This window comes from Symphalangus syndactylus, chromosome 13 (genome assembly GCF_028878055.3).
Source record: "Symphalangus syndactylus isolate Jambi chromosome 13, NHGRI_mSymSyn1-v2.1_pri, whole genome shotgun sequence".
Classification (NCBI taxonomy): domain Eukaryota; kingdom Metazoa; phylum Chordata; class Mammalia; order Primates; family Hylobatidae; genus Symphalangus; species Symphalangus syndactylus.
The window spans coordinates 34232842-34372271 of NC_072435.2; the positions used below are offsets into that span (position 1 = coordinate 34232842).

Genomic DNA, 139430 nt, shown 5'->3' on the forward strand with positions numbered 1-139430 from the left:
CTCAAACTCCTGCAAGCAATCTACTCACCTCAGGCTTCCAAAGTGCTGGGATTACAGGTGTGAGCCACCAAGCCCGGTCATATATTATTAATACAAACAAATGCCATGCTCTGAGCACCCTGGAGTGTGCGACGTGTGATATTCAATAACTCCCTAGTCACAACAACTGAGAAAAGTTGCTTTATTATCTTTCTCTTCCAGGTGTGCAAACAAGCTCTTGGAGGGAAAGACAGGAGAAAATAAACATGTGAATATGGTGGGGGTGGGGTAGAGCAGGCAATGGAGGAAGGAGGAGGGGACTGAGGGCTCAGGGAGAAGGATGTATGCTTTTGAAAAGGTAAAGAGGCTGGGGCACAGCGGCTCTTGCCTGTAATCCCAGCACCTTGGAAAGCAGAGGCTGAAGGATCACTTGAGCCTAAGCGTTCCAGACCAGCCTGGGCAACAGAGCAAGACCCCACCTCTACCAAAGTTGGTTTTTATTCTTATTTATTATTATTTTTTAATTGAGACAGAGTCTTGCTCTGTCACCCAGGCTGGAGTGCAGCAGCATGATTTTGACTCACTGCAACCTCCGCCTCCTGGGTTCAAGCGATTCTCCTGCCTCAGATCTCGAGTAGCTGGGACTACAGGTGCACAACACCATGCCCAGCTAACTTTGGTATTTTTAGTAGAGATGGGGTTTCGCCATGTTGACCAGGCTGGTCTCGAACTCCTGACCTCAGGTGATCCACCTGCCTCGGCCTCCCAAATTGCTGGGATTACAGGCATGAGCCACCACACCCTGCCTACCAAAGATTTTTTTATTTAAAACAAAAAAAAAATTAGCCAGGCATGGTAGCAGGCATCTATAGTCCTAGCTACTCTGGAGGCTGAGGTGAGAGGACTGCTTGAGCCCTGGAGTCCCAGGCTTCAATGAGCTAGGATCATGACATTCCATTCCAGCCTGGGCAACAGAGTAAGACTCCCATCTTTAATGAAATTTTTTTTGAGACAGGGTCTCACTCTGTTGCCCAGGCTGGAGTACAGTGGCACGATCTCCGCTCACTGCAACCTCTGCCTCCAGGGTTCATGCAGTTCTACTCCAGGCTAATTTTTGTGTTTTTAGTAGAGATGGGATTTCACCACGTTGGCCAGGCTGGTCTCGAACTCCTGACCTCAGGTGATCCACGCGCCTCAGCCTCCCAAAGTGCTGGGATTACAGGCATGAGCCACCGCACCCAGCCTCTAACAGATTTTTTTTTTTTTTAGAGAAAAGAGAAGGCCGGGCATGCTGGCTCACGCCTGTAATCCCAGCACTTTGGGAAGCCAAGGCTGGCGGATCACCAGGTCAGGAGTTTGAGACCAGTCTGGCCACCATAGTGAAACCCTCGTCTCTCCAAAAAAAAAATATATATATATATAATTAGCCGGGTGTGGTGGGCGCCTGTAATCCCAGCTACTCGGGAGGCTGAGGCAGGAGAATAGAATGAACCCAGGATGCAGAGGTTGCAGTGAGCCGAGATCGCGCCATTGCACTCCAGCCGGGGCCACAATGCAAGACTCTTGTCTCAAAAAAGAAAGAAGAAAGGAAGAAAGAAAAGAAAAGAGAAACAGTGTAGCAGAGGGAAGGCCAAGTGCAAACGCCAGGAGTCTGAACTTGGAGGGACAGGTTCTTCCACACTTGCAACAGAGGTCTCCTACCTCCCTGACCGCCCCGCACCCCCCCACCCCACGCGCCTCTGTCTGTGCGAGGAAATCAAATCTCAGCTTGCCTAGGGCCCTATGGCAGGGAGGCCCCAACTTCACCCCATGGGTCTTGGATCTGCTGAGCTGAGTCAGAGAAAGGTTTATTATCCCCATTTTACAGAGGCTTATTGTCCAAAGGTGAAGCCACTTGTCCAGGGTACATGCGGTGGGCCAGCGACTATGAAACCCCCTGGGGCTGTCCTCTGTTCAGGGATCGCCCAGGCTGCCGGCCCCTGCGCGCTGCTGAGACCGGGTCATTTTCGGTTCTACCAGGCAAGCGGGGGACCCAGCCCCCACTGCTGCTGCCCTCAGCCAAAACCAGGGCTGCGCCACAACCCACCCGGCCTATCTCCCATCTTATCTTCCCAGCTCTGTCGCCTGACCCCTGCACCCCACCAAATCGCAGCCTTTGCCGGGTACCCTCACCGCCTCGGTTGGCCCCCGCGTGCGCCTCGGGCGAACCCCTGGACTGGCCCTCCAACAGGGCCCCAGACTCGGGGTACCCAGGGTGGCCGCTGAGGCCTGGAAAAGTCTGGGCCTCCCCTGTGCACCACCTAACTATACGCCCCAGAGGCCCAGGGCGCCCCGGGAGTGTGAGGGTGTGGACAGATGAGCGGAGCCAGAGCATCTCGGGCAGAAGAGGGGACCCAGGAGGGGGCCAGGGAGACAGACAGAGAACAGGGGTGAAGCCGGGGCCGGACGGAGCGCGCAGCGGACAATGCTGGGTTCAAAGGGGAGAGATAAGGCGCAGGCTAGAAACGCTAGGCTGGACCCGGGCCAGGCGCGCCGCGGGGCAGAGATGGGCGGAGCAGGAACGGGGGCGGGAGCGAGAATGGGGGGCGGGAACGGGGGGCGGGGATGGGGTGCGGGTGAGGGGTCGGGGACCAGGGAGAGGCCTAGTTGCGCCGGGGGGGCAAGCGCCTAGAGCACCCGGCGCCCGCTCCAGGCCCGGGCCCTCCAAGTCCCCCGCCCCGAGCCAGGCCCCGCCTCTCCAGGGCCCCAGCCCAGCGCCAGGCCTCACCGTTCCGGGGCGCCTGCCCCGCCCAGGCCCCGCCCCTACGGCCCCGCCCCGGGCTCCCCCCGTCAAGCCTTTTTTCCCCTGCTGGGGGCCGAGGCCCGGCCGGGAGCAGAGTCCGGCTGCCTGGAGCGGGCGGCGCGTGTCTGCAGCTGCTCCGGATACCCCGTTAGGCGCGCAGTCCCCAGCCCCGCCGCCGGCCCTCGGTGCGCCCGGCCGCCTGCGCCCCCAGGTAAGCGAGCGCCCCGCGCCGCGAACACCACCCCGAACGCCACCCTCACTGCGGGCCCCGGCCCCGCCTCCGCGGCCATGGCGCGGCCATGGCCTGGCCCCCACTCGCAGCTGGGCTCCAGCCCCCAACACCCCGCCAGGGACTGTTCCCCTCGGGGCTCCCCATCTGGGCCGTCTCCCCGAGCTATCCGCGCTCCCCCACGAAGGCCGGGGCGCAGCGGGTGCCCGAGGACGCGGCTGCGAAACGGGCGGGAGCGAGTAGGGGCGATCCTGGCCTCGTGACGCGGGGGAATCCGGATGTGTGAGCCGGCGGAGCGCCCCGTGCCCCCGACGTGCCAGGGCTGGGGACGCAGCTGGGGCCCTGGTCTCGGAGCCCGCAGCCCGGCCGCGTAGACGGCTTCTGAGAACCGCTTAAACACGTCCTTCCAAGCCCGAGCTAACCCATCAGGCGGCCGGGGTGAGGTGGAGGTGCCCAGTGGGGGATAATGTCATTTGGCCTGGTTGGACCAGCCAGCGAGGGCTTTTTAGGCCCAGGAAACAGCAAGATTGTGTGGCAGGGCCCAGCCGGGAGTGTGTGCCAGCAGAAAAGAGGCCAGCGTGGCTGAAACGCGGAGAGGGAGGGTCTGAGGTGGAGAGAGGTTGGCCGGGGCCTGGGAAGCGGCGAGGAGAGTGTGGAACCCGTTCTCAGGGCGGTGGGGACCAGGGAGGCTTGGAACAGCAGGTGCATGGCGTGATCGGATTGTGTCTTAAGAACATCCCGTAGCCGCTGTGGGTAGGAGAGACGGAGATACTTGGAAGGGGGCTGCTGGCTTGACGTGGCTGGAAGGTGTGATAGGAAGTGGGTGAACTGAAAATTCGCTTTGGCAGAGGAGCATCGTCTAATTCTGCCTGTTTGCAAGTGGGGCGTGAGGGACCGATGTTTCTCCTGGGTAGTTAGGAGTATATAGGTTTTCATTGCTGGGATGGGAGACTTGAGGAGAAGCCGCTCTGGTGGACACAGGGAGGCGGGCAGCGGGAGAGGCTGTTGTGGTTTGTAAAACCTATGAGATGGGGGAATGCTCCCATCGACTCCAGTCTGAGCTCAGGCAAGGTCTCGGGCATCTGAGCGCAGAGGCCAGGGTGACCCCACTGGGGCGACCTGGGTCTGTTATATGGGGATAGGGTTCCTGGACTGTGGAATTGTCTTTGAAACCCTAGGCCTCCCCAGCCTCAAATGGGTCTGCCTTCCAGGAGCAGCTGCTGTGAATAAACACAGAAGTGGAGCTGGGGGGCTGATTAGAAGCCTCATTCAGTGCACCTGGGCCCCAGTAGGCCCAGCCAGGCGTGGAGGAAGAGGCATTGAGGACTTTCCTTACCTGTTTTTCCAGCTCACCCACTGCCAGCAGAGGTACTTTGAGCCTGGGGTGTGGGGGGTGGGGGCGGCCTTGGTCATTGAACTGGCCGTTGGGCCCCCAGGGAAAGGTTTCTGAGCTTCAGTTTACCCATCTGTAAAATGGGTCAGTAGTATCCGAGCCTGGGAGTGTCCATGGATCAATGAAAGCCGAGGCTAGGCAGATCTCGGTGGCAGCCACACCCCTAAGGAACCATGGAGGGCTCTAACGCCCGGTGGCAGTTCGGGGGAATGTGTGGGCTTCCATTTTCTCCTCTGAGAAATTCACAACAGTGTCCACCTCCTGACCCAGGGCTGTCTGCAGGTTGAATAAAGTGGTTGGCCCAGTGCCTGGCACAGAATGTCTTGGCTCAGGAGCCACTGGGATGCCTGTAGTTGGCAGCAGAAGTGGGCCCAGGTCCCCTCCTCCCACCCATGGGATGGCACAGAAAGGCAGGTGCCTTGGGAGCTCGCTGCCCTGCCCCCTTCTCTGAGCACCACAAGCTTCTCCCTTTCCGACTGGCTGGGCTTGAGCCTGACTCCCCCCAGCCCTGTCCTGCCACTTTGAGTTGAGGGCCTCCGGGCTACTGACTTCACCACCTCCTGCTTCAGTTTCTCCACCTGTAAAATGGGATAATAGCAGTCATGACCTATAGGTAAAGAGCTGAACACAGTGCCTGGCTAGTGGTGAATACTGGCTAAACAGGCTATTAAAATATCACGAGAATATTACAGAGCTGGAGGCTATTAAAATATCACAGAGGGGCCGGGTGTGGTGGCTAACACCTGTAATCCCAGCACTTTGGGAAGCTGAGTCAGGCAGATCACCTAAGGTCGGGAGTTCGAGAGCAGCCTGGCCAACATGGTGAAACCCCGTCTCTACTAGAAATACAGAAATTAGCCAGGCGTGGTGGCATGTACCTGTAATCTCAGCTACATGGGAGGCTGAGGCAGGAGAATCTCTTGAACCTGGGAGGCAGAATTTGTGGTGAGCCGAGATCACGCCACTGCACTCCAGCCTGGGTGACAAAGTGAGACTGTCTCCAAAAAAAAAAAAAAAAAATCACAGTCATGCCTGGGGTCAGGGGGAGTCCAGAGGAGTCAGGGAAGGCCTCCTGGAGGAGGTGACAGTTGGCTGGGTCGCTAAGGGTGAGGAGGAGTTAACCAGGCCAAGAAACCAGTGGGCAAATTGCAGAGGAGAGAAACTGCCAGGGTGCTTGGATGAAAGAACCACAAAGCCAGGGTTGTAAGATCCAGAAGAGGGGAGAGGAGGAAGGGCAGAGCCAGCCTGCCAGCCTTGAACAAACATTTGGCATTATTTAGAGCTCAGGGAACAGACTGCAGGGGTCGAAGGCAGGAGCCTGGAGACCAGAATGGAAGGGACTGCGCCAGGCCAGGGGAGTAATGATGGGGCTGGACCAGGTGAAGGTGTGGACGGGTGAGACTTGGGTGGATCTTGGAGAGGTATGGAGAGGCTGGGGGAGGGAGCAGCTTCTCATGGGCAAGCAGCTTTAGGTGCAAGTCAGCAATCTGTTCTCAGCATCTGGAAATTGCAATGCCACTAGACACCCAGGTGGTATGGCGCAGGATGGGCTTCGAAGCAAGCTGGGAGCTTGGGAGACAGCAGAAAGAGGGCAGAAGGAAAACCAGGAGTATGTGGCAAGCTGGGAGCCAAGGGAGCTGGTGCTTTCATAGGAGGAAAGGGTCTTGAAACCCCTGTTTGATAATTCAGTAGCAGGCATCGTACTGTTTTTTTGGAATGGAGTTTCGTTCTTGTCGCCCAAGCTGGAGTGCAATGGTGCAATCTCGGCCTACTGCAATCTCCACCTCCCAGGTTCAAGCAATTCTCCTGTGTCAGCCTCCTGAGTAGCTGGGATTACAGGTGCCTGCCACCACACCTGGCTTATTTTTGTATTATTAGTAGAGATGGAAGTTTCACCACATTGGCCAGGCTGGTCTCGAACTCCTGACCTCAGGTGATCCACCTGCCTCGGCCTCCCAGAGTGCTGGGATTACAGGCGTGAGCCACCGCGCCCAGCCCGTCTCACTCTTTTGTGGCTCCTCTTTACCAACCCTATTCTCTTCCCCACGCCTTTCAGTACAAGCTCTTTTCTTTCTTGTTTTTGTTTTGTTTTTTCAAGACAAGTTCTGGCTCTATTGCCCAGGCTGGGGTGCAGTGACTCGATCATGGCCCACTGCAACCTCCACCTCCCAAGTTTAAGCAATCAGCCTGGGACTACAAGCACGAGTCACCACACCTGGCTAATTTTTGCATTTTTTTTTTTTTTTTTTTTTTTTTTGAGATGGAGTCTCGCTCTGTCGCCCAGGCTGGAGTGCAGTGGCGCAATCTTGGCTCACTGCAAGCTCCGCCTCCTGGGTTCACGCCATTCTCCTGCCTCAGCCTCTCTGAGTAGCTGGGACTACAGGCGCCCGCCACCACGCCCGGCTAATTTTTTTGTATTTTTAGTAGAGACGGGGTTTCACCATGGTCTCGATCTCCTGACCTCGTGATCCGCCCGCCTCAGCCTCCCAAAGTGCTGGGATTACAAGCGTGAGCCACCGCGCCCGGCAATTTTTGCATTTTTTGTAGTGATTTTGTAGAGTTTCACCAGTTGCCCAGGCTGGTCTCAAACTATTGATCTCAAAACCTCAGCCTCCCAAAGTGCTGGGATTACAGGCATGAGCCATTGCACTCTGCCTCTTTCTTTCTTTCAAAGGCAGAGTCTTGCTCTGTCGCTCAGGCTGGAGTGCAGTGGCATGATCATAACTCACTGCAGCCTCAACCTCCTGAGAGCTGGGACCACAGGCAGGTACCACCATGCCTAGCTAATCGTTAAAAAAGAATTTTGTACAGACGGACAGGGGTCTTACTATGTTGCCTGGGCTGGTCTTGAACTCCTGGCCTCAAGCAAGCCTCCAGTCTCAACCTCCCAAAGCACTAGGATTATAGGCATGAGCCACCGCGCCTGGTCAAGCACAGGTTTTTCTTTGCCATCCTTGAATAGGCCCCTCAGACCCATCATGGCTCTGACCAGAGTAACATAGAGAGGCCCGGGGCGGTGGCTCACGCCTGTAATCCCAGCACTTTGAGAGGCCGAGGCGGGCAGATCACCTGAGGTCAGGAGTTCGAGACCAGCCTGGCCAACATAGTGAAACCCCGTCTCTACTAAAAATATAAAAATTAACCCTGTGTGGTGACATGCTCCAGTAATCCCAGCTACTTGGGAGGTTGAGACAGGAGAATTGCTTGAACCCAGGAGGCAGAGGTTGCAGTGAGCCAAGATCACACTACTGCACTCCAGCCTGGGTGACAGAGCAAGACACTGTTTCAAACACAAACAACAAACAAAAAACAGAGTAGCATAGAAGAGACCTTCCCCTCCCTGAGTCTGGACTCTATATCTTTGTTAATAGGATGCTGTCACACACACACATACACACACTGAACCGCCTGGAGCTCAGCTCAGCTTTCCTTCCCTACCCCCTCCTGGACTCCTAGAGACAGATTTTAATCCAGGGTCCCACGGCACTGTGTCTGAAAAGTGATCATTTCCTACTAGCCATGCCCTGGGGACCCCTTCTGCCCTGTGCCTGGCCCCACTTTCCTCCCACCCCTGTCTGTCTGTCTGTCTGTCATTTGTTCATTCAACACAGACTTAGGAAGTGTCTGCAGTGGGAGGCACTGGGGACAGACAGTGAGCCACAGGAAGCCTTACGGAGCTGATGTCCCTGCAGGGAGAAGGTGATGGGGACAAGGATGAGGCTGGAAGGAGCAGCTAGACATCTGGAGGAAAAGTGCTCCGGGCAGAAGGCCCAGCAGGTGCAAAGGCCCTGAGGCTGGAACAGGCATGGTGTGTTGGAGGAACGCAATGAGGCTGGGGTGGCTGGAGCAAACTAAGCAAGGAGTCGTAGAATAGAGAGAGGAGCAGATGAAGAGACTGGAGATCCTTGGGGACCCCCAGTCCAACCACAGCAGACCCTGGAGAGTCCTTGCTTAAGGGGACTTGAGGAGTGAAAGGTTTTGGGACCCTACTGCTTTTGCACGGTTACTTTGTTGTCCTGTATGTGCAGTGGTCACCTGCGCTGGGGTGCTCGAACCTTGAAGCCTGAGGAAGCTGGCAGGAGGAAGGAGAGGAGGACCACTCAGTGGCCAAGGCTTCTCCTCCTCCCCTCCACACAATGGGGCTCAGCTGAACCGAGAGAGGGAAGTAGCCAGGGAAGGGTACTGATGAGCGTATGGAAGCAGAGGAGATGAAGGGCAGTGGGGAGGAGGTGGGGGAGGAGGAGGAGAGGGAGGAGAAGGAGGAGAGGGAGAAGGAGGAAGAGGAGGAGGAGGAGAGGGAGGAGGAGGAAGAGGAGGGGGAGGAGGAGGAGGAATAGGAGGGGGAGGAGGAGGAGGAAGCGAGGGCAGCAGCCAGTGGGCAAGCAGCCAGAGCTGGATGCAGGAGCCAGGACGTTCTCAGATAGGTGATGGGAGCCCTAGGGATGCAGGGATGGTAGCCTCGATCAGGGGACTAGAGGACAAACAGCAAAAGCCAAGCAGCAGGGCCAGGTGCGGTGGCTGACACCTGTGATCCCAGCACTTTGGGAGGCCGACATGGGTGGATCACCTGAGGTCAAGAGTTTGAGACCAGCGTGGCCAACATGGCGAAACCCTGTCTCTACTGAAAATACAAAAATTAGCCAGGTGCAGCGGTGTGTGCCTGTAGTCCCAGCTACTCAGGAGGCTGAGGCAGGAGAATTGCTTGAACCAGGGGGGCGGAGGTTGCAGTGAGCAGAGATCACACCACTGCACTCCAGCCTGTGCAACACAGCAAGACTCTGTCTCGAAAAAAAAAAAAAAAAAAAAAAAACAGCGGGTGTGTCTGGGGGATGGGCCAGCCTCTAGCCTGCAGTCACTCCCTTCCCAGGCAAAAGAGAGAGAACTCGGTCCCCTCTCCCTGTACCCCACAAGAGCCTGGGTACCCTCCCCACCCCCACCATGAACCTGGGCTTCACAGGGAGGGAATTTGGACACTTGGATGCTGGAGCCTAGATCCAAGGTTCTGTCGAGCCACGGCACTGTGACCCGGACTGTACCCTCCGTCCGCGTCCAAACTGGGAGGGGGAGTCCCTTGTCCCTGGCACTCCTCTGTGATCTGGCAGGTGTGATGAGCCACAGCAGGGGCAGGGGAATAGGGGCTGGGCTTTTTAGGGTGATGTCACCCAGACAGTGACAGGACGGGAGGGAGGTGGTCCTCTGGGTTTTGTTTCTCCATCTGGGATGTTGGTGAGGGCAGGCGTAAGCAGAAGGCTACAGGAGTTTGAGGCTGCTGTGACAGGGTCACGCCAGTACACTCCAGCCTGGAAGGCACAGTGAGACCCTGTCTTTAAAAATAAATGGAGGCCAGGCACAGTGGCTCACACCTGTATTCCCAGCACTTTGGGAGGCTGAGGCGGGCAGATCACCTGAGGTCAGGAGTTCAAGACCAGCCAGCCTGGCTAACATGGTGAAACCCCGTCTCTACTAAAAATACAAAAATTAACTAGGCATGGTGGCATGAGCCTGTAATCCCAGCTACTCGGGAGGCTGAGGCAAGAGAATTGCTTGAACCTGGGAGGTAGAGGTTGCAGTGAGCTGAGATCATGCCACTGCACCCCAGCCTGGGCAACAAGAGTGAAACTCCATCTCGAATGAATGAATCAATGAATGAATGAATGAAAGAAAGGCTGTCACCTCCCTGCCTTTACCTCTTCCCACACACTCCTCCGCTCCACCCATACAAGCCACCTCTCCGTGCCTTGAGTCCAGGAAGCCTGGCCCTGCCTCAGGGCCTTTGCACTGGCTCTTCCCCCTTTCTAGAATGTTCTATCACCAGGGCTTCCTCCCTCACCTCCCCACCTTCTCAGGGAGGGCTTCCTGACCTCCCTCTTTAAAATTGCAGCCCTGCAGGGCACCGTGGCTCACACCTGTAATCCCAGCATTTTGGGAGCCTGAGGTGGGCAGATCACCTGAGGCCAGGAGTTCGAGACCAGCCTAGCCAACATGGTGAAACCCCATCTCTACTAAAAATGCAAAGATTAGCCAGGCGTGGTGGCAGGCGCCTATAATCCCAGCTGCTTGGGAGGCTGAGGCAGGAGAATCACTTGAACCTGGGAGATGGAGGTTGCAGTGAGCCGAGATGGTGGCACTGCACTCTAGCCTGGGCGACAGAGCGAGACTTGGTCTCGGAAAAAAAAAAAAAAGAAAGAAAATTGCAGCCCCCACTGCCTGACTCCTCATTCCTTTTTCTGCCTTATTTTTCTCTCCACCTGACGATAACAAAACAAACAAATTATCAAAATGCAGGGCCAGATCAGGTGGCTCATGCCTGTAATCCCAGCACTTTGAGAGGCCAAGTTGGGCAGATCACTTGAGCCCAGGAGTTCAAGACCAGCCTGGGCAACATAGCAAGACCCCATTTCTAAAAAAAATAGAGAGAGAGAGTCTTTGCCACTCCCTCATCTCCACCATGTCTAGAATATTGGCTCCATGGAGTGAAAATTCTTGTCTACTCTGTTCTCTGCTGGGATCCCGGTGTGTAGTTGGTATGCAGTGGGCACCCAATAAATGTGAAGTGATGCCAGGCATCCCGGGTCCTTATGGCTACAGCCTGAGAGGTTGGACTTGGTGGGGGGGGCAGATGGCGTTGGGGGTAGGGTACCTTGGGTGGCAGGTAACAGGCAGGTTCTGGAGACAGGCAGGCTTGGGTCCAAGTCCCAGACTCTACTCCCTACTTTATGACTTTGTATGATTCCATGCCTCACTTTCCCCAGTTGCAAAGTACAGATGACAGAGGGACCTGGCACTTAACACATGTCAGCTTCCCGGGGACCTTGCTGGAGTCTGGAAGGATCTGGGGGCCAATCTGGGTTTGTCTGAGGCCTCCAGAGGGTCAGACTCTGAGACAGGACATTTATGACTTTCTCACCCACTCCTAGAATTTTCCAGAAACGTGACGAAGAGCAAGGAGACGTTACTTTATTTTGGGCAGTCAGGACCCCTCTGAAAAGGCGACATTAGGGCTGGGGCCTGAGTGGGAGTGAGTGATGGGCTGTGACAGGAATTGGACTTGTTTACTGCCCTCCCAGAGACCCCTCATTCAGCAAGGAGACAGACGTGTCCCTGGGCAGTTACAAGGCAGATTAACCAGGGTACAAGGAAAGCAATCAGAGACACTGAAGCCAAGGAGAGGATCCTTTTTTTTTTTTTTGAGAGTCTCGCTCTGTCGCTCAGGCTGGAGTGCAGTGGCACAATCTTGGTTCACTGCAGTCTCCGCCTCCCAGGTTCAAGCGGTTCTTCTGCGTCAGCTTCCTGAGTAGCTGGGATTACAGGTGTCCACTACCACACCTGGCTAATTTATTTATTTATTTATTTATTTTGAGATAGAGTCTCACTCTTTCACCCAGGCTGGAGTGCAGTGACTCCATCTCGGCTCACTGCAAGCTCCGCCTCCCAGGTTCATGTCATTCTCCTGTCTCAGCCTCCCGAGTAGCTGGGACTACAGGCGCCCGCCACCATGCCCAGCTAATTTTTTTGTATTTTTAGTAGAGATGGGGTTTCACCCTGTTAGCCAGGATGGTCTCGATCTCCTGACCTCGTGATCCGCCCGCCTCGGCCTCCCAAAGTGTTGGGGTTACAGGCGTGAGCCATCGCGCCTGGCTAATTTTTGTATTCTTTTGTAGAGATGGGGTTTTGCCATGCTGGCCAGGCTGGTCTTGAACTCCTGATCTCAAGTGATCTGCCCACCTCATCCTCCCAAAGTGCTGGGATCTGCATTTGGCCTTTCTTTTTTGTTTTTGCTTTTATTTTGAGGCAGAGTCTCACTCTGTCGCCCAGGTTGGAGTGCAGTGGTGCAATCTTGGCTCACTGCAACCTTTGCCTCCCAGGTTCAAGCGATTCTACTGCCTCCGCCTCCCAAGTAACTGGGATTACAGGCACGTGCCACCATACCCAGCTAATTTTTGTATTTTTAGTAGAGATGAGGTTTCACCATGTTGGCCAGGCTGGTCTTGAACTCCTGACCTCAGGTGATCTGCCCGCCTTGGCCTCCCAAAGCACTGGGATTACAGGCATGAGCCACTGCTCATGACCAAGGAGAGGCTCTTGACCCAGGCTGGGAGTCTTCAAGACTTCCTGGAGGCAGCCACAAGCAAGCTGCCCACTCGAAGTTTTAACCATGCCAGGCTACAGATAACGGAATGCTGAACAGTGACTTAGAGGGAGCGGCCCAGGCAAAGGCCTGGCATCCGGGAATGACATCGGAGCAACAGTCCTAAAATTGAAGCAGACTCTGGGAATCCGCCCGTGGAGACCCTAGGCTGAGAACCTCGGAGTCAGGGTGGCTGCGGGAGGGCAGACAGCGAGGCCAGGACAGGGCGGTGGGCTCGGCCAGGTCACAAAGACCTCGAATGCCAGGTCAGGAGCCACGGGGAGCCTCCCAGGAGATCTTGAGATGGGGAAGGGATAGGCTGGTACTCAGAGCCACTGCTGAGAGAGGGATGGACTCCATCCGTGCGTATCCCAGAGGAGGGGCGGTCCTGGACCGTCATCTGAGAGGAAGTGCTTTGCCTCCAGTTACACAAACACCTCCAGTCCTTAAAGGGACCGTAGGTAGCCTCTGCCTCCCCACTGGGGGCCCTTCTCTGTGCCAACCCATCCAACCCAGAGGGCTGACGGAAGACGTGTGCTCTGCAGGGGCTCTCTGTGGCTTCTTGCTTCACTAGATGGATGGGTATCAAGATGGTGACTTGAGGCCAGACACGGTGGCTAATGCCTGTAATCCCAGCACTTTAGGAGGCCAAGGCGGGAGGATCACTTGAGGCCAGGAGTTTGAGACCAGCCTGGCCAACATGGTAAAACCCCATCTCTTCTAAAAATACAAAAATTAGCTGGGCATGGTGGCGGGCACCGGTATTCCCAGCAACTTGGGAGGCTGAGACAGGAGAACCACTTGAACCCAGGAGGCGGAGGCTGCAGTGAGCCTAGATCGTGCCATTGTACTTCAGCCTGGGTGACAGAGTGAGACTTCATCTCCCACAAAAGAAGATGTGGTGACTTGATTTTACAGAGGACTCCAGCTGCCTGAGCCACCCCGCAGGATAGGAGCAGGCTCTGAGATCCACAGTTTGCTATTGTCTCAACCCACTGCCCCCAGCTCCTCTGAGACCCAGGCAGGACTGCAGGCCCATGTAGGTTCAGATGAATGCCTGGAGGCCGGACACAGTGGCTTGCACCTGTCATCCCAAAACTTTGAGAGGCTGAGACTCAAGGATGGCTTGAGGCCAGGAATTTGAGACCAGCCTGGGCAACATAGTGAGACCCTGTCTCTATAAAAAATATATTTTTTTAAATTAGCTGGATGAGGGCTGGGCACAGTGGCTTATGCCTGTAATCCCAGCACTTTGGGAGGCCAAGGCGGATGGATCACCTGAGGTCAGGAGTTTGAGACCAGCCTGACTAACATGGTGAAATCCTGTCTCTACTAAAAATACAAAAAAATTAGCCAGGTATGGTGGCGCATGCCTGTAACTCCAGCTACTCAGGAGGCTGAGGCAGAAAAATCACTTGAACCTGGGAGGTGGAGGTTGCAATGAGCTGAGATTGTGCCTCTGTACTCCAGCCTGGGCAACAAGAGCGAAACTCTGTTTCAAAAAAAATTAGCTGGGTATAGTTGCATGGGTGCCTGTAGTCTCAGCTATTCGGGAGGCTGAGGCAGGGGGATCATTTGAACCCAAGAGTTCGAGGCTGCAGTGAGCTATGATCACGCCACTGCACTCCAGCTTGGGCAACAGAGTGGAATCCTGTTGTCTCTGGAAAAAGAAAAAAAAAAAAGTTTGTTAAGTGGATGCCTGGGGACCCTGGAGCTCCACGGCTCCTGCCCTCACCCTGTTGTTTTCCTCCCTCTCGGATGGTGCCGTCTTAGAATTCCACACCTGGAATTTGCCCACTTGGCTCTCCTTGCCCCCTTCCACCCCTAGGCTGTGTGTCCCCATATTCCTGCCCAAGCAGGCAGTTCCCAGATCTACCCCAGATACTCATCCCAACCTGCCACCCCCACCCCTTGAAGACACCCTACCCAGACCTCAGCACCCCTCCCTCAGGCTCCTGTCTCTGCCACCTCCTCCACCATCAGCCTCCCTATCTCTTCTTTTTTGGAGACAGCGTCATGCTGTGTTACCCAGGCTGGAGTGCAGTGGTGCGATCTCGGCTCACTACAATGTCCGCCTTGCAGGTTCAAGCGATTCTCTTGCCTCAGCCTCCTGAGCAGCTGGGATTACAGGCATGCGCCACCATGCTCAGCTAATTTTTGTATTTTTAGTAGAGATGGGGTTTCACTATGTTGGCCAGGCTGACCTGGAACTCCTGGCCTCAGGTGATCTGCCTGCCTCGGCCTCCCAAAGTACTGGGAATACAGGCATGAGCACCGCATCCGGCTGAGCCTCCCTACCTGTTCTGACCCAGCTTCCCCACTCTGGCTGCTGTCACCTGCAAGAGGCCAGCCAGCCTCTGAGTGACCTCCAGGGACGGGACAGCCTCCAAGGGCAGCCCGCATTACCAGGAGAACTCCCAGAATTGCTCCCTCCCGAAATCTCTGCCACCCTCCCATGGCATCAAGGCTGAGGGCTTCTGTTACTACTGCTGTTTTGTGGGGTGTTTGTTTGTTTGTTTGTTTGAGACGGAGTCTCGCTCTGTCGCCCGGGCTGGAGTGCAGTGGTGCAACCTCGGCTCACTGCAAGCTCCGCCTCCTAGGTTCATGCTATTCTCCTGCCTCAGCCTCCCGAGTAGCTGGGACTATAGGTGCCCACCACCACGCCCGGCTAATTTTTTGTATTTTTAGTAGAGACGGGATTTAGTAGAGACAACGTCTCGGTTGCCCAGGCTGGAGTGCAGTGTCACAATCTCAGATCACTGCAACCTCGGCCTCCCAGGTTCAAACGATTCTCCTGCCTCAGCCTCCCGAGTAGCTGGGATTATAGGCACCTGCCATCATGCCCAGCTAATTTTTGTATTTTTTTGTAGAGACGGGGTTTCACCATGTTGGCCAGGCTGGTCTTGAACTCCTGACCTTAGGTGATTAGCCTGCCTCGGCCTCCCAAAGTGCTGGGATTACAGGCATGAGCCACTGCGCCCGGACTAAAATTTTATTTTTATAGATAGGATCTTGCTCTGCCACTCAGGCTGGAGTGCAGCGGTGCAATCATAGCTCACTGCAGCCTTGACCTCCTGGGCTCAAAGAGGTCTCCTGTGGAGCTGGGACTGCAGGCATGTACCACCACGCCCAACTAATTTTTACCTTTTTTGTGTGTGTGGAGACGGGGTCTCACTATGTTGTCTGGAACTCCTGTGCTCAAGTGATCCTCTTGCCTCAGCCTTCAAGAAGTACTGGGATTACAGGCATGAGTCACTGTGCCTGGCCAGCATGAGCCTTTTTTATTTATTTATTTTTTTGAGACAGAGATTCACTCTTGCTGCCTAGGCTGGAGTACAATGGCGCGATCTTGGCTCACGGCAACCTCCGCCTCCCAGGTTCAAGTGATTCTCCTGCTTCAGCCTCCCGAGTAGCTGGGATTACAGGCATGCGCCACCACACCCGGCTAATTTTGTATTTTTGGTAGAGATGGGGTTTCTCCATATTGGTCAGGCGGGTCTCAAACTCCTGACCTCAGATGATCCACCCGCCTCGGCCTCCCAAAACGCTGAGATTACAGGTGCGAGCCACTGTGCCTGGCCAGTATGAGCCTTTTGAAGGAGAGCAGTGAGTGCCTCACAGCACAGGTGGAAGAGGGACAGGTGGCCATGAGGGTGGTGGGAAAGCCTGAAACTGGAGCTTGGTTGTTCTCTGGGATCCTGGGTGCCCGGTCTCAGTTGAGCCTTTTACTCATTTGTGCAGTCGGCGGACAGTTTCCTGCTACCCGTCGTGTGTCAGGTGCTGGGAAAATGGAGAGGTCCCCATCACCAGGATATTGGGAAAGATAGTTGTCCCTGGCTGGGTGCAGTGGCTCACATCTATAGTCCCAGCACTTTGGAAGGCTGAGGTGAGAGGACCACTTGAGGCCAGGAGTTTGAGACCAGCCTGGGCAACATAGGGAAACCCTGTCTCTGCCAAAAAAAAAATTAGCTGGGCATGGTGGCATGTACCTGTAATCCCAGCACTTTGGGATCCTGCTGAGGCAGCAGGATCACTTGAACCCAGGAGTTTGAGGCCAGCCTGGGAAACATAGTGAGACCTCATCTCTACAAAAAAATTTTCTTTTTTAATTGGCCAGGCTGGGTGCGGTGGCTCATGCCTGTAATCCCAGCACTTTGGGAGGCTGGGGTGGGAGGATCACTTGAGCTCAGGAGTTCAGGACCAGCCTGACCAACATGGTGAAACCCTGTCTCTGCTAAAAAAAAAAACAAAAAAAAAAACACAAAATTAGCCGGGCATGGTGGCACACGTCTGTAATCCCAGCTACTTGGGAGACTGAGGCAGAAGAATCACTTGAACCTGGGAGGCGGAGGTTGCAGGGAGCTAAGATTGCACCATTGTGCTCCAGCCTAGGCAACCAGAGAGAAACTCTGTCTAAAAAAAACAAAGACAAAATTAGCCGGGCGTGGCAGTGCATGCCTATAATCCCAGCTTCTCAGAAAGCTGAGGTGGGAGAATCGCTTGAGCCTGGGAGGTCAAAACTGCAGTGAACCTTGATCATGCCACTGCACTCCAGCTGGGCAACAAAGCAAGACCCTGTCTCAAAAACAAAAACACAAAAAACAGTTGTCCATGGCTGGGTGCAGTGGCTCATGCCTGTAATCCCAGCACTTTGGGGGGCCGAGGCGGGCGGATCATTTGAAATCAGGAGTTTGAGACTAGCCTGACCAACATGGTGAAACCCTGTCTCTACTAAAAATACAAAAAAAATTAGCCAGGCATCATGGTGTGTGCCTGTAGTCCCAGATACTTGGGAGGCTGAGGCAGGAGAATCGCTTGAACCTGGGAGGTGGAGGGTGCAGTGAGCTGAGATCACACCACTGCACTCCATCTAGCCTGGGTGACAGCAAGACTCTGTCTTTAAAAGAAAAAAAAAAAAGGCGCCGGGCACAGTGGCTCACGCCTGTAATCCCAGCACTTTGGGAGGCCAAGGCGGACGGATCATGAGGTCAGGAGATCGAGACTATCCTGGCTGGCATGGTGAAACCCCGTCTCTACTAAAAATACAAAAAATTAGCTGGGCGTGGTGGCAGGCACCTGTAGTCCCAGCTACTCCGGAGGCTGAGGCAGGAGAATGGCGTGAACCCCGGGGGGCGGAGCCTGCCGTGAACCGAGATCGTGCCACTGCACTCCATCCTGGGTGACAGGGAGACTCTGTCTCAAACAAAAACAAAACAAAAAACAAAACAAAACAAAAAGGCCAGGCACCGTGGCTCATGCCTGTAATCCTAGCACTTTGGGAGGCCAAGGTGGGTGGATCACGAGGTCAGGAGTTCGAGACCAGCCTGACCAACATGGTGAAACCCTGTCTCTACTAAAAATACAATAATTAGCCAGGCATGGTGGCACGCACTTGTAATCCCAGCTACTCAGGAAGCTGAGGCAGGAGAATCGGTTGAACCCGGGAGGCGGAGATTGAGGTGAGCACAGATTGTGCCACTGCACTCCAGCCTGGGTGACAGAGTGAGACTCCATCGCAAAAAAAAAAAAAAAAAATTGTTGCCCCAAAAGTTCTGAGAAAGATGAGGTAGGAGAACCCAGGAGGGGAGTGTCCCCTCACCCAGCCCAGGGGCGATTGATAGGCCCTCCTAGAGGAAGTGTCTGTTGAACAGAGTCATGAAGAGCTGGGAGGAATTTGGCAGGCTGAAGGTAGGGGACGGCATTTGCCAAGGTCCATTTGCTGGGGAGCACAGTGCCAGGCCACTGGGAGCACTTGCAGGATTCGAAGCTGCGCGTCTGATTTGCAGGCACGAAGAAAGACCTGGGTGCTGAGTGGGGAGGCGGCCACCATGATTCAATCAAGAAATGGGAGCCATGGAAATCGGGCAGAGGAGGGACCGTCGCGGGAAAGACGGACGTAATCGCGGGGCTTAATGAGGAGCTGAGTGCCGAGAGGGTGTGAGATGGAGTCAGAGATGACTCTCAGAATTTTGTCCCTGAAGACTGGGTGGAGGGTGGGATCTTGGCCAAGAAGCCAGGGGAGGAGGAAAGAAGGCTCTGTGGGAGATGACTTCGCCCTGACGTGTCTGGACAGCGCGCAGATGGGAGGTATTGGGGCAGCAGGTTTGGCTTTGGCGGGATGGCGACCTGGGAGCAGCAGAAATCTGGAAACTGACAGCATGGACGTGCTGACCGAAGCTTCCAGGCAGGTGAATTCCCCAGGGAGAGTGGATGGTGTGAGGGGATCCAGGACTGGCATAATTTAGGGAGAAAAACCAGCATGAATTAGAGAAAACAGCGGAGAGGAGAGGAACCAGGAGGTCATAGTTCTGGGAAGGAGGGATGGACAAAGGAGGGAGATGCTACTAGAGGGTCCCAATTTCATGCTTAGAGGAATTGACCACTTGGGATTGGCCATGGGAAGCTGCGACTGATGGCCAAAAGCCAAAGGCTGGAGTAGTAGGTTGGGGACAGAGAGGTGGCAGTGGACAGTGAATAGAAGCATGAAGGCAAGTCCTGTTTTCCAATAATTCTTTTTTTTTTTTTTTTTTTTTTGAGACGAAGTCTCACGCTTGTCCCCTAGGCTGGAGTGTGCAATGGAGCGATCTCGGCTCACTGCAACCTCCGCCTCCCGGGTTCAAGCGATTCTCCTGCCTCAGCCTCTCGAGTAGCTGGGATTACAGGTGCCCGCCACCAAGCCCAGCTAATTTTTATATTTTTAGTAGAGACGGGGTTTCTCCATGTTGGCCAGGCTGGTCTCAAACTCCTGACCTCAGGTGATCCGCCCACCTCGGCCTCCCAAAGTGCTGGGATTATAGGCGTGAGCCACCGCACCCAGCCGTGTTTTCCAATAATTCTGAGGCTACTGCTGATGAGCTGAGTGTCTCTGGGCCCATGTCTGTCTGGAATTCCCCGGTGCCACAGAGCTGGGGTCAAATTACTGCCTGGTCATTTGTCAGCTATGTGACCCTGTGTAGGTGATCCGGCATGTCTCCAAGACTCAGTTTGTTCATCTGTGAAATGAGAATGGTGACTGGGCAAGGTGAATCACGCCCGTAATCCCTTGGGAGGCCAAGGCAAGCGGATCATTTAAGTACAGGAGTTCGAGACCAGCCTGGCCAACATGGTGAAACTCCATCTCTACTAAAAAATGCAAAAAGTAGCCAGGTGTGGTGGCACATGTTTATAATCCCAGCTACTTGGGAGGCTGAGGCGGGAGAATCGCTTGAATCCAGGAGGCGGAGGTTGCAGTGAGCCGAAATCACAACGCACTCCACTGTAGCCTGAGTGACACAGCAAGACTCTGTCTTAAAAAAAAAAAAAGAATGGTAACAGTATCTTCCTCAGGGTGTGGCTGATATTTCCAATGCAGGGAGGTAAGGGCTTGTCCCTGGGTAAGCGTCTGATGGATAATACCTGGGATGGTACCAACGCTATTGGTCACTGGTGCCTTAGAATAATCCTGGTGTGGGTGTGGGCAAAAGCCTGCTCTCCCACAGAACAGTCTGGCTTTGCACCTGCTTGGCCCTATATGAATCTCTACCTCCATGTATGCTGTCACCAGGGAGCAGCACAGGGGCCCAGCCAACAGCTGGTGGGAGAAGGAGGGGCAGATGTTAGAGCAGGTTGAGTGAAGGAAGGATGCCATCAGAGCGTAACCCAGATTTCACAATTATCTCCACCCTGGAAGGTGGGCAGGGACATCACCAAAGGGGCTGATCTTGATGGAGAATTGGTTTCTTGGCCCCGTGTGGTGGCTCATGCCTGTACTCCCAGCACTTTGGAAGGCCGAGGTGGGCAGATTGCTTGAGCAAAAGAGTTCAAGACCAGACTGGGCGCAGTGGCTCACACCTGTAATCCTGGCACTTTGGAAGGCCGAGGCAGGCGGATTGCCTGAGGTCAAGAGTTCGAGACCAGCCTGGCCAACATGGTGAAACCCCATCTCTAATAAAAATACAAAAATTAGGCCGGGCGTGGTGGCTCAGGCCTGTAATCCCAGCACTTTGGGAGGCCGAGGCAGACGGATCACCTGAGGTCAGGAGTTTGAGACCAGCCTGACCAACATGGAGAAACCCTGTCTCTACTAAAAGTACAAAATTAACTGGACATGGTGGTGCATGCCTGTAGTCCCAGCTACTTGGGATGCTGAGGCAGGAGAATTGCTTAAACCTGGGAGGCTGAGGTTGCAGTGAGCCAATATCGTGCCATTGCACACCAGCCTGGGCAACAAGAGCGAAACTCTGTCTCAAAAAAAAAAGAGAATTGGTTTCTTAAGTAGTGAGGTGGGGGTAGTGGGCTCATTCCCTACCAAAAATGCCCCCTCTCCTGTATCAACCCTGTCTCCTGTATCAACCACACCTTCAGTGGAAATCTTTTCATTTTCCTGTACTATAATTTTCTATTTAAAATTCGCCTTTAATATATACACATACACTGGAATATGATTCAGCCTTTTTTTTTTTTTTTTTTTTTTTTTTTTTTTTTTTTTTTTCAGACGGAGTCTCACTCTGTCATCCAGGCTGGAGCGCAGTGGTGCGATCTCGGCTCACTGCAACCTCCGCCTTGATCTTGGCTCAAGCAATTCTCATGCCTCAGCCTTCCAAGTATCCGGGACTCACTTGGAAGTAGGCTGGCCACCACGCCCAGCTAATTTTTGCATTTTTAGTGGAGATGAGGTTTCACCATGTTGCCCAGGCTGGTCTCGAACTCCTGATCTCAAATGATCCACCTGTCTCAGCCTCCCAAATCCCTGTGCTGGGATTACAGGCGTGAGTCACTGTGCCCAGCCTGATTCAGCCTTAAAAGGGAAGGATGTAACATGTTGTCATGTGGGTGAACCTTGAGGACATTATGGTAAGTGAAATAAGCCAGTCACAAAAGGGCAAATACTGTGTGATTCCACTTATATGAGGCCCCTAGCGTCACCAGATTCACACAGAGAGAAAGTAGAATGGTGGGTGCCAGAGGAGAGGGAACAGGTAGTTATTGATTATTAGGCATGGATTTTCAGGTTTTTGTTGTTGTCGTTTTGAGATGGAGTCTTACTATGTTGCTGGGCTGGAGTGCAGTGGCGTGATCTTGGCTCACCGCAACCTCTGCCTCCCGGGTTCAAGCAGTTCTCCTGCCTCAGCCTCCCGAGTAGCTGGGATTACAGGCACCCGCCACCACGCCCAGCCAATTTTTGTATGTTTAGTAGAGACGGGGTTTCACCATGTTGGCCAGGATGGTCTCCATCTCTTGACCTCATGATCCATCCGCCTCGGCCTCCCAAAGTGCTGAGATGACAGGTGTGAGCCACCGCTCCCGGCCAGAGTTTCAGTTTTACAACATGAAAGAATTCTGGAGCTGGATGGTGGTTATGGTTCCACAACCATGTGAAATATTTAATGCCACTGAACTGTATAATTAAACACGGTTAATGGTAAATGTTATGAGTATTTTACCACAATTAAAAAAAAATTTTTACTATGCCAGCCAAGCACGGTGGCTCACACCTATAATCCCAGCACTTTGGGAGGCCTAGGCAGGCAGATCACTTGAGGCCAGTAGTTCAAGACCAGCCTGGCCAGCATGGCGAAACCCCATCTCTACTAAAAATACAAAAAATTAGCTGGGCGTGGTGTAGGTGCCTGTAATCCCAGCTACTCAGCAGGCTGAGGCAGGAGAATTGCTTGAATGAACCCGAGAGGCAGAGGTTGCAATGAGCTGAGATCCCGCCATTGCACTGCAGCCTGGGCAACAAGAGCAAAACTCCATCTCAAAAAAAAGTTGTTTTTTTTTTAAGAAGTCACCCTTAAACCCACTCCTTATAAAAAAAATCAGTGAAGGCCGATCATGGCGGCTCATGCCTTTAATCCCAGCACTTTGGGAAGCCAAGGTGGGAGGATCACTTGAGGTCAGGAGTTCAAGACCAGCTTGGCCAACATGGTGAAACCCTGTCTCTCCTAAAAATACAGAAATTAGCTGGGCATAGGGGCACATGCCTGTAATCCCTGCTAGTTGGGAGGCTGAGGCAGGAGAATCACTTGAACCCCTGGGGCGGAGGTTGCAATGAGCAGAGATTGCACCATTGCACACATCAGCCTGGGCAGGGTGAGACTTCATCTAAAAAAAAAAAAAATCCATGAATGCCAGGTGTGGTGGCTAATGCCTGTAATCCCAGTACTTTAGGAGGCTGAGGCAGGCGGATCGCCTGAGTCCAAGAGTTTGAGGCCAGCCTGGCAACATGGTGAAACCCCATCTCTACAAAAAATTAAAACAGTAGCTAGGCAAGGTGGTGCACACCTGTAATCCCAGCTACTTGGGGAGCTGAGCTGGGAGTATCACCTGAGCCTAGGAAGTGGAGGCTGCAGTGAGCTATGATCAGTAAAACACAAGACAGGTTCACTGGCTCCCATCCCAACCCTGACCAGCTCCCTAGTATAATAGCTCACATGAATGTGGACTATACCCTTATAGCCTTCTTCTTTCTTCTTCTTATGTTGCCCTGTCACCCAGGCTGGAGTTCAGTGCGATCCCAGCTCACTGCAATCTCCGTCTCCTGGGTTCAAGTGATTCTCCTGCCTCATCCTCTGGAGTAGCTGGGATGACAGGCGCCTGCCACCATGCCCAGCTATTTTTTTGTATTTTTAGTAAAGACAGGGTTTCACCATGTTGGCCAGGCTGGTCTCGAAATCCTGACCCTAGGTGATCTGCCTGCCTTGGCCTCCCAAAGTGCTAGGATTACAGGTGTGAGCCAACACGCCCAGCCTTTTTTTTTTTTTTTTGAGAAAGGGTCACACTCTGTCAGACAGGCTGGAATGCAGTGGCATGATCAGGACTCACTATAGCCTCAACCTCCCGAGCTCAAGTGGTCCTCCTGCCTCAGCCCCTAAAGTAGCTGGGACTACAGGCGTGTGCCAACACACCCAGCTAGTTGTTTTTTTTGTTGTTGTTGTTTTGTTTTGTTTTGTTTAATTTTAGTAGAGACAAGGTCTCACTGTGTTTCTCAGGCTGGCCTCGAACTCCTGAGCTTAAGTGATCTTCCCGCCTCAGCCTCCCAAAGTGCTGGGGTTACAGGTGTGAGCCACCGCATCTGGCCTTACAGCCTTCTTCTGTGTGTTTATGTGCACATATGTAGCCATAGGGAAAAAAAATCAAAATCCTTTGGTGTTCTTTCTTATTTTTTCAAATATTTCACCTGCCCCATTCTCTTTCGTTTCTCCTTCTACTACTCCCACTGCATGTACTGGCGACATAGTGAGACCCTGTCTCTACCAAAAAAAAGAAAAAGAAAAAGCTGGGTGAGGTGGTACATGCCTGTAGTCCTTTGCCTACGTGCCTGTTGTTGTAGTACAACAACAACAACAACAACAACAAAAACCTGAAAATCCATGCCTAATAATCAATAACTCCCTGTTCCCTCTCCTCTGGCACCCACCATTCTACTTTCTCTCTGTGTGAATCTGGTGACGCTAGGGGCCTCATATTAGTGGAATCACACAGTATTTGCCCTTTTGTGACTGGCTTATTTCACTTACCATAATGTCCTCAAGGTTCACCCACATGACAACATGTTACATCCTTCCCTTTTAAGGCTGAATCAGGCTGGGCACAGTGGCTCACGCCTGTAATCCCAGCACAGGGATTTGGGAGGCTGAGACAGGTGGATCATTTGAGATCAGGAGTTCGAGACCAGCCTGGGCAACATGGTGAAACCTCATCTCCACTAAAAATTTTCTTTTTGAGATGGAGTCTCGCCTGAGCTGGTGCGCAGTGGTGCGATCTCGGCTCACTCCAGCCTCTGCCTCCCAGGTTCACATGATTCTCCTGCCTCAGCCTCTCGAGTAGCTGGGATTACAGGCGTGTGCCACGACGCCTGGCTAATTTTTGTATTTTTGTTAGAGACAGGGTTTCACCATGTTGGCCAGGCTGGTCTTGAACTCCTGGGCTCAAGTGATCCGCCCAATTCAGCCTCCTAAAGTGCTGGGATTACAGGCGGGAGCCACCATGCCCAGTCATAAGTTAGATCTTTTGATATCATCCAGAAAATACCAAGGCTCTATACACTTTCTAAATTGAGGTAAAATATATGTAATATAAAATTAACCATTTTAACCATGTTTAAGTGTGCAACTTAGTAGTATTAAGTACATTCAGAGTGTTGTGCAACCACTACCACTATCCATTTTCACTTAAACTTTTTTCTTCTCTGTTCTTCAGTTTGGATATTTGCTATCAATCTGTCTTTAAATTTGTTAACATTTTCTTTTATCATCTCCAATCTGCTATCAAGCCCACACAGTGAATTTTTAAATTTCAGATTGTGTATATTTTTAAGTTTTAGAATTTCCATTTGTTTTTTGTTTTGTTTGTTTGTTTTTGAGACAGGGTCTCACTGTGTTGCCCAGGCTGGAATGCAGTGGTGCAGTCACAGCTCACTGCAGCCTCAACCTCTTGGGCTCAAGTGATCCTCCTGCCTCAGCCCCCCAAGTAGCTGGGACTACGGGCTTATACCACCACGCTCAGCTAATTTTTGTATTTTTTGTAGAGATGGTGTTTCACCATGTTGCCCAGCTGTTCTTGAACCCCTGAGCTCTAGTGATCCACCAACCTTGGCCTCTCAAAGTGCTGGGATTACAGACATAATAGCTGCCTCAAAGACCTTTTTGCTAATTCCAACATCTGGGTCACCTCTGGGCCAGTCTCCTTTAACTTCCTTCTTTCCTGAGCATGGGCCATGTTTTCCAATTTTGTGAGATGTTGAGAAATTTTGGATTGAGTTCTGGACATTGTGGAAGATATGTTGTAGATTCTCTGGATTCTGTTATGTTCCTTTGAAGAGCAATGATTTTTTAAAATGTAACTATTATTTTTATCAGGCAGTTAATCTGGCTGGATTCAGACTCCAAAGTCTGTTTCTCCTGTGGTGGTTAGCAGATGAAATATTGGCCTAGTTCTGTTAGCCTCAGCAGGGCTAGTTGGAGTATGTCCAATATCCATGGGCTAAGAGTCAGCAAGAGATGTACACAGACTTTTAATGTAGAATATGGGGCTTTCCATCTCTGGCTCTTTTCTTTTCTTTTTCTTTTTCTTTCTTTTTTTTTTTTTTTTTTTGAGACGGACTCTTGCTCTGTCGCCCAGGTTGGAGCACAGTGGCGCAATCTCGGCTCACTGCAAGCTCCGCCTCCCGGGTTCACGCCATTCTCCTGCCTCAGCCTCTCCGAGTAGCTGGGACTACAGGCGCCCGCCACCACGCCCGGCTAATTTTTTGTATTTTTAGTAGAGACGGGGTTTCACCATGGTCTTGATCTCCTGACCTCGTGATCTGCCTGCCTCGGCCTCCCAAAGTGCTGGGATTACAAGCATGAGCCACTGCGCCTGGCCTTTTTCTTTTTTTTTTTTTTTTTTTGAGACAGAGTCTCGCTCTGTCACTCAGGCTGGAGTGCAGTGGCGTGATCTCGGTTCACTGCAAGCTCTGCCTCCCAGGTTCACACTATTCTCCTGCCTCAGCCTCCCGAGTAGCTGGGATTACAGACGTCCGCCACCATGCCCGGCTAATTTTCTTTCTACATTTTTAGTAAAGACAGCGTTTCATTGTGTTAGCCAGGACAGTCTCGATCTCCTGACCTCGTGATCCGCCCACCTCGGCCTCCCAAAGTTCTGGGATTACAGGCGTGAGCCACTGTGCCTGGCCTTTTTTTTTTTTTTTTTTTTTTTTTTTTGAGACAGTCTCCCCAGGCTGGAGTGCAGTGGTGCAATCATAGCTTCTGGGCTCAAAGGATCCTCCCACCTCAGCCTCCTGAGTAGCTGGGACTACAGGCATGTACCACCTCACCCAGCTTTTTCTTTTTCTTTTTTTTTGGTAGAGACAGGGTCTCACTATGTTGCCAAAGCTGGTCTCAAACTCCTAGCCTCAAGTAATCCTCCCACCTCAACCTCCTGAAGCAGTGGAGTTATAGGCATGAGTTACCACACCGGGCCCTATCCTCTTAATCTTTAAGCCAATTTTTATCTCCATTGAATAGCAATAAAAATGAGAAATTCACCCAGTGCCATTTCTTTCTTCCATTTATAGATTCCCTTCCGACTGCCACTTGTTTTTCCTCTCTCGAGTGATACTGTCCAGTAGAATTTTATTTCTTTTTTCTTTTTTTTAGACAGAATCTTGCTCTGTCACCCAGGCTGGAGTACAGTGGCGCAATCTTGGCTCACTGCAACCTCCGCCTTCCAGGTTCAAGCGATTCTCCTGCCTCAGCCTCCCAAGTAGCTGAGATTACAGGCGCCTGCCACCATGCCCAGCTAATTTTTTGTATTTTTAGTAGAGACGGGGTTTCACCGTGTTAGCCGGATGGTCTCGATCTCCTGACCTCATGATCTGCCCACTTCAGCCTCCTAAAGTGCTGGGATTATAGGCATGAGCCACCACACCCAGCCTCCAGTAGAATTTTCTTTTTTTTTTTTTTTTTTTTGAGACGGAGTTTCCCTCTTGTTGCCCAGGCTGGAGTGCAATGGCACGATCTCGGTTCACCGCAACCTGCGCCTCCCAGGTTCAAGCAATTCTGCTGCCTCAGCCTCCCTAGTAGCTGGGATTACAGGCACGTGCCACCACACCCGGCAATTTTTTTGTATTTTTTTTTTTGAGACAGAGTCTCGCTGTCTCCCAGGCTGGAGTGCAATGGCACGATCTCAGCTCACGGCAGGCTCCGCCCCCCGGGGTTCACGCCATTCTCCTGCCTCAGCCTCCTGAGTAGCTGGGACTACAGGCGCCCGCCACCTCGCCTGGCTAATTTTTTGTATTTTTAGTTGAGATGGGGTTTCACTGTGTTAGCCAAGATGGTCTCGATCTCCTGACCTCGTGATCCGCCCGCCTCGGCCTCCCAAAGTGCTGGGATTACAGGCATGAGCCACTGCGCCTGGCCTGTTTTTTTGTATTTTTAGTAGAGACGGGGTTTCTCCATGTTGGTCAGGCTGATCTCGAACTCCCGACCTCAGGTGATCCGCCCACCTCGTTCTCCCAAAGTGCTCGGATTATAGGCATGAGCCATCGTGCCTGGCCTAGAATTTTTTACCGTGATAGAAATGTTCCATATCTGTACTTTGCAAAGTGGTAGCCATTGGCTACATGTGGCTATTGAGTATACAAATGTTGTTAGTGCAACATATTTATTAAAACCTTTTTATTTAAACCTTTTTTGTTTTTGAGACAGGGTCTCACTCTGTTGCCCAGGTTAGAGTGCTGGTGGTGTGATCCCAGTTCCCTGCAGCCTAGATCTCTTAGGCTTGTCATCCTTCCACCTCAGCCTCCTGAGTAGCCAGGACTACAGGGAGATGCCACCATGCCTCGCTGATTTTTTTTTTGAAGCAGAGGTGAGGTTTCACTATGTTGTCCAGGCTGGTCTTAAACTCCTAGGCTCGAGTGATCCTCCCACCTTGACTTCCCAAAGTGCTGGGGTTACAGACATGAGCCACTGCAGCCAGCCTGAATCTTTTTATTTTTTATTTTTAAGAGATGAGGGTCTCTCTATGTTGTCCAGCCTGGTCTCAAATTCCTGGCCTCAAGCAATCCTCCAACTTCAGCCTGGGATTACAGGCAAAAGCCACCACACTCGGCTAATTATTTTTTTGTTTGTTTGTTTGTTTTTGGCAGAGTCTTGCTCTGTCACCCAGGCTGGAGTGCAGTGGTGCGATCTCAGCTCAGTGTAACTTCTGCCTCCCAGGTTCAAGTGATTCTCCTGCCTCAGCCTCCCGAGTAGCTGGGATTACAGGCATGTGCCACCAAGCCCGGCTAATTTTGTATTTTTAGTAGAGACGGGGTTTCTCCATGTTGGCCAGGCTGGTCTCAAACTCCTGACCTCATGTGATCCACCTGCCTTGGCCTCCCAAAGTGCTGGGATTACAGGCATGAGCCACTGCACCCCGCATTTTTTTTTTTTTTTTTTTTTTTTTTTTTTTAAGAAATAGGCTGGATGTGGTGGCTCACACCTGTAATCCCAGCACTTTGGGAGGCCAAAGCAGGTGGATCGCTTGATTCCAAGAGTTTGAGACCAGCCTGGGTGACATGGCGAAACCCTGTCTCTACAAACAAACAAAAACACAAAAATTAGCTGGGCATGGTGGCACACACCTGTAGTCCCAGCTGCTCAGGAGGCTGAAGTGGGAGGACCACTTGAGCCTGGGTGGTGAAGGTTGCAGTTAGATAGCACCACTGCACTCCAGCCTGGGCAACAGAGACCTTGTCTCAAAATAAGAGAGTCGGCCGGGTGCATTGGCTCATGCCTGTAATTCCAGCACTTTGGGAGGCCGAGGCGGGTGGATCACAAGGTCAGGAGATCGAGACCATCCTGGCTAACACGGTGAAACCTTGTCTCTACTAAAAATACAAAAAATTAGCTGGGCGTGGTGGCGGGTGCCTGTAGTCCCAGCTACTCGGGAGGCTGAGGCAGGAGAATGGTGTGAATCCAGGAGGCGGAGCGTGCAGTGAGCCGAGATGGTGCCACTGCACTCCAGCCTGGACAACAGAGAGAGACTCCATCTCAAAAAAAATATAAATAAGTAAGAGTCTCCCTCTGTCTCCAAGGCTGGAGTACAGTAGTGCAATCATAGCTCACTGCAGCCTCCAACTCCTGGGCTCATGCAGTCCTCCTGAGTAGCTGGACCGCAGGCATGAGCCACAGCCCCCAGCTTCCAGAACCTTTTTGTTTTCCAAAACTGAAACTCTGTACTTTACCCATTCAACTTTAACTCCCCATTTCCCTTTCCCCTGGCACCCACCATTCTATTTTTTTTTTTTTTTTCGGAGACAGAGTCTTGCTCTATCCCCCAGGCAGGAGTGCAGTGGCTTGATCTAAACTCACTGCAACTTCTGCTTCCCAGGTTCAAGCAATTCTCCTACCTCAGCCTCTCAAGTAGCTAGGATTACAGGCACGCACCACTATGCCCAGCTAATTTTTTGTAGTTTTAGTAAAGATGGGGTTTCACCTTGTTGGCCAGGTTGGTCTTGAACTCCTGACCTCAGATGATCCACCTGCCTTGGCCTCTCATAGTGCTGGGATTACAGGCGTGAGCCACCGCCCCCGGCCCCATTCTACTTTCTGTCTCTAAGAATGGGACTACTCTAGAGACCTCGTATAAGTGGAATCATACAGGATTTGTCCTCTTGTGACTGGTTTATTTCATTCAGCATAACCTCCTCAAAGTTTGTCCATATTGTATCTTTCTTCTCTTTTTCTTTCTTTTTTTTTTTTTTTTTGAGACAGAGTTTCGCTCTTATTGCCCAGACTGGATTGCAGTGGCACGATCTTGGCTCACCACAACCTCCGCCTCCCAGGTTCAAGCGATTCTCCTGCCTCAGCCTCCAGAGTAGCTGGGATTACAGGCACACACCACCGTGCCTGGCTAATTTTTGTATTTTTAGTAGAAACAGGGTTTCACCATGTTGCCCAGGATGGTCTCAATCTCCTGACCTCGTGATCTGCCTCCCTCGGCCTCCCAAAGTGCTGGGATTATAGGCGTGAGCCACCGCACCTGGCCTAATAGAGACGAGGTTTCGCCATGTTGGTCAGGCTAGTCTCAAACTCCTGACCTCAGGTGATCCACCTGCCTTGGCCTCTCAATGTGCTGGGATTACAGGTGTGAGCCACTGCACCCAGCCGTCTTTTTGCTTTTTTTTCCCCATTTGCTATTTTAAAACTTCTAGTTCAGGCTGGCCATGGTGGCTAATGCCTATAATCCCAGCACTTTGGGAGGCCGAGGGAGGTGGATCTCCTGAGGTCAGGAGTTCGAGACCAGTCTGGCTATCATAGAGAAACCCTGTCAAAAAAAAATGAAAAATAAAACTTCTAGTTTCAGGCTGGGTGTGGTGGCTCAAGCCTATAATCCCAGCACTTTGGGATGCCGAGGCGGGAGGATTGCTTGAACCTAGGAGTTCGAGACTAGCCCAGGCAACATAGTGAGACCCTCCCCCCATTCTCTATAAAGAATTTTAAAATTAGGCAGGCTGGTGGCATGTGTCTGTGGTTCCAGCTACTCAGGAGGCTGAGGTGGGAGGATCACCTGAGCCCCAGGTGGGTTGAGGCTGCAATGAGCTGTGATCGTGCCACTGTAGTCCAGCCTGGGCAACAGAGCAAGACCCTATCCCAAAACAAAAAACAGGCTGGGCACAGTGGCTCACGCCTGTAATCCCAGCACTTTGGGAGGCCGAGGTGGGTGGATCACAAGGTCAGGAGATTGAAACCATCCTGGCTAACATGGTGAAACCCCGACTCTACTAAAAATACAAAAAAATTAGCCGGGCGTGGTGGCAGGCGCCTGTAGTCCCAGCTACTCGGGAGGCTGAGGCAGGAGAATGGCATGAACCCGGAAGGAGCTTGCAGTGAGCCGAGATCGTGCCACTGCACTCCAGCCTGGGCGACAGAGCGAGACTCCATCTCAAAAAAAAAAAAAAAGTATTGGATCTCACACTTTAAACACGTACAGCTTCTTGCCTGTTGATTATGCCTCCATAATGCTGTTTTTTATTTTTATTCTTTTTTTTTTTTTTTTTTTTTTTGAGACGGAGTTTCACTCTTGTTGCCCAGGCTGGAGTGCAATGGTGTGATCTCGGCTCACCACAACCTCTGCCTCCCGGGTTCAAGTGATTCTCCTGCCTCAGCCTCCCTAGTACCTGGGATTACAGGCATGCGCCACCACGCCCGGCTAATTTTGTATTTTTAGTAGAGACGGGGTTTCTCCATGTTGGTCAGGCTGGTCTCCAACTTCCAACCTCAGGTGATCCACCCGCCTCGGCCTCCCAAAGTGCTGGGATTACAGGCGTGAGCCACTGCTCCCGGCCTTATTTTTATTCTTTTACCATTAATAGCCCAAGTGGGACCCCCTCACATTCCCCTGTGTATACTTAATCCTGTCTCTGTGCAAGTAACAATCAGATGCTAATCCCCCCCCCCCCACCCCTGTCCCACTGCTCCACCTTTGGGGCTGGGGACTGCTCATTTTTTCCCTCCAACCCCCAGAGACCAGATCCGCTCTCCTCCCTCACGGACCTCCCCCACTTACTCTGGGATGCTGGGGGTCCCTGGAGATCTCACCCTGGCCTGACCATCACTAACTGGGAGAGACTTAGAGGCCGACTTGAGTACTCCAACCGCCAGGGAGCCAGGGCTGGCTCAGAAGAAAGGCCTAGGGGCAGGGAGGGGATTGGCTGGGGAGGGGGCTCTGCCTAGCATAGGAAGAGCAGGAGAGGCCTCCTGAGTAGGGATTTTAATCTGATCCAGGACTTGAAAGGCAAGTGGGAACTGGCCCAGGGAAGAGGGTAGAGGCATGTGGGAAAAAGGGCACTGATGCAGAGGCCTGGAGGCTTGGGGCTGGTCTTGGGAATCGTACCATCTGGAGGGCATGGGGTGCGGAGGTAACCAGAGCTTGAATAGAGCTGCGGAAGACAGAGATGATTCCAGAAGGGTAAGGAGGTGGAGGCCCCTCTTTACTTCCTTCCCGCAGCCAGCACCAGGCCAGAGTTGGGTGGGCACCTGCTGGGGGATCCTCATGGTCCAGTATTGGTTGCAGGTTTTGAGGGGGCTGACAGGAGAGGTGGTTGCCAGGGAATGGTTCCAAGAAGATGCAATAGGGGAGGAGGCTGGGGATACCCAGGGGACATGGCCCAGCTTACGGAGGCTCCTGAGCTTCCAGGGGCATAGATATTAAGAAATTGCACGCTGAGCCTGGGTGTGGTGGCTTGTGTCAGTAATCCTAGCACTTTGGGAAGTCATAGTGGGAGAATGGCTCAAGACCAGGAGTGCAAGCCCAGCCTGGGCAACATACCAAGACCCTATCTCTACAAAAAATAACAAAAATTAGCTGGGTGTGGTGGCATGCTCCTGTAGTCCCAGCTGCTTGGAAGGCTGAGGCGGGAGGATCACTTAAGTCCAAGAGTTCAAGGCTGCAGTGAGCTGCGATGGTGCCACTGCACTCCAGTCTGAGCAACAGAACGAGAACCCATCTCCTTAAGAAAGAAAAATCGTGGCCAAGTGTGGTGGCTCACACTTGTAATCCCAGCACTTTGGGAGGCTGAGGCAGGTGGATCACCTGAGGTCAGGAGTTCAAAACCAGCCTGGCCAGCATGGTGAAACTCTGTCTCTACTAAAAATATAAAAATTACCCAGGTGTGATGGCAAACGCTTGTAATCCTAGTTATTCGGGTGGCTGAGGCAAAAGAATCGCTTGAACCTGGGAGGCAGTGGTTGCAGTGAGCCGAGATTGCACCACTGTACTCCACCTGGGCAACAAAAGTGAAACTCCGTCTCAAAAAAAAAAAAAATTGCATGATTAGTTTCTAGTACCCTGAAAGCTTAGAGGGCAAGTAGAAGGAGGAGCTTGCTTTTTGGGGAAACTTTAATCAGCAGAGGTAGGCGTGGGGAGGCCTCCACAGGGTCCTGTGAACCCTGAGCCCACTGTGGGAGCAGAGCAGCCCCCTCCTCACCCAAGGGAGCTTCTAGCCTTGACTCTCCCCCTTGCTGACTGAGTGACCTGTGACCTGTCTCCAGTCACTTCTTGCTTTGAGCCTTGGGCTTCCCAGTTCCCACGTTTCCTTTATTTTTTATTTTTTTATTTTTTTGAGACGGGGTCTCGCTCTTTCGCCCAGCCCGGAGTGCAGTGGCGCAATCTCGTCTCACTGCAAGCTCCGCCTCCCGGGTTCACGCCATTCTCCTGCCTCAGCCCCCCGAGTAGCTGGGACTACAGGCGCCCGCCACTGCGCCCGGCTAATTTTGTGTATTTTTAGTAGAGACAGGGTTTCACCGTGTTAACCAGGATGGTCTCGATCTCCTGACCTCATGATCCGCCCGCCTCGGCCTCCCAAAGTGCTGGGATTACAGGCGTGAGCCACCGTGCCCGACCGTTTCCTTTATAGGAATGTTTATGGAGATCAAGCCAACCATGCCTGTTAAGGGTGGGTTATTTTTCTAGAGAGTCTGACTACCTGAGCTAACATCCTTGCACCTGCCCACCTGTCCATCTGTCTATTCTCATTCATCCATGTAGCAAACATTTATGTGGCATCTAATGTGTCCAGCCCTGTCTGAGGCTCTGAGGATACAGCAGTGACTCAAACAACATTCTTTGCTTTCATGAAACTTATGCCTTGGGGTGAAGAAGACACCCCAATGAAACAGATCAACTGAGACAAGAGGGTTGAAGGAACTACACAGGATCAGGAGACAAAATAATATTGTGGTCTCTTTGGTGGTAGTCTGAGAAGGCTTCTTGGAAGAGGTGACATTTGAGCTGAAATAAAAATGATGACACAGTCAGACATGTATGTGACTGGGGTGCAAACATGGTACAAGTGAGCTTGGTGAGTTGGAAGCCCAGCAAGCAGCAGTTGCTATGGATTAAGCTGGAGATGCAGAGGTGGGGAGGCAGCAGGGCCAGAATGTAGAGGGCAGGAATGTGTCCAGAAATAAGGGGCTCAAGTAAGGCAGAACCCTGGACTTGGGGTCCACCTTGGGGTCTTTGCGGGGAGTGGTACCTCAACTGGCAGCATCTCTGGTCACTAGCACCCTGTGGGACCCCTGCTCAGAGAGCCTCAGAATGGAAGAGACAGGTCCATCTGGAAGGGACAGCCAGGACCCAGTGCCGAGGCAGGCCGTGGTTATCTGCAAACAGCCCTCTTCCTTCCAGCACGTCACATGCTCCCGCCTGAGCCTCTGGCTACAGGAATCAGGTGACCCCAGGCAGCAGGCCAGGCTGCAGGGGCGGGTGAGTGAGTCAATGTATGCAAGTGTGTGCGTGTGTGTGTTTTCATCTCTGGGAGGCCCAGACATCTGGGGTCTGAATTAATTGCCTTTTTCCCAACCCTGGGCAAGTCCTGTATTTCCAGCTAGATTGAAAGCAAAACAAAACAAACCTATGTGCATAGCTCTGATCTGCTGAGCAGTGCCAGAGTCCTTGGGGGTTCAGGGAAGCCGTGGGGACCAGCCCTTCTCACTCAGACCCCTGGAGGGGGGCAGGGATCCTCTGCTCATCCCCCCCAACCCACCTCCTGTGTCAGTACAAAGCCCCATTCTCTCTCTTTCCCCCAATCCGGGGCTATTTTTAGCCACTAAGAAGGATTATCAGTTTGGTTCCCAGGTGGCAGGGGCCGAGCTGGGAGTGGGGCCAGGGAGGCTTCAAACAGCAGCCAGGCTTGGGGGCGGGTGGGGTGAGGGGAGAAGAGAGACTCGGGCTGGTCACACTGGCCCTGCCACCCACACGGTGGCTCTGCAGATGACCCTGAAGTTGCTGTTGTCCAGCCCAGCCCAAACACATCAGCTGCAGCTTTAAGGGAAGGTGGCAGAGGCGAGGAAAGCTTCCAGCAGCCTTAGGCACCTCAGATGCTGGAAACCATCCTAAGGGCTTGGAAGAACCATCTAGCAGCCTCCATAGGCCAGCACCCCTTCTTTCCAGACCACTCCCCATCCTGCCCCCGCCTCCTGTCTACTAGTAACCATCACAGTCTCTAAGTTTTTTTTTCCTGAAACAGGATCTGCCCTGTCACCCAGGCTGGAGTGCAGTTGTGTAATCACAGCTCACTGCAGCCTCAAACTCCTGGCCTCAACCAGTCCTCTCACCTCAGCCTCCTGAGTAGCTGGGATTACAGGTGTGCATCACTATGCCCACCTAATTTTTAAATTTTTTAAATCTCACTATGTTGCCCTGGCTGGTCTCGAACTCCTGATCTTAAGCAATCCTCCCACTTCGGCCTCTCAAAGTGCTGGGTGTGAGCCACTGCACTCAGTCCTCTAAATTTTACTAGGTGCTCACTCCACCTCAAGTGCCATTCCTAACCACTCCATGTGGAAGAGGGGCTATTGTTTGTTCCATTTTACAGATGAAACTGAGGCACAGATAGGCCACGTTCCGTGGCTGGTAAACAGGTGAGGCAGGAATCAGTAATCAGATCCATAGTGATATCAGCATGGAGTGTTTATAAACTGCCCGCCTGCCCTGAGCCTCACAATAGACTGGTAGAACAAGGAGGAAATCTAGCTGTACCCATTTTTCAGATGGGACAACTGAGGCCCAGGAAGACAGAGGATGACAGGGAACAAACAGAAGAACTGGATCCAAAAGAGAAAAGCTAGAAATTGAGGAACATACCCCTCAGCCTCATTTCCTCCCTTCCCTCAGGAAGAGAAGTTGAGCCTTGCTGGCCTGAGGTGCCTGGTTACAGCCATGCCTAAGCCCCTCCCGTATGCCAGACGCTGCCTCAATGCCCCAGGTGCAAGGTCTCTGAGCTGCTTAACCACCCTTCAGGGAGGGCCCCTGTCCCACCAACAGGTGACGAAATTGAGGTTCCCAGGGATTTGAAGCATTGCAGCTAGGACTCCAGCCAGTCTGCTGGGCTCCAGACCCTGTTCTTTTCTCAAACCACAGCATCTTTTATTTATGCTTTAAGAGGGAGAAGAGGGAAGGGAACAGACAGAGACAGGTTGGTGAGGTTAGTGAGAGAGTAGGACCTCTGGGGCCAGACCTCTGCAATCAGGGCATATCAGTCTGAAGCCTCCTTGGAGAGCTCCCTGGTTTAGAAAGTGCATCTGTTCCCCTTTCTGTTCCACTCAGGAAGGAATGGGCATGATTCAGCAGAGGAGAGTAGAGTTTAGAACTGGTTATGCTTCCTTCTCCAACCCTCCCTGCAAAAACACTGGCCAGCTCCTGACATCACAGTAAGACAGGGTTTGCAGGAGGGTGCTTTAACAGGATCCAAAGCAGGGCAGTCGGGCTGCTTTCAGGAGGAGGTGACAACTGAACTGGGTTGAAGGATGCATAGGAGTTTGCCAAACAGAGAAAGCGTTTAAGCCCTTTAGGGGCAGAGATGTTGCTTGTTTTCCCCCACCATTTTGTGTCTTCAGCACCCAAATACTAAATGAGTATTCTAGGCAGAGGCCAGTATTTGTAAAGGCTAGGATGTGTGAAACTATATGGTCTGGTGGGAGCAGAGTATCAGCCAGTAAACTGGTGGGCATTGAAGCTGGGCATATCAGCAGCGGCAAGGCTTGAGATTGTGAGAAGCCATTGCTCCTGTGGTTCTCCTTCATCCCCTACACTCATCATGACTTGAATGTACCAAGGTGTGCAAGGATGCATCCAAGACCCTTGGGTGAGGGGAAAACATGGAGCTGGGGGTCTGGATGCCTGGGCCTTCCTGGGACACCTAGCCCCCTTCCATCTGCACCTGGGTGTCTGTCAGAAAGGTAGCAGGGTCTCTGAGAAGGCTGCACCAGTGACTCAGAAGGCTGAGGTGGGAGGATGGCTTGAACCCAGGAGTTTGAGGCTGCAGTGAGCTATGATCAGGCCACTGCACTCCAGTCTGGGTGACAAAGTGAGACCCTGTCTCTAAGGGATTGCAGATACCCTGCAGTGGTCATGGCTCTGGCTGTGAGGCTGAGTACAGTTGGGACCAAGAATGCCAAGCTGGCCATGTGTCCTTGAGCCCCCATGGGCACACGGGATCAAGCCAACCTTGTCTGCTAGTGAAGATGGTTTCTTTTTCTTGAGAAATCAACCACCTGGGCTGAAGTCCCCACATCCACCCAGCTGTTCATGTGTCTACTCTGTCTGGGATGCCTGGGCCTCGTTGTAGGTCTAGACTAGCTGCTATCCCACACCCTTGACTGCTTGTTGGGTTACTGACTTCTAGTGCCCCTCCCCAACCAGAGTATCCAATGCTAGCAGCAGCTCCTAATACTTCACTGATGCCTAAATGTCAGGTGCCCCATAGCATGGTACTCAGCCTGCCCCTTCATGTGCACTCTCTTCCTTTTTTTTTTTTTTTTTCCCCAAAACAGGGTCTTGTTGACCCCTTGCTGATAGATAGAGGATTCCATCCATCTTCATGGATTTCAACAGCAGCCACTCACTGACAAGTCCTACCCAGGCCCCACCCACCCCAAGCCTGTGCCCCAAACCTGAGTAGCTCCTGCCTCCTCCACATGCCCACAGGAACATTTTAGCTGCCCACCCCCGCACCCACAATTTGTGTTGTCTGACACTTATCCTGACTCCCGTCCTGAAATGAACTCACCCATTCTGGTTTATCCAGTTCTTCAGACTGGAAGGCTGACAGCTTCAGTGGCCAAGTGGGGTGAGGCTGAAGATGGAATTAAGGTTGTTATCAGCTGAGCTTGAGATGGGAGATCATCTGGGTGAACCCAGTGTCATCACAAGGGTCTTAAAATGAAGAAGACGGAGGCAGGAGAGACATTGTCAGAATGACGAGGTGGGAGAAAGACCCAACTAGCCACTGCTGGCTCTCAAGATGGAGAAAGGGATCAGGAGCCGGAGGATGCAGGCAGCCTCTAAAGCCAGAAAAGGCAGGAAATGGCTGGGTGTGGTGGCTGGAGCGGATAGTCCCAGCTACTCAGGAGGCTGAGGCAGGAAGATGGCTTGAGCCCAGGAGATCGAGGCTGCAATGAGCTATGATTGCACCGCTGCATTCCAGCCTGGATGACAGAGTGAGGTTGCCTCCCCACAGAAAATATAGTCTCTTAGCAATTTTCCAGTATATACTATATTATTAACTAAAATCATCATGACGTACAGATCTCTAGGACTTACTACTCCTGCTAACTGAAATTTCATATCCTTTGACCAATCTCTTGCCAATTTCCTCTCCCAACCCTTCTCTTCTCTGGCTCCACTTTGGAAAGCATTTGGCTCTTGGGGGGCCCCACCTCTAAATGTCTCTGGAATCTATCCCCTTATCTCTACCTCATCTCAACTGGACATGCCAGAGCACCCTCTTCTGGCCTCTAAAATGCTACGCCCTGCATGGCAATCAATACTCTGAGGATCCGTGCATTATTCAGAATAGAACCAAGGGCAACGGAACCGCCACATTCCCCTGGTGGGAGTGTAAAATGGTGCAGTCTCACCCTGGAAAGCAGTTTGCCCACCTCGGCCTCCCAAAGTGCTGGGATTACAGGGGTAAGCCGCCACGCCCAGCTGCCCCCTAGGCTGGTCTTGAACTCTTGGCTTTGGCTGGGCGCAGTGGCTCACGCCTGTAATCCCAGCACTTTGGGAGGCCGAGGCGGGCGGATCACCTGAGGTCAGGAGATCAAGACCTTCCTGGCTAACACGGTGAAACCCCGTCTCTACTAAAAATACAAAAAATAAGACGGGTGTGTTGGCGGGCACCTGTAGTCCCAGCTACTTGGGAGGCTGAGGCAGGAGAATGGCGTGAACCCGGGAGGCAGAGCTTGAAGTGAGCCGAGATCGCACCACTGCACTCCAGCCTGGGTGACAGGGCGAGACTCTGTCTCAAAAAAAAAAAAAAACAAAACTCTTGGCTTCAAGCAATTCTCCTGCCTCAGTCTCCCAAAGTGCTGGAATTACAGGCATGACCCACTGCACCCAGGTCTATTTTTTATTTTATTTATATTTTTATTTTTTATTTACTCTGTTTTTGGAGGCAGGTATCACTCTGTCATTTAGGCTGGAGTGCGGTGGCATGATCACAGCTCATTGCAGCCCCGAGCTCCTGGGCTTAAGGAATCCTCCTGTTTCTGCCTCACGAGTAGCTGGGATTACGGCCACATGCCACCATGCCCGGCTAATTTTTGTATTTTGTGTAGAGACAGAGTTTCGCTATGTTGTCCAGACTGGTCTCAAACCCCTGGGCTCAAGCAATCCTCCTGCCTCAGCCTCCTAAACACTGGGGTTATGGTATTTTTATTTATTTTTATTTATTTTATTTATTTTTGAGATGGAGTCTCGCTTTGTCACCCAGGCTGGAGTGCAGTGGCACGATCTTGGCTCACTGCAGCCTCCGCCTCCCGGGTTCAAGCAATTCTCCTGCCTCAGCCTCCTGAGTAGCTGAGATTACAGGTACCCGCCACCATGCCCAGCTAATTTTTGTATTTTTAGTAGAAACGGGGTTTCACCGTGTTGGCCAGGCTGGACTCAAACTCCTGATCTCAAGTGATCCACCCACCTTGGCCTCCCAAACTGCTGGGATTACAGACTTGAGCCACCATGCCTGGCCTATTTTTATTTTGTAACATGGCAAGGTTATCATGAAGAACTGACAAAACTAAGCTATGATGACAAAAAAAATAAAAAAGGTGGTGGAGGGCAGGACAAGGTGGCTCACGCCTATAATCCCAGCAATTTGGGAGGCTGAGTGAGGAGGATCGCTTGAGCCCAGGAGGTCAAGTCTGCAGTGAGCTATGATTGCACCACTGCACTCCAGCCTGGGCCACAGAGTGAGACCCTGTCTAAAGAAACAAAAACAACTGGAATGGTTGTTACCTTTGGATGACAAGACAGGGGTGGAGGTTGACTGGGAAGAGGTATGAGGGAAGTTTCTAGAGGAAATATTTGTGATAGGAGACTGGATTAGCCAGGTACATAGTTTTGTCCAAACTCAGTGACTATGCCCTTAAAGATGTGTGCAGGCCAGGTGCCGTGGCTCATGCCTGTAATCCCAACACTTCGGGAGGCCAAGGCGGGAGGATCACTTGAGCCAGGAGTTTGAGACCAGCCTGGATAACATAGGGAGAACCTCTCTCTACGCAAAAATTTAAAAAATTAGCCAGTCATGGTGGTGTGTGCCTGTGGTCCTGGCTCTGCAGGGGCTGACATGAAAAGACCACCCGAGTCCTGGAGGTCAAGGCTTCAGGGAGCCATGATCTCTGCGCTCCAGCCTGGGTGACAGAGAGAGACCCTGTGTAAAAAAACAAAAAGTCTGCATTTCACTTGGGTAAATACTACCTTGAAAGGAAAAACCCATAAGCAAATATTGAACCCTAGTTAATGATCTGTGTGCTGACATGTGTAGGGGCGATGTGGCCTGAGGTCAGCTGCCTACTTTGAAATGCATCAGGAACAACCAGATAAACTGATGGTGGATGGAGGGATGGATGGGCAGATGCAGAGGCAGATGGGTGATGGAATAAACAGAATGGAATGCAAAGGGGAGAATCTAGTGGTGGGAATACAGGTATTCACTGTAAAATTCTTTCAACTTTTCTGTAGGTTTGAAATGTTTATTATAAAATGTTGGGGGAAGGCTGGGTGCGGTGGCTCATGCCTATAATCCCAGCACTTTGGGAGGCTGAGGTGGGCAGGGCAGATCACTTGAGGTCAGGAGTTTGAGACCAGCTTGGCCAACATAACAAAACCCCATCTCTACTAAAAATACAAAAATTAGCCAGGTATGGTGGCACACACCTGTAATCCCAGCTACTCGGTAGGCTGAGGCATGAGAATTGCTTGAACCTGCAAGGTGGAGGTTTTAGTGAGCTAAGATCACGCCACTGCACTCCAGGCTGGGCGGCAGAGTGAGACTCCATCTCAAAATGTTGGGGGAAATAATCCAGATTTTTCCCTGTGGCCCCCATGCCTTGCAGGCTCTATGCTGCCCCTCATCGCCTCCCTGCCCTCCCCTCTTCCCTCTCTCCCCCTTGTTCACTCTGCACCAGCCACACGGACCTCGTCACTGTTCCTCCAACATCCCAGGCATGGTCCTGCCTCAGAGCCCTTGCACCTGCTGCCTGTCTAGAAAGCCCCTCCCCCAGCCCCACCTTCTTGTGTGCAAACCCACAACCTTCTCATCTTTTTTTTTCTCAAACATAGGGTCTTGCTCTGTCCCCCAGGCTGGAGTACAGTGGTGTGATCATAGCTCCCTGCAGTCTTGAACTCCTGGGCTCAAGTCGTACTCCCACCTCAGCTTCCTGAATAGCTAGAACTACAGATACGTGCCACCACACCTGACTACTTTTTGAATTTTTTGTAGAGACAGGGTCTTGCTATGTTGCCCAGGCTGGTCTTGAACTCCTGAGCTCAAGTGATCGACCTGCCTCAGCCTCCCAAAGTGTTGGGATTACAGGCATGAGCCACTGCGCCTGGCCTGACCTCCGCATCTTTTTTTTTTTTTTTTTTTTTTTTTTTTAAGATGGAGTCTCGCTCTGTCACCCAGTCTGGAGTGCAGTGGCATGATCTCGACTCATTGCAACTTCTGCCTCCCAGGTTCAAGTGATTCTCCTGCCTCAGCCTCCCAAGTAGCTGGGGTTACAGGCATGTGCCACCACACCTGGCTGATTTTTGTATTTTTAGTAGAGATGAGGTTTCACCATGTGGACCAGGCTGGTCTTGAACTCCTGACCTCAGGTGATCCACCCGCTTCAGCCTCCCAAAGTGTTGGGATTACAGGCATGAGCCACCGCACCTGGCCTGACCTCCTCATCTTTAAGTCCCAGCTCAGATGGCACCCCCTTAGAGAGCCTCTCCTTGATCACATTTAAAATCACACCACTCTGTTTTCTACCCGGCCTGTTACACTTTGGCATCGCATTCATTTATGAATCTGTTTACTTGTTTATTGGCTGCCTTCTCTGTTGGTCTGTGAGCTGGGCAGGAATGTGTTGGCTTTATTCCCCTGCTGTGTTGCCAAGGCCCAGCCCTGACCTGACACGTACAAGTCAATTGGAGAACATCTCTTGCCTGGATGGATGGATGGACGGACAGACAGACGGATAGATGCAAGGACAAATGGATAAATGGATGGATGGAAGGGGGAAATGGATAGATGGAAAAATAGATGGACAGAAGGATGAGTGGGTGGAAGGACACACAGGTGAGTGATGGATGATGAGTGGACAGACAGATGTTTAGATGGGTGGACAGATAGATGGATGATGGATGGATGATAGATGGATGATGGGTAGATGGACAGATTTTTGGATCAGTGGAGATGTGTGGATGGATGATGGATGGGTGGACAGATCTTTGGATGGGTGGATGGATGATGGGTGGGTGGACAGATCTTTGGATGGGTGGACAGAGGGATGGATGAATGATGGGTAGATGGACGGTGGGTGGACAGATGTTTGGATGGGTGGACAGGTGGATGGATGATGAGTAGATGGGTGGACAGATGTTTGGATGGGTGGACAGGTGGATGGATGAGTAGATGGATGGACAGATGTTTTGATGGACGAACATATGGATGGGTGGATGGACAGATGTTTGGATGGGTGGATGGATGGATGATGGGTAGATGGATGAGTGGATAGGTGGATGATGAATAATGGGCAGATGGACAGATGTTTTGATGGACGAACAGATGGATGATGGGTGGATGGATGATGGGTGGGTGGACAGATGGATGATGGGTAGATGGATGGGTAGATGATGGATAATGGGTGGATGGACAGATGTTTTGATGGATTAACAGATGGATAATGGGTGGGTGGGCAGATGTTTGGATGGGTGGATGGATGATGGGTGGGTGGACAGAGGGATGGATAGGTAGATAGATGGACAGGGGGATGGGTGGACAGTCAAATGAATGAACAAACAAACTTTCTGAGTGGGAACCACTGTGGTAGGCTGGACCCTTGGCTCAAGATCTCAGGGAAGGGAGCAGCTGTTTGGCCTCCTCAAGCAGGCTGGGACATGCTGGCCGGAGCTGCCCCACCTCAACCGCCACTCCATTATCCGGCAAGCTCAGTTATGCAGTAGGCTCTCTTACCCTCTCACTTTGTGGGCTCTGGGATAGCAAGAGAGACTCCTGAAATTCTCACCTAGAGAGGAGTCTACCTTCCAAAGATGGCCAAGAAAGGGACTCTGGATTTTTTTTTTTTTTTTTTTGAGACAAGAGTCTTGCTCTGTCACCCAGGCTGGAGTGCAGTGGCGTGATCTCTGCTCACTGCAACCTCCGCCTCCTGGGTTCAAGCAATTCTCTGCCTCAGCCTCCCGAGTAGCTGGGATTACAGGCACATGCCACCATGCCTGGCTCATTTTTGTATTTAGTAGAGACAGGGTTTCACCATGTTGGCCAGGCTGGTCTTGAATTCCTGACCTCGTGATCCACCTGCCTTGGCCTCCCAAAGTGCTGGGATTACAGGCAGTGAGCCACTGCGCCCGGCCTCTGGATTTCTTTAAATCCTTCATCTTTGGGGGCTGCTTCAGAGGCAGCTTCCTGCAGTGGAAAGAAACCTTCCTGGACATTTGAGGACTCAAGTTTTTTTTTGAGACAGTTTTTCTGTATTGCCCAAGCTGGAGTGCAGTGGCATGATCTCGGCTCACTGCAAACTACTCCTCCCGGGTTCAAGCGATTCTCCTGCCTCAGCCTCCTGAGTAGCTGGGATTATAGGCGCCTGCCACCATGCCCGGTTAATTTTTGTATTTTTAGTAAAGATGGAGTTTTGCCACGTTGGCCAGGCTGGTCTCAAACTCCTGACCTGAAGTGATCTGCCCACCTCAGCCTCCCACAGTGTTGGGATTACCGGCATGAGCCATGGTGCCTGACCACGACTCAAGTTTCTGACCCCAAGCAGCCATTCCCTTGACTTCTGGCTACCATCTTGGCATCAGTTAAGTGCAGAGTGATAACTACCATTTTGGGCTGTGTTATTACTCTTGTTAAAGAGCAGTAGGCCAAGCATTTTAGGTTGAGAATCCTGGGTATTACTGTCTGTTTTTTTGTTTTGTTTTTGAGATGGAGTCTTGCTCTGTCACCCAGGCTGGAGTGCAGTGGCACGATCTCAGCTCACTGCAACCTCCGCCTCCCAGGTTCAAGTGATTCTCCTGCCTCAGCCTCCTGAGTAGCTGGGATTACAGGCATGTGCCACCATGCCTGGCTCATTTTTGTATTTTTAGTAGAGACAGGGTTTCACCACGTTGGTCGGGCTGGTCTTGAACTCCTGGCCTCATGATCCACCCACCTTGGCCTCCCAAAGTGCTGGGATTACAGGCGTGAGCAACTGCACCCGGCCTACTAATCTGTTTTACAGATGAACTTGAGGTTCAGAGAGGTCAAGTCATTTGCCTGAGGACACACAGCCCAACTCTGCCTTTAACACTGACCAGGCAATGGAGTGGGAGTGATGAGAATGAAGTGGTGGCTCTTCTGGGGCCAGAGGACAGTTCCAAAGTCCTAGGCAAGGGGAGTTCAATCTTCCAGTCCCGCCTCCTGGTTGTCAGCTGCGCTGATAGGGGCCCAAGTAGGAGTTCTGAGGCTCCAGCCTCTCAGGCCCCACTTGCCCCACCCATTCTGCTTGCAGACCTCCCAGCTAACTGGAACCTGTGTCCACAGAATGCTGTCCAGTTTCAACGAGTGGTTTTGGCAGGACAGGTTCTGGTTACCACCCAATGTCACATGGACAGAGCTGGAAGACCGGGATGGCCGTGTCTACCCCCACCCCCAGGACTTGCTGGCAGCCCTGCCCCTGGCGCTGGTCCTCCTGGCCATGCGCCTCGCCTTTGAGAGGTGAGTGTCTGCCCTGCCGCGACTCATTGCCCACGCAGTCGCTCCAGTATGTGCTCGTGCCCTGTGTGCAATTTGCCACTGCAGCATGTCCCGAGTGGAAGCTGGCTTTGCACCAAAGCACTTTCCCTGGCTCCAGCCTGCCCCCAGCCGCCACCACCCACACTTCTGGCCTCTGCTTGCTGGTTTATAGGAACACCGCCCGCAGCTCAGGGCTGGGTATGCCAGCATCTTCATAAAACAGGGATGGGAGGCCGGGCACGGTGGCTCACGCCTGTAATCCCAGCACTTTGAGAGGCTGAGGCAGGTGGATCACTTGAGGTCAGGAGTTCGAGACCAGCCTGGTCAACATGGTGAAACTCTATCTCTGCTAAAAATACAAAAATTAGCCAGGCGCACACCTGTAATCCCAACTACTCGGGAGGCTGAGGCAGGCGAATCACCTGAACCTGGGAAGTGGAGGTTGCAGTGAGCCAAGATCGTGCCACTGCACTCTAGCCTGGGCAACAGAGCAGGACTCCATCCAAAAAAAAAAAAACAAAAACACAAAAGACAAATGTGAGCTGGTGTGTTATCCCATCCCAAAGGCATCCCAGGGCCTCTTTGAAGGACAGTGGGGTGGGTGGAGGATTTTCCAGTTTCAAATGCAGGGGTTTTAGCCCTTTAAAAAAAAAAAAAAATTTTGAATCTAGGCCAGGCGTGGTAGCTGATGCCTGTAATGTCAGCAATTTGGGAGGCTGAGGTGGGTGGATCGCTTGAGTCCAGGAGTTCGAGATCAGACTGCACAACATGGTGAAACCTCGTCTCTATTAAAAAAAATACAAAAATTAGGCTGGGTGCAGTGGCTCACGCCTGTAATCCCAGCACTTTGGGAGGCCGAGGTGGGTGGATCATGAGGTCAGTTGTTCAAGACCAGCCCAACCAACATGGTGAAACCCTGTCTCTACTAAAAGTACAAAAAATTAGTTAGATGTGGTGGCACATGCATGTAGTCCCAGCTACTCAGAAGGCTGAGGCAGGAGAATTGCTTGAACCCAGGAGACAGAGGTTGCAGTGAGCCGAGATCATGCCACTGCACTCCAGCCTGGGTGACGAGCAAAACTCCATCTCAAAAAAAAAAAAAAAAAAAGAACAAAAGCCTCAGCCCCACCAGTAGCTGGGACTACAGGCATGCCACCACAACTGGCTAACTTTTTTTTGAGACAGAGGAGTCTTGCTGTCACCTTGGCTGGAGTGCAGTGGCACGATCTCAGTTCACTGCAACCTCTGCCTCCCAAGTTCAAGCGATTCTCCTACCTCAGCCTCACAAGTAACTGGGATTACAGGCATGTGCCACCACACCTGACTAATTTTTGTATTTTTAATAGAAACGGGGTTTTGCCATGTTGGCCAGGCTGGTCTCGAACTCCTGACATCAGGTGATCCACCCGCCTTGGCCTCCCAGAGTGCTGGGATTACAGGCAAGTGACACCACAACCCAGCTAAATTTTGTATTTTTAGTAGAGACAAGGTCTCACCATGTTGCCCAGGCTGGTCTTGAACTCCTGAGTTCAAGTGATCCTCCCGCCCTCCACTTCCAAAAGGAGACCCTGCCTCTTAAAAACAAAAACCAGAATCCTGAGTTCAAATTTGAGGTCTTTCGCCTGCTCACAGTGTCACCTTGGGCATGTCTCTGACCCTCTGAGCCTCAGTTTACCCATTAGAACACTAAGGACTGAGTTAGGGTTAGGCGAGCCATTGTATCACATGGACTTGGCCCCATGCTTAGCAGATAGTAAGCGCTTATTCTCTTAGCATCATGATTTAGTCTGCAGTGAGTTCCTTGCTAGGTAGCTCTGAGCCTTTCCCCAAATGAGGGATGATGTTGGGAGGGATGGTGGATATAAAATTCGGTCCCCACTTGTGGTGTTGGCGCGCCCTCTTGTGGGCAATGTGGTGATTGACCAGGGTCCCTGAACTCCAAGTCTCTACCCGGGAATGGGGGATGCTGGGAGGAGGGGCTTGGAGCGGGAAGAGCCCCTGCCCCTGCCCATGGGGAGCCCCTAGACTGGCAGGGGGTCAGACCAGGACCCAGGCCACAGTGAGACAGGCAGTGAAGAGACTCTTGTCCCTGGTTTGGGATTGGGCAAAGGTACCTGGGTATCCCAAGAGTTGGACTGCACACCCTCCCTCACCCTGCAGACAAATCAAAGGTACAGCTGCTTTTTTTTTTTTTCTTGAGACGGAGTCTCACTCTGTCGCCCAGGCTGGAGTGCAGTGATGCAATCCTGGCTCACTGCAACCTCCACCTCCAGGTTCAAGCAATTCTTCTGCCTCAGCCTCCTGAGTAGCTGGGATTACAGGTGCGCACCACCACACCCAGATGATTTTGTATTTTTATTTTTTTTATTTTTATTTTGAGACGGAGTCTGGCTCTGTCGCCCAGGCTGGAGTGCAGTGGCGCAATGTCGGCTCACTGCAAGCTCCGCCTCCCGGGTTCACGCCATTCTCCTGCCTCAGCCTCTCCGAGTAGCTGGGACTACAGGTGCCCGCCACCACGCCCTGCTAATTTTTTTTGTATTTTTAGTAGAGACGGGGTTTCACCGTGGTCTCGATCTCCTGACCTCGTGATTCGCCCTCCTCAGCCTCCCAAAGTGCTGGGATTACAAGCGTGAGCCACCGCGCCCGGCCTGATTTTGTATTTTTAGTAGAGACAGGGTTTCACCATATTGGTCAGGCTGGTCTCAAACTTCTGACCTCACGTGATCCGCCCACCTCAGCCTCCCAAAGTGCTGGGATAACAGGCGTGAACCAGCTGCCTTTCCTATGTTTGGTCTAACGCAGCAGCCAGGCTACCCCCTCCAGGGCCCCAGGGGATGAGGCCAGGAATAAGTGGAAAATCGAGTCCTGCCCCACGAGCCTTTCTAACTCTGGGCCTCCGAACCCTCTGATCAGATGGAGAAGAAAGACTCCAAGTCTTAGGCCGGGCGCGGTGGCTCACGCCTGTAATCCCAGCACTCTGGGAGGCCGAAGTGGGCAGATCAGGAGGTCAGGAGATCGAGACCATCCTGGCTAACACAGTGAAACTCCGTCTCGACTAAAAAATACAAAAAATTGGCCGGGCGTAGTGGCGGGTGCCTGTAGTCCCAGCTACTCGGGAGGCTGAGGCAGGAGAATGGCATAAACCTGAGAGGCAGAGCTTGCAGTGAGCCGAGATCGCGCCACTGCACTCCAGCACTCCAGCCTGGGCAACAGAGCAAGACTCTATCTCAAAAAAAAAAAAACAAAAAAACTCAGTCTTACACACCCTGCCATGTGCCAGCTGTGCTCTCTGAGCCTGTAACTTTGCCCTTCCGAGACTTGGTTTTCCCACCGATAGCATGTCTGCGCCCACACACAGGCAGTCCCGTCTCTTCACCTGGGCTGATAGGCTGTGTCTCCTTTGCACCCAGGTTCATTGGCCTGCCCCTGAGCCGGTGGCTGGGTGTGAGGGATCAGACCAGGAGGCAGGTGAAGCCCAACGCCACGCTGGAGAAACACTTCCTCACAGAAGGACACAGGCCCAAGGAGGTGAGAGCCCCCCCATGCCGTCCAACCAGCACTACTGCCCTGGGGGTGGGGCCTGCGGGTGGTGTGTGGCCCATTTGTTGGGGCAGGAGAAGCCAAGGTGGCTACAGGCACCCCTCCAATGCCCCTACTTTCCACTCTTCATCCCCAATTCCCTGGGAAATGGCCCTGTCCCCCAGCCTCCCTGGGAAACGAGGCCCCACCCCTCCCAGCCTCCCTGGGAGATGAGGACCTGCCCTTCCCAGCCTCCTTGGGAGATGGGGCCCCTCCCCTCCCAGCCTCCCTGGGCCTCAGTGGGCACAGTTGCACAATAGACAGATTCTAGGAGGGTGAGAGTAGTTGCTTGCTCTCCTATCCTGGGGAGGAGTGGAAGGTCTGAGCTGGTAGAGAATGGAGTAACAGAAGCAGCCCTGTGACCCTCCCTCCCTTCCTGTCTCTGGTGTAGCTGCCCTCTGGACAGGGTCTGTGCTGTGGAGGCGTGGCTGCGTCCTGAGTGGAATGGGGAATGGTGAAGACCACATACCCTAGGGGTGACAGGGCAGCTTCTGCAGAACTAGACGGGATTCCCCTTTTACTTGTCAATTTCCCTCTTCAGGTAGCACTTGAGGCTGGGGCAAGGTCTCAACTGCCTGCCTAGGTTGGAGGTGAGAACTGACCGTTCTGGAGGGACGCAGGGAAGCCTATCTGGGGGTAGGGGATGCTGCACGCCAGCATCTGTCTTAATCCCATCCCCATCAGCGACTTGCCTGCCCTATGAACAGGATTTGCTTCTCTTAGGGCCCAAGTGTGCTGCAGGGCCCCACGCTGGGACTCCCAACACTGCCTCTCCATATAGACATGGTCACCGTGTAGGCAAGACGTGGGGCTGCAGTGGAGGAGAGGGTAGAGCCAAGTCCTGTCTGGGGACATGGGGTAAGCCACCACAGGGCCTCTGTGACCCTTGTCCCCATCACCCCCTCCCCAGCCCCAGCTGTCCCTCCTGGCCGCCCAGTGTGGTCTCACGCTGCGGCAGACCCAACGATGGTTCCGGAGACGCCGGAACCAGGATCGACCCCAGCTGACCAAGAAGTTCTGTGAGGCCAGGTAAGCCCAGGATGGGGCTTCTGGGGTGCAGGGAAGCGCGGGGTGGGGGGTGTCTGCTGTTTTCACAGCTCCCTCCCCATCCACAGCTGGAGGTTTCTCTTCTACCTGTCCTCCTTTGTGGGCGGCCTCTCAGTCCTGTACCACGTGAGTGTACCCGAGTATAGCTGACTGCTCACCTGGCCTGGATCTGGCGGGAGGGGGTGTGTGGAGTGGTGCAGCCAGACAGAGGGGAAAACGTGCAGCTGAGGAGCGCGAGAGCTTGGCAAGATGGTGGTGAATGTTCACTCAACAGGCATTTGGATTTACCATGCACCAAAAGTTGGGGTTCTGCAGTGAATGAGCCCTCCAGTCCAGAGTGAGAGGCAGGAAAAAGCAGGGCTGGGTGAAGGTAGCATCTATCTGTGGAAAGAGCCCCAAAGAGGCTGCAGACCCAGGGTGGGAGGCTGGATTCTCACCTCCGAACAGCCTGACACCCGTTTCCCTGCAGGAATCATGGCTGTGGGCACCAGTAATGTGCTGGGACAATTACCCAAACCAGGTGAGTAGCAGAGAGTGTGAATGCTTGGAGGGTGAGGGCGATGATCACAGTTGCTGCAGCCATGGGCATGGGACCTGAACCCTGACACTACACCGTCATTCCCCACTGAGTCCCACACTCTTTCATTCCTCTGGGGAATAGAGAAGGGCCAGAAAACTCCAAGCAGGAGGTTCCACCAAACCACTGCCCTTGATTACCTCCAGGGATGGGGAGCTCACTCATTGGGATTCAAGTATCTTGGTTTTGAGGGAAGGGAGTGGGCCCCGAGCCATATCCCTGCCCGATTGGAGCCTTCGCTCCCCACAGCTAACCTTGTCCTGCCCTGCTGCAGACTCTGAAGCCATCCCTGTACTGGTGGTACCTCTTAGAGCTGGGTTTCTACCTCTCACTGCTAATCAGGCTGCCATTTGATGTCAAGCGCAAGGTGAGGCCAAACAAGAGTCTGGAAGACCCAGTCTCTGGACAGGGAGCTGGGGTGCTGGGATGCTGGGGTGCTGGGTGGTAGGGCTGCCTCACAATCACACCTTGAGCACTCCCTGGTACCTCCTGCAGGAGATATAGAGGCCATGGGCCCAGAGGCCACACAAACCCCCTGAAAGGACCCACTTCTTGGCCCATAGGGTGGGGGACCTTCCAGCATCAAGCCTCGTCCCCACTATGACCCACCGTCTACTGCAGGATTTCAAGGAGCAGGTGATACATCACTTCGTGGCGGTCATCCTGATGACCTTCTCCTACAGCGCCAACCTGCTACGCATTGGCTCTCTGGTGCTGCTGTTACACGATTCCGCCGACTACCTGCTGGAGGTGGGCCCGGCCCCTGCCTGACCCTTCCCAGCTGCTGTACCCAGCCCTCCCAGGTGCCCAGGAGATGAAGTCCCATTCCTCCCAACCTTCCTGGGAGATGGAGCCCTGCCCCTCCTGTCCTTCACGGGTGATGAGGCCCTGCCCCCTCTGTCTTCCTTGGGCAGAGGCCCCCCACCCCACCTTCTCAGCTTCCTTGGGAGATGAGGCCCCGCCCCCTCTTTCCTGGGAGATAAAACCTTGCCTCTCTCAGCCTCCCTCCTTGGGGGATAAAGCTACACACATGTATTCATTTTTTTTTTGAGATGGAGTCTCACTCTCTCGCCCAGGCTAGAGTGCAATGGCACACTCTGCTCACTGCAACCTCTGCCTCTCAGGTTCAAGTGAATCTCCTGCCTCAGGTTCCCAAGAAGCTGGGATTACAGGCACTCGCCACCATGCCAGCTAACTTTTGTAGTTTTAATAGAGATGGGGTTTCACCATGTTGGCCAGGGTGGTCTCGAACTCCTGACCTCAGGTGATCTGCCCGCCTCAGCCTCCCAAAGTGCTGGGATTACAGGTGTGAGCCACTGTACCCAGCCTATATTCACATTCTTTACATTTCCTGAAAAGGTAGGTAGTTCCTGGAAACAAGGCCCCACCCCAACTCACCTGGTCCCATCCCATGGCACCTTCTCCTTGAGACCAGGCCCCTGGTCCTGATCCCATTTCTCCCTGCTGCCCTTCTCAGGCCTGTAAGGTGGTCAACTACATACAGTATCAGCAAGTGTGCGACGCCCTCTTCCTCATCTTCTCCTTGGTCTTCTTCTACACCCGACTGGTCCTCTTTCCCACCCAGTGAGTCAGCCCTCCCATGGGGGTCAGGGAGGTGGGAGGGCATATCTGAGATTCCAGGACTGCCTCACCATTGGTACCCTGCCCCAAGGAGCTGGGGATCTTGGCTGGGAGAGTTCCAGGAGGAGGCAGGGAAGGGTGTGCCAGGCACAGGGCACAGCATATGCAAAGGCACAGAAGTGAGACAGAGAATTATAATTACTCAGCCTGCCTGGACCATGGAGTGGGAGGAGGGATCAGGGTTGCCAGCGCACCAAAGTCTGCCCAGTAAATATTTGTGGGTCCTCTCGAGTGTGCTGGGAACACAGCAGAGACCACAGTTCAAAGATCCCTGCCCTCGTGAGCAGACATTGCGTGGGTGGGAGTGGATGGTAAATGAGGCAGCCAGGTGAACTACACAGCATGCGAAGGAGAGATTTACTAACAAGAAAATAAATTCGAGGGGCCGGGCGTGGTAGTTCACTCCTGTAATCCCAGCACTTTGGGAGGCTGAGGCGGGCGGGTCACTTGAGGTCAGGAGTTCCAGACCAGCCTGGCCAATGTAGTGAAACCCCATCTCTACTAAAAATACAAAAGTTAGGCTGGCCACAGTGGCTCACCCCTATAATCCCAACACTTTGGGAGGCTGAAGCAGGCAGATCACAAGCTCAGGAGTTTGAGACCAGCCTGGCCAACATGGTGAAACCCTGTCTCTACTAAAAAATTAGCCGGACGTGATAGTGCATGCCTGTAATCCCAGCTACTCAGGAGGCTGAGGCAGGAGGATCACTTAAATCCAGAAGGCAGAGGCTACAGTGAATCAAGGTTGTACCACTGTACTCCAGCCTGGGTGACAGAGGGAGACTTCGTCTTAAATAAAATTGGCCAGGTGTGATGGCTCACGCCTGTCATCCCAGCACTTTCGGAGGCTGAGGTGGCTGGATCACCTGAGGTCAGGAGTTTGAGAGCACTCTGGCCAACACAGAGAAACCCTGTCTCTACTAAAAACACAATAATTAGCTGGGCTACACGCCCGTAATTCTAGCTACTCAGGAGGCTAAGGCAGGAGAATCACTTGAACCCAGAAGGCGGAGGTTGCAGTGAGCTGAGATCACACCACTGCACTCCAGCCTGGGCGACAGAGCAAGACTCCGTCTCTAAATAAAAAAAAAAAAGTCAGGAAGGGAGCAGGAAGTATGGGAGGGGTGGGTAGTTGGAATTAGAATGGCAGGGAATGCCTCACTGACAGCGTTTGTACAGAGAGATGGGAGGGAGGTGAGGGACAGAACCACGTTGATCAGAGGGGGGAGAGCGTTCCAGGAAGAGAGAATAGCATGTGCAAAGTCCCTGAGGCAAGTCCCTGGCATGTTTGTTAGGGGAAGAGCGAGGAGGCCTGTGTGGCTGGAGCAGAGTGGGTGAGGGGGAGTGTAGGGAGGGGATGGGGCAGGCCGTGCAGGTCCTTGAGGGCTGTGGGCAGGACTTTGGCTTTGACCCCGGGGGAGATGGGAGCCACGGAGGTTACAAGCAGAGGAGGGATTCAATCTGACCTAGGTGTTCTGGGTGCCCTCTGGCAGCTGCAGGGGAAACATCATGGGAAGTATGGGCAGGAGTGAGGGGACCCAGGATAGGTGAGAGAAGTGGCCAGACTCAAGGGGATGCCTCTGGGATCAGGAGATGGGAACAATCACAGAAGGAACTGCTCGAGGCAGCAGGAGCTAAGCCCTGCTGGGTTTGAGGGGTCTGTGGCCTCAGAGGAGACATGGAGAAGGCAGTGGGCATGCCAGTCTGGGCTTCTGGGGAGAGAGGTAATGTAGGAGTTGCCAGTCCATGGCTGGTATTTGCAGCCAGCAGCCTGGATGGCATCACCTAGGGAGCAGGTATGGACAGAGAGGCTCAGTCCTCGGGCTCCCTGATGTTTGCAGGTCGAGAGAGGAACAGGGCCCATGAAGTATGAGTCAGATTACATCCCTCCTCTGGCTACAACCCTCCATGGCTCCCACCTGTCTTGGTTTCAAGACCTGAGGAGATTAGGCAGAAGTGGCTGTGAGATGGGGAGATGGTGGGACGCGGGGAGCCAGAGAGGGAAGGGGCCCAGGGAGGAGGGAGGGCTGCTGGCAATCTGTTGTACCAGCTGGTGGGGGTACAGGGCTGAGCACTGTGGAGTGAGGAAGGCGAGGTTGCTGGTCACCCTACAGCTGATTGGGGGGTAGGAGAAACACAGCAGCTACAGCCCGTACTTTTTGAGATGGAGTCTTGCTCTGTCACCTAGACTGGAGTGCAATGGTGTGATCTCAGCCCACCACAACCTCCGCCTCCTGGGTTCAAGCAATTCTCCTGCCTCAGCCTCCTGAGTAGCTGGAATTATAGGCACGTACCACCACACCTTGCTAATTTTTGTATTTTTTTTTTAGTAGAGATGGGGGTTTCACCATGTTGCCCAGGCTGGACTCGAACTTCTGACCTTGTGATCCACCCGCCTCCACCTCTCAAAGTGCTGGGATTACAGGCGTGAGCCACTGCACCCAGCCCAGCCAGTACTTTCAAGGAATTCCAAGGAAAAAAAAAAAATAAGCCTACAGGGAAAAGAAATAAGTTGGTGGCCAGAGGGGCAGAGTAAAGAGTGAGCTTTTTGTTTTTTTCTTTCTTGTGTGAAATAACAGTGGGGTTGGCGTTGATGATAAAGAACCAGCAGGAAGGCCGGGTGCGGTGGCTCACGCCTGTAATCCCAGCACTTTGGGAGGCTGAGGCGGACAGATCACTTGAGGTCAGGAGTTCGAGACCAGCCTGGCCAACATGGCAAAAATCACCTCTCTACTAAAAATACAAAAATTAGCCAGGCGTGGTAGCAGGCGCCTATAATCCCAGCTACTTGGGAGGCTGAGGCAGGAGAATCGCTGGAACCCGGGAAGCGGAGGTTGCAGTGAGCGGAGATCGCGCCATTGCACTCCAGTCTGGGTGACAGAGCAAGACTCCGTCTCAAAACAAAACAAAAACAAAAACCAGAGTGGAGTTTGAGAAGAGGATGTGGTGGGAGCTGGGCTCCAGGACAGTGTCCCAGGCAACAAGCAAGGAGGAGTTTGAGGGGAGGAGCGGTGCTGGGGAACACTCTTTCCAACTGGCTTGGGTTGCACAGTAAAAATGAAGCCCCACCCCTCCCAGCCTCCCTGGGAGACAAAGCCCCGCCTCTGTCCGGCTACCTGGGAGATGAGGCCCCACCCCTTTTATACTCCTTGGGAGATGAGGCCCCGCCCCTCTTAAACTCTGGGAGATGGAGCCCTGCTCCCTCTCAATCTTCCTGGGAGAGGAGGCCCCACCGCCTGCCTTCCTGAGATATGAAGCCCCTCCCCTCTGAGGTGAGTAGGCAGTCGCCTGCTGATGACGGGGAGGTGATGGGGGTCTGAGGAGTAGAGAGAAGGTGTCAGAGTGCCACCCAGGAAAGCAGCTGGGATCATAAGTACCCGCTTGGGTGAGGTTCATAGTCATGAATGGCCAGTCAGGGAGCTTATGTGTGTGTTCTGCTCATTTAGTACAAGCAAGTGAGAGGGGGCCTCCCGTGCCCAGCTCAAGAGTGTAGGTATCATGGGGTGGGGGGGGGCACTAGGGAGCCATAGAAGGTTATGGAGCAGGGAAGGCCATGCCAGTTAGAAATTCTTAGGACTGGGGGCTACAGCGGCTGGTCAAGCCCCAGCCTCCTCCTCTCCCTCCGGCCGTAGGATCCTCTACACCACATACTACGAGTCCATCAGCAACAGGGGCCCCTTCTTCGGCTACTACTTCTTCAACGGGCTTCTGATGTTGCTGCAGCTGCTGCACGTGTTCTGGTCTTGCCTCATTCTGCGCATGCTCTATAGCTTCATGAAGAAGGGCCAGGTATGGCTGGACCGCCCCGGGGGCCCCAGCCCCAAGCTCCTCCTTCCTCCCTGCTCTGAGCTCCATCCTTCTCTCTGTTCCCCAGATGGAGAAGGACATTCGTAGTGATGTAGAAGAATCAGACTCCAGTGAGGAGGAGGCGGCGGCCCAGGAACCTCTGCAGCTAAAGAACGGGGCAGCTCGAGGGCCCAGGCCAGCCCCCATTGATGGCCCTCGGAGCCGGGTGGCCGGGCGTCTGACCAACAGGCACACAACGGCCACATAGCCAGGCGGGGCTGGCTGTAAGGGGCTGCCCCCAGCGCCTTGGATATTTCTGGGGTGACTGGACTGGCGCCCCTGGGCCACCTTTCTGGAGACAGGGAGGGCCCCTCCCGGGGTGGACGGGGAGGGCTGATGATCTGTCTCCAGCCCCTTCCTTCTGCCCACCCACCCTTCTTCCCTCTGGGCAACTGGACAGAGCTGGGAGCCAGCAGCTGGATGCTGTGGCTGGCCAGAGACACCTCCAGGCTGTAGCCTGGGGGCTGGGGGGAGCCCCAGGCTGAAAAGGGTCCAATTAAAACATAAACGGAGCCAAATTTTCTGCCTGAAACTTGGGTCCCTATCAAAGTTCCTTCTTCATCCCCAGAGACCCCCAAGGGAGCCAGGCCTCTACTTACATACCCCACTGATGGGATACTCACTGCCACCCAAGGATGCAGGGCCCCAGAGGCCCCAGACAGCAACAGAGCCCAGAGACCACCCCCTCCCCACGCTGTCCCCAGATGAGCCCCTGACTCGCCAGCCAGCGACTCAAGCCCCTCCCTCCACCCTTAGGGTACCCTTGGTCTGCTTCTTAAAGACCCCCTTGCAGACTAGCTCTGAAAGGTCAAGTCCTTTGCCCAAGCTCACACGTAGGTCGCGGACCAGGCCTGTCTCTGCAGTCCTTTCTTAAGTCTGGTAGATTGCCCACCTTTGTGGTCCCAGGAGCCTTCCTTGGGACAGTGGAGGGAGTGGGGTAAAATCCCACAGGCTTCCCAAGGGTTAGCCTGGGGAGGTCACTGTCTCTTCAAGAGCTCCAAAAATAAAGAAACGGAGACCAGGCCCAGTAGCTCACACCTGGAATCCCAGCACTTTCGGAGGCTGAGGCAGGCAGATCACTTGAAGTCAGGAGTTCAAGACCAGACTGGGCAACATGGTAAAACTCCATCTCTACTAAAAATACAAAAACTAGCTGGGCAGGGTGATGTACACCTGTAATTGCAGTCACCTGGGAGGCTGAGGCAGGAGAATCGCTTGAACCCGGGAGGTGGAGGTTGCAGTGAGCCGAGATCACACCACTGCACTCCAGCCTGGTCAACAGAGCAAGACTCCATCTCAGAACAAAACAAAAGCCGGGCGCGGTGGCTCGCGCCTGTGATCCCAGCACTTGGGAGGCCGAGCAGGCAGATCACGAGGTCAGGATATCTAGACCATCCTGGCTAACACAGCGAAACCCCATCTCTACTAAAAATACAAAAAATTAGCCAAGCGTGGTGATGGGCGCCTGTAGTCCCAGCTACTTGGGAGGCTGAGGCAGGAGAATGGCGTGAACCCGGGAGGCGGAGTTTGCAGTGAGCCGAGATCTCTCGCCACTGCACTCCAGCCTGGGTGACAGAGTGAGACTGTCTCAAACAAACAAAAAGAAATTGGACAACAAAGTATTGGAGAGAATGTAGAGGGTCAATAATCTCACATTATCAGGGGGAGTATAAATTGTTACCAATACTGGAAAACCATTCAGCATTGTGTATAATAGTTGACCTTTTATAAAGCTCAAAAGCAACCCAAATGAAATAATGTATAGGCATGAATACTTAGCTAGAACTATAATAAAATATAAACAAAATTCAAATTAGTAAATTATCTTTGATCTGGGAAGGTAAGGGGATGGGATTCAGATAGATATCAATTACTATCACTGTTCTAGTTTTTGAAGTGAGGTGAAGTTTTTTTTGTTTTTTGAGATGGGGTCTCTGTCACCCAGGCTGGAATGCGTTGGTGCCATCTCGGCTCACTGCAACCTCCGCCTCCTGGGTTCAAGCGATTCTCCTGCCTCAGCCTCCCGAGTAGCTGGGACTACAGGCGTGTGCCACCACGCCCAGGTAATTTTTGTATTTTTAGTAGACAGGTGGTTTTGTCACATTGGTCAGGCTGGTCTCGAACTCCTGACCTCAAATGATCCACCTGCCTCGGCCTCCCAAAGTGCTGGGATTACAGGCATGAGAGAGGTGAAGTTTTTGAAGTGAAGTGACACACTCATTAAATACAATATTTTTTTTTTTTTTTTTTTTTTTTTTTTTTTTGAGACGGAGTCTCGCTCTGTCGCCCAGGCTGGAGTGCAGTGGCTCAATCTCTGCTCACTGCAAGCTCCGCCTCCCGGGTTCACGCCATTCTCCTGCCTCAGCCTCTCCGAGTAGCTGGGACTACAGGCGCCCACCACGACGCCCGGCTAATTTTTTGTATTTTTAGTAGAGACGGGGTTTCACCGTGGTCTCGATCTCCTGACCTCGTGATTCGCCCGCCTCGGCCTCCCAAAGTGCTGGGATTACAAGCTTGAGCCACCGCGCCCGGCCTAAATACAATTTTTAAAGGGATATGACAAGCTACAAAATGGAAGAAAATATTTGCATACGATATATCTGAAGAGGTTCTAGCATCCCGGATATATATATAACTCTTACAACTCAACAACAACAAAAATCCTAATTTAAAAAATGGGTGGCAGGGCACGGTAGCTCATGCCTATAATCCTAGCACTTTGGGAGGCCAAGGTGGGCAGGTCACCTGAGGTCGAGAATTAGAGACCAGCCTGGCCAACATGGTGAAACTCCATCTCTACTAAAAATACAAAAATTAGCCAGGCATGGTAGGGGGCGCCTGTAATCCCAGCTACTCGGGAGGCTGAGGCAGGAGAGTCACTTGAACCTAGGAGGTGGAGGTTGCAGTAAATCGAGATCATGCCACTGCACTCCAGCCAGGGCAACAGAGCCAGACTCCATCTCAAAAAAAATTTTAAAAAAAGGCCAAAGAGACCAGGTGTGGTGGTTCACCCCTGTAATCCCAGCACTTTGGGGGCTTAGGCAAGAGGATCAATTGAGTCCAGGAATTCAAGACCAGCCTGGGAAATACAGCAAGACTCCCGTCTCCACAAAAAAAGAAAAACAAATAGGCAAAGGACTTGAATAGAAATTTCTCAGCTGAGTGAGGTGGCTCACGCCTGTAATCCCAGCACTTTGGGAGGCCGAGGCAGGTGGATCACCTGAGGTCAGGAGTTCGAAACCAGCCTGGCCAACATGGTGAAACCCTGTCTCTACTAAAAATACAAAAATTAGGCATGGTGGCATGTGCCTGTAATCCCAGCTTCTTGGGAGGCTGAGGCAGGAGAATCACTTGAACCCGGGAGGCAGAGGTTGCAGTGAGCCGAGATTGCGCCACAGCACTTCAGCCTGGGCAACAAGAGCAAGACTCCATCTAAAAGAAAAAGAAAAAAAAAATTTCCCAAAAAGAAATGGCCAATAAGCACATGAAAAGATATTTAACATCATTAGTCGGCCGGGCGCGGTGGCTCACGCTTGTAATCCCAGCACTTTGGGAGGCCGAGGCGGGCGGATCACGAGGTCAGGAGATCGAGACCACGGTGAAACCCCGTCTCTACTAAAAATACAAAAAATTAGCCGGGCGTGGTGGCGGGCGCCTGTCGTCCCAGCCACTCGGAGAGGCTGAGGCAGGAGAATGGCGTGGACCCGGGAGGCGGAGCTTGCAGTGAGCCGAGATTGCGCCACTGCACTCCAGCCTGGGCGACAGAGCGAGACTCCATCTTTAAAAAAAAAAAAAAAAAAAAAAAATCATTAGTCGTTAGGAAAATGCAAATCAAAACCACAATGAGAAACTACTTTACATCCACAAGAGTGGGTATAATAAAAGAAGTGTTGGCCAGGTGTGGTGGCTCATGCCTGTAATCCCAGGACTTTGGGAGGCCGAGGCAGGTAGATCACCTGAAGTCGAGAGTTCGAGACCAGCCTGACCAACATGGAGTAAACCCCTCTCTCCTAAAAATACAAAAGTAGCCGGGCATGGTGGTACATGTCTGTAATCCCAGGTACTCGGGAGACTGAGGCAGGAGAATCACTTGAACCTGGGAGGCAGAGGTTGCAGGGAGCCAAGATCATGCCACTACACTCCAGCCTGGGTAACAAGAGCGAAACTCTGTCTCAAAAGTGTTGGCAAGGGTGTGGAAAACATGAAACAACTGTGTTCACTGCTGGTAGAAATGTAAAATAATCACTGTGGAAAATCGTTTCGTGGTTCCTCAAGAAGTTAAACAGAATTAAGACTGCTGTGAGCTATGATCATGCCACTATACTCCAGCCTGAGCAACAGAGTGAGACCCTGTCTGGAGGGAAAAAAAAAAAAAAAAAAAAAAAAAACCATAGAAACATCCCAAATGTCCAATAACAAATTGTATAAACAAATTGTAGTCCATCCATACAATGGACTATTACTCAGCCATGAAAAGGAATACAGCACTCACATATGCTACATGTGAATGAACCCTGGAAGCATTATGCTCAGTGTAAGAACCCAGACATAAAAGGTCACACATTTTATGATTCCACCTATATGAAATATCCAGAAGAGGTAAACCTATAAAAATAAAATGTATATTTATAGTTGCCGGGGGCTGCAGGGTGAAGGTGTAGGAAGAAACTGTTTAATAGGTACGGAGTTTTATCTTGCAGTGGTGAAAATGTTTTGGAACTAAAGTCGTGGTTCTACAACATTGCAAATGCACTAAATGCCACTGAACTGTTCACTTTAAAATGGCTCATGTGTTATGTAAATTTCATCTTAATAAATGCATGAAGAAAGGGATTTGTATAAATCAACCACAGTATCTCATGAAACAAGGATTATAATTCTTCCATTTGCCTGGTGCTTCCCTATCCAGTCATTGCCATTCCTTCCAAAAAACAAACAAAAAAAAACCTCATGGGTTGAAAGAGAGCCCATAATGAAGATTAGAAAATACACTCCTATAGATGAATAGCAAAGGCCGGGCGTGGTGGCTCACGCCTGTAATCCCAGCACTTTGGGAGGCCAAGGTGGGCGGATCACGAGGTCAGGAGATCGAGACCATCCTGGCTAACATGGTAAAACCTCATCTCTACTAAAAATACAAAAATTAGCTGGGTGTAGTGGCACATGCCTGTAATCCCAGCTACTCGGGAGGCTGAGAAATGAGAATCACTTGAACTCAGGAGGCAGAGGTTGCAGTGAGCCGAGATCACGCCACTGCACTCCAGCCTGGCAACAGAGTGAGATTCTGTCTCAAAAAAAAAAGATGAATAGCAAAAATATTACATGTCAATGTTTGTGGAGTGTAGCTTAAGCAATCCTTTGGAGGAAGTTTGTAGCCTAACAGGCTTATATTAGAAAAGAAAAAAAAAAAAGCAGCTGGTGCGGTGGCTCATGCCTATAATCCCAGCACTCTGGGAGGCCAAGGGGAAGTGGATCACGAGGTCAGGAGTTTGAGATCAGCCTGAGCAACATGGTGAAACCCCATCTCTACTAAAGATACAAAAAAAATTAGCCAGCAGTAGTGGCACGTGCCTGTAATCCCAGCTACTCGAAGACTGAGGCAGGAGAATCGCTTGAACCTGGGAGGCAGAAGTTGCAATGAGCCGAGATCGTGCCATTGTACTCCAGCCTGGGCAACAGGGTGAGACTCTATCTCAAAAAAAAAAAAAAAAAAAAGGCCGGGCGCGGTGGCTCACACCTGTAATCCCAGCACTTTGGGAGGCCAAGGCGGGTGGATCACAAGGTCAGGAGATTGAGACCATCCTGGCTAACACGGTGAAACCCCATCTCTACTAAAAATACAAAAAGAATTAGCCGGGCGAGGTGGCGGGCGCCTGTAGTCCCAGCTACTCGGGAGGCTGAGGCAGGAGAATGGCGTGAACCCCGCGGGGCGGAGCCTGCAGTGAGCCGAGATCGCGCCACTGCACTCCAGCCTGGGCGACAGCGAGACTCTGTCTCAAAAAAAAGAAAGAAAAAAGAAAAAGCTCAAAAATAATCAGCTAAGCATTTAAGAAGATTTTAAAGAACAGTAGAATAAGCTCAATAGAAGAAAAAACACAGGATATGTGTTAAAATTAGAGAGGATCATCAAACCTAAAAGTTGTTTGAATGACTAATAGACGAACATCTGGCAAGATTAATAAAGAAAAATAAAAGTCACAGAAAAAATATAAAGACAGGCCAGATGTGGTGGCTCATACCTGTAATCCCAGCACTTCTGGAGACCAAAGGAGAGGATCGCTTGAGCCCAGGAGTTCAAGATCAGCCTGGCAACATGGCAAGACCCCCATCTCTACATAAAATTTAAAAATCAGGCATGGTGGTATGTGCCTGTAGTCACAGCTACTCAGGAGCTCAAGGCAGGAGGACCACTTGAACCAGGAGTTCAAGGCTGCAGTGAGCCGTGATCTTGCCACTGCACTCCAACCTGAGGAACAGTGGAAGACCCCAACACTAAAAAACAAAAATAAAGCATCATACATGTCAAATGTTATATGTAATGTCATATTTAATTGTTCAGCACATAACCCTCAAGGTAAGAAATAAGACAATAGCTGCTATGGCCACCCTTATTCAAAATTATTCTGGGAGTTCTAGGTAACACGATAAAACAAAAAGATACAAGTAGGAGAAATAAAGAGAATAAAACTGCCCATTATTTGTCTATGACATATCTATATCAAAAGCCCAGGATGTAGAAGGCAGCGCAAGGTAACAGAATAGAAGGCTCCACCAACCACCCCTCCAACAAGGACACCAATTTAACAACTACACACAAAAAAGCACTTTCCCAAGAACCAAAAATCCCAGCTGGGCGCGGTGGCTCACGCCTGTAGTCCCAGCTACTCAGAAGGCTGAGGCAGGAGAATCACTTGAACCCGGGAGGCAGAGCTTGCAGTGAGCCGAGATCGCGCCACTGCATTCCAGCCTGGGCAACAGAGCGAGACTCTGTCTCAAAAAAAAAAAAAAAAAAAAAAAAGAACCAAAAATCAGGTGAGCACTCACAGTACCCGGTTTTCACTTTATATCACTAAAAGACACACTGAAGAGGTAGAAAAAACAGTCCTGAATCTCTGATGCCACCTCTCCCCCACCCCCGGCAGCATAGAGTGCCTTTGTGTGTTGGGGAGAGGGAGGGGGCAGCGATTGTGAGGCATGGAACCCAGCGCTGTCCTTTTAGAGCAGAAAGAAAAACCCGACCAAACTCAGCTGATGCCCACCCATAGAGGGTGTGGGCGGCAAGCCATCCAGGTGCCGAGGCAAGAGACTGAGGGCACAAGTTATTCCAGTAAAATAAAAAATATATATAAAATTAAAAGTTACACTAAAAATATAGATATGATTATATATCAATATTATTAAACATTAGTTTGTAGCATTACTCTTTATTCCAATATTATAATAATATTTGTTCTACAATCATAACCTAGGAAAAACCAGGCCATACAGAGATAGGAGCTGAACTGACGCAGTGAGAAGTGACCAGAAGGCAAGAGGGTGAGCCCTGTTATGCCCGGACATGGCCACTAGAGGGCTCCAAGGTCTAGCGGTAATGCCGGCGCCTGGGAAGGCACCCATTACTTAGCAGACCGGGAAAGGGAGTCTCCCTTTCCTTGGGGGAGTTAAAGACTGCTCCACCACCTCTTGTGGAAGGCCTGACGTCAGTCAAGTCCCCCCGCCCCCCGCAGCCATCCAGAGGCCTAACCGTCTCCCTGTGATTCTGTGCTTCAGCGGTCACGCTCCTGTTCCACTTTCATGTTCCACCCTGTACACCTGGCTCCGCCTTCTAGATAACAGCAGCAGAATTAGTGAAAGTATTAAGCCGTTGATCTCTCCAAGAAATACAAGAAATAATGACATAAGCTGTCCCCTCTCTCTGCCTCGGCTACCAAACAGGGAAGGGCTCCCTGTCTGGTGGACACGTGACTCGCATGACCTTACCTATCATTGCAGATGGCTCACACTCCTTACCCTGCCCCCTTGCCTTGTATCCAATAAATAACAGTGCAGCCAGGCATTCGGGGCTACTACCGGTCTCTGCGTCTTGGTGGTAGTAGTCCTCCGGGCCCAGCTGTCTTTCCTTCTATCTCTTTGCCTTGTGTCTTTATTTCTATGTTCTCTTGTCTCCACACCAGAAGAAAAACCCACAGGCCCTGTAAGGCTGGTCCCTATAAAGGGGGCATTTAAACCAGCCCTAACAAGAGGGAAATTATGGATCCCAGTGGAATTTGAGTTCTTGCAAACTTTGCCACCCACCGTGGGCTAAAGTGCTCTGGGTCAATAAGTAAATTTGAAAGGCAGTCTAGGCTATCACTGCAACTCCTAGGCAAGTCCTAGTGAGGTAGAAGATAGGATTTGAGGCCGGGCGCGGTGGCTCATGCTTGTAATCCCAGCACTTTGGGAGGCCGAGGCGGGCGGATCACGAGGTCGGGAGATCGAGACCACGGTGAAACCCCGTCTCTACTAAAAATACAAAAAAAATTAGCCGGGTGTGGTGGCAGGTGCCTGTAGTCCCAGCTACTCGGAGAGGCTGAGGCAAGAGAATGGCGTGAACCCGGGAGGCGGAGCTTGCGGTGAGCCGAGAGCTGCGCCACTGCACTCCAGCCTGGGTGACAGAGCGAGACTCCGTCTCAAAAAAAAAAAAAAAAAAGAAGATAGGATTTGACTCCAGAGGTGGGGCTCAGACACCAGACTAGATTGAGGACTAGCTAAAACAGGTGAAGGAAAAGGGAGGGGGAAGCAGCTTTCGATAAGACATACCCACCAGTGTGCTGTGTCAATTTCATATTGCTAACATGCTAACATCCGGGAATTACTGCCCCTTTCCATGCCAACGCCCCAATGATTAGTACCCCTCCCCTAAAAATTTCTACATAAACTGCCCCTTAATCTGTATGCGATTAAAAGTGGGTATATGCCAGGCACAGTGGCTCACGCCAGTAATCCCAGCACTTTGGGAGGCTAAGGCAGGTGGATCGCTTGAGCCCAGGAGTTCAAGACCAGCCCGGCCAACATGTCAAAACCCCATCTCTGCTAAAAATACAAAAACCAGGCCGGGCGCGGTGGCTCACGCTTGTAATCCCAGCACTTTGGGAGGCCGAGGCGGGCGGATCACGAGGTCAGGAGATCGAGACCACGGTGAAACCCCGTCTCTACTAAAACTACAAAAAATTAGCCGGGCGTGGTGGCGGGCGCCTGTAGTCCCAGCTACTCGGAGAGGCTGAGACGGGAGAATGGCGTGAACCCGGGAGGCGGAGCTTGTAGTGAGCCAAGACTGCGCCACTGCACTCCAGCCTGGGCAACAGAGCGAGACTCCGTCTCAAAAAAAAAAAAAAAAAAAAAAAATACAAAAACTGGCGGTGCAGAGTGGCTCATGCCTGTAATTTCAGCACTTTGGGAGGTTGAGGAGGACAGATCACAAGCTCAGGAGATCAAGACCACCTTGGCTAACACGGTAAAACCCCGTGTCTACTAAAAAATACAAAAATTTAGCCAGGCCTGATGGTGGGCACCTGTAGTCCCAGCTACTCAGGACGCTGAGGCAGGAGAATGGCGTGAACCCAGGAGGCGGAGCTTGCAGTGAGCAGAGATTGCGCCACTGCACTCCATCCTGGGCGACAGTGTGAGACTCCATCTCAAAAAATTAGCTGGGCCTAGGCCGGGCGCGGTGGCTCACGCTTGTAATCCCAGCACTTTGGGAGGCCAAGGCTGGCGGATCACGAGGTCAGGAGATCGAGACCACGGTGAAACCCCGTCTCTACTAAAAAATACAAAAAAAAATTAGCCGGGCGTGGTGGCAGGTGCCTGTAGTCCCAGCTACTCGGAGAGGCTGAGGCAGGAGAATGGCTTGAACCCGGGAGGCGGAGCTTGCAGTGAGCCGAGACTGCACCACTGCACTCCAGCCTGGGCGACAGAGCGAGACTCTGTCTCAAAAAAAAAAAAAAAATTAGCTGGGCCTGCTGGTGCCTGCCTGTAGTCCCAGCTACTTGGGAGGCTGAGACAGAACAATCACTGGAACCCAGGAGGTGGAGGTTGCAGTAAGCTGAGATCGCGCCATTGCACTCCAGTCTGGGCAACATGAGTGAAACTCCGTCTCAAAACAAAAAGAAAATGAAGATGAAGATGAAAAGAATACCTTTATGGAAAAATATAAAATGCAAAACTTGCACAAAGAGGCATCAAAAAACTTTACTAAACCCATAAATATTAATGAAATGGAAATAACTTGGGGGAGGGGGCAGACAATATGGTTCATCCCTGTGATTCCAACATTTTGGGAGGCTGAGGTAGACAGATCACTTGAACCCAGGAGTTTGAGACCCATCTGGGCAACATAGTGAAACCTGGTCTCTACAAAACAATTTAAAAATTAGCTGGATATGGTAGTGTGTGCCTATAATCCCCACTACTTGAGAGGCTGAGGCTGGAGGATCGCTTGAACCCGGGAGGTCAAGGCTACAGATGGTGCCACTGCACTCCAGCCTGGGTGACAAAGCGAGACCCTGTTGAAAGAAAGCAAGAAAAAAATGAGAGAGAGGAAGGGAGGGGAAGGGGAAAGGAAGAAACAAACTACCTTCCCCTAAAGGACAAAACCCAGAGGATTTTCCAATCAAGTTTTTTGGGTTTTTTTAAAGACAGAGTCTCGCTCTTTTTTTTTTTTTTTGAGACAGCGTCGTGCTCTGTCGCCCAGGCTGGAGTGCAGTGGCACGATCTCGGCTCACTGCAAGCTCCGCCTCCCAAGTTCACGCCATTCTCCTGCCTCAGCTCCCAAGAAGCTGGGACTACAGACGCCCGCCACCACGCCTGGCTAATTTTTTTTGTATTTTTAGTAGAAATGGGGTTTCACCATGTTAGCCAGGATGGTCTCGATCTCCTGATCTCGTGATCCACCCGCCTTGGCCTCCCAAAGTGCTGGGATTACAGGCGTGAGCCACCGAGCCCAGCCCCAATCAAGGTTTATCAACATTTCGAGTAATAGTTATTTCTCATCTAATTCAGGCTGATACCAAGAAGAGGGGGAGGAAAAAAAAGAGTGAAAGGGGGAGAATATCCAATTTCTTTTATTTTTAAATTTTTTATTTTAGAGACAGGGTTTTGCTCTGTCACCCAGGCTGGAGTGCAGTAGTGCGATCACAGATCACTGCAGCCTCCAACACCTGGACTCAAGCAATCCTCCCGCATCAGTCTTCCCAGTAGCTAGGACGACAGGTGCACACAACCACACCCAGCTAATTTTTTATTTTTTATTTATTTTATTTATTTATTTATTTTTGAGACGGAGTCTTTCTCTGTCCCCCAGGCTGGAGTGCACTGGCGCGATCTCGGCTCACTGCAAGCTCCGCCTCCCGGGTTCACGCCATTCTCCTGCCTCAGCCTCCCGAGTAGCTGGGATTACAGGCGCCCGCCACCACGCCCGGCTAATTTTTTGTATGTTTAGTAGAGACGGGGTTTCACCGTGTTAGCCAGGATGGTCTCGATCTCCTGACCTTGTGATCCACCCGCCTCAGCCTCCCAAAGTGCTGGGATTACAGGCTTGAGCCACCGCGCCCGGCCTAATTTTTTATTTTTGAGAGAGATGAGGCCTTGCTGTGTTGTCCAGGATGATCTGAATCTCCTAGCCTCAAACCATCCTCCCACCTTGGCCTCTCAAGCACTAGGATTACATGTGTGAGTCACCAAAATGAGTACAGGGCTTCCTTTTGGGGTCATGAAAATATTCTGGCAGTAGATAGATAAGGTTGTACTGCACTGTGAATGTACTGAATGCCACTGAATCATTCACTTCACAATGGTTAATTTTATGTTATATGAATTTCACTTTGATAAAAACAGATGTGGCCGGGCACAATGGCTCATGCCTGTAATCCCAGCACTTTGAGAGGCCGAGGCCAGTGGATCACCTGAGGTCAGGAGTTCGAGACCAGCATGACCAATATGGTGAAACCCCATCTCGAATCTCTACTAAAAATACTAATAAAAATTAGCCAGGCATGGTAGCATGCACCTGTTGTCCCAGCTATGGGAGGCTGAGACAGGAGAATTGCTTGAACCTGGGAGGCGGAGGTTGCAGTGAGCCAAGATCACACCACTGCACTCCAGCACTCCAGGTTGGGTGACCGAGCACGACTCCATCTCAAAAAAAAAAAAAAAAAAAAAAAAGGCCGGGCGCGGTGGCTCACGCTTGTAATCCCAGCACTTTGGGAGGCCGAGGCGGGCGGATCACGAGGTCAGGAGATCGAGACCACGGTGAAACCCCGTCTCTACTAAAAATACAAAAAAATTAGCCGGGCGTGGTGGCGGGCGCCTGTAGTCCCAGCTACTCGGAGAGGCTGAGGGGGGAGAATGGCGTGAACCCAGGAGGCAGAGCTTGCAGTGAGCCAAGACTGCGCCACTGCACTCCAGCCTGGACGACAGAGCAAGACTCCGTCTCAAAAAAAAAAAAAAAAAAAAGAGGAGGCCAGGCACTGTGGCTAAATTCTATCATCCCAGCCCTTTGGGAGGCCAAGGCAGGGGTATGACTTGAGGCTAGGAGTTTGAGACCAGCCTGGGCAACATAACGAGACCCCATCTCACAAACAGAAAAGCTTTCTTGGCCAGGCGTGGTGGCTGATGCCTGTAATCCCAGCACTTTGAGAGGCTGAGGCAGGTGGATCACAAGGTCAGGAGTTCAAGACCAGCCTAGCAAACATAGTGAAAACCCCATCTCTACTAAAGATACAAAAAATTAGCTGGGCGTGGTGGCACATGCCTGTAATCCCAGCTACTCGGGAGGCTAAGGCAGGAGAATCACTCTAACCCCGGAAGCAGAAGTTGCAGCGAGCTGAGATCATAGCGCCACTGCACTCCAGCCTGGGCAACAGAGCGAGACTGTCTCAAAAACAAAAAACAAGAAACAAAAACAGTTCTAGAGATGGGTGGTGGTGATGAGTGCACAACATTGTGAAAATACTGAATACCTTTGAAGCCCACTTTAAAATTGTTAAAGTGGTCAATTTTATGTTATTTTTAGGTACAATACTTACGTACTTTTTGTATTTTTTTGTATTACTTAGGTATTTATATGTATATTTAACAGTAGAAAAAAATGCTGATGGTCACTCGATGGGAAACAGAAAGCGTTAAAGCAAAAGTGAAATGCATAGCCGGGCGCGGTGGCTCACGCTTGTAATCCCAGCACTTTGGGAGGCCGAGGCGGGCGGATCACGAGGTCAGGAGATCGAGACCGCGGTGAAACCCCGTCTCTACTAAAAATACAAAAAATTAGCCGGGCATGGTGGCGGGCGCCTGTAGTCCCAGCTACTCGGAGAGGCTGAGGCAGGAGAATGGCGTGAACCCGGGAGGCGGAGCTTGCAGTGAGCCGAGACTGCGCCACTGCACTCCAGCCTGGGCGACAGAGCGAGACTCCGTCTCAAAAAAAAAAAAAAAAAAAAAAAAAAAAAAAAGTGAAATGCATGAAGAACAGGGAGAACTGCCAGATAAACACGTGGTCAATGAGCTTGGATTAGCCCGAGGCTGATTGGGTGTCGGACATGGGGAATGAGCGCCACCTAGGGGCAACTTGCCGTCTGCTGCTATGTTCTTTCTGGGACTTGGAAAAACATGCATTACTAGGAACTTCCCCTACTGTTATTCCCTCTTTTTTTCCCCCCCCCGAGACAGAGTCTCACTCTGTCTCCTGAGCCGGAGTGCAATGGCCGATCTCGGCTCACTGCAACACCCGCTTCCCGGGTTCAAGCGATCTTCCTGTCTCAGGCTCCCAAGAAGCTGGGATTATAGGCACAGGCCACCAGGCCTGGCTAATGTTTGTATTTTTAGTAAAGACGGGATTTCGCCATGTTGGTCAGGCTGGTCTCGAGCTCCTGACCTCAAGTGATCCGACGGCCTTGGCCTCCCAAAGTGCTGGGATTACAGACATCAGCCACCGCACCCGGCCTCTTATTTCCTCTTAATACTGACATCATCCTCCTGTTTACCAATCTTTGTCACAGACCAGGTGGCATCTCTGACAAAATAGAAATCAGTGGGAGAGACCTTCCAGAGCCACCGCCCTCCATCAACCTGAAGACCTGCGTCAGGACCCAGACACAGTGGCTCTCCCTCTTGCCCTCTGAGAATCAATTTGCTCTGGATGCAGCAAAACCAGGCCCCCTTCTCCACCAACTCCTCCACCCCTTCATTGGCCTAGACAAGCACCTACCTCAACAACGCTCCCTGCACCCCTGGAGCATTCCTATCAGCACACAAATAGGTTGATGCATTTTTCCCTCCTTTGTTTATATTATTAAGGTGAAATTCACACAGCATAAAATTAACCTTTTTTTTTTTCCTTTTTTTTGAGACTGAGTCTTGCTGTATTGCCCAGGCTGGAGTGCAGTGGCACGATCTCGACTCACTGCAACCACTGCCTCCCGGGTTCAAACGATTCTCTTGCCTCAGCCTCCCGAGTAGCTGGGATTACAGGTGCACACCACATCACCCAACTACTTTTTGTAATTTTTTTAGTTGAGATGGGGTTTCACCATGTTGGCCAGGCTGTTCCTGAACTCCCGACCTCAGGTGATCCGCCCGCCTCGGTCCCCCAAAGTGCTAGGAATACAGGCATGAGCCACCATGCCCGGCCCACTTCATCTTTTTTATGGCTGAATAATATTCCATTGTATGGATCGAGCACATTTTGTTGATCTCTCATGCACTGATGGATATGTGGGTTGTTTCCACCTTTTGGCAGCTGTGAATCATGCTGTGACAAACTCTAGAGTACGCCACCCAAAATATGCCAGGCTGGCCTACAAGCCAGTTAAGTCAGAGGCATTTGAAAAACAACACATGCAAAAAGATCACTCTGATCTTCAGGTTCTTTTTTTGTTTTTTGTTTTCTGAGACAAAGTATCAGTGTCACCCAGGCTGCAGTGCAGTGGCGTGATCTCAGCTCACTACAACCTCTGCCTCCCGGGTTCAAGCGATTCTCCTGGCTCAGCCTCCTGAGTATCTGGGATTACAGGCGTGAGCCACCATGCCTGGCTAATTTTGTATTTTAATAGAGACAGGTTTCCTCCATGTCGGTCAGGCTGCTCTCGAACTCCCAGCCACAGGTGATCCACCCACCGCCGACTCCCAAAGTGCTGGGATTACAGGCGTGAACCACTGTGCCTGGCTTTTTTTTTTTTTTTTTTTTTTTTTAAAGACTCTTGCTCTGTCACCCAGGCTGTAGTGCAATGGCATGATCTGGGCTCACTCTAACCTCTGCCTCCCGGGTTCAAGCGATTCTCCTGTCTCAGCCTCCCGAGTAGCCGGGATTATAGGCGTGTGCCACCATGTCCGGCTGATTTTTGTATTTTTAGTAGAGACAGGGTTTCGCCATATCGGCCAGGTTGGTCTCAAACTCCTAACCTCAGGTGATCCGCCCGCCTCAGCCTCCCAGAGTGCTGGGGTTACAAGCGTGAGTCCCCGTGCCCAGCCCAGGCTCCTTCTTAAAAACAAGACCTGAAATTTCCCAAGTGAAAGATGTTCTCCCTGTACATCTTATCAAGGACAGGAAGTTGGCACTGAGAGAATTATATATAGCCTTTGATAAAATAACGCTTATCTTTTAAGCCTCTCACATAATTTCGTTGCTTCTTCACAACTTACATTCTTTGCCCAATTCAGTACACAAGTAACTGATTCTAAATGCTTCTTTGGGTCTTCATTCCCTTTTTAAATTTATTTTTATTTACTTCTTTAGAGACAGGGTCTTGCTCTGTTGCCCAGGCTGGAACACAATGCTGCGATCTCAGCTCACTGCAAACCCCACCTCCCAGGTTCAAGCGATTCTCCTGCCTCAGCCTCTCAAGTAGCTGGGACCACAGGCTCGTGCCACCACACCTGGCCAATTATTGTATTTTTAGCAGAGACAGGGTTTCGCCATGTTGGCCAGGCTGGTCTCAAACTCCTGACCGCAAGTGATCCACCTGCTTCAGCTTCCCAAGGTGCTGGGATTACAGGTGTGAGCCACCATGCCCGGCCCCTTCTTTTTTTGAGAGACAGACAGACAGACAGACAGGGTCTTTGTCACCCAGGCTGGAGTGTAGTGACTAGATCTCAGCTTACCACAACCTCCACCACCCGCCTCAGCCTCCTGAGTAGCTGGGACTACAGGCACATGCCACCATACCCTGCTAATTTTTGTATTTTTTGTACAGAAAGGGTCTTGCTATGTTGCCTAGGCTGGTTTTGAACTCCGACCTCAAGGGATCTTCCTGCCTTGACCTCTCAAATTCATTTTCTTCTGAGGGCTTCTATTCCATGCAAAACTTCTATTAAGTAAATCTGCATCCTTTTCTCCTGTTAACCTGGTTTTTGTTTGTTTTGTTTGTTTTCTGAGACAGAGTCTCGCTCTGTCACCCAGGCTAGAACACAGTGGCACGATCTCAGCTCACTGCAACCTCTGCCTCCCAGGTTCAAGCAATTCTCCTGCCTCAGCCTCCCAAGTAGCTGGGATTACAGGCACCAGCCACTACACCTGGCTAATTTTTTGTATTTTTAGTAGAGATGGGGTTTCACCATGTTGGCCAGGCTGGTCTCGAACTCCTGACCTCGTGATTTGCCTGCCTCGGCCTCCCAAAGTACTAGGATTATAGGCGTGAGCCACCGTGCCGTGCCTGGCCCTATTTTTTTTTTTTTTTTTTTTTTTTTTTTGGGAGATGGAGTTTCCTCTTGTTGCCCAGGCTGGAGTGCAGTGGTGCGGTCTTGGCTCACCGCAGCCTCCGCTTCCTGGGTTCAAGCAATTTCCTGCCTCAGCCTTCCGAGTAGCTGGGATTACAGGTGCCCACCACGATGCCTGGCTAATTTTTGTATTTTTAGTAGAGACGGGGTTTCACCATGTTGGTCAGGCTTGTCTCGAACTCCCAACCTCAGGTGATCCAGCTGCCTTGGCCTCCGAAAGTGCTGGAATTACAGGCGTGAGCCACCACGCCCTGCCTGTTAACCCGTTTTATGTCAACTTAATAATTCTCAGGCCTAGAGGGATCCTAAGAGAACAGAGGTGAAATTTTGCTGCCCAATCTGCTGCTATGAACTTTAATCTACGAGCTTTTTTCTTTTTTTCTCGAGTTAGTATCTCACTCTGTTGCCCAGCTTGGAGTGCAGGGCAAAATCAGGGCTCACTGCAGCCTCAACCTTCTGGCCTCAAGCATTCCTCCTAGTTCAGCCTCCTGAGTAGCTGGGACTACAGGCAGGCACCACCACACCCAAATAATTTTTGTATTTCTTGTAGAGATGGGGTCTCACTATGTTGCCCAGGCTGGTCTCAAATTTTTGGGCTTAAGTCCATCCACCCGCCTTGGCCTCTCAACGTGCTGGGATTACAGGCGTGAACCATCATGCCCAGCCCTTTTTCTTTTTAAGATACAGCAGGGTCTCACTCTGCTGCCCTGGCTGGAGCACAGTGGTGTAATAATAGCTCACTCCAGGCTTGACCTCCGGGACTCAAGCAATCGTCCCATCTCAGCCTCCCAACTAGCTAGGATTAAACATGTGAGCCCCGCTTCCATCTCTTTTTCATTTCGGTTTCTTTGTTTTTTTTTTTTTTTGACAGAGTATTGCTCTGTTGCCCAGGTTGGAGTGCAGTGGCACGATCTCTGCTCACTGCAACTTTCACCTCCCAGGTTCAAGCGATTCTCCTGCCTCAGCCACCGTGTGGCTGGGATTACAGGCGCCCGCCACCACACCCGGCTACATTTTGTATTTTTACAAGAGACGGGGTTTCACCATGTTGGCCAGGGTGGTCTTGAACTCCTGACCTCAAGGAATCCGCCCGCCTCAGCCTCCCAAAGTGTTGGGATTACAGGTGTGAGCCACCGCACCCAACTTTCTGTCTCTTTTCTGATTCTTCCTTAGCTCCAAAACATCTAGGGTTTTGCTGCATTCACTCCTCTCCAGCCCACAGATGCCCAACTGGCCATTTCCCAAATTCATCATTCTAGCCCAGACCCTAGGGTCCAGTGCTTTCTCAGCCTCTGCCACAAGGGGGCTTCGCAGGCCGCTCCAGTGTTGCAGGTCCCAATCTGGACTCCTAGGGGTTTCCCACCCAAGCCTTGTCCCATCGTCGTCGTCCTCCTCTCAGTTAGCACCATCTTCCCAGGCTCTGCTCTGACAGTTCTGAGGCATCCACGCCTCCTCTCACCTGCATCCAATGTGTCTGCCAATCCTGCAGCCCCCATCGCCTTTCCTTCAAAACAGACCCAGAATCCAATTATTACTGACCACCTGCACTTGCCACCTAGGTCCAGCCCCTTCCTGACTTCTGGGGATCAGCGCAGTTGTCCCCTCCCTGGTCTCCCTGCTCCCTGCAGGCTCCGTTCTCCCCACTGCAGCCAGAAACACCTTCTCATTTTTCTTTTTTTTTTTTTTTTGAGACAGAGATTTGCTCTTGTTGCCCAGGCTGGAGTGCAAAGGTGCGATCTCTGCTCACTGCAACCTCCGCCTCCTGGGTTCAAGCGATTCCCCTGCCTCAGCCTCCCTAGTAATTGAGATTACAGGTGCCTGCCACCACGCCTGGCTAATTTTTTGTATTTTTAGTAGAGACGGGGTTTCACCATGTTGGTCAGGCCGGTCTCGAACTCCTGACCTCAGGTGATCCACCCGCCTCAGCCTCCCAAAGTGCTGGGATTACCGGCGTGAACCACGCCCAGCTTTTTTGTTTTCTTTTGAGACAGAGTCTCGCTCTGTGGCCCAGGCTGGAGTACAATCGCATGATCTCGGCTCACTGCAGCCTCTTGCCTCCCAGGTTCAAGTGATTCTCCTGCCTAAGCCTCACGAGTAGCTGGAATTACAGGCATGCACCACCATGCCTGGCTAGTTTTGTATTTTTAGTAGACGGGGTTCGACCACGTTCGCCAGGCTGGTTTCGACCTCTCAAAGTGCTGGGATTACAGGGGTGAACCTCCGCACCCAGCTTTTTTTTTTGAGACAGGATCTTGCCGTCACCCAGGCTGGAGTGCATTGGCGGATCTCGGCTCACTGCAGCCTCTGCCTCCCAGGTTCAAGCGATTCTTCTGCCTCAGCCTCCTGAGTAGCTAAGATTACAGGCATGCACTACCACATCCAGCTAAAATTTTTTCTTTTTTTAAGACAGAGTTTCCCTCTTGTTGCCCAGGCTGGAGTACAATGACAAGATCTCGGCTCACTGCAACCTCTGCCTCCTGGGTTCAAGCCATTCTCTAGCATCAGTCTCCCAAGTAGCTGGGATTACAGGCGCCTGCCACCACACCCAGCTAATTTTTGTATTTTTAGGAGAGATAGGGTTTCACCATGTTGGCCAGGATGGTCTAGAACCCCTGACCTCAGGTGATCTGCCCGCCCCAGCCTCCCAAAGTGCTGGGACTACAGGCATGAACCAGTGCACCCAGCTGCTAATTTTTTTTTTTAGTAGAGACGGGGTTTTGCCATGTTGGCCAGGCTGGTCTCGAACTCCAGCCCTCAGGCGATCCACCTGCCTTGATCTCCCAAAGTCCTGAGATTACAAACGTGAGCCACCGGGCTCAGCCCTATTTTTTCAGGGCTATTTTGTTCATGGCTAGAACCAGGAACAGCACTGATACATAGTAGCATTCAACAAATATATTTTATTGTTTTTAGAGACGGGATCTTGCTCCATTGCACAGGCTGGATGCAATAGGTGATCATAGCTCACTGTAGCCTCAATCTCCCAGGCTTGAGCAATCCTCCCAACTCAGCCTCCTAAGTAGCCGGAACCACAGAAACTACAGGTATGTGCCACCATGCCCGGCTAATTTTTTTATTTTTTAGTAGAAATGAAATCTCACTATATTGCCCAGGCTGATCTCCAACACCTGGGCTCAAACAATCCTCACGCCTCAGCCTCCCAGAGTGCTTGGATAACAGGTGTGAGCCGCTGCACCTGACCATCAACAAATATCTTTTTAAACCAGCTTTTACCAGTCGGGGTCTGGCCATGTTGACCAATCTGTAAAAAACAATTTTTTTTTGTTTTAAATTAGCTGGGCACAGTGGTGCAGACCTGTAGTCCCAGCTAATCAGGAGGCTGAGGCGGGAAGATCTCTTAAGCCTGGGAGGTTGAGGCTACAGTGAGCTATAATTCTACAATTGCACCAGTGTACTCCAGCTTGGGAGACAGAGAAAGATCCTGTCTCTAAAAAACAGAAAGAAAGAAAAAAGAAAAACAGTTTTTGAGCTATCATACTAGCTTTAGGTTGCTAGGGCTGCCATAACAAAATACCACAGCTTGGGTGGGTTAAAAACAGAAACTTACATTTCTGGAGGCTGATGTCCAAGATTAAGATGTCATCAGGGTTGGTTTCTGCTTTTTGTTTTTGAAATGGAGTCTTGCTCTACTACCTAGGCTGGAGTGCAGTGGCACGATCTTTGCTCACTGCAACCTCCGCCTCCCAGATTCAAGCAATTATCGTGCCTCAGCTTCCGGAGTAGCCCCAGGTTCAAGCAATTCTCGTGCCTCAGCCTCTCGAGTAGCTGGGATTACAGGCGCCCACCACCACGCCCGGCTAATTTTTGTATTTTTAGTAGAGATGGGGTTTTGCCATGTTTCCGGGATGGTCTCGAACTCCTGACATCAAGTGATCACGCCTGGGATTACAGGCTTGAGCCACCGTACCCGGCCCAGGGCTGGTTTCTCCTGAGCCCTCTTGCTTTGGCTTACAGAGCCGCAGCCGCCTCCTGCATGCCCTCACACGCTCTTTTCTCTGCATGCATCCTTTGTATTCCTTAGTGTCCATATTTTTTCTTCTTGTAAAGACACCAGGCAGATTGGATGAGGACCCAGTGTAGCAGTGTCTGGAATTGGAGGGTTCTTGGTCTCAATGACTTCAAGAATATAGCCACGGACCCTCGCGGTGAGTGTTAGTTAGTTAGTTCTTAAAGGCGGCGTATCCAGAGTTTATTCCTTCTGATGTTTGGATGTGTTTGGAGTTTCTTCCTTCTGGTGGGTTTGTGGTCTTGCCAGCTCAGGAGTGAAGCTGCAGACCTTCACGGTGAGTGTTACAGCTCATAAAGGCAATGCGGACCTTAAGAGTGAGCAGCAGGAAGATTCATCTCAAAGAGCGAAAGAAGAAACTTTCCACGCTAGCTTGGGCAGCCTGCTTTTATTCCCTTATCTGGCCCCACCCACATCCTGCTGATTGGTCCATTTTGACACGGTGCTGATCGGTGTGTTTACAATCCCTAAGCTAGACACAAAAGTTCTCCAAGTCCCCACAGAGCACTGATTGGTGCATTTACAAACTTTGAGCTAGACACAGGGTGCTGATTGGTGTGTTTACAAACCTTGAGCTAGACACAGTGTGCTGATTGGTGTATTTACAATGCCTTAGCTAGACATAAAGGTTCTCCAAATCTCTAGATTAGCTAGATACAGAGTGCTGATTGGTGCATTTACAAACCCTGAGCTAGGCCAGGCGCGGTGGCTCACGCTTGTAATCCCAGCACTTTGGGAGGCTGAGGTGGGCGGATCACGAGGTCAGGAGATCGAGACCACGGTGAAACCCCGTCTCTACTAAAAATACAAAAAAATTAGCCAGGCGTGGTGGCGGGCGCCTGTAGTCCCAGCTACTCGGAGAGGCTGAGGCAGGAGAATGGCGTGAACCTGGGAGGCGGAGCTTGCAGTGAGCCGAGATCGCGCCACTGCACTCCAGCCTGGGCGACAGAGCGAGACTCCGTCTCAAAAAAAAAAAAAAAACCCTGAGCTAAACACAGGGTGCTGATTGGTGCATTTATAATCCCTCAGTTAGACACAAAGGTTCTCCAAGCCCCACTAGACTCAGGAGCCCAGCTGGCTTCACGCAGTGGAACCCGCACCAGGGCCACAGGTGGAGCTGCTGGCCAGTTGCTCCCACGGTGTGCCCAGACTCCTCAGCCCTTGGGCGGTCGATGGGACCGGGCGTCACAGAGCAGGGGGCAGCGCTTGGCAGGGAGGCTCGGGCGGAGCAGGAGCCCACGGCCAGGGGGAGGCTCAGGCATGGCGGGCTGTGGGTCCTCAGCCCTGCCCCGCGGGGAGGCAGTTGAGGCCTGGCGAGAATTCCAGTGCAGCACTGGCGGGCCAGTACTGCTGGAGGACCCAGCACACCCTCTGCAGCTGCTGGCCTGGGTGCTAAGCCCCTCACTGCCTAGGGCCGGTGGCACCCACCGGCCGCTCGGAGTGCAGGGGCCCACACCCACCCAGAACTTGCACTGGCCCATGAGCCCCGCGCACAGCCCCAGTTCCTGCCCACTCCTCTCCCTCCACACCTTCCCGCAAGCAGAGGGAGCTGGCTCCAGCCTCGGCCAGCCCAGAGAGGGGCTCCCACAGTGCAGTGATGGGCTGAAGCGCTCCTCAAGCACGGCCAGAGTGGGCGCTGAGGCCCAGGAGGCACTGAGAGCAAGCGAGGACTGCCAGCACCCTGTCACCTCAGCAGCTTCTTTTTTTTTTTTTTTTTTTTTTTGAGACAGGGCCTCACTTTGTCTCCCAGGCTGGAGTGTAGTGGCGCTAACAGCTCAGTGCAGCCTCCTGGAATCAAGCAATCTTCCCACCTCGGCCTCCTGAGTAGCTGGGACCACAGCTGCACACCACCAAGTCCTGCTAATTAAAAAAATTTTTTTCTTCTCTTTTTTTTTTTTTTGAGATGGAGTTTCGCTCTTATTGCCCAGGCTGGAGTGCAATGGCACAATCTCGGCTCACTGCAACCTCTGCCTCTCAGATTCAAGGGAGTCTCCTGCCTCAGCCTCCCGAGTAGCTGGGATTACAGGCATGTGTCACCATGCCCAGCTAATTTTGTATTTTTAATTTTTAGTAGAGACGGGGTTTCACTATGTTGGTCAAGCTGCTCTCAAACTCCCGACCTCAGGTGATCCACCTGCCTCGGCCTCCCAAAGTGCTGGGATTACAGGGGTGAGCCACTGCGCCTAGACTTTTTTTTTTTTTTTTTTTAAACAGTCTCTCACTCTGTTGCCCAGGCTGGAGTGCAGTGGCGGGATCTTCAGCTCACTACAACCTGCCTCCTGTTCTCAAGTATTTCTCGTGCCTCAGCCTGCTGAGTAGCTGGGATTCAAGTGTGCACCACCACACCGAGCTAATTTTTTATATTTTTAGTAGAGGCGGGCTCTCCCTATGTTGCCCAGGCTGGTTTCAAACTGCTGGCCTCATGCAATCCGCCCACCTCAGCCTCCTGAAGTTCTGGGATGACAAGTGTGAGCCACCACACCTGGCCTTAATCACCCCTTTAAAGACCCTGTATCCGGCCTGGCATGGTGGCTCACACCTGTAATCCCAGCCCTTTGGGAGGCCAAGGCGGGCGGATCACCTGAGGTCAAGAGTTCAAGACTAGCCTGGCCAACATAGTGAAACTCTGTCTCAACTAAAAATACAAAAATTAGCCAGGCATGGTGGTGCACGCCTGTAATCCCAGCTACTTGGGAGGCTGAGGCAGGAGAATCACTTGAAGCAGGGAGGCGGAGGTTGCAGTGAGCCGATATCATGCCACTGCACTCCAGTCTGGGCAACAGAGTGAGACTCCCTCTCAAAAAAGACCCTGTATTCAAATACAGTCACATTGTGTGGGGATGAGGACTTCAACATCGAAATTCCTATGCCTCGGCCGGACGCGGTGGCTCATGCCTGTAATCCCAGCACTTTGGGAGGCCGAGGCAGGCAGATCACGAGGTCAGGAAATCGAGACCATCCTGGCCAACGTGGTGAAACCCTGTCTCTACTAAAAATACAAAAATTAGCTGGGCATGGTGGTGAGCGCCTGTAATCCCAGCTACTCGGGAGGCTGAGGCAGGAAAATGACTTGAACCCGGGAGGCGGAGGTTGCAGCAGTGAGCCGAGACCGCGCCACTGCACTCCAGCCTGGTGACAGAGCAAGACTCTGTCTCAAAAAAAAAAAAAAAAAGAAAAGAAATTAACCGCTGCTCACAGTTGTGCAAGCTTACAGGAACAAAGGCCAAGTGCCAATAACCACAAATGAGCCACAAGATAAGAGCTGACCTCAGCAGTGCTCCATAGGCCTGAATCCTCACTCCACTGGCATAGTAAAATCTCCACAGCCAGGGTGCACTGGCTCCCAGCTGTCATCCAAGCACTTTGGGAGGGTGAGGAGGGCGGCTGGTCTCAAACTCCTGACTTCAAGTGATCCCCCACACCTCAGCCTCCCAAAGTGCTGAGATTACAGGCGTGAGCCACCACGCGTGGACTATAACTTCCATTCTTTCAGGGAGCCCCAGAACCTGTGAAATTAATCTCTGCTCTGGCCAGGCGCGGTGGCTCACACCTGTAATCCCAGCACTTTGGGAGGCTGAGGCGGGTGGATCACGAGGTCAGGACATCGAGACCAGCCTGGCCAACATGGTGAAACCTGGTGTCTACTAAAGATACAAAAAAGTAGCCGGGGCATGGTGGTGTGTGCCTGTAATCCTAGCTACTCAGGAGCCTGAGGCAGGAGAATTGCTTGAACCCAAGAGGCAGAAGTTGCAGTGAGCTGAGATTGTGCCACTGCACTTCAGCCTGAATGACAGAGCGAGACTCAGTCTCAGAAAAAAAAAAAAAAAAAAAAGACCCTCTCTCTACAAAAAATAATGTAAAAATTAGCTGGGCGTGGTGATGCATGCCTGTAGTCCCACCTACTCAGGAAGCTGAGGCAGGAGGATTGCTTGAGCCCAGAAGGTCGAGGCTGCAGTGAGTTATGATTACACCACTGTACCTCAGCCTGAGCGACAGAGTGAGGTGCTGTTTCAAAAAAAAAAAAGCTGGGTGTGGTGGGTCACACCTATAATCCCAGCTACTCAGGAGGCTGAGGCAGGAGAATCGCCTGAACCTAGGAGGCGGAGGTGGCAGTGAGCTGAGATCGCCCCACTGCACTCCAGCCTGGGTGACTGAGCTAGACTCTGTCTCAAAAAAGGAAAAAACAACAAAAAATAGTCTCCAGTGGGGAGAGGTGCACCTTGCTAAGCACATATAATGCCAGGTACAAAAGAAAAGAAAGGCTGAACACTTCAGTTCCCCCTAGAAAGCCCCACCTCTTTCCAGGAATCCCTGCCCCCAGTCTGCACCTACATGCCCTAGGAAACTTTAAAACTCCCCCTCATCACACCTGCAGCGAGTAGGCACTTTGAGCTGGAGTTCCTCCCTTTCTCCATTCATTGATTGACAGATAAAGTTTCTATCTTGCTTTACTGAACCTGGTCTTTTCTATTGGTGCTAATGGCAACCCGAGAGAAAGGACTCATTAGTCTCGAACAGTCCCCTTAAGAGTAGGTAATAGCGGACACCATGGCTCACACCTCTGATCCCAGTGCTTTGGGAGGCTAGGGTGGGAGGATCACTTGAGCTGAGGAGTTAAGAGACCAGCCTGGGCAACATAGAAAGACCTCATCTCTAAAAAAAAAAAAAAGGCAGGGGGGATGGGGGCGGGCGTGGTGGGTCACACCTGTAACCCCTGCACTTTTGGAGGTCAAGGCAGGCGAATCACCTGAGGTCGGGAGTTTGAGACCAGCCTGACCAACATGGAGAAGCCCCGTCTCTACTAAAAATATAAAAAATTAGCCAGGCATAATGGCGCATGCCTGTAATCCCAGCTACTCGGGAGGCTGAGGCAGGAGAATCACTTGAACACAGGAGGCGAAGTTTGCTGAGATGGAGCCATTGCACTCCAGCCTGGGAAACAAGAGCGAAACTCCACCTCAAAAAAAAAAAAAAAAAAAAAAGGCGAGGGGGAGGAGGGAGACTTAAAAAAAAGAAAAAGAAAAAAAGTTTTTATTGGCCAGGCAGTGGCTCATGCCTGTAATCCCAGTACTTTGGGAGGCCGAGGTGAGTGGATTGCCTGAGGTCAGAAGTTCAAGACCAGTCTGGCCAACATGGTGAAACCCTATCTCTACTACAAATACAAAAAAATTAGCCTGGTGTGTTAGTGCAGGCCTGTAGTCCCAGGTACTCAGGAGGTTGAGACAGGAGAATCGCTTGAACCCGGGAGGCAGAGGTTACAGTGAGCCGAGATTGCACCACTGCACTCCAGCCAGGGAGACAGAGCGAGGCTCCGTCTCAAAAATAAATAAATAAAAAATGTTTTTGAGACAGTCTCAAAAGGGTGTTCAGGCCCTTATGTGTTCCCCCCTTCCACACACACACACACACACACACACACACACACACACACACACACAGGATCTGGGCTGACCTGGACTCCACTGAACCCACAGAATATGGCATCGGCAACACTGACCCAGCAGTCTCTCTGCTTTGTGCGTTGGGGAACCCCAAGTCACCATGGCAGGAGTGTGGCCACCTTGCTCAGGAGTCCACATGGAGAGGTCAGCTATCCCAGACATGACAGACCTTCTGGATGGGACATCCAGCCAGCCCAGCCCCCAGATGATGGCAGCCACTGTCACATGGAACAAATGAACCCCCAGTGAGCCTGGTCAGCCCAGAGCCAGGAGAGAGGATTCGACAACAGGTGTTTGGAGCCAGTGGGCATGGGGCGGCTTGCTCCACTGAGAACAAGAATGCATGACAGTCAGGAAGGTCTAGAGCCTAGAGGTCCACTAAGGTGGCATGTGGCACCCACACCAGCCTCACAGCCGGGCACACACATCTCTGACATACCCTGTTGTCCGCTGAGGCTGACTCGTGACGCAGAAAACATTAGAGAAAAAACCTGGCTGGTTGCAGTGGCTCACACCTGTAATCCCAACGCCGTGGGGGGCCGAGGTGGGAGAATTCCTTGAGGTCGTGTTGGAGGCCAGCCTGGGCAACACAGCCCGACCCCGACTTTACAAAAATAAAAAATTAGCTGAGTGTGATACATGTGCCTGTAATCCCAAAACTCGGGAGACTGAGGCAGGAGGATTTTTTTTTCTTTTTTTTGAGATGGAGTCTCACTCTTGTCACCCAGGCTGGAGTGCAATGGCAGGATCTCGGCTCACTGCAACCTCTGCCTCCTGGGTTCAAGCAATTCTCTTGCCTCAGCCTCCCGAGTAGCTGGGATTACAGGTGCCCGCCACCACACCCGGCTAGTTTTTCTATTTTTAGTAGAGATGGCGTTTCACCATGTTGGCCAGGCTGGTCTCAAACTCCTCACCTCAGGTGATCTGCCCACCTTGGCCTCCCAAAGTGCTGGGATTACAGGCATGAGCCACTGTGCCCAGCCCAGGAGGATCTCTTGATCCCAGGAGTTCAAGGCTGCAGTGAGCCGTGATCATACCACTGCACTCCAACCTGGGCAACAGGTCCATCTGAGTCTATCTCTAAGGGTCCCAGGGAGGTCACTCCCCGGCAAGGAGGCTACTGTGGCCCCCAACATCCCATTCAGAGATTCAGAAGCTGAGGCTCAGGGAGGAACTTTGCCCTGTCACCCAGAAATCAGGGTGTGAATTAACTTCAGTGGTCACCAACCTTTTTGGCACCAGGAACCGGTTTCATGGAAGACAATTTTTCCACGGACCGGAGGTGGGGATGGTTTCAGGATGATTCAAGTACATTACTTGTTTTTGTTTGTTTTTTGAGACAGTCTTGCTGTGTCACCCAGGCTGGAGTGCAGTGGCCTGATCACAGCTCACTGCAGCCTGGACCTCCCGGGCTCAAGCAATTCTCCTACTTCAGCCTCCCAAGTAGCTGAGACTACAAGTGCACACCACCACCCACAGCTAGTTAAAAGAAAAATGTATAGGCCAGGCACAGTGGCTCATGCCTGTAATCCCAGCACTTTAGGAGGCTGAGGCGGGCAGATCACCTGAGGTCGGGAGTTCAAGACCAGCCTGACCAAAATGGAGAAACCCCGTCTCTACTAAAAATACAAAATTAGCCAGGCGAGGTGGCACATACCTGTGATCCCAGCCTGCCCTCCCAAAGGGCTGGGATCACAGGTGTGAGCCACTGCACCTGGCCAAGATGCAGTCTCTAAAAACATAATTAAAAAATAATTAAAACAGGGTGAGTCTGAGACTATCCCAGGAAACCTGGCTTCCACTGCACTGAAGAGGAAGCCACAGTGGGTGGGGGTCCCCAGACCTGGGAATGGGAAGGCACTGCCCAAGCTCTGCTCTTCTTCCAGGAATCCTGATGTTAACGCAGACTCCCCAACCCAGCCCTGCTGCCCCTGCTCCCAAGAAGCAAGAAGCATAGTAGCTGCATCCAGGGCTTGCTCTCCATGTCCCACCTTCTCTGGGCTGGGCTCTCATGGAGGAGGGGCTGCAGCAGAGACCCCAGGCTGCCCAGGCTGCCCAGGCCAAGGGAGACAGAGACCCAACCCAGAGGCAGGCGGAGGATGTGAAGCAACTTTAATCGCCACCCTCAGACGGGGCAGCAGGAGTGTCTTAAGCACGGGGCCGTTCTACCCCCTGGGAGCTTGCCTGGGGCCAGCCCCTCGGTTCTGGCTGTGGCAGGTTCCCCATCCTAGCTCCCTGGATCTCCATAGGGAGTGTCCAGGGACCCTCAATCTCCAGGGCCACTTCTGCAGGAGCTCGGGTTCGAGGTTCCACGTGGCCAGAAGAGCTCAGGTCTCTGAGGGCTGGTGTGCCTGTGTACCCATCCGCATCACTGCTCTCCTCCTGCCTGGCTGCGCCCAGGGCTGGGTGACAGTGGTGGCAAGTGCTTGTCCTCAGGGCAGCGAGGTCTTCTGTTCTGACAGCAGCAGGGACTCCTTCATGGCCACCAGTAACCCCAGCGGGCGGAGGCGTTCCTGGGCTCGGAGCCAGGACAAAAGGAGGAGGGTGGCGGCGACCAGGCTTGTACTGAGCACCGCTGTGGGGAACAGATGGACAGAGTAGGGAGGGGGAAGGCAAGAGCCCCCACACCCACCAAGCTCCATACACATGGGGATGGGAGTTCTGCAGCTCATCCCTCCCCACCCACCTCCCCTGAATCCCCGGAGCTCTAAGCCCCCAACATGGGAGGGTTAAGTCCATCTTACCAGCAGCTGCAATAACCCCATAGGCAGCTGGGCTTCCAGACTGGTCTCCGGCAGAGGAGGACGTGGCATTCCCAACAGAGGTAACACTCTCCAGGGTCACAGGGGGCCCCATGATTGTGGCATTCCAGAGAGAGGTGACACTCTCCAGGGTCACAGGGGGCCCCATGGTTGTGGCATTCCCGAGAGAGGTGACACTCTCCAGGGTCACAGGGGACCCCATCGTTGTGGCATCCCCTTCCGGGAGGATCTCGTTGGTTCCTGCAATAAGCCCAGGCGTTCAGTAGTTGAGGAGAGAGCACTGAAGGTGTGAGGGGGCCAGGTGCCCAGGGGAGCCCTTGGGGTTTATCCTCAACCAACCCAGGCTGGGTGAAGCTGACTGCTGCCTGTAATTATGTCTTTCTTTTTTTTTTTTTTGGAGAGGGAGTCTGGCTCTGTCACCCAGGCTGGAGTGCAGTGGCGCAATATCGGCTCACTGAAACCTCTGCCTCCTGAGTTCAAACGATTCTCCTGTCGCAGCCTCCCGAGTAGCTGGGATTACAGGCGTGTGCCACTGCGCCTGGCCTTTTATTTTTTTGAGACGGAGTTTTGCTGTCACCCAGACTGGTGTGCAGTGGCCCAATCTCAGCTCACTGCAACCTCCGCCTCCCAGGTTCAAGCGATTCTCCTGCCTCAGCCTCCTGAGTAGCTCAGATTACAGGTGTGTGCCACCATGCCCAGCTAATTTTTTTGTACTTTTAGTAGAGATGGGGTTTCGCAATGTTTGCCAGGCTGGTCTCAAAATCCTGACCGCAGATGATCCGCCCGCCTCAGCCTCCCAAAGTGCTGGGATTACAGGCATAAGCCACCGCGCCCGGCCCCTAATGATGTCTAGCCTCCCCTACAGGGATGCAGGCATGGGCAAAGGCATGTGTCCACGACCCCGGCCTGGCCACGCCCCAGCAGGCAGCGGGTGTCCCCATCTACCCACGAGTCCACCCTAGCCCCGCAGGTGCGTACCACAGCCGAGCTCATCGCTGGAGTCGGGACAGTCTGGGTGGCCGTCGCAGCGCCATGTGAGTGGAATGCAGTCATCGCTCAGCGTGCAACGGAGCTCACCTGCTGGGCAGGCCAGGCGGCTGCAGTTGCGCAGTTTCTTGTCGGTTCCCCCAGAGCAGTCACTGACACCGGTGCAGGGGCAGGGGAGGCCAGAGGGCGGTGGGCATTGCCCATTCTGGGTACACGGCTCAATCCCTGGGGCACAGGGTTGGTCAGGTCCCAAATGCCCACCCAAGAAGGCCCAGGTACTTCCTGCAGCCCCATCCCCTGCAAGACCCACCCTCTAACAACAACTGAGCCCAAAAAATGCTCCCTTCCTAAGGCTCCGCCCCCTGCAACTGTTAACTCCACCTTCTAAGGACAGGCCTCCCTGCAAGCTCTTCCCCTGAAACCCCACTAGCTCTACCTTCCTACAAGCCCACTTTATTCTATTTGTTTCTTTCTTTTATTTATTTATTTTTTCTTTTGAGACGGGGTCTCCCTTTGCCGCCCAGGCTGCAGTGCAGTGGCGCAATCTTGGCTCACTGAAACGTCTGCCTCCCAGGGTCAAGCGATTCTCCTGCCTCAGCCTTCCGACTAGCTAGGATTACAGGGGCCTGCCACCACATCCAGCTAACTTTTGTATTTTTAGTAGAGATGGGGTTTCACTGTGTTGGCCAGCCTGGTCTCGAACTCCTGACCTCAAGCGATCCGCCTGCCTTGGCCTCCCAAAGTGCTGGGATTACATGTGTGAGCCACCGCACCTGGCTCCCTCCCTCTCTCTCTCCCTTCCCTCCCTCCCTCTTTCCTTCCTTTCTTCCTTTCATTTTTCTTTTTATTTTTTTTCCTGAGACAGAGTCTTACTCTGTTGCCCAGGCTGGAATGCACTGGCACAATCCTAGCTCACTGCAGCGTCAACCTCCCAGGATCAAGTGATCGATCCTCCCACCCTAGCCTCCCAAAGTGCTGGGATTACAGGCGTGAGCCACTGCGCCCAGCCCAAGCCCATCTTAGACTCCGCTTCTTATGACCCACAGACCCAAGTCGCACCCACCCCTGTGGCCCTGCCTTTCCCACAAGCTCCACCTCCGCGTGCCTGGCCCCTGACATCCCACCCTCAGGCCCCGCCCCCTGTAAGCCCCGCCCCGGGCATGGCCACTCACTGCACTCCTCCTCATCGCTGCCATCGCTGCAGTCCAAGTCCCTATCGCAGCGCCAGGTGAGGGGCACGCATAAGCCACTGGTGCGGCACTGGAACTTGGTGGGTGGGCACGAGCCTGAGCTGGGGCCTGTGAGACGGATGCAAATGAAGCTTGGGAAGCTGGAGGCTGGACCTTTCTCCAAGAGCACAGAAGTCACTGGCTGTGACCCGCAGGAGACAGGTGAAGTCCTGGGATGTAGGAACCACACTGGCGGCTGCTTGTTACTGAGCCCCTAGTACTAGTGGGGTTCAGAGTGTAGCAGTTCCTGGGCTCAAGAGCCCCACTGGGCAGGTGCTACTGCACTCCCCAGGTTACAGAGAAAGGAACTAAGAGGAGGCCACAGAGCTGGTGGCAGAGGCTGGGTGCAGTGGCTCACGCCTGTAATCTCAGCACTTTGGCAGGCCGAGGTAGGTGGATCACTTGAGGTCAGGAGTTCGAGACCAGCCTGGCCAACATGGTGAAACCCCGTCTCTATTAAAAATACAAAAATTAGCGAGGTGGGGTGGTGCACGACTGTAATGCCAGCTACTCGGGAGGCTGAAGCATGAGAATCGCTTAAACCTGGGAGATAGAGGTTGCAATGAACCGAAATCATACTGCTGCATTCCAGCCTGGGTGACAGAATGAGACTCCGTCGCCACAAAAAAAAAAAAAAGAAAAAAAGAGCTAGTGGCAGAGTTGGGGTTCGAACTCAGGTCTCGCTGATCCCAGAGTCTTCACCAGGCTCCTCATAGCGAGATATCTGCCCCGGAGACCTCCAAACTCAGTGGTTAAAGAGACTGGGAGATGGGCCATTTCTCCACATGCCCTGGGTCAGGCTCCCAGGCTCAGGTTAGCAGGGAGGGTCTATCTCCTTTGCATAGCAAAAGAGAAACTGAGGCAGTGGGTGGGAAACTGAGGCACTGGGTAGAAAACCTGCTCAGTCACCAAGTCCTGTTGCCTCGCCTCCTGAATTCCTCCCAGACCTATCACTTTCCCCATCCTAAATGTGTCAGCTCCTCGCCAGAGCCCCAGGCCCTAAGGTCCATTACGACACCAGAGACTTGCCCTTCCCTCTCTCCTCTCTACACCCTGTGTTTTCCCCTCAATTTTCAGATCTCAGCTGATTTCCTGGGAGGGTTCTCATGTCCCTCTCGGAGACCTAGGAAGCACTGCCTCCCGTGTCTAACAACTGTCCTTAAAGCCTTGGTCATGCCTGTCCACCCACAGACTGGACATTCCGTGGAGGTCTGGGCTGTGACCTGGCCGCCTAAACCCAGGGCAGTGCCTGATCATAAGTGGACACAGGTCACATAAGGGTCCAAGCTGGGTCCAGAGAAGATCCGGGCTGTCCTAGATTCTGAGCAGCGAAGCTCAGCTGTTTGCCGACCTGGAAAGGCACAGAGGGGCCTGGAACCTGGGCCAAGGGACAGAGAAAGGGAGTGGCCTTTAAGGCTTCCTCCTGGGTGTGGCCAGGGGTGGTGGCAAATCCGCCACCCTGGCTTGGCTTCACTCTGCCAAGGCCTTTAACCTCTTCCACCTTTACCCACCAGCCATGAGCCTCCAACCCCCCACTCCCCACTCCCCACTGCCAGACCCTCCCCGGCCTTCAGGCCTAATTGCACCTACTTGCCATACGGTCCCTGAGCTCTATGGAGCCCTGTGGACAAACCGGTGCCTGCTTCCTTCCCTGCCCCCGGGGGATCTGGCAGCCTCCAGGTGTGGCTCTCCACCCAGGCCCAGACTTCCATAGCCCTGACACCTCTGATCTCCCTTCCCTGGACTGCGGGAGTGTGTGTCCCTCTGCAAAGTGGACAGCAGATCACAGCAGTCCCCACCTCATAGGGTGTAAGCCTGACAGGAGTTAGAGTGACCAGTGACTTTCCCTCCTGGCCTCAGTTTCCTCACCTGTAAACGGGGTATGCTGGGAATCCCTACCTCAACATCGTGAGAAAAAAGAGACTGTGTATAGAGTTTTGTCCTGTAATCCCAGCATTTTGGGAGGCTGAGGCGGACAGAACACTTGAGGTCAGGAGTTCGAGACCAGCCTGGCCAACATGGTGAAACCCCATCTCTAATAAAAATACAAAAATTAGCTGGGCATGGTGGCGGTGCCTGTAATCCCAGCTACTCGGGAAGCTGAGGCATGAGAATTGCTTAAACCTGGGAGGCGGAGGGTGCAGTGAGCCAAGATAGCACTACTGCACTCCAGCCTGGGCGACAGAGGGAGACTCAAAAAAAAAAAAAAAAAAAAAAACAACAAAAAAAAAACTTTTGTACTTGGTTAATGTGAACCCTGCCTCCTTTAAAAAAACAAAAAACAAAAAAAACAGGAACATTTAGCGTGAATGTCAGGGACTTTGGGATGAGTCCAGGGACCTAGAAAGTGCGGAATGCACAAAGGAGCTGGGAAAGTGTGTGAGCCTGAGCCCAGAGCTGCAAGTTGGGAGTGCCTGAGTGCACAGGGAGGCCACTCCAACCCTCCAGCTGCCTCTAGGGGTATCAGAGAGGGAGCCCATCCCCACTGGCCACCAATACCTCTTAGGCCAGGGCGAACATGCCCACGGGGGTATACTGAACTTGTAACCCCAGTCTCTGCGAGACCCTGGAGTAGCATGAGGGGAGAGACCTCGCGTTCTCTAAGGATGGAGGACAAAGGAGGAGAGACTGGGAGGGCGGGGACGGTCGCGGAACGGTCACAAGGCCTGGTCGCGAGGGTTTGGAAGGCAAAGGGGCAAGAGGCACCAGGTGACCCGCCCTGTGTGATGAACGGTCGGATAATCTGAGCCTGCTAAGAGCTTTCCTGACCACGCTGGTATGAAGGGCGGCTTGGAGGTGACAATGGGGCACGACAGAGTACAGCAGGTGTGGAGGGGGTGTGCAGGGCAGAAGCAAAACCGTTAAAGGCAGGTGGAGACACCCTCTTCCCCTTCCCCAGCATGGGGTCTTCCTAGCACCAGTGCGCGCCTTCCCACAAGCAGATTAAGTCCAAGTCCACGTGCTGAGGGAGTGTCATGAACGGACATGCGGTGCAGCCAATGGCGAGGCGTTGTCGGAGCGCGGGGGCGGGAGCCTGCGCTGCGGGGGGTCACTCACCTGCGGCCCGGGCAGAGGTCGGGGTGGAAAGCGGGCTCGCGGCGGCCTCCAGGCCTAGTCCGAGGCCCAGCAGCAGCAGCAGCGCCAGGCCCAGAGCCCCTGTTCGCCGCGCTCCAACCCGCGCCATCCAGCCGCCGGTCGAGCTGTCCCCGCAGCGGCGCCGGCCACGCGCCGTCCAGACCGCTCTCTTATACCTGCTCACGCGCACGCGCGGGGTTGGGGCGGGGCCCAAGCCCCTGAGTTCTGCGGCGCCCGCGGCTACGCGTACCGTAAATGTCAGAATAGGAGGGCAAAGAGAATTAGAGGCCCGTCCCCGCTTTCCCCAGTGACGAGATCAGTTGAAAGGTATGGAGCCCGCTTGAAGTTAGAAACTTCTGGGGATGGGAAGGAATTTGTTGGTGTTCATCTGCATTATTTCCCGTTCCACATGAGGACTGCTGCAAATGTTACTACTGCCTCGTGATCCTCTTTAATATGGCAGCCACGCCCCTCAGACACTTCCCATTTCCTCCCTCATCCCACTGCTTTTGTGGCGCCGACAGGTAATTTATTTTATTGACTTATTATGGTTTATTGTCCTAGTCCCCATAGAATGCTAGCTACTGGAGGGCAGGGATCTTCTGTTGCTCACTGCTTTATTCTCAGGGCCTGACACATAGTGCTTGACTCATAGTAGGCTCTTAGTAAACATTTGGTGAGTAAATGAATAAATGAAATGTCCATTCTCGGAGTCGGGTTGCTCGGGGGAAAAACAAGGAAATCAATTAATTAATTAAATTTAATAATAAAGGCCGGGCGCGGTGGCTCAGTAATCCCAGCACTTTGGGAAGCAGAGGCGGGCAGATCGCTTGAGCCCAGTTCGAGATCAGCCTGGGCAACACAGCAAGTCCCCGCCCGTCTCAAGAAAAAAGAAAATTAGCTGGGCATGGTGGCTCTAACTTGTAGTCCCAGCTACTCGGGAGGCTGAGGTGGGTGAATCACTTGGGGCTGCACTCCAGCGTGGGTGACAGTGAGACCCCATTTCTTAGAAAAGTTGGCCGGGCGCGGTGGCTCATGCCTGTAACCCCAGCACTTTGGGAGGCCGAGGCAGGCGGATCACAAGGTCAGGAGTTCTAAACCAGCCTGGCCAACATAGTGAAACCCCCATCTCTACTAAAAATACAAAAATTAGCCGGGTGTGGTAACACCTGCCTGTAGTCCCAGCTACTAGGGAGGCTGAGATGGGAGAATCGCTTGAACCTGGGAGGCGGAGGTTGCAGTGAGCCGAGACCACATCATTGAACTCCAGCCTGGGTGACAGACTGAGACTCTGTCTCAAAAAAAAAAAAAAAAAAAAAAAAGTCGTGGTCATAAAACTTGGTTCAGATGCCGTCAGTGGCATGCCTTGCCTAGCGTCTTGCCCTCCTTGTGGCCTCTGCACACCCTGCCTGGTCTTTCCTTCTCTGCTGACCTTTCTGAATCTGATTCATCCTTTTGCCCCAAGCAGAATCCCACCTTCTCCAGGAAGCCTTGGGCTGTTAGCCTTTGTAGGACCCACTCTGGGACACTTGTACCTGCTGCCTGCAGCTGTGGCCTTTCCCCTTCCAGAGGGCAGGGTGGTCTCAGCACCCTCTTGGTCCACAGCTGATCTTTTTTAGCTGCTGAAGGGCCCAGGACTGTGCCCTGGGGAAGCCATGACACTCTTCTGCGTAGGGTCACTGGGTAGCTCCTGCAGCCAGACTTGGACACCCTCCCTTTGCAGATTTCTGTCTCCCCAGGAACCAGCTGCCTTCCTTCCGGGGCGAATTCATTCTCATCCCACAGCCCCAGCATAATGGGATCTGGCTCAGAGAGGCCTTTCCTGATCTGCCCTAGGTTTGCCTTCCCTGTGAGCAGCCCTTACTGTCCTCTGCCTTCCCCGTTGAGCTGCAGGGTGACTAAGGTCAAGCAGGAGCCTCAGTGGGAAGGTGCTGAGGAAGGTTCATGTGAGAAGTGGCTGGGGGAGCCCTCAAGAGATGGAAGTTAGGCCGGGCACAGTGGCTCACGCCTGTAATCCCAACACTTCGGGAGGCAGAGGTGGGCGGATCACTTGAGGTCAGGAGTTTGAGACCAGCCTGGCCAACACGGCGAAACCCTGTCTCTTCTAAAAATACAAAAATTAGCTGGGCGTGGTTGCACACACCCATAGTCCCAGCTACTTGGGAGGCTAAGGCAAGAGAATCGCTTGAACCCAGGAGGTGGAGGTTGCAGTGAGCCAAGATCACACCACTGCACTCAGCCTGGGTGACACAGCAAGACGCTGTCTCAAACAAAAATTAAAAAAAGAGATGGAAGGCTGGGCGTGGTGGCTCACACCTGTAATCCCAGCACTTCGGGAGGCCAAGGCAGGCGGATCTCCCGAGGTCAGGAGTTCAAGACCAGCCTGGCCAACATGGTGAAACCCCGTCTCTACTAAAAATACAAAAAATTACCTGGGCTTACGGCAGGCGCCTGTAATCCCAGCTACTCGGGAGGCTGAGGCAAGAGAATCACTTGAACCCAGGAGGCAGAGGTTACAGTGAGCCGTGATCGTGCCATTGCACTCTAGCCTAGGCAACAAGAGCGAAACTCTGTCTCAAAAAAAAAAAAAAAATAGATAGAAGTGAGAAGTCTGTGGCTGGCCTACTGAGTGTCCACACATACACCCCTTACCCCACCCGACTGGTCTTCACAATCGATGCTCCCCAACAGCCAGCGGTCCTGGAGTCCAACCTCCCAGAAGGATCACCCATTCCCACCACTCTCAAGGTCAGAGCCTGGCTTTTGGGGGAAAGGGCAGTGCTGTCTCCAGGGCCTCTGCACCCAGGGACAGTGTCTGTCCCACCCCTGGAGTGCCAACCGAGTTGGGAGACTCAGCACTGACTTCACCCCAAAATCCAAGTAAGCTGGGTATTGCTTAAAATCAGGGGCCAGGCGTGGTGGCTCACACCTGTAATCCCAACACTCTGGGAGGCCAAGGCGGGTGGATCACCTGAGGTCAGGAATTTGAGACCAGCCTGGCCATCTCTACAAAAAAAAAAAAAAAAAAAATAGCGGGTATGGTGGTGCACACCCGTAGTCCCAGCTACTCAGGAGGCTGAGGCAGGAGAATTGCTTGAGCCCAGGAGGCAGAGGTTGCAGTGACCTGAGATCGTGCCATTGCGCTCCAGCCTGGGCGACAAGTGCGAAACTCTGGCTCCTGCAGCCAGATTTCCGTCTCCTCCCCAGGAACCAGCTGCCTTCCTTCTGGAGCTAACTCATTCTCATCCCACAGCCCCAGCATAATGGTTTCTGGCTCAGGGAGGCCTTTCCTCATCTGTCCTAGGTTTGCCTTCCCTGTGAGCAGCCCTCACTGTCCTTTGCCTTCCCCGTTGAGCTGCAGGGTGACCAAGGTCAAGCAGGGGCCTCAGTGGGAAGGTCTAAAAAATAAAAATAAAATCAGGCCAGGTGTGGTGGCTCATGCCTGTGATCCCAACACTTTGGGAGGTCAAGGCAGGAGGATCGCCTGAGGCCAGGAGTTCAAGATCAGCCTGGGAAACATGGTGAGACTGTATTTTTGTATTTTTTTAAAGTAAAACTAGAAGTGATACCCGAGCTCTATGTATTTGTCATAAATTAGGTCACATTCTCCCTGGAGGGAATCCAAGGAGGCAAAGTAGTTGGGTGGCCCTGAGGGTGCAGTGTCACAGGTAAGGCTGGTCCGAGGACAGCTCCCACCTCTTTATGGGAGGAGCTGGAGTCACCGCCTTCTTCTCAGTGGCTGCTACAGCAGAGCTGGAGGAGGGAAAGACATCAGTGAGGGTTTCCAAAGAACAGTGTGGAAAGATCTGAGGGAGCCCACACCTGCCCCAGGACAAACACACCCACAGGGACTTTCTGGACCTGCAGGGCAGACTGCAGGACAGACAGCAGGGTGTTCCAGAACGCCAACCCCTCCAACGCGGCCCCTCAGAGGATCAGCCAACGCCAGGTGGTAGCTGGCAAGCCCCCTCTCTCCCCTTAGCCCTGTATGAACCCCCTGCTGTGGCCCCCAGGCCCAGAACCCACCGTGGAGAGATGGACTCCTCCCTTCCCACTTTTGGTCTCCAGTGTACACAAGGCCCCCACCCCCATTCCTGCTGCCCCTCAAAACAGGATGCTAGCAGAAGGGCCAAGTGATCAGGTGACACTGGCCTCCAGCTCTTCCTGCCTCGGACTGGGCAAGAACTGCATGGCAGGCGCTACTGTGTGGGCACACAGCCAGGAAGATGGGGCACCGCCCTCAGGAAGACTCAGGCTGGTGGGGCTGAGAATCCATGCACAAATGGCAACTGCGAAACACATCTCTGGCCCAGAGCTGGCCAAGAGGGAGCCCCCAGGAGACCCTGTGCCGGCGAGTCCAGGACGAGCACCCTCCCCTCTCACCCCACTCACCTGGGCCTGTGGGGCTCACACACCTCACAGCCTAAGCAAGAAAGGAAGCAGGAGGGTGGGGTGACGGAGGAGGCGCCCCAGGGGTGGAGGCACAGGACCTCCCAGGAGCCTCAAGGAAGTGGAAGAGGCAGAAGTGGTCTCCCTGGGAAATGCAGACTTCTCTGGGGGCATGGCAAGGGGCTGTGTGGGAACAAAGTAGCTTGCCACACTCTGGTGCTGGACTCCAGTGAATCAGGCGACAACAAGGACCACTTCACTGAGTTCCTTCTTTTTGAGACAGACTCTTGCTCTGTTGCCCAGGCTGGTGTGCAGTGGCACAATCTCAGTTCACTGCAACCTCTGCCTCCCAGGCTTGAGTGATTCTCTTGCCTCAGCCTCCCAAGTAACTGGGATTACAGGTATGCACCATCAGTCCCGGCTAATTTTTGTATTTTCTTTCTTGTTTATTATTTATGAGACAGGGTCTCACTTTGTCACCCAGGCTGGAGTGCAGTGGCGCTATCTCAGCTCACTGAAGCTTCCTCGACCTCCCAGGTTCAAGAGATCCTTCTGCCTCAGTCCTTCAAGTAGCTGGGACTACAGGTGCACACCACCACACCCGGCTAATTTTTGTATTTTTTGTAGAGATGCAGTTTCACCATGCTGCTCAGGCTGGTCTTAAACGTCTGAGCTCAAGCGATCCACCCACCTCGGCCTCCCAAAGTGCTGGGATTACAGGCGAGAGCCACAGCGCCCCTAACTTTTGTATTTCAGTAGAGGTAGGGTTTCACCATGTTGGCCAGGCTAGTCTCGATCTCCTGACCCCTGGTGATCTGCTCACCTTGGTCTCCCAAAGTGCTGGGATTACAGGCGTGAGCTACCATGCCCAGCCTAAAAAATTTTTAATAGAGACGGGGTCTCGCTGTGTTACTCAAACAAGTCTAGAACTCAAGCAATCCTCACACCTCAGCTTCCTGAGTCACTGGGATTACAGGCACACACCACTGCGCCTGGCCTATTCACAGAGTTCTTTTTTTTTTTAATTTTTATTTTTTATTTTTGAGATGGAGTCTCACTCTGTCGCCCAGGCTGGAGTGCAGTGGCGCGATCTCGGCTCACTGCAAGCTCTGCCTCCCGGGTTCACACCATTCTCCTGCCTCAGCCTCCCGAGTAGCTGGGAATACAGGCATCCTCCACCACGCCCAGCTAATTTTTTGTATTTTTAGTAGAGATGGGGTTTCACCATATTAGTCACAATGGTCTCGATCTCCTGACCTGGTGATCTGCCTGCCTCGGCCTCCCAAAGTGCTGGGACTACAGGTGTGAGCCACCGCGCCCGGCCCTCACAGAGTTCTAAGTACAGAGCAGGCCCTGCCTGACCTGATTACCTCCCAGATCTCAGCACACTGCAAGTCTAGCATCCGTGTTTTATACATGAAGAAACCAAGGCTCAAGAAGGCTGAGGGACTGCCCACACCGTGAGTCGGCTGTAAAGCCCAGACCCCAATGGGAGTCCAGGCAAACTGGTTTGAAATACTGCTTCTGCTTACTGCTGCCTGTGTGACCCAGGCTAGTCACTTGGCTTCTGTGAGCCTCGATTTCCTCTTCTGCAAGAGGGGCCATCACCATCTAACTGGTGTAGTTAGTAGGAGGTAGGCAGGACACTGACTCTGTGCCAGGCTCCAAGAGTTTACAAATATTAATTATGAGGACTAGCCCTCATAACAGCTTTCTGAAGTAGATACTATTAGAGTCCCCATTTAATTAAGAGAAGACACCTGAAACCAGGGACCAAACTACTTTTTGAGAGGAGCCCAAGGTTTATACAATTCTCTCTCTGAGAATAATACATGGCCGGGCGCGGTGGCTCACACCTGTAATTCCAGCACTTTAGGAGGCCGAGGCCAGAGGATCACATAAGGTCAGGAGTTCAAGACCAGCCTGACCAACATGGTGAAGCCCCATCTCTACTAAAAATACAAAATTAGCCCGGTGTGGTGGCATGCGCCTGTAATCCCAGCTACTTGGGAGGCTGAGGCAGGAGAATCGCTTGATCCTAGGAGGTGGAGGTTGCAGTGAGCCAAAATCGTGCCATTGCACTCCAGCCTCTGCAGTAAGAGTGAGACTGTCTCAAAATAAATAAATAAAATAAGAATTCATAATTATATAAACAGTAATGTCTCAGCTTTTCACAGGACCCTTGGAGGGACCCCGGAACTTCATCTGTTTTGTAGGATGCCAAGTCCTGGCTGAGGCGCTAACTTCTACCCTCCCCTGGGTTGGACTAAATGAGCTCTTGCTAAGCATAGTGACTCTCACTTGTAGTTCCAGCTACTCGGGAGGCCAAGGCAGGAGGATCGCTTGAGCCCAGGAGTTTGAGAACGGCCTGGGCAACGAAGCAAGACACCATCTCTACAAAACATTTGAAAATTAACCCAGCATGGAGGCCGGGCATGGTGGCTCACGCCTGTAATCCCAGCACTTTGGGAGGCCAACGCAGGCGGATCACGAGGTCAGGAGATCGAGACCATCCTGGCTAACACGGTGAAACCCCATCTCTACTAAAAATACAAAAACTTAGCCAGGTGTGGTGATGGGCACCTGTAGTCCTAGCTACTAGGCAGGCTGAGGCAGGAGAATGGCTTGAACCCCTGGGAGGCAGAGCTTGCAGTGAGCAGAGATCGCGCCACTGCACTCCAGCCTGGTGTGGGAAAAAGAAAGAGATCAGATTGTTAATGTGTCTGTATAGAAAGTAGACATAAGAGACTCCATCTGTAACCCTACCCCCAACCCTGTGCTCTCTGAAACATGTGCTGTGTCAACTCAGGGTTAAACGGATTAAGCGCTGTGCAAGATGTAAACAAATGCTTGAAGGCAGCATGCTCGTTAAGAGTCATCACCACTCCCTAATCTCAAGTACCCAGGGACACGAAACACTGCGGAAGGCCGCAGGGACTCCTGCCTAGGAAAGCCAGGTATCCTCCAAGGTTTCTCCCCATGTCATAGCCTGAGATATGGCCTCGTGGGAAAGACCTGACCATCTCCCAGCCCGACACCAGTAAAGGGTCTGTGCTAAGGAGGATCAGTAAAAGAGGAAGGAACGCCTCATTGCAGTTGAGACAAGAGGAAGGCATCTGTCTCCTGCTCATCCCTGGGCAATGGAATGTCTCCGTGTAAAACCCGATAGGAGATAGGGGAAAACCGCCTTAGGGCTGAAGGTGGGACATGCGGGCAGCAATACTGCTCTTTAAGGCATTGAGATGTTTATGTGTATACATATCTAAAGCACAGCACTTAATTCTTTACATTGTTTATGATGCAGAGACCTTTGTTCACGTGTTTAACTGCTGACCTTCTCTCCACTATTATCCTATGATCCTACCATATCATCCTCTCCAAGAAACACCCAATAATGATGAATAAATACTAAGGGAACTCAGAGGCCGGGTGGATCCTCCGTATGCTGAGCGCCGGTCCCCTGGTCCCCCAATTTCTTTCTTTCTCTATACTTTGTCTGTGTCTCTTTCTTTTCCAAGTCTCTCATTCCACTTAACTAGGAACACCCACAGGTGTCGAGGGGCAACCCACCCCTTAGCCTGGGCAACGCAGGGAGACTCCATCTCAAAAAAAAAAAAAAAAAAAAAAAAAAAAAAAAAAAAAAAAAAAACAACCGGCCGGGCACAGTGGCTCACGCCTGTAATCCTAGCACTTTGGGAGGCCGAGTCCGGTGGATCACAAGGTCAGTTTGAGACCAGCCTGGCCAAGATGGTGAAACCCTGTCTCTACTGAAAATACAAAAATTAGCTGGGCGTGGTGGTGGGCACTTGTAATCCCAGCTACATGAGAGGCTGAGGCAGATAATTGCTTGAACCTGGGAGGCGGAGGTTGCAGTGAGATCGCATCACTGTACTTCAGCCTGGGCGACAGAGTGAGACTCCGTCTCAAAAAAAAAAAAAAAAAAAAAAAATTGACCCAGCATGGTGGCATTAATCTGTAACACCAATTACTGGGGAGGTCGAGGAAGGAGGGGAGGATCACTTCGGCCCAGGCGTTCAAGGCTGCAGTGAGTGATGATCGCGCCATTGCACTTCATCCTGGGCAACAGAGCAAGACTCTGTCTCTAAACACGAATAAATGAGCTCTTGGACAAAAAGCTCCCAGCAGCACAGTTCCTGACGCAACTGATGCTTACTAAGTAGGATCTTGACAAGCACCCTTTCCACAAGTTGGGGAGACAGAGTGGGTTGCAGGAGGGGGCCGTGGGGACTGTGGTGAGCAATGCTGGGGATCCTCACCTCTCTGCTGGCTTGCCTGACACCAGCGCCTTCTGCGAGGACATGATGATGGAAGGGGGCACAGATTCCCGGCGGCCATCGCGAGTGCAATAGTAATTGTCGGAGAGCTTGTGGCTAGGACCCACAGGGAGCTTGGGAGGAGGCTGAGTTCTGAGGGGAAAAAAGATCAGCACTAAAGCAAAGGGACAGTCACTGTCATGGCCCCGCTGTGGGCCCATCACCTCAGTCACAAAATGTGGGATCTACAGCCAGCTACTGGGATAAGCCACAGGCTGGGGGTGTCCCTTGGTACACTGGCAGGGACATATGCCTGGGGAGGGGTCCTGGGGCCAGAAGCAGATGGTGGCCCCTGCTCTGGATGTGAAGATGCCACCCCCAGGGACCCCACCTGTCCCGAATGTGGAGGGTACAGAGGACCCTTTCTGAGGCTCCCAAGGCCTGGGACATGTTCCCATGCCCCTTACCCCATGGCTGAGCTTGGCAGCCAGCCTCACCTGACTTAGCCCACTCTGAGTGGCTTTTTCCCCTAAGGCCAGGCTCTGGACGCCCTGCGTTTCCTGTTATTTCAGGAAGTCTCTGGAGAACCCTGCTAGGATCAAGGCCCATTACTCAAAGAACACCTTGGCCTTGGAGCCAGTCCAGATCTCTGCATTTCCTGCCACCATGTGGCCAGGCAACTCCTCTCTGGAGCCCAGAGAGGGGTGAACAGAGCTCAGTCTTGGCTTGAACTAAACCCTGGGCTGGATTTACCTGGAAGCCTGAGGCCTTAAAAGAAATGCTCAAAACAAGGATGGTGGCCGGGCGCGGTGGCTCACGCTTGTAATCCCAGCACTTTGGGAGGCCGAGGTGGGCGAATCACGAGGTCAGGAGATCCAGACCACGGTGAAACCCCGTCTCTACTAAAAAATACAAAAAAAAATTAGCCGGGCGTGGTGGCGGGCGCCTATAGTCCCAGCTACTCGGAGAGGCTGAGGCAGGAGAATGGCGTGAACCTGCGAGGCGGAGCTTGCAGTGAGCCGAGATTGCGCCACTGCACTCCAGCCTGGGCAACAAAGCGAGACTCCGTCTCAAAAAAAAAAAAAAAAAAAAAACAAGGATGGTCTCATGGTGGCTCATGCCTGTAATCCCAGCATTTTGGGAGGCCGAGGTGGGTGGGTCACTTGAGGTCAGGCGTTCAAAACCAGCCTGGCCAACACTGCAAACCCCATCTCTACTAAAATACAAAAATTAGCCAAGCATGGTGGTGGAGGCAGAGGTTGCAGTGAGCTGAGATCGCGCCACTACACTCCAGCCTGGCAACAGGGAGAGACTCCATTTATAAAAAAAAAAAAAAAAAAAAAAAAAAAGCTCAAAACAAAAGAGGGGCTTTCCAGAGACAGGTAGCAGAGAAGACAGCAAAAACCGTAAATTGATCTGTTTCCACTTAGCCATGTCTCTAAGTCACTTTTTTGTCTGGGAACTGTTTCACCAGAATTTAATTTTTTTCTGAGGCAGTGATCATATGCACTGCAGCCTGGATGACATATGCAATCATATGATCGCTTGAGGAGTGATCATAGCTCACTGCAGCCTCAACCTCCTGGGCTCAAGCAATGTTCCCGCCTCAGCCTCTCAAGTAGCTGGAACTACAGGCGCACACTACCACATCTGGCTAAAAACAATTTTTCTATTTTTGTGGAGTCGGGGGTCTTGCTATGTTGCCCAGGTTGATGTCGAATTCCTGGCCTCAAGTTATCCTCTCACCTTGGCCTCCCAAAGTGCTGGGATTACAGGTGTGAGCCACCACTCCTGGCCTTTTTCTTAAAACAAGTGTCACTGTATTTTTAAAAAATAAGAAACATAAAGTAAAAAATGTTTAATATTAAAAGCAATATATTATGTGAAAGACTTTGCTTAAGGAGGCTGGATGTGGTGGCTCATACCTTGGGAGGCCAAGGTGGAAGGATTGCTTGAGGCCAGGAGTGGTTTTTTTGTTTGTTTTTTGTTTTGAGATGGAGTCTCACTCTGTCGCCCAGGTTGGAGTACAGTGGTGTCATCTCGGCTCACTGCAACCTCCACCTCCCAGGTTCAAGCGATTTTCCTGCCTCAGCCTCCCAAGTAGCTGGGACTACAGGCGTGCGCCACCATGCCAGCTAATTTTTGTATTTTTAGTAGAGATGGGTTTTAACTATGTTGGCCAGGCTGGTCTCAAACTTCTGACCTTGTGATCCACCTGCCTTGGCCTCCCAAAGTGCTGGGATTACAGGCACGAGCCACCATGCTCAGCCAGAGGCCAGGAGTTTAAGATCAGCTTGGGCAACATGGTAAGACCTTGTCTCTATAAAAAATTTTAAAAATTAGCCAGGCATGGTAACATGTGCCTGTAGTCCCAGCTACTTGGGAGGCTGGAACAGGAGGATCACTTAGGTCTGGAAGTTTGAAGCTGCAGTGAGCTATGATTGTGCCACAGCACTCCAGCCTGGGTGACAGAAACCCAGTCTTAAAAAAAAAAAAAAAAAAAAAAAAAAAAAAAAAAAGGCCAGGCGCGGTGGATCACGAGGTCAAGAGATCAGACCGTCCTGGCAAACATGGTGAAACCCCGTCATTACTAAAAATACAAAAATTAGCTGGGTGTGGTGGCGTGCGCCTGTAGCCCCAGCTACTCGGGAGGCTGAGGCAGGAGAATCACTTGAACCCAGGAGGCCGAGATTGCAGTGATCCGAGATCCGCCACTGCACTCCAGCCTGGCGACAGAGACTCCATCTAAAAAAAAAAAAAAAAACGACCAATAAAACATCCAGATGAATCACTAGAGGGCGCCGTCATCCTAAAAAAGTCAAAACTTTCCCAAAGCCATTTCCTCAACTGGCCCATAACTACCCTGATAGAAAACCAAGTGGGGGGGTTGGGGGGTGGGGGGGAGAGAGCATCAGGAAGAATAGCTAACGGATGCTGGGCTTCATACCTAAGTGATAGGTTGATCTTTGATCTTTGCAGCAAACTACCATGGCACGTTTACCTTTGTAACAAAACTGCAAATGTACCCCAGAACTTAACATTAAAGTTGAAAACAAGGCCGGGCGCGGTGGCTCACGCTTGTAATCCCAGCACTTCGGGAGGCCGAGGCGGGCGAATCACGAGGTCAGGAGATCGAGACCACGGTGAAACCCCGTCTCTACTAAAAATACAAAAAATTAGCCGGGCGTGGTGGCGGGCGCCTGTAGTCCCAGCTACTCGGAGAGGCTGAGGCAGGAGAATGGCGTGAACCCGGGAGGCGGAGCTTGCAGTGAGCCGAGATTGCGCCACTGCACTCCAGCCTGGGCGACAGAGCAAGACTCCGTCTCAAAAAAAATAAATAAATAAAAAATAAATAAATAAATAAATAAATAAAGTTGAAAACAAGCCAGGCACAGTGGCTCACGCCTGTAATCCCAGCACTTTGGGAGGCCGAGGTGGGCGGATTACGAGGTTAGGAGTTCCAGACCAGACTGGCCAACATGGTGAAACCCTGTCTCTACTAAAAATACAAAAAATTAGTCGGGCGTGGTGGCACATGCCTGTAATCCCAGCTACTTGGGAGGCTGAGGCAGGAGAATCGCTTGAACCCGGGAGGTGGAGATTGCAGTGAGCTGAGATTGTGCCACTGCACTCCAGCCTGGGCAACAAGAGCAAAACTCCGTCTCAAAAAAAAAGGCCGGGCGCGGTGGCTCACGCTTGTAATCCCAGCACTTTGGGAGGCCGAGGCGGGCGGATCACGAGGTCAGGAGATCGAGACCACGGTGAAACCACGTCTCTACTAAAAATACAAAAAAAAATTAGCTGGGCGTGGTGGCGGGCGCCTGTAGTCCCAGCTACTCGGAGAAGCTGAGGCAGGGGAATGGCGTGAACCCGGGAGGCGGAGCTTGCAGTGAGCCGAGATGGCGCCACTGCACTCCAGCCTGGGCGACAGGGTGAGACTCCGTCTCAAAAAAAAAAAAAAAAAAAAGTTGAAAACAAAGTTCGATACTTCTAATATTTGGAATTAGTCACAACATATAGGCATTCACATAAATTTGGTTATTTTAATGCTATTTTTCTTCCTTTCATTATAATCCTCAATGACTGCCTTACCTTTGCCTACCTCTTTGACTTCATAGATTATACCATCATCCCTTTCCCTCAATGGGTTCCATCCATACTGGCCTCCTTCCTACTCAGGCTCTGTCCAGCCTGACAGTCTTAGCCTTTCCTGTTCCCTCTGCTCAGAATGTTTTTTCTCTGTTTATTTTTTTGAGACAGAGTTTTGTTCTGTCACCCAGGCTGGAGTGCAGTTGTGCGATCCCAGCTCACTGCAATATCCATCTCCTGTGTTCAAGCGATTCTCCTGCCTCAACCTCCCGAGTAGCTGGAACTACAGGCGCGCGCCACCACGCCCGGCTAATTTTTGTATTTTTAGTAGAGAGGGGGTTTCACTGTGTTGGCCAGGCTGGTCTCAAACTCCTGACCTCCTGATCCGCCTGCCTCGGCCTCCCAAAGTGCTGGGATCACAAGCGTGAGCCACCGAGCCCGGCCAGAATGTTTTTTCAATAATTATTCTTTGAATGGGTCCTTCCCATCATTCAGGTGACTCAACTGTCAATTTCCAAAGAAAGATCTTTCCCAATCATCTGACTTTACGTAGCCACCCTCCAGCTTCCACTTACTTTGTTTTGTCTTCAAAGCATTCCAGAACAATACTACCTGCTGTGTTTGTTTCCCTACTATCCCTCTCCCTAGGATGTGGCGTCCATGAAAGAATGTGGGTAAGAACTTCCCTGATTCAAAAAGTTAAACCCAAGGCTGAGGTCATACATAACAGGGGCTTGTAAATATCAACTAATATTTTAATATAAATGAGTCTGAAATCAGGACACTTCTGGGTTCAAGTCCCCGCTGCCACTTTTTAGCTTCTGAGTGACTTCAGGCAAATGATTTAGCCTCTCTGGACCTCTTTTTTCATCTGTAGCTTGGGGATAACACTGACTAACATGGCCACGCTGAGCACTGCAAATCTAGCCTGATTCCCACTCGGAATGCACGCCCGGCCTCGCTGTTTCAGGAGGGCTGTCCTCCGGAGTTCAGCAAGGTTAAAGGCAAACCTCTGCCTCCACAGCTTGGCAGGGGACTGGTGGCAGGATGTCAGCCCTGCGTTTCAGGGGTCTGAAGGAACAGATTTTGTTTTTGGTGGAGAAAGGACAGAGCCAGAGGCTGGGCAGCGAGCGGGGCCTGCTCACCGCTTGGAGATCTCCTGGTAGCGCAGCTGCAGCTTCGCCTGCAGGTCTTGCTGTGGGAAGAGGAGAGGGGAGGTCGGCCTGCAAGGCACCCCAGGAGAGAGGAAAGGAGAGGGCGAGGGAGCAGGGATGGCCCGGGGATGCGCATTTTAAGGGAAGGCAGGGGATGAACACTCGGGGAAAGGGATGTGGGTCCTGCAGGTGAAGAGGAAAGCCAGAGTCCGGGCCCCAGAACTAAGGCTAAGAAGGTCGGGGACTGGGGAAATCCCAGGCCTGAGTGGTTCCCAGGCCAGGAGAGGGTCCCGGGTTGAAGGGGTCACGAGTTGGGGGTTCCCAGGGAGATTCGGGGAGAGCGAAGTGTCCCGGCTTAGGAAGGAGGTGAGGACCAGGAGCGGGTCCAGGACACAAGGAGCCCGAAGCCCCCCATGGTGCAGCCCTGTCGGCCCCGCGCACCCCGGACACCCAGTTCCGCAGCCGCTGGATGAGACGGGTGGCGGACGCCATCTTCAGTCCGCGATGCTGAAGGGCGCCGCCGGTGACGTCTCCACCGCTGGGGTGCTGGGAAACACGCGGCGTGGTATCGCGAGACGGGAGTGGGCGGGGCTAGAACGTCCTATAAGGGCTCTCCCCGAAGCACGTGACTCCTCTCCGCCAGAACGCCGCCGCGCCGCCATCATGGACACCAGCCGTGTGCAGCCTATCAAGCTGGCCAGGGTGAGGTGGGGGCCCGAATTTGTGGGCAAAGGGAGGGAGTAGAGGAGCCAAACGGGCCGGATCTGAACCCAGCTTCTTTCCTCCAGGTCACCAAGGTCCTGGGCAGGACCGGCTCTCAGGGACAGTGCACGCAGGTAATCGGGTGGGGGCATTCGGCCGACTGCCGGGGACCTAAACCCTGATGTGACCCCTACCCTGCCCTAACCCCTGCCAACCGGAATCCGGGAGCCGATGCTCATTTCATCCCAGGGTTCTGATGGTTCCTTTTAACGATCTGTGTTCTGGCCCCGACACGTTATCTGAATTCATATCTGCTTCCCACTCCGCGGTGCCATTCCGCGGCCCGCCCTAACTTCTTCCTCCACTCCCCGGTGGGGACCCGTAGGTGCGCGTGGAATTCATGGACGACACGAGCCGATCCATCATCCGCAATGTAAAAGGCCCGGTGCGTGAGGGCGACGTGCTCACCCTTTTGGAGTCAGAGCGAGAAGCCCGGAGGTTGCGCTGAGCTTGGCTGCTCGCTGGTGGGTGCAAAGAGGACACCCCTTTGATAGACCTTTTGGTTGGTGGTAGGGAGGCTTCGTTAAGTCCCGGGTGAGAGGGTTTGGGAGGCAGAGTCTACAGAGACTGACAAGAGGGAGGCGGGAGTTTGCCAATTGCTGCAGGGCCTGTCAACATCTCGTTTGGGTCTGTTTACAGGGTCTTGGATGTTGGGTTCGACCACTTGGCCGATGGGAATGGTCACAATGTGCTCCTTTTGTTTTTTGCCCGCCACACGGAATTGAAATGCTCCTTTAAATAAAGCGTTTGTGTTTCAAGTTAACTCGGGTTCTTGTCTGGGTTATGCGACTAGGGTTTCTCTGGGTTTCTTGAGTGGCTCCCAGGCGGTCACCGATCCTCCGCACTCTGGAAATCCTGGCCGTGCGGTCTTGCCAAACGAAGCTTTTCCTTTTTGAGGCGGGGGGTGGTGTTTGTATATTGCACCCTCTACCCCAAACAAAACACAAGCGTAGTAGGAATGTTTTATTAGCAAAGAAGTTTCAGAGAGTGGGTGGACCAGGGCTATATCACTTGGTCCCCACCTCACCTTGGTGGGGCCAGGGTGAGTCCCTTCCTGCCACAGTCACCCCAACTGAAATTGCCTTTCTCTTCAGCCAGTGTTAGCTTCTGAGCAGAGGACCCTGGACCCTTCTGTGCGCCAAAGGCTGACGTGACTGAGGAGGAGATCTCCCCACAGCTAGGTGTAGTGAGCCAGATGAGGCAGCTCACTGAACCCAGGGGTTCTCTCCACCGTCACTGCATTCTCCTTCACCAGATGTGGCTGTCTGGGAGCCAGGGGGTGACTCGCTCTGGAGAGAGGGGAAAAGAGGGGGGCCTACTGCAATCTCCTTGAGGCAGGAAACGGGATTCAGCCCCAGCCTCACTTAGTGGAGGTTCTTTTACCATGGAGCCAGGCTGCCTGGTTTGTATCCTATCTCTGCCCCTTCTGACCTGGAAGAGGTGCTTGACCTTCCTCCCACATCCCTTCCAGTGGGGTGAGTACAGGTGTTCCTCAGTTTACAGTGGGTTACGTCCTGGTGAGTACATCATAGGTTGAAAGTATTGCAAATTGAAATGTGTTTAATACACCTAATCTACCACACATCACAGCTTAGCATGGTCCATCTTAAGCTTGTTCAGAACGCCTTACCCTGTAGTTGGGGAAACTCGTCTAACACGAAGCCTGTTTTAATAAAGTATTGAATGTCTCGTGTAATTTATTGAATACTCTGCTGAAGTGTGGTTTTTGCTAAGTACACATCGCTTTCATGCTATCGTGAAGTCAAAAAATTGTAAGTGGTGCCAGGCGCGATGGCTCACGCCTGTTGTAATCCCAGCTACTTGGGAGGCTGAGGCAGAAGAATTTCTTGAACCTGGGAGGTGGAGGTTGCAGTGAGCCAAGATCGTGCCATTGCACTCCTGCCTGGGCAACAAAACAACTCTTTTTTTTTTTTTGAGACGGAGTCTCGCTCTGTCGCCCAGGCTGGAGTGCAGTGGTGCAATCTCAGCTCACTGCAAGCTCCGCCTCCCGGGTTCACGCCATTCTCCTGCCTCAGCCTCTTCGAGTAGCTGGGACTACAGGCGCCCGCCACCACGCCCGGCTAATTTTTTTTGTATTTTTAGTAGAGATGGGGTTTCACAGTGGTCTCGATCTTCTGACCTTGTGATCCGCCCGCCTCGGCCTCCCAAAGTGCTGGGATTACAAGCATGAGCCACCACGCCCGGCCAAAGCAACTCTTAAAAAAAAAAAGAAAACAAAAATGAGCTGGGTATGGTGGCGCATGCCTGTAATCCCAGCTACTCAGGAGGCTGAGGCATGAGAATCACTTGAACCTGGGAGGTGGAGGTTGCAGTGAACTGAGATTGTGCCACTGCACTCCAGCCTGGGTGACAGAGCGAGACTCTTGTCTCCAAATGAAAAAAAAAAATTAGCTGGGCATGATGGCACGTGCCTGTAGTCCCAGTACTTGAGAGGCTAAGGCAGATGAATCGCTTGAACCCCAGAGGTGGAGGTTGCAGTGAGCTGCAGTCACCCCACTGCACTCTAGCCTCGGTGACAGAGGAAGACTCCATCTCAAAAATAAGTAAATAAAAAATTGTTAAGTGGAGCCATGGTAAATTGGGGTCAACCTGTACAGGACGAGTGGGCTGAGTAGATGACCTGGATTATGAAAGTGCTGAAACATCCTGGCACTTGCCATCAGAGTATAGTGGTGTTGGGGGCTGATGTGTTCTGCAAACTCACCCAGTCTCCAGTTCTGAAGCTCTGGACCCCCTTCCGCACCCTGCCTGATGCCAATGGGCTCCTTTTTCTTTTGATAAGAGCCTCCCTGGCAGTAGGTAACAGGAGCCCAGGGGCATGCATGAAAGATCTTAGCTAGGTCTCTGTGACCTTAGGTTACTTCCCCCCTTGAGGCCTCAGTCTCATGACCTGGAGTAGTGTCAACCTCACTGGGGTTTTGCTGCTTTCACATCAAATCCTAGCCCCTGCCAGGCGCTCTGGTTTCACACCTGTAATCCCAGCACTTGAGGATGCTGAGGCCGAAGGATCCCTTGAGCTCAGGAGTTTGAGGCTGCAGTGAGCTCTGATCACCACTACACCCCAACCTGGGTTACAGTGAGACCCTGTCTCCAAAAAAAAAAAAAAAAAAGCCACATAGGAGAATCCAGACACTGGTTCTGCACCCCTGGTGCCACCTTTGGGGAGCAGAAAGGGAGGCTTGGGGCACATTTACTATCCTCTGCAAACTGAATTTGCAGCTGGGAAGGTTTGTTTCTTCCAGAGCTGTGCTCACCTGGGTGTCAGGCTGGCCCGAGCTCAGGTGGGCATGTAGCAGAGCGGCCACCTCATCCTGCTCGGCCTCCAGGGCGATGGCCAGGGCACTGGTGCCCTCCTGTGGAAAGTTAGGGACAGTCAGATCCCTGAGCCAAGCCATGGGCACCCCCAAGATGCCAGCCCCATTGTGGGGTCTTACATTGTCCAGGATGGCAGGGTCGCAGCCTGGCTGGGCGAGCAGCAGCCGCACGGTGTCCAGGCGCCCATATTCACTGGCGCACATCAGCGCTGTGGCCCCATCCGCATCCTGCGCATTCACATCAGCCCCACACGCCAGCAGGGCTGCCACCATGTCCTGTCGGCCATGGCTGATGGCCAGCATGAGGGCTGTCTGTCCCGTCTGGGGAGTGGGGAAGAAGAGGGAACAGGCTAGGGTAGGCTCAGGGAAGGGAGGTCACAGACAGGTTGACTCCCAAAGTAGAAGTGACTCCTGGCTGAGAGCCACAGTGGGCGCGCCCACGCACCTGACTGGCCTTGGCATTGACATCGCCCATGCAGAAGAGTCTCTGGACCACAGCCATGTCCTCCTCTTCCCGCCTCACAGAGGTGAGTGCAGCCAGCATGAGGGCCGAGTAGCCTGCTCGGTTCTGGCGGTTGACCTCGCAGGCCCCTGGGAGAGAAAAGGGGGCCGTCCACGGAGATGCCAACACCGTGGCCCGACTTGATCCACTCACCTCCCTGCGAGCCTCGGGCACAGCACCTGTATACGGGGTGGTCTCCTCAACGTTCTCCCCACAATAGCCACGTGGTTCCTCCCTCACTAAGGTGTTGCTCAAATATTATCTGCTCAGTGAAGGACCTTCCTATTTCATCTTTTTTTTTTTTTTTTTTTGAGACATAGTCTTGCTCTGTCACCCCGGCTGGAGTGCAGTGGCACGATCTCAGCTCACTGCAGTCTCCAGTCTCTGCCTCCCGAGTAGCTGGAATTACAGCATGTGCCACCATGCCCAGCTAATTTTTGTATTTTTTTTTTTTTGAGACGGAGTCTCGCTCTGTCGCCGAGGCTGCAGTGCAGTGGTACGATCTCAGCTCACTGCAAGCTCCGCCTCCCGGGTTCACGCCATTCTTCTGCCTCAGCCTCCCAAGTAGCTGGGACCACAGGTGCCCGCCACCATGCCTGGCTAATTTTTTGTATTTTTAGTAGAGACAGGGTTTCACCGTGTTAGCCAGGATGGTCTCAATCTCCTGACCTTGTGATCCACCTGCCTTGGCCTCCCAAAGTGCTGGGATTATAGGCATGAGCCACCGTGCCTGGCTCGTATTTTTTAGTAGAAACAGGGTTTCACCATGTTGGCCAGGCTGGTCTCGAACTCCTGATCTCAAGTGATCCACCCACCGTGGCCTCCCAAAGTGCTGGAATTACAGGCATGAGCCACTGGCCCGTACCTCCCTATTTCAAATCAGGCAGGAACTTGGTTTTGTTTGCTGCTGTATCCCTCAGTACTTAGAACAATACCTGGCACATAGTAGATGCTCAGTTAAACATTTGTTGACTGAATAATAAAAGGATATGTTTATTTTCATGGCCACCACCCGCCAAGCCACCATCGTTGCTCCCCTTAAGAACAGTGCCAGCCTCCACCCTTCTCTCTGAATCCACTCCAGGTTCCACACAGCAGCCAGGAGCAACTATTTATTTATTTAGAGATGGAGTCTCGTTCTGTCGCCCAGGCTGGAGTGCAGTGGCACGATCTCAGCTCACTGCAACCTTTGCCTCCCAGATTCAAGCGATTCTTCTGCCTTGGCCACCTGAGTAGCTGGGATTACAGGCACGCACCACTACGCCCAGCTAATTTTTGTATTTTTAGTAGAGATAGGGTTTCACCATGTTGGTCAGGCTAGTCTCGAACTCCTGACGTCGTGATTCGCTTGCCTCAGCTTCCCAAAGTGCTGGGATTACAGGCGTAAGCCACCGCGCCTGGCCAGGAGCAAGAATTTAAAATGAATTTGGTTGCCAGGGCAGTGGCTCACACTTGTAATCCCAGCACTTTGAGAGGCCGAGGTGGTGGATCACTTGAGGTGAGGAGTTCGAGACCAGCCTGGCCAACAGGGTGAACCCCGTCTCTACTAAAAACACAAAAAATAGCCAGGAGTGGTGGCGGGCACCTGTAATCCCAGCTACTTGAGAGGCTGAGGCAGGATAATCACTTGAACCTGGGAGCTGCAGTGAGCCAAGATCACGCCACTGCACTCCAGCCTCGGTGACACAGTGAGACCCTGTCTCAAAACAAACAAAAACAAACAAACAAACAAAAAACACCTGCCAACACCTTGATTTCAGACTTCTGACCACCTGTTGTTAAAAAAAAAAAAAAGCCAGGTGCGGTGGCTCACGCCTGTAATCCTGGCACTTTGGGAGGCCGAGGCTGGCGGATCACAAGGTCAGGAGATCGAGATCATCCTGGCTAACTCAGTGAAACCCTGTCTCTACTAAAAATACAAAAAACAAAAAACAAAAAATTAGTCGGGCATGGTGGTGGGCGCCTGTGGTCCCAGCTACTTGGGAGGCTGAGGCAGGAGAATGGCGTGAACCTTGGGGGCGGAGCTTGCAGTGAGCCAAGACAGCGCCACTGTACTCCGGCCTGGGCGACAGAGCAAGACTCTGTCTCACACACGAAAAAAAAAAAAACCTGCCATCACCTTGATTTCAGACTTCTGGCCACCTGTTGTTTGAAGCAGCTCACAGTGATACTTTGATGGCAGCCCTAGGAAGCAAAACAGCCTGGTCAACACTGCCTATCCTGAATAAAACACAAACGTGAGCTCAGTTTCCTCTGGGATCAGTTCTGTTACCATCCTGGCCCCTGTTCCGCATAGTGCCTGTTTGGATGACATTTCCTGTACTGGCTGTTTTAATCCCTGTTTCCTGCCATTCTGAAGGCTCTGAGGATTGAGGTAGTTTAAGGAAATGAATGAGGAGCTTGGGGAAAGGAGCGGGATTGGGGTCATGATCCCTAGTGAGGAAGGAGAGCTGAGATGAGGGACTGAGGAGTAAAGGGTTAAGTCAAATGACAGCAAAAATGGAGGCCAGGCATGTTGGCTCACGCCTGTACACTCAAATGCTTAGGGAGGCCAAGGCAGGAGGATCACTTGAGGCCAGGAGTCTGAGGCCAGCCTGAGCAACATAGGAAGACCCCCCATCTCTTAAAAAATTTGGCCAGACACAGTGGCTCACGTCTGTAATCCCAGCACTTTGGGAGGCCAAGGCAGGCAGATCACGAGGTCAAGAGATCAAGACCATCCTGGCCAACATGGTGAAATACCATCTCTACTAAAAATACAAAAAATTAGCCGGGCATGGTGGTGTGTGCCTGTAGTCCCAGCTACTTGAGAGGCTGAGGCAGGAGCATCGCTTGAACATGGGAGACAGAGGTTGCAGTGAGCCGATATCACGCCACTGCACTCCAGCCTGGTGACAGAGGGAGACTCCATCCCAAAAAAAAAAAAAAAAAAAAAAAAAAATTAGCTGAGTGTGATGGTTCATCCCTGTGGTCCCAAATACTCAGGAGGCTGAGGTGGAACGATCGCTTGAGCCTGGGAGATTGAGGCTGCATCACGCCACTGCACCCCAGCCTGGAACAAAGCTTCTGTAAAAACGGGTTGGGGGGACGTTCCCTGTTTGGGTGGCATGCTGTGTGGTGTCCATGCCTTCCACTAAGACACTGTGTAAGGCGTCAGGTGGTCAGGGAGGAGCACACAGAAATAACCAGAGTGGGGTCCCTGCAGGCTAGCCAAGGGACCCACCCATCTTCCTGCTCCCTCTCCTTTTTCTCTTGCAGCTACCCTTGACCTTGCTTAACTAAAGAATCACCCTGGCCAAGCACAGTGGCTTACGCCTATAATTCCAGAACACTGGAGGCCGAGGCAGGAGGATCACTTGAGCTCTGGAGTTTGAGAACAGCCTGGACAACAAGAGCGAGACCTCATCTCTAATAAAAACACAAAAATTAGCCGGGTGTGGTGGAGAACGCCTGTAGTCCCTGCTACTTGGGAGACTGAGGAGGGAGGATCACTTGGGCCCAGGAGTTGGAGATCAGCCTGAGCAACATGGCGAAACCCCATGCCTACAAAAAAATTTAAAAGGAATCACCCTCTTTGTTGACTTGATCCCCTGCTTGTCTTCTGCTATGGCCCTTACTACCATTTGAAATTATTTCATGTTTTTACTTGATAATCGTCTCTCTCCACTCTTCGCTCACCACTCCCACCACACACACACACACACACACACACACACACACACACACACTCAAAACTACACATTCCTGAAAGTTCTGTGGGAGCAAGCATTTATTCAACACACACTTGACGGTTTGCTGTGGGTCTGTCAGGCAGGCAGGTAGGGTTGGGTGAGAGAGGGGTATGGAGAAGAGTTCATGACAGGCTGAAGGAGGATGACAGAGGCAAAGAGACAAGGGGTGGGGGCTGTGAAACGGAGAGGGAGCAGTGGGTAACTGTCCCCGTAAGGTCCAAGGATTACTGGAGTTGGGGAATGGGAGCCTGTGAGCCGAGAAGCTGGGAGGTGAGGGTCGGGAAGCGGGGAGCTGAGAAGTGAGATTCTGTAAGGGGCACAACTATTAGGGACATCAAGGTCTGGGGCTGAGGTTATACCTGTAAAGCTGATGTGGGGCAGAGTCAAGGTCAAGGAAGGAGAGCAGCCAGGAGGTTGCAGGGCTCATGGGGGAGGATGTTGAAACTGACAAGTGGGCCAGGCACGGTGGCTCACGCCTGTAGTCCCAGCACTTTGGGAGGCCAAGGCGGGTGGATCACGAGGTCAGGAGATCGAGACCATCCTGGCTAACACGGTGAAACCCTGTCTCTACTAAAAATAAAAAAAAGATTAGCCGGGCTGGTGGTGGGCACCTGTAGTCCCAGCTGCTGGGGAGGCTGAGGTAGGAGAATGGCGTGAACCCGGGAGGCAGAGCTTGCAGTGAGCTGAGATTGCGCCACTGCACTCCAGCCTGGGTGACAGAGCAAGACTCCATCTCAGAAAAAGAAAAAGAAATTGACAAGTGCCGGCCAGGTGCGGTTGCTCACTCCTGTAATCCCAGTACTTTGGGAGGCTGAGGCGGGCAGATCACCTGAGGTCAGGAGTTAAAGACCAGCCTGGCCAACATGGTGAAACCCCGTCTCTACTGAAAATACAAAAATTAGCCGGTCATGATGGCGCTTGCCAGTAATCCTAGCTGCTCGGGAGGCGGAGGCAGGAGAATCACTTGAACCCGGGAGGCAGAGGTTGCAGTGAGCTGAGATCTGAGATCGCGCCACTGCACTCCAGCCAGGCAGCAGAGCGAGACTCGGCCTCGAAAGAAAAAAAAAAAAAAAGACGAACTATAGAATGCTCTGGAAATGCAATCTTGAGATAAGGAGGAACTGACTGGAACAGCCTAGGCTCTGTTCCTGTCCCCATCTAGAAACATGTTGTCCTTTAATGCGTTAGCCCAGCGATTCCTGTTCCCCAGGGTATAAAATCTAGAGTGGGCTGCTTTCCAGGGTCCCTCACCTGCGGTGCAAGTGGGGCACCTGCAGACCAGATTCCATTCACCTTGGGCAGCCTTCCTGAGCCTTGGGGGATTGGCTCACTGTCAATCTTAGGCTTCTGCTGTTTCTTGCTACCTATCTGTAAATAAAGAACCTGCTTCGTGTAACTTGTTATGTGAATGAGTATTCTACCTTACCAGACTTGGGCAGGTGGGAAAAGCAAATTCCTAGGTGCAATGGGCTGAAGGGGTAACCAGTGCACAGTGGACCTGCTTTGCAGCAAGGATTAGGCTGGAGGGAGAGAGGGAGAACTGGCCAGGAGCTAAAGTTCAAGAAAGGAGGAGCTACTTGAGGTCAGAGGTAGAAGCCGGAGAGGCAGAGTGGGGAGGGGCCTAGTCAGCGACAAGATGCTCCAAGGTAGGGTTTGAGAAGGAAGAGGGGGAAAGGTCTGGAAGTGGAGAGCAAGAGCAAAGTGCACACCCACGTACCTCCAGGCCCTGGATTCCAGGGGATGAAAGAGGAAACAGCCCCTGAATGCAGGGGCGTTAGTGTATATGACAGCAAGCAAGTATAGGCAGAGGGGAGATGAGTGAGAACCAGGGGAGGGTCTGGAGAGGTGGAGCCAAATGGGAATTAGAGGCTGGGCACACTGCTCACACCTATAATACCAGCACTTTAGGCAGGAGATCACTTGAGGTCAGGAGTTCAAGACCAGCCTGGCCAACATGGTGAAACCCGTCTCTACTAAAAATAGAAAAATTGGCCGGGCACGGTGGCACACACCTGTAATCCCAGCACTTTGGGAGGCTGAGGCAGGCAGATTACCTGAGGTCGGGAGTTCGAGACCAACCTAACAAACATGGAGAAACCCTGTCTGTACTAATACAAAATTAGCTGGGTGTGGTGGTGCATGCCTATAATCCCAGTTACTCGGGAGGCTGAGGCAGGAGAATCGCTTGAATCTGGGAGGCGGAGGTTGCAGTGAGCCGAGATTGTGCCATTGCACTGTAGCCTGGGCAACAAGAGTGAAACTCCATCTCGAAAAAAAAAAAAATACAAAAATTAGCTGGGTGTGGTACGCGCGCCTGTAATCCCAGCTACTCAGGAGGCTGAGACACAAGAATCACTTGAACCTGGGAGGTGGAGGTTGCAGTGAGCTGATATTGCACCACTGCAGTCCAGCCTGGGCGACAGAGCAAGACTGTTCAAAAAAACAAACAAGGCCGGGCAAAGTGGCTAACGCTTGTAATCCCAGCACTTTGGGAGGCTGAGGCAGGCAGATCAGTTGAGGTCAGGTGTTTGAGCCTCGCCAACATGTTGAAACCCCGTCTTTACTAAAAGTACAAAAATTAGCTGGGCATGGTGGCAGGCGCCTGTAGTCCCAGCTACTCGGGAGGCTGAGGCAGGAGAATCGCTCGAACCTTGGAGGCATAGGTTGCAGTGAGCAGAGAGATCGTGCCACTGCACTCCAGCCTGGGCGACAGAGACTCCACATCAAAACAACAACAACAACAACAACAACAACAAACAAATGGGGATTCAAATGCAGGAGATAAAGGGGCCAAGGAGGCTGGGGCCTCTTGTGGTGACCAACGGTGCCTACTTCCCTGCCGCAGCCCCAGATCCCTTTAAGGCATGAGATGCCCAAGAAATTCACTTAGATTCATTCACTGTCCCCTGTCTCCTACAATGTACCAGCTTCCACAGCAGCTGTATCCTTTCCTAGGTCATAAAGACCTGCAGGGATGGGAGGGATCTGCGTGTTTAGGGGGTTGGGGGCGGGCAGTGGGACCCGCCTCAGCCTGCAGTTAGTGCCAGAGGTGCCCAAAGGCTGACTCAGAGGTTTCTGAACCTGCAGGAGGGTACCTGGAGGGAGGGGTATCCTGGTGAACAGTGATTTGTTTACCGCCCACCAGACCCTTTGTGCCCAGTTTATCGGGGCAAGCAGCTGGAGGTGGGTGGGGCACAGTGCCCCATCCCAGGAGGGAGTCAGAGCCCTGCCTGGTGAGTGCCTCTCCTCCAGGCTGGACACTGGGGCTCAGGAACTCGGTGAGTGCTCCAGCTGGAGAGTCAGGGACAGAGCAAATGGTGGCCATTTACTGATCTCGTACTACCTGTATTATCATAGCTACCCAGGGAGGGAGGCCTTGTCAACCCCATTTCACAAGCAAGATTAAATAATGCCCCTAAACTGAGGTTTACCTAAGCCCAGAACTGTGTATTCCCTCCAGCTGCAAAGTGGGGGCCAAAAGGCCTCTTTTTTTTTTTTTTTTTTTTGAGATGGAATCTTGCTTTGTGGCCCAGGCTGGAGTACAGTGGTGCTCACTCTTGACTTACTGCAACCTCTGCCTCCTGGGTTCAAGTGATCCTTGAACCTCAGCCTCCCAAAGAGCTGGGATTACAGGTTCCCACCACCACGCCCAGCTAGTTTCTGGGGTTTTTTTTGTTGTTTTGTTTTTGTTTTTGAGACTGAGCCTCACTCTGTCACCCAGGCTGGAGTGCAGTAGCACGATCTCAGCTCACTGCAACCTCTGCCTCCCAGGTTCAAGCGATTCTCGTGCCTCAGCCTCCTGAGTAGCTGGAATTACAGGCATGTGCCACCACACCCAGCTAATTTTTGTATTTTTAGTAGAGATGGGGTTTTGCCATGTTGGCCAGGCTGGTCTGGAACTCCTGACCTCAAGTGATCCGCCCACCTCAGCCTCCCAAAGTGCTGGGGTTAAAGGCATGAGCCACCACGTCTGGCTCAGACGGCAGAAGGCCTTTGGGAACCCAGAAACGAAGAGGTTTAAAACCCGAGGAGGTTGGCTGGGTGCAGTGGCTCACGCCTGTAATCCCAGCACTTTGGGAGGCTGGGGCAGGCAGATCACCAGGTCAGGAGATCAAGACCATCCTAGCCAACATGGTGAAGCCCCATCTCCACTAAAAATACAAAAATTAAGGCCGGGCGCGGTGGCTCACGCTTGTAATCTCAGCACTTTAGGAGGCCGAGGCGGGCGGATCACAAGGTCAGGAGATCAAGACCATGGTGAAACCCCGTCTCTACTAAAAATACAAAAAAAAAAAAAAAAAAAATTAGCCGGGCGTGGTGGCGGGCGCCTGTAGTCCCAGCTACTCGGAGAGGCTGAGGCAGGAGAATGGCGTGAACCCGGGAGGCGGAGCTTGCAGTGAGCCGAGATTGCGCCACTGCACTCCAGCCTGGGTGACAGAGCGAGACTCCATCTCAAAAAAAAAAAAAAATTAGCCGGGCGTGGTGGCGCACATCTGTAGTCCCAGCTACTCGGGAGGCTGAGGCAGGAGAATTGCTTGAACCTGGGAAGCGGAGGATGCAGTGAACCGAGATCGCGCCACTGCACTCCAGCCTGGCGACAGTGTGAAACTCCGTCTCAAAAATAAAATAAAATAAAAAAACTCAAGGAGGAGTGGTGCCCTGTGCTGGACAGCCATTCTCTGCTTTCCTCTCCAGAGTCTTTGAGCCTAGGTCAGCCCCAGCCCTCTCCCCCAACCCATTTCCTGGTGTCCCACCCACCCTCCCTTGGCTCTGACCCGTATCCAGGAGCAGGCTTGCGATGGCCAGGTTCCCGTGGGACACACTGTAGTGCAGGGCCGTGTTCCCGTTGCCATCCGCCAGGTTCACCACGTGCGCCAGCAGTTCGGATCCCAGGCGCCTCACCCCTTCCAGCATCCTGGCCACGGGCTCCGCCTGAGAGCGCCGCTGGCTGGACACTCGAAACCACTCCTGGGCCACGAGGCGCACTGCACCCTGCAAGGTAACATCGGCGATGGTCCACGGCGGCGCCGTGGTGGGGGAGCTGGGGAGGGGCGGGACTGGGAAGAGACCCATTTGGCGTTTCCAGGCAGGGAAGGAAGGTCACTCCTCGTCCAGGTGGGGAGCCATGCGGACCCAGATGGAGGGCTGGGGCCACACCCCTATCGGAGGGCAAACATGGGGTAAGGGGGTCCTTTCCTTCTAGGGAAGAATTTGCGGGAGAACATGGAACGGGGAAAGGCAATGAACGCTTGCCCTTGGGGAGTCCAGGAGTGGGGCTGGGGCCGGGCCTCTTTGGGGAAACCAAGGAAAGATCGGCGCTGTCCTGGGAAGGAGATCCCTTCGGAGAGCCCGGGGTCAGGCGAGGTGCCTGGTGGGAAGGGACGGAACCCGGTGCGCTCCCCTAAGTGGGCGTCAGAGGTCCTTGGAGGCTCCCACGCCACTCCCTGGTGCTGCGCTCCCGGGGCACTCACGCCGTCGCGGGCTACTCCGCGGGGCCGGCTCAGCTGCCGCTGCAGCGCTACGCACGCCTCCCTCAGACGCGGGCTCAGCTCGCACCTGCAGAGGAGGCCAGGAGAGGCTCAGGATGGATCGGGGGCAGCGCCGACCAGGAGGAGGACAGCCGCCTCCTCTCCAAACAACTAGCGAGAGCCGCTCACCTCCCCTGTGCCACCGGCTGAGGCTCTGCCTCCGCCTCGAGCTCAGGGTCCCGGATGTCCCCGCCGCTGGGAGGGCCAGGGGTGCCCGAGTCAGATCCCCCGCCGCTGTCATCCCCGGAGCCCGAGGAGCTACCCGGGGGCTCGGCGCCACCGTTCTCGCTGTCGCCATCGCTGTCGCTGGCGTCCTCGCTGGAGGAGCTCTCGTACCTGGGGGCAGGGTGGGAGGCATCTGCTAAACCTCCCCTGTGGGCTCGTTCTGGAGTCCTGCGATGTGGGTGTGGCCGTTCCCATTAAACAGATGAGGAAACTGAGGATTGCCCAGACCCTGCTGCCAGCAGAGGGGCAGAGCTGGGGTTCCAACCCCAGTCTATGTCCCGGCAGAAGCTGCCACGGGAGGGGAAAGGCGCTCACTCTCCGTTGAGGACCCCAACAAACTGCAGGCTCTTGGGTCCAGAGCTGGGTTGGGCACCAGGTGTGCCGTCTCTCTTCTTCATGATGGATTTGAGGATGCCTGGCGGGGATGAGATGAGGGCACTGAGTTCGCGTCCGGCGCCGAGTAAACCAGGGCCCAGGGACGGGGTCGGGACTCACCCGCGGGCGCCACGGCACTGTCTCCGTCCATGGATCCGGGCGAGCTCTCCTGAGTCAAGGAGGGCGCCTCCGCCGGGGGCTCGGTCTGCGCGGCCTTTTCGGCACAGCTCCACGGGGTCTGGGTGGTGGCCTCGCGTGGCTGGGCCCGGGCCCCCGCCGCTGCCTCCTCCGCAGCCTCGCGGGCTTCCTCCAGCTCCCGCAGCCGGCCCCGCAGAAGCTCACTCACCCCGCGCTGGTGCTCCAGGCTGGCGCGCAGCAGCTCCAGCTCGCGCTCGGCGGCCGCAGGCAGCCCCAGCAGCGCCTCGGTCACCCACGCGTCCGCCTCAACGGTCTCGGGGGCAGCCTCCACGCCGGCCTCCCGGGTCTCCGGCACGGCCTGGGCACCCGCTTCTCCGGTCTCGGGCACGGCCTCGGCGGCCACCTCCCGGGTCTGGGGCGTCCCATCGAGACTCCCGACCTCCCCGTCGAGGACCTGGGGCGCGCCCTCGCTGCGCCCTGCAGCCAGGCCGTCTGGGCCGTCAGCCCGGGGGTTGGCCCTGGCACGGCCGCCGCGCTCGGAGGTGGCCAGGCGCTCGGTGAGCCGCCGCAGCTGGGCGAGCTTGTCCGGGCGCGTCTCGGCCTCCCCGTCCGGCTCGGGCTGCGCGCGCCCGGCCAGCAGCCGCGCCTTCTCGGCGCGCAGCGCGCGCACCTGCTCCTGCAGCTCTGGCAGCGTTCGCGCCTGGTCCTCGAGCTCGCGCAGGCGCCGCAGCGCCGCGGCCATCTGCTCCCGCACCAGCTGCAGTTGGGCAGGGCCGGGCGAGGCAGGGGTAAGGTTAGGGGCGGGGCTGCTGCGGCCGGACCCGCGTGGGCTGCGCGGGACCCCGCGGCCGGGGCTGGGCGCGTGCTCGTGTGTCTGCGCCAGCTCCAGCCGCCGGCTGGTCTCCCGGAGCGTGTGCTCGACGCGCGGGTTGCGCACGGGCGCGCGCGGCGACAGCGGCGGCATCAGGAGCCCCGAGGGCGCGCCCTGGGGGAGTACGCCCGGTGCTCCACCGTCGTCACTGGCCAGGGACTCGCTGGATGTCCAGGCGCCTGGGCTACGTGCACCCGCGAGGCCGGGCCGGGGCGCGCGGGGACGGCGCGCGGTCTGGGGTCCCGGGGCGCGGCGGGCAGCGGGGCCACGCTCCAGCTCCTCTATGTACTTGAGGAAGTCCAGGTCCAGGTGGAAGCCGTAGGGCGTCTCCACCGAGTAGGGCGAGCTCGGGCTGCGTGCGCCCCCGGCGGCAGGGACCGGGCACAGGCGGGGGCCGCCCAGGTCTGGAGGCACGACGGGGGCACGGGGAGGGCGCATCAGAATGGGGAAACCCGGGATATACTAAACAAACCGAGCGTGTCCCCCACCCATGTCCACACTTCACACCTATCTGTACCCAAGTATTCACTCAATCGCGTGTTTAATGAGCACCTACTCTGTGCTAAGCACGTTTCTAGGCCCTGGGGACACAACAGTGAGCAAGACAAACATCCCTGTCCTCCTGTAGAAAGCAGATAAGCATCCTTCCAAACGATGCCTATGGCAATGATAATAATAACAGGGAATAAACGGAGGAGGCGCGATTTAGCGTTTGGTTGCCAGGCAAGCTTTCCTGTGTAGGGGACTTTCCTGTGGAGTGGAGCCCTGGCCCGGCATGGTGGTTCGCGCCTGTAGTCGCAGCATTTTGGGAGGCCGGCACAGGCGGATCACCTGAGGTCAGGAGTTCCAGACCAGCCTGGCCAACATGGTGAAACCCAGTCTCTGCTAAAAATAAGAAAATTAGCTGGGCGGAGGCCGGGCGCGGTGGCTCACGCTTGTAATCCCAGCACTTTGGGAGGCCGAGGCGGGCGGATCACGAGGTCAGGAGATCGAGACCACGGTGAAACCCCGTCTCTACTAAAAATACAAAAAATTGGCTGGGCGTGGTGGCGGGCGCCTGTAGTCCTAGCTACTCGGAGAGGCTGAGGCAGGAGAATGGCGTGAACCAGGGAGGCGGAGCTTGCAGTGAGCCGAGATGGCGCCACTGCACTCCAGCCTGGGCGACAGAGCGAGACTCCGTCTCAAAAAAAAAGAAAATTAGCTGGGCGGTAGTGGCGCGCGCCTGTAATCCCAGCTACTCCGGAAGCTGAGGCAGGAGAATCACTTGATCCTGGTAGGCGGAGTTTGCGGTGAGCCGAGATCGCACCACTGCACTCCAGCCTGGGCGACAGAGCGAGACTCTGTCTCAAAAAAAAAAAAAAAAGAGAGAGAGACCCTCTCAAAAAAAAAAAAAAAAAAAGTAGCCCTGGCCAGGCGCAGTGGCTCACGCCTGTAATCTCAACACTTTGGGAGGCCAAGGCGGGTGGATCGCTAGAGTTTAGGAGTTGGAGACAAACCTGGGCAACAAAGTGAGACCCCATCTCCAAAAAAAAAAAAAAAAAAATATATATATATATATATATATGTATATATAGCTGTGCATAATGGTGAGCGCCTGTAGTCTCAGCTACTCGGGAGGCTGAGGTGGGAGGATCACTTGAGCCGGGGAGGCAGAGGTTGCAGTGAGCCGAGATTGCACCACTGCATCCAGACTGGGTGACAGAGTGAGACCCTGTCTCAAAAAAAAAAAAAGGTTGGGGAGGGGAAACCCTGCACGATGAGGAGGAAGTAGCTGGGAAAAGATTTCTAGAAGAAAACAGCCCATGGAAATACCCTGGGGTAGGAGGTAGGAGGGTCGGCTGGAGTCACAGCGAGGTGGAGACCAGGGTGTCCCGAGCAGAGGGGTGTAGTCCACTTGTGATTAGTGCCACAGGTGGGGTTTTTTTGTTTTTTTTTTTTTTCTTTTTTTGAGACGGAGTCTTGCTCTGTTGCCCAGACTGGAGTGCTGCAGTGCGATCTTGGCTCATTGCAGCCTCTGCCTCCCAGGTTCAAGCAATTCTCCTGCCTCAGCCTCCTGAGTAACTGGGACTACAGGCATGCGCCACCATGCCTGGCTAATTTTTTTTTTTTTTTTTTTTTTTTGAGACGCAGTCTGGCTCTGTCGCCCAAGCTGGAGTGCAGTGGCGTGATCTCTGCTCACTGCAAGCTCCGCCTCCTGGGTTCAAGCCATTCCCCTGCCTCAACCTCCCGAGTAGTTGGAACTACAGGGGCCCACCACCATCATGCCTGGCTAATTTTTTGTATTTTTAGTAGAGATGGGGTTTCACCGTGTTAGCCAGGATGGTCTTGACCTCCTGACCTTGTGATCTGCCCGCCTTGGCCTCCCAAAGTGCTGGGATTACAGGCGTGAGCCACTGCGCCCGGCCGTGCCTGGCTAATTTTTGTATTTTTAGTAGAGACAGGGTTTCAGCATGTTGCCCAGACTGGTCTCGAACAGCTGATCTCAAGTGATCCGCCCACCGTGGCCTCCCAAAGTGCTGGGATTACAGGCATGAGCCACCGCACCCGGCCATGATTGATGCCATAGGTGGTTTAAAGCAGGCTCGTGACATTGGAGAGGACCCTCTGGCCACTGTAGGGCTGCGTCCACACACAAGGGCATCAGGCGTTTCTCTGTGCATGCGCACGCACACACACATATCTCTTTTTGCACACTCACCAGGCAGGCTCTGATTCAGGGCAAACTTGGCCATGTTTCCCGCAGCAGCTGTCAGAGGCACCCTGCAAAAGGGGTGAAGGTGGGGCTGGGCGCTGTCCCTCTGGCTGGAGCCTCTGGAGCCTGCCTTTGAGTCTAAGCAAACAGGACCCAGGAGCTCTTCTCCACCCACCCACCTCCCTCTACACGTGCCCTCTCCTTCTTCTTCCCTCAAGAGACCTGGAAACTTTTTTTTTTTTTTTTTTTTTGAGACAGAGTCTTGCTCTGTCACCCAGGCTGGAGTGCAATGCCACAATCTCGGCTCATTGCAGCCTCCCCCTCCCAGGTTCAAGTGAATCTCCTGCCTCAGCCTCCCGAGTGGCTGGGATTACAGGCGCCCACCACCACGCCTGGCTAATTTTTGTACTTTTAGTAGAGATGAGGTTTCACCATGTTGGCCAGGCTGGTCTCGAACTCCTGACCTCAAGCTATCCGCCTGCCTCAGCCTCCCAAAGTACTGGGATTACAGGCATGAGCCACCGTGCTTAGCCGACCTTGAAACTTTGGATGGAATGAATGATCCCCAGGTGTCAGATGTCAGCCTGCCGGGCAGGAGGAAGCAGGAAAGACATCAGGCAAAAAGAAGATGACCAAGAAAACAAGGGTAGCTGGGAATCCGGGAGGCATTCCAGACCTGCTGGGTTTTCTGATAATCTCTGGGGAAAATTAGAAATGGATGCTCGATGTAGTGGACTATGAGCCTTTAGGAAAGGAAGACGAGAGTTGGAAGCCCTTCACAGGATCGTTAAAAACTCATCTGGGCCGGGCGCAGTGGCTCCTGCCTGTAATCCCAGCACTTTGGGAGGCCGAGGTGGGCGGATCACGAGGTCAGGAGATCGAGACCATCCTGGCTAACATGGTGAAACCCCATCTCTACTAAAAATAGAAAAAAGTAGCCGGGCGTGGTGGCAGGCGCCTGTAGTCCCAGCTACTCCGGAGGCTGAGGCAAGAGAATGGCGTGAACCCGGGAGGTGGAGCTTGCAGTGAGCCGAGGTGGCACCACTGCACTCCAGCCTGGGTAACAGAGCAAGACTCTGTGTCAAAAAAAAAAGAAAAAAAAACTCATCTGGATCCAGGCACCCTGGCTCACACCTGTAATCCCAGCACTTTGGGAGGCTGAGGCGGGGCGGATCACCTGAAGTCAGGAGTTCAAGACAAGCCTGGCCAACATGGTGAAACCCTGTCTCTACTAAATATACAAAAGTTAGCCAGGTGTGGTGGCACGCACCTGAAGCTACTCAGGAGGCTGAGACAGGAGAATCACTTGAACCTAGGAGGCGGAGGTTGCAGTGAGCTGAGATCACGCCACTGCACTCCAGCCTGGCGACAGAGCAAGATTCCGTCTCAAAAAAAAAGGTAATTGTGCGTCCAAATTTTTACCAAGGTCAGTTGTGAAACTCTTGCAGGAATGATGGAGAATTGCGGGCTGGATGCACCAAAGATCCAAATCAACAAATCAACGGATACTTGTCTCTCTGGAATGTCACTAGTGGAGTGTCACAGGCTTGATCCTTGGCTTGTAAGAGTTTATAATGCAAACACAAAACACCTGGGTTGTCAGAGCTGTGACTATTCATGGGGCTGCCTGGGAAAGTGACTGTTTAGATGACATGATGGAGGCTGTAAGAAAGGAAGATTGGGCCACATATAATAATGTGATATTTAACAAGGACAAATACTGAATCCAGAACTTTGGTTCAAAAAGCACAGGGTGAAATCTCAGCACTCTGGGAAGCCAAAGCAGAAGGATCGCTTGAACCTAGGAGTCAAGACCCACCTGGGCAACACAGCGAGACCCTATCTCTTTTTGTTTTTTTTTGAGACAGAATTTCCCTCTTGTTGCCGAGGCTGGAGTGCAGTGGCACAATCTCGGCTCACTGCAACCTCTGCCTCCCGCGTTCAAGTGATTCTCCTGCCTCAGCCTCCTGAGTAGCTGGAATTACAGCCACTGCTACTACACCCGGCTAATTTTTTGTATTTTTAGTAGAGATAGGGTTTCATCATGTTGGCCAGGCTGGTCTCGAACTCCTGACCTCAGGTGATCCACCCACCTCGGCCTCCCAAAGTGCTGGGATTACAGGCATGAGCCAAGGTGCCTGGCCACTATCTTTTTTTGTTTGTTTTTAAATAGCGAAACCACCGAGCACAGTGGCTCACGAGCCATTGCTCTCCAGCCTGGGCAACAAGAGCGAAGCTCTGTCTCTAAATAAATAAATAAATAAATAAATAAAATAGCGAAACCCCATCTCTACAAAAAACACAAAAATTAGCTGGATGTGTTGGCATGCACCTGTAGTCCCAGCTACTCAAGAAGCTGAGGCAGGAGTATCTCTTGAGTCCAGGAGATGCAGGCTGCAGTGAGCTATGATCATGCCAGTGCATTCCAGCCTGGGTGACAAAGCAAGACCTTGTCTCAAAAAAAAAAAAAAAAAAAAAAGCACAGGAACATGGAGTGGGAAAGATGGGCTTTGGAAAGCCCACATGGAAAACCTTCAGGGAGGGGAAAGTGCCTACGGTATGCACTGCCTGATTAAATGTAATCGCCATAGCTGGACACAATGGTGCATGCCTGTAGTCCCAGCTACTCAGGAGGCTGAGGCAGGAGAATCGCTTGAACCCGGGAGGCAGAGGTTGCAGTGAGCTGAGATCATGCCATTGCACTCCAGCCTGGGGGACAGAGCCAGACTCCGTCTCAAAAAAAAAAACCGACTATATATATATAGTTATATATATACATACATAGCCCCCATACAACACTTTGCATACTGCAAAGTAGTATTATTATTCATATTTTACAGATGGAGAAATTGAGGCACAGAACAAATCAGTTGCCTGTGGGAAGCACCCTCAGATTGGGCTCTGCCCATCTGTGGACCCCTTGTCAGCAGGTCCCTGCCACAGCTTCTGACTGCCCCTTACCTGTCCAGTCCTCCACTGACAGGTATCTGCCAAACCCAGTTCATCCTCTCCCTGGGCCACTGCCCATCTGTGCTAACCACGTGGCAACACTCCCAGCCATCCCTTCTGGCTTCTCAAATCCCTGGTGACCACCTGTGTGCCTGATACTATGGAGCATTGAGCACCCACCAGCCCTCCTGACTCATTACCCTACTCCACTGCTGGGGAAACTGTAATTCCATTTCCCACCTCTGTCTGGCTGAGGTCCCTGACCTCTCCCTTCCCACTCCAAGGCCAGGCAGGGGGCCTCTTCCAGTCCCCAAGCAGCTGTTTCCCGTCCCTTCACACCGGCTGCAAGGGGTGGGTCAATAGGCCAGCGGGTCATCGCAGAGGACAGCCAATGCCGTTCATCACTTGTTTTCAGGAAATTGCCAGGGAAGAACTGGGTTGTGGAAAAAGTCCAGATCAAGGGTTGGGGGGTCTGGGTCTGCTTCTCACACAGCTGGCTGTATGACGCAATGGGGTCAGCGTCCTCCTCCGGTGACCTGGTCACACCCAAATCCCAGGCCCTGGGATCTCAGAAGACAGCTGTGGGCCATTCCTAAGACCTAAACTAGCTGAAGCAGTTGGATCCAGAGGCTGGGCTAAGAAAGGAATGGATCCCTCCAGAATGTCAAATAATAACAACACTTTTGATATTTACTATGGGCCAGCCTCTAGTCTAAGGAATTTATGGATATTTATTTTTTTTATTTTTATTTTTTTTAGAGGCAAGGTCTCGCTCACTCTGTCACCCAGGCTGGAGTCAGTGGCTCGGTCATAGCTCACTGTGGCCTTGAACTCCTGAGCTCAAGTGATCCTCCGGCCTCAGCCTCCAAAATAGCTGAGACTACAGGAATGGACCTCTACACCTGGATAATTCAGGCTAATATTTTAAATTTTTGTTGTTTGTTTTAGATGGAGTCATGCTCTGTCACCCAGGCTGGAGTGCAGTGGCGCAATCTCAGCTCACTGCAACCTCCGCCTCCCGGGTTCAAGTGATTCTCCTGCCTCAGCCTCCCAAGTAGCTGAGAATACAGGTGTGCACCAGCATGCTTGGCTAATTTTTGTATTTTTAGTAGAGACGGGGTTTCACCATGTTGGCCAGGCTGGTCTCAAACCAGGCGTGAGCCGTGCCCGGCCTAATTTTATTTTTTGTAGATACAGGTGTCTTGCTATATTGCCCAGGCTGGCCTCCAACTCCTGGGCTCAGGCAATCTTCCCAGTTTAGCCTCCCAGAGTGGTGAGATTACAGGTGTGAGCTACTGCACCTGACCTTGACTTATTTTTTAAAATCCTAGCTAAATCCACTGAGGTTGGATTTCCTGTGATCATTGTCCCTTCCCCTATTGTACAGATGGAGAAACTGAGACACAGAACAGTTTAGTGTCCTGCCTGTGTCCTGTCACAAACAGGCAGAGGCAGGTTTTAAACCCAGGCAGGTCTTCCAGAGTCCTTGCTTTGGCCACGACACTTGAATCCTTTCTTTTATTTTTATTTTTATTTTTGAGACGGAGTCTCTGTCACCCAGGCTGGAGTGCAGTGGTAGGATCTCGGCTCACTGCAACCTCTAAGCCCAGGGTTCAAGCGACTCTCCTGCCTCAGCTTCCTGAGTAGCTGGGATTACAGGCACTTGCCACCACACCTGGCTAATTTTTGAATTTTTAGTAGAGACGGGTTTCATCATGTTGGTCAGTCTGGTCTCAAACTCCTGACCTCAAGAGATCAGCCCTACTTGACCTCCCAAAGTGCTGGGATAACAGGCTTGAACCACCGAGGCTGGCCTTGAATGCTTTCTAGAAAGAGCCCCTTCCCCTTCCCAGCAGGAGCAGGGAGCCTCAGGGGACTTGTCCCTCCCAGCCTACACCTGTGTCAGACTCTGCGTGCGTTCCTGATTGGGGGTGGAGGTGCCCACCACCTCTACGGCTTCAGGGGCTGGGGCCTCGCTAAAGTGGGGCGTTGAGCTGCCTTCCCTCTCCTCCGCTCCCTGCCCTGGCTGTCACAGCTAGATCCGGATTCTCTGCCTGAGACCCCCTCATTAGGCCGTCAGAGCCGACGCCATACGCCCCCTCTCCCGCCCCAGGGACTATTTTGGGACGCAGAGCTGTGATCACCAAACCGGAGTGGTGGGGGCCACGGCGGGCCAGTGAGGATCCCAGTCCTGGGGAGAGGGCGCCTTCCAGGAGGCCCTGAGTACTGGCTGCCCCTGATGTTTGCTGGGACGCTCAGACTCTTGAGGTGGGTGGGTGGGGGACTGGTGGCGGCAGGAAGGTGGGTGTTAAAGTCATCATCACCCGTCCACCCCCAGGTCGTCCTAGCCGCACAGAGACAGAGCAGTTTCCTACAGGAAGCGCCGCCGGGCGGTCCCATCCGCTACCCATTGTCTGCGGGTCCGGGGGCCGTGCGTCCCTCCCCAAAACACCATTTCCGTGTCACGCTCCCACACCCAGCCCAGCGCGAGGGGCTGGCTGGGGTCCCCAAGCCGTCCCGGGAAAGGGTCCCAGAGCCGGTTGTGGCATTAGGGAGCGAACGAGCCCCGCAGTGAGCTCCCGAAGGGCGAGAGGGGGGCAAGCCCACGCCTCCAGAGCCCCCCACTCCGCTCGCTACCCACCTGGGACTCCCAATGTGGGAGGGGTCCCGGCCAGAGGACACGGCGCCCGCCCCGTCGCAGCGGGCAGAGCCCTCAGCGGGGTGGAAACGCAGCGCAGCGCCGGGTCCCGGTGCGTCGCCGAATCCACCCACCCAGGGATCCCCCATCCGTGTCCCCGCAAACCGGCAATTTACCTGAAGCCGCAGCCCCAGCCGCGCCCGCACCCGAGCCCGCCCCCTCGAAGTCCGGGGACTGATTATCAAGGCCTTCCACCTAACTGACGGCCACGCCAGCCAACCAGCACCCGAGGCTCTCCAAGCCATCCAATGGGACGGTGGGGTGGGACAGGCAGGCGGGGCCTGGAATGTAGGGGTGGTGACTGGGGGCGGGCCCTGGAGTGACGGTCGCCGAGCGCTGGCTGGCGGCATTTCTGCACCAGCAGAGGTCAAGTCTCTGCCCAGCGCCGGGCCAAGGAGCTTGGATTTGATCCACAGGCACGAGGGAGCCATGGGAGAACTATGAGTAGAAGAGTAACCCGGTGGGATTTCTATAACTGGCACTTATTTCGCAGTGCCTGGGTGAAGTACCAGGTCCCAGATCTTCCCCACTGCAGGGCCTCTGCACATGCTGTTTGTTCTACCTACCTGGAATGCTTTTCCTTGCACCTGTACACGTAGGTACTTTTTGAGGCTCCCCTACTGTTTTTTGTTTTGTTTTGTTTTTGTTTTTTGAGACGGAGTCCCAGGCTGGAGTGCAGTGACACTCACTGCAACCTCCGCCTCCTGGGTTGAAGCAATTCTCCTGCCTCAGCCTCCCGAGTAGCTGGGATTACAGCCACACACCACCACGTCCAGCTAATTTTTGTATTTTTAGTAGAGATGGGGTTTCACCATGTTGGCCGGGCTGGGCTTGAACTCCTGACCTCAAGTGATCCACCCGCCTCAGCCTCCCAAAGTGTTGGGATTACAGGCCTGAGCCACCGCGCCCGGCCTTCCCTACTTTCTGAGGTTCAGCTTTTGTGTTACTGCCCCCTAAATGCCTGACATAGCCCCTCCCCAGTTAGTATTTTTCTCATCACTCTATTGTTTTAACCTAATAGCTACTTTTACTATCTGAAAAACAAAAGCAGACTCTGTTATTGCCAGGCGCAGTGACTTACGCCTGTAATCCCAGTATTTAGGGAGGCATAGATGGGAGGATAGCTTGAGCCAGGAGTTGAGACCAGCCTGGGCAACATAGCAAGAGCTAGTCCTCAAAACAAAACAAAACAACAAAACAAAAAGACAAAAACAAAACACTCAGTTATTTATTTGGTTTATTTTTAAATTAAATTTAATTTTTTTTGAGACAGAGTCTCGCTCTGTCCCAGGCTGGAGTGCAGTGGTGCGATCTTGGCTCACTGCAACCTCTGCCTCCCGGGGTTCAAGCGATTCTCCTGCCTCAGCCTTCTAAGTAGCTGGGATTACAGGCGCACACCAGCACGCCCAGCTAATTTTTGTATTTTTAGTAGAGACAGGGTTTCACCATGTTGCCCAGGCTGGTCTCAAACTCCTGACCTCAGGTGATCCGCCCGCCTCGGCCTCCCAAAGTGCTGGGATTACAGGCGTGAGCCACCATGCCTGGCTGGTTATTTATTGGTTTACCTGCTTGCCATCTCACTAAAGTGTCAGCAGCAAGACCAGGTGGGGTGGCTCATGCCTGTAATCCTAGCACTTCCTGAGGCTGAGGTGGGAGGATCATTTGAGCCCAGGAGTTCAAGACCAGCCTGGGCAACAGAGTGAGACTCTGTCTCTACAAAAAAAAAAAAAAAAAATACAAAAAATTAATCGGACATGGTGGTGCACGCCTGTAATCCCAGCTCCTTGGGTGGCTGAGGCAGGAGAATCACTTGAACCTGGGAGGCAGAGGTTCCATTTGTGCCACTGTACTCCAGCCTGGGCGAAAGAGTGAGACTCCATCTCTAAATTAAGTGTCAGCACCATGGGAACAGGAAACTGGTTTTGATAACTGCTTTATCCAGTGACCCTAGCACACAATAGATGCTTAATAAATGTTTGCTGAAATAATAATTATTTTTTCTTTTTTTGAGTCAGGGTCTCATTCTGTTGCCCAGGCTAGAGTACAGTGGCACAATAGCTCACTACAAACTCCACCTCCCAGTTTAAAGTGATCCTCCTGCCTCAGCCTCTCAAGTAGCTGGGATTACAAGTGTGTGCCACCACACCCAGCTAATTTTTTTTATTTTTAGTAGAGACGGGCTTTTACTACTTTGCCCAGGCTGGTCTTCAACTCCTTGGCTCAAGCAATCCACCTGCCTTGGCCTCACAAAGTGCTGGGATCATAGGCGTAAGCCACAACACCTGGCCAGAATATAGTAATATTTTTAAATGTATTTTAACATCTGGTACTTTTTTTTTTTTTTTTTTGAGACGGAGTTTCGCTCTTGTTGCCCAGGCTGGAGTGCAATGGCACGATCTAGGCTCACTGCGACCTCCGCCTCCCAGGTTTAAGCAATTCTCCTACCTCAGCCTCCTGAGTAGCTGGGATTACAGGCATGCACCACCACGCCTGGCTAATTTTTTTTTTTTTTTTTTTTTTTTTACAGCCCAGAGGTCCTTTATTTTTTTTTTCTTTTAACACCTATTATGCCATGAATTCATAGGGAATAGGTTCCAGCAGCTCAGGCTCCTTCCCATTGGTTCTCACAAAGTGTGCTTTTCTGGGTGGAGCAGGCTGGCGCTTTAGTTGAACCCAGGTACCTTTCTCTTTGGCTTCTTTCTTTTTCTGATCATTTTCCTTCACGCGTTTCAGGAAGCTATCTCGGCTCTTAGAGTGCTTAATGTGCTCAATACGCACATTAATTCTCTTGGCAAGAATCTTGCCCTTAACTTGTTTGTTTACAACAATGCCAACAGCATGCTGGGTAACATTGTAGACTCTTCCAGTTTTGCCATGGTAACATTTGTGGGGCATTCCTTTTTGAACAGTACCCATACCCTTGATGTCTACAATATCACCTTTCTTATAGATTCGCATATACGTGGCCAAAGGAACAACTCCATGTTTTCTAAAAGGCCTAGAGAGCATATATCGGGTGCCTCTCCTCTTTCCCTTTGTGTTTGTCATTTTGGTGAATTACTGGAAGATGGCGGTTCTGGCCGAAAGGAAGGACGCCTGGCTAATTTTGTATTTTTAGTAGAGATGGGGGTTTCTCCATGTTGAGGCTGGTCTCGAACTCCTGACCTCAGCTGATCCGCCCACCTCGGCCTCCCAAAGTGCTGGGATTACAGGCGTGAGCCACCGCGGCTGGCCAACATCTGATACTTTAAAAAAAAAAAAAAAAAAAATTCCTGGGCTATTTTAATTGGTTGATTCTTTCAGTTAAAACTGTGGAATTCTGTCGAGTTTCCCCACAAAACCTCCATTGGAATTTTTTCTTTGTTCCTTTGAGACAGAGTTTTACTCTGTTGCCGAGGCTGGAGTTCTGTGGCAAGACCTATGGCTCACTGCAGCCTTGAACTCCCAGGCTCGAGCAATCCTCCCACCGCAGCCTCCTGAGTAGCTGGGATTACAGGCATGTGCTACCACGTCCAGCAAGTTTTTTATTTTTGTAGCGACAGGGTCTCTCTATGTTACCCAGGCTGATCGCAAATTCCTGGGTTCAAGTGATTCTCCTGCCTCAGCCTCCCTAAATACTGGCCTAACAGGCATGAGCCGCTGCACTTGGCCTCCATTGGAATGTTTAAAAAAACAAACAAACAAAAATATATATATATAAAAAAATATATATATATATATAAAAATATATATATATATATATATATATATATATTTTTTTTTTTTTTTTTTTTTTGAGACAGAGTTTTGCTCTTGCCCAGGCTGGAGTACAGTGGTGTGATCTCCACTCACTGCAAGATCCGCCTCCTGGGTTCACGCCATTCTCCTGCCTCAGCCTCCCCAATAGCTGGGACCATAGGTGCCCATGACCACGCCTGGCTAAGTTTTTGTATTTTTAGTAGAGATGGGGTTTCACCGTGTTAGCCAGGATGGTCTCGATTTCCTGACCTTGTGATCTGCCTGCTTCAGCCTCCCAAAGTGCTGGGATTACAGGCGTGAGCCATCTCACCCAGCCCTAAAATATTTTTATTGTGGCTGGGCGCAGTGGTCACGCCTGTAATCCCGGCACTTTGGGAGGCTGAGGCAGGCGGATCACCTGACATCGGGAGTTCGAGACCAGCCTGACCAACATGGAGAAACTCCGTCTCTACTAAAAACACAAAATTATCCCAGCATAGTGGTGCGTGCCTGTAATCACAGCTACTCGGGAGGCTGAGGCAGGAGAATCATTTGAACCTGGGAGGCAGAGGTTGCAGTGAGCCGAGATTGAGCCATTGCATTCCAGCCTGGGCAATGAGAGTGAAACTCTATCTTAAAATATATATATATATAAAATATATAAATATATATATAATATATAAAATATATAAATATATATATATATAATATATAAATATAGCTTTTCCGTCTGGCGGCAGCCATCAGGTAAGCCAAGATGGGTGCATACAAGTACATCCAGGAGCTATGGAGAAAGAAGCAGTCTGATGTCATGCGCTTTCTTCTGAGGGTCTGCTGCTGGCAGTACCGCCAGCTCTCTGCTCTCCACAGGGCTCCCCGCCCCACCCGGCCTGATAAAGCGCGCCGACTGGGCTACAAGGCCAAGCAAGGTTACGTTATATATAGGATTCGTGTTCGCCATGGTGGCTGAAAACGCCCAGTTCCTAAGGGTGCAACTTACAGCAAGCCTGTCCATCATGGTGTTAACCAGCTAAAGTTTGCTCGAAGCCTTCAGTCCGTTGCAGAGGAGCGAGCTGGACGCCACTGTGGGGCTCTGAGAGTCCTGAATTCTTACTGGGTGGGTGAAGATTCCACATCCAAATTTTTTGAGGTTATCCTCATTGATCCATTCCATAAAGCTATCAGAAGAAATCCTGACACCCAGTGGATCACCAAACCAGTCCACAAGCACAGGGAGATGCGTGGGCTGACATCTGCAGGCCGAAAGAGCCGTGGCCTTGGAAAGGGCCATAAGTTCCACCACACTATTGGTGGTTCTCGCCGGGCAGCTTGGAGAAGGCGCAATACTCTCCAGCTCCACCGTTACCGCTAATATAAGTAAAGTTTGTAAAATTCACACCTAATAAACAATTTAGGACAGTCATGTCTGCTTACAGGTGTTATTTGTCTGTTAAAGCTAGTCTGCAGATGTTTCTTGAATGCTTTGTCAAATTAAGAAAGTTAAAGTGTAATAATGTTTGAAGACAATAAGTGGTGGTGTATCTTGTTTCTAATAAGATAAGCTTTTTTTGTCTTTGCTTTATCTTATTAGGGAGTTGTATGTCAGTGTATAAAACATACTGTGTGGTATAATAGGCTTAATAAATTATTTAAAAGAAGAGAACTGAAACTAGCCATGTAGATCTGTCTGGTGCATGTGATGAAACCTGCAGCTTTATCGGGGTGATGGCAATGCTCTGCTGGTTTATTTTCAAGTGGCTGCGTGTTTTTAGTTTGGCAGGTGTAGACTTTTTAAATTGGGCTTTAGAAAATCTGGGTTAGCCTAAAGAAAATTGCCTCAGCCTCCACAGTACCATTTTAAATTCACATAAAAGGTGAAAGCTCCTGGTTCAGTGCCATGGCTTCATGTTATTCAATGACTAGTGGTAATGGTATTAACACTGGTATGTTTTGGAGTTGAATATGAGATAAAATGATTATCCTTAAGATTGGTAAGCTAGCAATGAATGCTAGCGTGGGAAACTGGTGAGCCAGTGGCCATTAGATAAATACCTTTCAAGTGTGAGCTTAGACGTCAACCCTAAAATAACAGTAATGCTAATTGTGATCATTATGAATCCCTTCAGTCACATTAGGGGGAAAGTAGTTGGCTATAAGTACCTCATTCTTAGTCCAGGCAGTCTTTTTTTTTTGAGACGGAATCTCGCTCTGTCGCTAGTCCAGTCAGTCTTAAAAACATCTTGGGTTACCCACTCTGTCCACTCACATAGGCTACAGAAAAAGTCACAAGCGCATGGTTTCCAACCATATGTGTTTTCTGCAGTTATTTCTCTCATTCCCGGCCAAACTACCTTAAAAATCCTTACCATTCCACAAAGTTGGACCGTCACTTGTGCACCCGCTTGGAGTATACCACCACATTGCATTTCTGTTTGCATCATGTCTTGCAAGAGACTAGACTACTGTTTTCCAGGATGAATTTGAGTGTAAAGAAAATGTAGACAAGGAATTGCCCGATTTTAAATTCTGACTTTGCTGACTTAATTTAAATGCTCGTTCTGAACCAATTTTCTCCTATCTTCTCTAGGGGTTTCAAAAGGCTCAGTTAATTGATTTCCAGGAAGTACTCATAGCAAGTTCATAAAAGTTCTTGAGACCTAAATTTCTTCACAAAAAAAGAAAAGATCTTAAGTCATACATTTTAATTGTGTAGAGGTTGTTCAACTAAAGGAATAAATGTCTATTAAACTAAAAAAATATATATATAAATATATATAATATATAAATATATATATAATATATATAATTGTAAAATAAAGCGTCCATAGACGCACACACACAGCCAGACTCAAGAAACCACATAAAACAAATGTATACTCTTTCCTAAGTGGCCTGAGGTAATCTGGGAAAATTGTTCGCTATTCACTTGACCCAGAGAACCCCACAAAATCATGCAAATCAAGAGGTTCAAATCTGCATGTTCACTTTGAGAACACTCATGAAACTGCCCAGGCCATTAAGGGTATGTATATACAAAAAGCTACGAAGTATCTGAAAGATGTCACTTTACAGAAACAGTGTGTACCACTCCAACATTGCAATGGTGGAGTTGGCAGGTGTGCCCAGGCCAAGCAGTGGGGCTGGACACAAAGTCAGTGGCCCAGAAAAAGTGCTGAATTTTTGCTGCACATGCTTAAAAATGCAGAGAGTGGCTGGGCGTGGTGGCTCACACCTGTAATCCCAGCACTTTGGGAGGCTGAGGCAGGCGGATCACCTGAGGTCAGGAGTTCGAGACCAGCCTGGCCAACATGGTGAAACCCCATCTCTACTAAAAATACAAAAATTAGCTGGGTGTGGTGGCACGTGCCTGTAGTCCCAGCTACTAGGGAGGCTGAGGCAGGGGAATTGCTTGAACCCGGGAGGTGGAGGTTGCAAAGCCGAGATTGTGCCACTGCACTCCAGCCTCGGCAGTAGAGTGAGACTCCATCTCAAAAAAAAAAATAGAGAGAGTAATGCTGAACTTAAGGGTTAGATGTAGATTCTCTGGTCATTGAGCATATCCAAGTGAACAAAGCACCCAAGATGCGTCGCCAGACCTACAGAGGTCAGGTCGGAGTAACCCATGAATGAGTTCTCCCTGCCACACTGAGATGATTCTTACTGAAAAGGAACAGATTGTTCCTAAGCCAGAAGAGGAGGTTGCCCAAAAGAAAAAGATATCCCAAGGCCAGGCGCAGTGGTTCACCCCTGTAATCCCAGCATTTTGGGAGGCCGAGGGGGGTGGATCACCTGAGGTCGGGAGGTCGAGACCAGCCTGACCAACATGGAGAAACCCCGTTTCTACTTAAAATATAAAATTAGCCAAGAGTGATGGTGCATGCCTGTAATCCCAGCTACTCAGGAGGCTGAGGCAGGAGAATCGCTTGAACCCAGGTGGCAGAGGTTGCGGTGAGCCGAGATCATACCATTGCACTCCAGCCTGGGCAACAAGAGCGAAACTCAATCTCAAAAAAAGAAAGAAAGAAAAAGATATCCCAGAAGAAACTGAAGAAACAAAAACTTATGGCATGGGAGTAAATTCAGCAGTAAAATAAATGCAATTAAAAGTAAAAAAACAAAAACAAATGACAAAACAAAACAAAACAACAAAAACAACAACAAAAACCCCACAAATGTATAGCTTAAGGAGTTCCTCCAGGGAGTAGTTCTCAACCAGGAGTGATTTTGCCCCATGGGAGAATGTTTGACAATATCTAGGAGCACTTTTGGGTAATGAGGAGGCGGGTGTTTTTGGCATATAGTGGGTGGAGGCCAGGAATGTAGCTAACCACCCTGCAATGCACAGGCCATTCCCAAGGACCAAGAATTATGTGGCCTGAATGTCAACAGTGCTAAGTTTCAGAAACCCAGCGCTGAAATGAAAGTCATCATCACCTCCACCCAGGCCAACCAACTGCACTCCACAGCTACCCTAGAAGTGCCTCCGTGGACCATGTCCTAGTCACAGCTGCCCTTCACTCCCTAAGTAACCACTGTTGTGTGACTTTTATTTATTTGTTTGTTTATTTATTTATTTTTGAGACAGGGTCTTGCCTTGTCACCCAGGCTAGAGTGCAGTGGCGCAATCACAGCTTACTACAGCCTTGACCTCCTGGGCTCAAGTGATCCTCCCACCGCACTCTCCCAAGTAGCTGGGATTACAGATGTCAGCCACCATGTTTGGCTAATTTTTGTTTATTTCTTGTAGAGAGAGGGGGACTGGTCTCAAACTCCCAGCCTCAAACGATCCTCTGGCCTCGGCCCCCCAAAAGTGTTAGGATTACAGGCATGAGCCACTGCACCCAACAGTTGTGACTTCTGTAGTAATCACTGCTTTGGACTTCTGTGTAAGTTTTTGTTGTTGTTGTTGTTTGTTTTTTGAGACAGAATCTCGCTCTGTTGCCCGGGCTGGAGTGCAGTGGCATGATCTCAGCTCACTGCAGTCTCCTGGGTTCAAACGATTCTCTTGCCTCAGCCTCCCGAGTAGCTGAGATTACAGGTGCCCACTACCACGCCCAGATTTTTTGTATTTTTAATAGAGATGGGGTTTCACCATGTTGACCATGCTGGTCTTGAACTCCTGGCTTCAGATGATCCACCTGCCTTGGCTTCCCAAAGCGTTGGGATTACAGGCGTGAGCCAATGCGCCCGGCCCTGTGTAGGTTTCTGTTTATTTGTTTGTTTGCTTGCTTGTTTATTTATTTTGAGACAGAGTCTCACTTATTGTTCAGGCTGGAGTGCAGGGGCGCGATCAATGCTCATGCAGCCTGGAACTCCTGGGCTCAAGTGATCGTCAGCCTCCCGTGTAGCTGGGAGACAGGTGAACACCACTGCACCTGTATCGTTTCATTATCCAAATGTGAGTCTGTAGACACTGGAGTTTAGTCTTGCCCATTCAAAAAGAAAATGATATGTCTTTTAAGCCCTCCCCCCCCTTTTTTTTTTTTGAGACAGAGTCTTGCTCTGTTGCCAGGTTAGAGTGCGGCGGCATGATCTTGGCTCACTGCAACCTCCATCTCCCAGGTTCAAGCGATTCCCCTGCCTCAGCCTCCAGAGCAGCTGGGACTACAGGCACAAGCCACCATGCCCAGCTAATTTTTTGTATTTTAGTAGAGATTGAGTTTCACCATGTTGGTCAGGATGGTCTCGATCTCCTGACCTTGTGATCCGCCACCCTCAGCCTCCCATAGTGTTGGGATTACTGGTATGAGCCACCTCGCCTGGCCTAAGCCTGTTTATTTATTTATTTATTTATTTTTAATTTTATTTTTTTGGGATGGAGTTTCACTCTTGTTGCCCAGGCTGGAGTGCAATGGCACAATCTTGGCTCGCTGCGACCTCCGCCTCTTAGATTCAAGCGATTCTCCTGCCTCAGCCTCCTGAATAGCTGGTGGGCATGCGCCACCACATCCAGCTAATTTTTGTATTTTTAATAGAGACGGAGTTTCTCCATGTTGGCCAGGCTGGTCTGGAACTCCCGATCTCAGGTGATCCACCCGCCTGGGCCTCCCAAAGTGCTGGGATTACAGGTGTGAGCCACCTTGCCCGGCCTAAGCCTCTTAATTCACAGGTTCCTCTCCATCCCTCTCTTTCCCTTACAATAGAAGCATTGCATGCCTGGGCATGGTGCCTTACACCTGTAATCCCAGCACTTTGGAAGGCCGAGGCAGCAGGATCGGTTGAGCCCAGGAGTTCGAGATTATCCTGGGCAATATAGTGAGACCCCCATCTCTACAAAAACTACAAAAATTAGCTGGGCCTGGTGGCATGCACCTGTAGTCCCAGCTACTGGGGAGGCTGAGGTGGGAGGATCACTTGAGCCCAGGTGATCAAGGCTGCAGTGAGCTATGATCACATCACTGCACTCCAGCCTGGGAAACAGAGTGAGACCCTGTGAAAGAAAGAAAGAAAAGAAAGAAAAGAAAGAAAGAAAGAGAGAAAGGGTGGAAGGGAGGGGAAGGGAAGGAGGGAGGAAGGAAGGAAGGAAGGAAGGAAGGAAGGAAGGAAGGAAGGAAGGAAAAGAAAGAAAGAAAAAAGGAAAGAAAGAAAGAAAGAAAAGAAAAGAAAGAAGGAAGGAAGGAAGGAAAGAAGGAAGGAAGGAAGGAAAGAAAGAAAGAAGAGAGAGAGAGAGAAAGAAAGAGAGAAAGAAAGAAAGAGAAAGAAAGAAAGAAAGAAAGAAAGAAAGAAAGAAAGAAAGAAAGAAAGAAAGAAAGGAAGGATGGATCGCACAACTGGCTGCTTGTCCTGAAGTGTTTCCTATGGTCTAAATGTTGCTGATCCTACAGTCGTCATGTAGTTAGTTCAGGATGTTCTTCTGTCGTTGGTATTCCCTGCAAATTGGCAGTTGCTTCTAGAACTGGGGTCAGACTCAGATTTGATTACTTTGACATGACTATGGATGGCGTTCTGTTCTTTCACAAGTAGGCTCATAATGTTTAGCTGTGCCTCCTTTCCTGAGTCCAGCAGCCATCGAGAATTAACTCCTTAGAGATTACAAAATAGTGATGTCATATCTTTTGTATTTCTTCCTTATTTATTTACTTATTTAATTTTTTTTATGAGATGGAATCTCACTCTGTCACCCAGGCTGGAGTGCAGTGGCACAATCTCAGCTCACTGCAACCTCTGCCTCCCGGGTTCAAGTGATTCTCCTTCCTCAGCCTCCCTAGTAGCTGGGATTACAGGCTTGCGCCACCACGCCTAGCTAATTTTTGTATTTTTAGTAGAAACGGGGTTTCACCATGTTGGCCAGGCTGGTCTCGAACTCCTGACCCTGTGATCCGCCCTCCTGACCCTGTGATCCGCCCTCCTCAGCCTCCCAAATTGCTGGGATTACAGGCATGAGCCACCGCGCCCAGCCACTTCATCCTTACTTATTATTTCAATTCTTTTTTTTTTTTTTTTTTTTTGTGAGACGGAGTCTCGCTCTTTCACCCAGGCTGGAGTGCAGTGGCGCGATCTCGGCTCACTGCAGGCTCCGCCCCCCGGGGTTCACGCCATTCTCCTGCCTCAGCCTCCCGCGTAGCTGGGACTACAGGCGACCGCCACCTCGCCCGGCTAATTTTTTGTATTTTTTAGTGGAGACGGGGTTTCACCATGTTAGCCAGGATGGTCTCGATCTCCTGACCTCGTGATCCGCCCGCCTCGGCCTCCCAAAGTGCTGGGATTACAGGCGTGAGCCACCGCGCCCGGCCTCTTTTTTTCTTTTATGCAAGATACTTCTTCTTATGTACTATCTGGTTTTCCAGTGACACTTTTAGAGAAGAAAGGCAAGATAAAAACCTGATTATTGGCCAGGTGCAGTGACACATTCTGGTAATCCCAGCACATTGGGAAGCTGAGGCAGGAGGATCTCTTGAGCCCCAGGAGTTCAATACCAGTCTGGGCAACATGTTAAAACTCCATCTCTGGCCGGGCGCGGTGGCTCACGCTTGTAATCCCAGCACTTTGGGAGGCCGAGGCGGGCGGATCACGAGGTCAGGAGATCGAGACCACGGTGAAACCCCGTCTCTACTAAAAATACAAAAAATTAGCCGGGCGTGGTGGCGGGCGCCTGTAGTCCCAGCTACTCAGAGAGGCTGAGGCAGGAGAATGGCGTGAACCCGGGAGGAGGAGCTTGCAGTGAGCCGAGATTGCGCCACTGCACTCCAGCCTGGGCGACAGAGCAAGACTCCGTCTCAAAAAAAAAAAAAAAAAAGAGAAACAAAACTCCATCTCTGCAAAAAATAAAAATAATTAGCTGGGCATGGTGGGATGCATCCCAGCTACCCAGGAGGCTG

The 139430-nt window shown here is 52.3% G+C and overlaps 4 protein-coding genes and 1 pseudogene across 8 annotated transcripts; 2 read left to right on the plus strand and 3 right to left on the minus strand.

Moving 5' to 3' along the window:
• Nucleotides 1–2779: 2779 nt before the first annotated feature.
• CERS4 (ceramide synthase 4) lies at nucleotides 2780–55937 on the plus strand. 4 transcript variants are annotated; one of them, XM_063615921.1, is made up of 12 exons: nucleotides 2780–2972; nucleotides 4202–4358; nucleotides 44506–44711; nucleotides 48140–48257; nucleotides 49219–49337; nucleotides 49424–49481; nucleotides 49825–49875; nucleotides 50207–50299; nucleotides 50554–50682; nucleotides 51410–51516; nucleotides 55206–55362; nucleotides 55448–55937. In XM_063615921.1, the coding sequence occupies exons 3-12, from the start codon at nucleotides 44539–44541 to the stop codon at nucleotides 55625–55627; spliced, it is 1185 nt and encodes a 394-aa protein (XP_063471991.1). In that variant the 5' UTR covers nucleotides 2780–2972; nucleotides 4202–4358; nucleotides 44506–44538; the 3' UTR covers nucleotides 55628–55937. The 4 variants fall into 4 exon arrangements, with proteins under 4 accessions (XP_063471991.1, XP_055093492.1, XP_055093491.1 ...); XM_055237517.2 differs by having other exon boundaries at nucleotides 44538–44711; XM_055237516.2 differs by lacking the exon at nucleotides 4202–4358 and having other exon boundaries at nucleotides 44538–44711.
• A 27788-nt stretch (nucleotides 55938–83725) lies between these two features.
• Nucleotides 83726–91477, minus strand: CD320 (CD320 molecule). Its single transcript, XM_055237835.2, has 6 exons — nucleotides 91219–91477; nucleotides 89666–89923; nucleotides 86552–86677; nucleotides 85371–85604; nucleotides 84375–84632; nucleotides 83726–84205 (listed from the first exon to the last, which is right to left on the minus strand). The coding sequence occupies exons 1-6, from the start codon at nucleotides 91475–91477 to the stop codon at nucleotides 84063–84065; spliced, it is 1278 nt and encodes a 425-aa protein (XP_055093810.1). The 3' UTR covers nucleotides 83726–84062.
• Nucleotides 91478–93205: 1728 nt separating this feature from the next.
• NDUFA7 (NADH:ubiquinone oxidoreductase subunit A7) lies at nucleotides 93206–104167 on the minus strand. The gene is made up of 4 exons (XM_055237530.2): nucleotides 104031–104167; nucleotides 103581–103630; nucleotides 98350–98499; nucleotides 93206–93436 (listed from the first exon to the last, which is right to left on the minus strand). The coding sequence occupies exons 1-4, from the start codon at nucleotides 104079–104081 to the stop codon at nucleotides 93346–93348; spliced, it is 342 nt and encodes a 113-aa protein (XP_055093505.1). The 5' UTR covers nucleotides 104082–104167; the 3' UTR covers nucleotides 93206–93345.
• A 1134-nt stretch (nucleotides 104168–105301) lies between these two features.
• Nucleotides 105302–127549, minus strand: KANK3 (KN motif and ankyrin repeat domains 3). Of its 2 annotated transcripts, none has more exons than XM_055237504.1 (11): nucleotides 127512–127549; nucleotides 121755–121816; nucleotides 118168–119460; nucleotides 117988–118087; nucleotides 117577–117783; nucleotides 117391–117475; nucleotides 116695–116911; nucleotides 108132–108277; nucleotides 107807–108007; nucleotides 107627–107725; nucleotides 105302–105640 (listed from the first exon to the last, which is right to left on the minus strand). In XM_055237504.1, exons 2-11 carry the CDS (start codon nucleotides 121786–121788, stop codon nucleotides 105557–105559), a joined length of 2466 nt encoding a protein of 821 aa, XP_055093479.1. In that variant the 5' UTR covers nucleotides 121789–121816; nucleotides 127512–127549; the 3' UTR covers nucleotides 105302–105556. The 2 variants fall into 2 exon arrangements, with proteins under 2 accessions (XP_055093479.1, XP_055093478.1); XM_055237503.2 differs by having other exon boundaries at nucleotides 127339–127529.
• Nucleotides 127550–131838: 4289 nt separating this feature from the next.
• Nucleotides 131839–132535, plus strand: LOC129460016 (large ribosomal subunit protein eL15-like; annotated as a pseudogene).
• The last annotated feature ends 6895 nt before the right edge of the window (nucleotides 132536–139430 follow it).

Bases quoted from the DNA above. Each gene is read 5' to 3' on its own strand.
- NDUFA7 (XM_055237530.2), bottom strand. From the start codon at position 104,081: ATGGCGTCCGCCACCCGTCTCATCCAGCGGCTGCGGAACTGGGTGTCC. The intron at 103,631-104,030 runs GTGCGCGGGGCC...CTCTTCCCACAG, and splicing joins TGCGGAACTGGGTGTCCGGG to CAAGACCTGCAGGCGAAGCT. The intron at 93,437-98,349 runs GTGAGGATCCCC...TCCCTCCTCCAG, and splicing joins TCAGGCAAGCCAGCAGAGAG to CTCTGCTGTAGCAGCCACTG.
- KANK3 (XM_055237503.2), bottom strand. From the start codon at position 127,484: ATGGGGGATCCCTGGGTGGGTGGATTCGGCGACGCACCGGGACCCGGC. The intron at 108,008-108,131 runs GTGCGTGGGCGC...CCCACTCCCCAG, and splicing joins TCAATGCCAAGGCCAGTCAG to ACGGGACAGACAGCCCTCAT. The intron at 105,641-107,626 runs GTGAGCACAGCT...CCCTCTCTCCAG, and splicing joins CGGGCCAGCCTGACACCCAG to AGCGAGTCACCCCCTGGCTC.
- CD320 (XM_055237835.2), bottom strand. From the start codon at position 91,477: ATGCTGGGGCTGTGGGATGAGAATGAATTCGCCCCGGAAGGAAGGCAG. The intron at 89,924-91,218 runs GTACAAGTGTCC...CGGTACGCGTAG, and splicing joins GCCACAGCTGCAGGCAGCAG to CCGCGGGCGCCGCAGAACTC. The intron at 85,605-86,551 runs GTGAGTGGCCAT...CCTGTGCCCCAG, and splicing joins CAGCGATGAGGAGGAGTGCA to GGATTGAGCCGTGTACCCAG.
- CERS4 (XM_063615921.1), top strand. From the start codon at position 44,539: ATGCTGTCCAGTTTCAACGAGTGGTTTTGGCAGGACAGGTTCTGGTTA. The intron at 44,712-48,139 runs GTGAGTGTCTGC...CTTTGCACCCAG, and splicing joins ATGCGCCTCGCCTTTGAGAG to GTTCATTGGCCTGCCCCTGA. The intron at 49,482-49,824 runs GTGAGTGTACCC...GTTTCCCTGCAG, and splicing joins GCCTCTCAGTCCTGTACCAC to GAATCATGGCTGTGGGCACC.